The sequence below is a fragment of the Papio anubis genome, chromosome 1 (assembly GCF_008728515.1).
Source record: "Papio anubis isolate 15944 chromosome 1, Panubis1.0, whole genome shotgun sequence".
NCBI lineage: Eukaryota > Metazoa > Chordata > Mammalia > Primates > Cercopithecidae > Papio > Papio anubis.
This window is the reverse complement of record NC_044976.1, coordinates 10,796,933-10,903,499: the sequence shown is the minus strand read 5'-3', so window position 1 is coordinate 10,903,499 and position 106,567 is coordinate 10,796,933. Positions and strand designations below refer to the sequence as shown.

The 106,567-nt window shown below is 51.9% G+C and overlaps 3 protein-coding genes and 1 pseudogene across 10 annotated transcripts; 1 reads left to right on the top strand and 3 right to left on the bottom strand.

Moving 5' to 3' along the window:
• Positions 1-3,747: 3,747 nt before the first annotated feature.
• Positions 3,748-18,184, bottom strand: MIIP (migration and invasion inhibitory protein). 3 transcript variants are annotated; one of them, XM_017957252.3, is made up of 10 exons: positions 18,053-18,184; positions 16,047-16,238; positions 15,448-15,792; positions 14,977-15,061; positions 6,667-6,775; positions 6,527-6,585; positions 5,891-6,020; positions 5,657-5,753; positions 4,391-4,525; positions 3,748-4,056 (listed from the first exon to the last, which is right to left on the bottom strand). In XM_017957252.3, the coding sequence occupies exons 2-10, from the start codon at positions 16,158-16,160 to the stop codon at positions 3,985-3,987; spliced, it is 1,146 nt and encodes a 381-aa protein (XP_017812741.2). In that variant the 5' UTR covers positions 16,161-16,238; positions 18,053-18,184; the 3' UTR covers positions 3,748-3,984. The 3 variants fall into 3 exon arrangements, with proteins under 3 accessions (XP_017812741.2, XP_009193324.2, XP_017812743.2); XM_009195060.4 differs by having other exon boundaries at positions 16,047-16,241; positions 18,053-18,181; XM_017957254.3 differs by lacking the exon at positions 18,053-18,184 and adding an exon at positions 17,724-18,008.
• Positions 18,185-20,301: 2,117 nt separating this feature from the next.
• LOC101022010 lies at positions 20,302-22,256 on the top strand (annotated as a pseudogene).
• A 3,910-nt stretch (positions 22,257-26,166) lies between these two features.
• Positions 26,167-56,999, bottom strand: MFN2 (mitofusin 2). 6 transcript variants are annotated; one of them, XM_009194805.4, is made up of 20 exons: positions 56,712-56,964; positions 55,100-55,244; positions 54,617-54,684; positions 48,579-48,757; positions 45,588-45,723; positions 42,224-42,386; positions 41,133-41,257; positions 39,377-39,485; positions 39,161-39,268; positions 37,016-37,169; positions 36,733-36,800; positions 36,466-36,587; positions 34,042-34,168; positions 33,549-33,653; positions 33,232-33,334; positions 32,232-32,452; positions 31,484-31,639; positions 30,912-31,108; positions 29,950-30,084; positions 26,460-28,169 (listed from the first exon to the last, which is right to left on the bottom strand). In XM_009194805.4, the coding sequence occupies exons 4-20, from the start codon at positions 48,751-48,753 to the stop codon at positions 28,100-28,102; spliced, it is 2,274 nt and encodes a 757-aa protein (XP_009193069.2). In that variant the 5' UTR covers positions 48,754-48,757; positions 54,617-54,684; positions 55,100-55,244; positions 56,712-56,964; the 3' UTR covers positions 26,460-28,099. The 6 variants fall into 6 exon arrangements, with proteins under 6 accessions (XP_021791735.1, XP_021791748.1, XP_009193069.2 ...); XM_021936049.2 differs by having other exon boundaries at positions 55,100-55,240; positions 56,712-56,961; XM_021936045.2 differs by lacking the exon at positions 54,617-54,684 and adding an exon at positions 55,365-55,408 and having other exon boundaries at positions 56,712-56,891.
• A 5,588-nt stretch (positions 57,000-62,587) lies between these two features.
• Positions 62,588-103,941, bottom strand: PLOD1 (procollagen-lysine,2-oxoglutarate 5-dioxygenase 1). The gene is made up of 19 exons (XM_021936033.2): positions 103,436-103,941; positions 89,863-89,954; positions 88,024-88,157; positions 87,413-87,576; positions 85,386-85,498; positions 83,736-83,799; positions 81,312-81,409; positions 80,629-80,730; positions 79,946-80,077; positions 77,935-78,056; positions 75,322-75,426; positions 74,447-74,572; positions 73,952-74,093; positions 72,891-73,004; positions 72,168-72,233; positions 71,322-71,426; positions 67,050-67,196; positions 65,133-65,258; positions 62,588-63,473 (listed from the first exon to the last, which is right to left on the bottom strand). The coding sequence occupies exons 1-19, from the start codon at positions 103,509-103,511 to the stop codon at positions 63,318-63,320; spliced, it is 2,184 nt and encodes a 727-aa protein (XP_021791725.2). The 5' UTR covers positions 103,512-103,941; the 3' UTR covers positions 62,588-63,317.
• Positions 103,942-106,567: the final 2,626 nt, after the last annotated feature.

Genomic DNA, 106,567 nt, shown 5'->3' with positions numbered 1-106,567 from the left:
GGGAGGCAGGCTGTGTGATGGCGGGGGCAGATCTGAGAACCCAGAGGTTCAAAGAGGATCTCTTGAAAGAAGAGACACCCAAGCTGAGACATGGATGGGGCAAGGGCAGGAGACAAGATGAGCATCCAGGGTGACCCCAAGTTGTAGGGGTGAAAGGCCCAGGAGAATTAAGAACAGCGTGCAGGTACCTGGGAGGGTCGTGGGGACATTCACAAAGTAGAATTGTGTGGGTAACCCTGAAAGCTGCAAGACATGGGCTCTGCTCTAGGGGCCTCTTGCCTGGAACCTTCTTTCTTGGGTCCTCTTTTGGCCCAAATAAGCCTGTATCCCAGGCTGAAATCAGTCCTAAGAAGTGACCGGAGAGGCAGCCCCAGGCCCAGGGCTTTCTCAAGCACCTTCCTGCAGTTCTCAGGAGGCCAGGGGCAGTGGCTCACGCCTGTGATCCTAGCACTTTGGGAAGTCAAGACGGGTGGATCACTTGAGACCAGGAGTTCAAGACCAGCCCGGCCAACATGAGAAGGAAATAGAGGACACCCCTTCTCTATTAAATTACAAAAATTAGCCGGGCATGGTGGCGGGCGCCTGTAATCCCAGCTACTTGGGAGGCTGAGGCATGAGAATCACTTTAACTCGCGAGGTGGACGTTGCAGTGAGCTAAGATTGCACCACTGCACTCTAGCCTAAGCGACAGACCCTGTCTCAAATATTAAAAAGAAAAAGAGTTCTCAAGCGACCAGCAGGAAGGATCTGGTTCAGGCTGTGATCTTCCTACCCCTGCCGATTGCTCCAGATGGCCCCAAGGAGGCTGCCTTCTGAAGAGATAGCCGGGAACAGGCAGAGCACAGAGGTCAGTACGTGGGAAAACAGGAGTTATTTGTTGCCACACAAAGAGCCTTTCAGGCTATAGCGCCAGGTTTCATCCAGCACAGCGTCCACAGACTTTGGGCTGTGGTTCTTGTGCATGGAACTGACTGGAAGCAAGCAAGCTGGAAGTCTTTCAGAGTTTCAAAAGAACTGTTTTTCCAGAGAAACCACTCACCCTGATGCATTACGGGCCCCATGGCAGCATTCCAGCCTGTGTGGTGATGGGAAAGAAGCATTTCTCTCTGGGTTAGGCTGTTGATGTTTTGGACTTCTGTTATTGTTATACACGGCTAAATCTGTAAACTGATCTCAGCTTTGTAAACTTTGTAACTTTTTTTTTTTTTTTTTTTTTTGAGACAAGAGTCTCGCTCGGTCCCCTAAGCTGGAGTGCAATGGCACTATCCCGGCTCACTGCAACCTCCACCTCCTGGATTCAAGTGATTCTCATGCCGCAGCCTCCCAAGTAGCTGGGATTACAGCCATGTACCACCATGTCTGGCTAGTTTTTTTATTTTTAGTAGAGATGGGGTTTTGCCATGTTGGCCAGGCCGGTCTCAAACTCCTGACCTCAAGTGATCCGCCTGCCTTGGCCTCCCAAAGTGCTGGGATTATAGGCGTGAGCCACAGCACCTGGCCTAAATTTTGTAACTTTTTTTTTTTTTTTTTGAGACAGAGGATCACTCTATCACCCAGGCTGGAGTGCAGTGGAACGATCCGGCTCACTGCAACCTCTACCTCCCAGGTTCAAGCCATTCTCCCACTTCAGCCTCCCGAGTACCTGGGATTACAGGTGTACATCACCATTGCCAGCTAATTTTTGTATTTTTAGTAGAGATGGGGTTTCACTATGTTGGCCAGGCTGGTCACAAACTCCTGACCTGAAGTGATCTTCCTGCCTCGGCCTCCCAAAATGCTGGGATTACAGAAATAAGCCACCGCGCCCAGCCTAATTTTGTAACTTTTGTTTGACAGAAAGTCTTTGAATTCTTTTCTCCCTCTGGCCAAAGAATTTCTAAAGAAACCACTGTCTCCCACAAGTTCTCTGACTCAAAATTACACGTGGAACAACAACAAAGCAAATCCAACTAAAATATGGGACAAAGGACTTGATTTCTCCAAAGAAGATACACAAACAGACCGCGTGCAGTGGCTTGCGCCTATAATCCCAGTGTTTTGGGAGGCCCAGGTAGGAATAGCCTGAGACCTGGACAACATAGCAAGACCCTGTCTCTATTAAAAATAAATAAACTAATAAAGAAGTACTCCTGAACTTAAAAGTTTAAAAAAAAGACTATTATTGTTTAAAAGATACACAAATGACCAATAAGCACATTAAAACATGCTCAACTTCACTAATCCTTAGGTAAACGCAAATAAAAACCACAATGAAAAAACACAGCCATTAGGACAGCTACTATAGAAAAACCAGAAAATAGCAAGTGCTGTTGAGGATGAGGGGAAATTGGAACTCTTGTGCATCACTGGCCGGAAAGTAAAACAGTATAGCGGTTCCTCGAAACACTAAAAATAGAATTATTGGCCGGAGGTGGTAGCTCACACCTGTAATCCCAGCACTTTGGGAGGCTAAGGTGGCGGATCACTTGATCTCAGGAGTTTAAGACCAGCCTGGGCAACATAGTGAAACCCCTTCTCCACAAAAAGTACAAAAAAAACTAGCCAGGCGTGGTAGCACGTGCCTGTAGTCCAGCTACCGGGGCAGCTGAGGCAGGAGAATCACTTGAGCTTAAGAGGTCGAGGCTGCAGTGGGCAGAGATGGCGCCACTGCACTCCAGCCTGAGTGACAAAGTGAGATCCTATCTCAAAAATAAAAAACCACAGAATCACCTTCTGATCCTCCAATTCCACTTCTGTATACCCAAAATAACTGAAAGCAGGGACTTAAAGAGACTTTGTTTCTCCAGAGAGAAGGAAAAGTTTTTATAGCTTCATAAACTCCAGGAAAAAGCCCCAGGACAGCACAGCCCAGTTCCATCTCTAAGCCGAGAAACCTTAGAGAAAGTTCAGGCCTCGTTTCCGCATTTATTCCATTTATAAAAACAGAAATTTCGTACTGTGCAACCAACATGTACAAGAGGTGAAAGACGGCGCTGCCCACTCTCCCAGACTGGACATCTGGGCGCTCTGCTAACCTTGCCTCCGACTCACTGCCCAGCCCTCAGTTTCCTCATCTGTCCCTGCTGGGGCTCTGAATGACCCACGGCTCCCAGGGCTGGGTGGAGGAGCCACGTGACCCCAAGGACTTCCAGAGAGCACTTCTATCAGTGGATCCCAGTTCTGGGACCAGGAACGACAGAGCTGAGTCATTCAACACGACTCACGGCTTCAGCAGAGGCCCTCGCTGAAATGACTTTTTTTTTTTTTTTTTAGATGGAGTCTCGCTCTGTCACCTGGAGTTCAGTGGTGTGATCTCAGCTCACTGCAAGCTCCACCTCCCGGGTTTACACCTCAGCCTCCCGAGTAGCTGGGACTATGGCACCCACCACTGCGCCTCGCTCATTTTTTGTATTTTTAGTAGCGATGGGGTTTTACCGTGGTCTCGATCTCCTGACCTCGTGATCTGCCCGCCTCGGCCTCCCAGAGTGCTGGGATTACAGGCGTGAGCCACCGCGCCCAGCCTGAAATGACTTTTTAATAACCTTGGCCCAGCCTGCCTTGGGGACCCCCCTCCCCCATCTGGTGGAGGCCACTACCCAGAGCTGGGGATGTGCGGAAGGAGCCACCCTCATGGTGACGCACGCACACTGCCCAGTCCTGGTGGTCGCAATGTCTTCTTTCTGCAGGTGCCAGGAGGGCAGGCTGAGAGGCCAGAGTGCCTTCTGGGCCCCAAGTGCATGAGCAGGATGGAACCAGCACACGTGGGACTTGAGCTGCAGAGCACTGAGCTTTATTTTAAAATTTCCACAGAATCCCTCACCCTCCACCCCAGGGTCCTTCCTCTCTGGAACCCAGGCAGCAGACAAGCCTGGGCCTACCCACCTGCCCAACCTAGGACAGCCGGGCCTGAGCGGGGCGGGCAGGGGCTTCCATCTCCTGGGTGCGCCTGCCAGAGGTGAGAGGCTGGAGGTGGTGGGAATGCTGTCCTCCTCCAGGAGTCAGTCCTCAAGGCTTCTGCCGTGGGACGTGGGGCCGAGGGACCTGGGGCACTGACCAGATCGGGGTGGGGGGCGGCACCTGCATTGGCAAGGCGTGGATGGGGAAGAGGGAAATTTCAGGGGGGCCACTTGAAAGGGACAGGTCACCTCCAGTTCCAGCCACATTCCCTCCTGGATCTTGCAGTCGGGGTGGCCTTCCTGGGTGGAGCAGGGCAGGCGGCAGGGAGCGGAGGAGTTCCGGGGGATGGCTAGGGTCAGGGCCAGAGGGCTGGACCCCTGCAGAGAGACACCCCCAGGCTCCATCCTCCCCACCCCAATCCTACCCCCCAGGGGGCTCTGCAGTCCCCAGGCCTGCTCCAAGGTCTTTGTCCCTCTGGGGGGCACCCCAGGCTAGGATGTGATCTGGGCCATACCAGGCGAAAAGGGCTGGTGCCTGACAGCTTCTGGTGCTGGACCTCAGCAGAGACAGAGGACCAGAGGTCCAGGTTCTTGGGGGCTGAGCTTTTCTCAGACTTCGGAGGGAAAACGTCCCAGCCCAGCAGGCAGTGCTGTGGAAGGCAAGGGGTTAAAGGTGCCTGGCCTGGGACAGGCTCCCCGCTGACTGGGCAGACCCCCATCAGGGAGGGACTGTGCCTCCCATTAGGAAGGAGGCCCCCACCAGGGCAGGGCCTGTGTCTACCCACAAGATTACCCCAGGTCTCTCCTTCCTTATCCTGGCAGATCCAGCCATCCCTGGGGCCCTAAGAGCTGAAATAGGAGGAGGACAGGATGGTGACAGTGACACTCACAGGGCGCTTCCTGCTGTGGGCTCTCCAAGCGCCCGCATGGATTGCTTCACTGACCAGCCCCACCTCGCCACCAACATCCCTGAGGATGGCGCTGTTATGTCCATTTCATGGACCAGCAAACTGACTTTCCTCTGCATCCTTCTCCTCCTCTGACCCCAGCTGCCCTACTCTCAATTTAAGAGTCAGGCGGAGTTGCCACTGGGCCCCCATCCTGACCTGGAGACACAGGAAAGGACTTTTTTCTTTTTTTTTTTGAGATGGAGTCTCACTCTGTCATCCAGGCTGCAGTGCAGTGGTGAGATCTCGGCTCAGTGAAGCCTCTGCCTCCCGGGTTCAAGTGATCCTCCCACCTCAGCCTCCCAAGTAGCTGGGACTACAGGTGGAGGCTGCAGTGAGCCAAGATCGTGCCACTGCACTCCAGCCTGGGCAGTAAGAACAAAACTCGGTCTCAAAAAAAAAAAAAAAAAAGAAGCACAGAGACCTAGGTTCAAATCCCAGCTCCTCCAGCAAGGCGCCTGCCACTCCACTTCGGTCTCCCCACCTGCAGGGTGGGGGTACAGCAGTGCCTGCCCTCCTGGCTGCTGTGGGGGCTCCCTGAGAGAAGCCCCCTAAGGACTGTGCCTGCAGTACACAAAAGCGCAATAAACAGGGTCCGTTCATTTCATGCCAGCCTACAGGCAGACCACCCTGGAAGCCCCAGGGTAAGTGGAGCGGAGGTCCTACCTCCCTTAGGGACAGGTGTGGGTGATGGAAGAGGCCCAGCCTGTGCTCCAGAGACTTGGGTGCTCACCACTGTCGAGCCCAGCCTTGCTCTGTGACCCTCCCTGGGGACCTGGGCCAGTCTGAGCCAGCCCCGCCCTCATCACTATCCAGCCCCACGTGGCTGCTCACCCGGGGCAGGGCCAGTGTGTCGGAGGCGTCAAAGCTCTTCCGCCGGTGGATGCGGTACCGGTGCGGGGGTTCCAGGATGGACAGCGGGATGCTCACCCTGCGCAGGGGTGCAGTGGGGGACCCCTGAGGAGCCTCCCGGCGGTTGGGGGCCCACGCCCAGGCCCATCTTTACTCGCTTAAAACCAGTGGTTCAGGCTCTGTCCCCACAGGTGTCCCAATACTCTGGTCACTCACCTGACCTGCGCCGGCTGCGCCAGGGTCCCAGGGCCCTGCTGGTCTCGTGGTGTCCTACACAGGCGGCAGGGGGTGCCGGGATCCACAGGCACGGGGAACAGGCGCCGGTTGACACGGTAACAGTACACGCCTGCGAGGCCCATGAGAAGCCGCAGCTCCCCCTGAGCCAGGAACCCAGGTCCCCAGGTCCCCAGGTCCCCAGGTCCCCAGGCCCGGTGCTGCCCCCAGCGGCCCCCAATCACACAGGCTGCCAATCCTCTGGGAAGCAAGTTGGCCCATTTCCTTCTAACCCCTTTCCTCCCAGAACCTGGGGCCCACGCCCTAAGGGGTGGGGAGGAACATCCTCCCGGGGCTCTCAGGAGCTGGGATGGAGTCCCACCAGCACAGAGGCGCTGCTGGGAAGGTTGGGATGGGGCCACACAGGGCAGCCCCTAATTCGGAGGCCAGGTCTTAGCTCACCCCACCCCTACCAGGGCTTGGCCACCCTGTCCAGACAACAAGCCTCCCTCCATCAGTCTCAACACCTCAGGGGCCTCCCCAGGCCCCAAACCTCAAATGGAACCGCTCTGTGGCAGGGGAGGCCAGGGCAGCGTGAGGCTGAACTACTCAGTGGCCTAGCCGAGGGCCCGCACTCACATTCATGGTCTTCCTCCACGCCACTGCCACTGCTGTCACGCAGGCCTAGGACCTGGGGTCTGAGAGGGCGAGGGGGATGAGCAGGCCGGGGGATAGAGCCGCTCAGCCACCCTCGCCCACCCTTGCCCACCCCTGCTCACTCAGGATGGCTACAGATACACTCCTCCTTGTTGGTTTCCCGAAACTCCTGCAGCTTCAAGAAGAAGGCCTCAGGCTGGCTGGCGATTGAAGAGCTGGTGTCCAGAGACCCTGGTGTGGGCAAAGCACCAGGCAGCTGACGGGAGAGGGGCTGGGGGCTGCTGTGTGGCCACCGGCCAAGGCTTGGAGAGACGATCAGCCCGACACCCCAGGCCACCTGCTTCACCCCTACTGTGCCTCAAACAGGCCAGGAGGGCCCCTCTAGTCACTGGGACTGTTGGTTGGTTTCAGTGTCTGTCTACCCTGATGCATAGCCAACCATCCATGGAAAAAATATCGACAGAGAACTTTTTTTTTTTTTTGAGACGGAGTCTCACTCTGTCGCCCAGGCTGGAGTGCAGTGGCCGGATCTCAGCTCACTGCAAGCTCCGCCTCCCGGGTTCACGCCATTCTCCTGCCTCAGCTTCCCGAGTAGCTGGGACTACAGGCGCCCGCCACCTCGCCCGGCTAGTTTTTTGTAGTTTTTAGTAGAGACGGGGTTTCACCGTGTTAGCCAGGATGGTCTCGATCTCCCGACCTCGTGATCCGCCCGTCTCGGCCTCCCAAAGTGCTAGGATTACAGGCATGAGCCACCGTGCCCGGCCGACAGAGACCTTATGACAGGGCTAGATGCTGTTTCGTGTGCCAGGAACTAGATAGACAAAGCCCCCGGCCTTAATGAGTCTTACACTGTAAGGTGGCAAGAGATGAACTAGCCACCAAAAAAAATCCGTGAGACAAGACTGAATGGTGACACCTGCCAGAAAGCAAGAGAGCAGGGTCAGAGCCTAGTATGGCAGGGCAGCCATGCCAGGGAAGGCCTCTCCGAGTGACGACCCTGAGCAGAGACACGGAAGAGCCACAGAGACCTCCCAGGAAGGACATCACAGGCAGATGAAAGAGCAAGTGCAAAGGGTGGGCACGTGTGTGGTTCAGCTGAGGAACAGCCAGGAGGGGAAAGTGGCAGGAAGGGAGTAAGGGTGGAGGAGATGAGGTTAAGAAGCCCAAGGAGGGTTTGGGGACCGGGAGGGACACAATCACATAGGCCACATATTTTTATAGGACTCCTCCTCTGGCTGCTTCAAGGTGAGGGGAAGTAGAGGCATCAGTTAGGATTCAGCTGGGGACAGGCAGGGGCAGCCCCCAACTCAGCATGATTCGACTTAGGATGTTTCTTTTCTTACTTTTCTGAGAGAGAATCTCACTGTGTTGCCCAGGCTGGAGTGTAGTGGAGCGATCTCACCTCACTGCAACCTCTGCCTCCCAGGTTCAAGAGATTCTCATGTCTCAGCCACCTACATAGCTGGAATTACAGGCATGCGCCACCACGCCCAGCTAATTTTTGTATTTTTAGTAGAGAAGGGGTTTCACCATCTTGGCCAGGCTGTTCTCAAACTCCTGGCCTGATCCACCTGCCTTGGCCTCCCAAAGTGCTGGGATTACAGGCGTGAGCCACTGCCACACCTGGCCAGAATTTTTCAAGTTATGATTTATGAACTTTACAATGGCACAAAAGTGATCACATTCAGAACATCAGTAAGTTACATGAGACATTCAACACTTCATTATAAAAAAGGCTTGTGTTAGATCATTTTGCCCAACTGTAGGCTAAGGTCAGTGTTCTGCGCACATTTAAGGTAGGCTCAGCTAAGCTAGAATGTTTGGTAGGTTAGGTGTATTAAATGCCTTTTTGTTTTGGTTTGGTTATTTATTTTTTTCTGAGACAGAGTCTCACTCTGCTGCCCAGGCTGGAGTGTGGTGGCGTGATCTCGGCTCACTGCAACCTCCGCCTCCGGGGTTGCAGCGATTCTCCTGCCTCAGCCTCCCGAGCAGCTGGGATTACAGGCGGGTGCTACCACACTCAATTAATTTTTGTACTTTCAGTGGAGATGGGATTTCAGTATGCTGGCCAGGGTGGTCTTGAACTCCTGACCTCAAGTGATCCGCCTGCCTCAGCCTCCCAAAGTGCTGGGATTACAGGTGTGAGCCACCGCGCCTGGCCTTATATGCCTTTTTGACTAAACAGTATTTTCAACTTACGTTGGGTGTATCAGGATGTAGCTATATGGTAAATCCAGCAGCATCTATAATCGGATTCTAAAAGTATGTTGAAGGCAGGGTCAACAGGATGTGCTAATGGACTAGATGAGGATGGTGTGAAAAGGAGGGGGGAATTAGGGTCGATCCCAAGGTAATGGCCTGACCTATTTAGTATGTGGAGTTGCCATTTGTGGAGACAGGCAAGACTGCAGGAGGAGCACAGCAGATGGCGTGGAAATGAGGACCCTGATTTCGGACAGAAGGTTAAAAACTTCATGGTGATGTGGAGAAGACAGCGGGATATACAAGTCTGGAATTCGGAGGAGAGATGTGGGCTAGAGATACAAAATGGAGAAGTAGAGAAAGTGTCAAATGCCTCAGCACTTGGGAGATCATAGAGGGAGGAGGGAAGACAGAGAGGAGTCAGAAGACTGAGTCCCAGGCCTAGGGGTGTAGTGGTCAGAACAAGGACCTTTCCTTCCCCGGGAGCCTGGGAAGGAGCACCAACAGAGATGGGGTAGAGCCAGGAAGCATGGGGCTAGAAGTCTAGGGGAGAAAGTGCTTTAGGGAGGGAGTGACCACTGTGTCCCCTGCTGCTGAAAGGTAAGGAAGGTGTGGATGAGGGCTCAGCTGGGGAGTTGGCACCACGGAGGCCACTGATGACCCAACGGAGGGCCATGTTGATGAAATGCTGGGAGCTGAAGCCTGATTTAAGAAACAGTAGTGGAGGCTGGACACAGTGGCTCATGTCTGTAATCCCAGCACTTTGGAAGGCCAAGGCAGACAGATCACTTGACATCGGGAGTTCCAGACCAGACTGGCCAAGATGGCGAAACCCTGTCTCTGGCTAAAAATACAAAAATTAGCTGAGCGTAGTGGCACATGCCTGTAGTCCCAGCTACTTAGGTGGCTGAGACATGAGAATCACTTGAACCTAGGAGGCAGAGGTTGCAGTGGGCCGAGATCACTCCACTGCACTCCAGCCTGGGTGAAAAAGTGAGACTCCGGCCGGGCGCGGTGGCTCAAGCCTGTAATCCCAGCACTTTGGGAGGCGAGGCAGATTGAGATCATGAAGGTCGGGGAAGTCGAGACCATCCTGGCTAACATGGGTGAAACCCGTCTCTACCTAAAAAAAAAATACAAAAAACTAGCGAGGCAGTGGTGAGGCCATAGTCCCAGCTACTCGGAGGCTGAGGCAGGAGAATGGCGTGAACCTGAAGGCCGGGCTTGCAGTGAGCAGAGACCGACCTGAAGTGACTGAGACTCTGTCTCAAAAAAAAAAAAAAAAAAAAAAAAAGAGACTCCATCTCAAAAAAAAAAAAAAAAAATAGTAGTGGAGAGAAATTAAAGGCAATGAGGCTAGACAGCCCTTTTGAAGAGGAAGTTTTGTTATCGAGGACAATAGGCAGTCACTGGAAGCAAATGTGGGCTAAAGGTAGAAATGTGGCATCGGGATGAGAAATAACAGGTGCGGCTTTACCCCGACTGGATGTGAGCCGCTGGTAAGATTCTGTCTCACCTGGCCTCAGCCTTCCCATCTGTGAATGGCCACCATGGTGGCGCCTATCTAATAAGCTTATTGTGACGGGCAAAGGAGTCAGCGGGAGGAACAGGGAGCACAGCTCGGAGCGGTGCGTGGTGCAGGGAGCATGAGATACAACCAGCTCCCAGAATGCTTCCTGCACGTTCATGTTCATGCTGAGGGGCAGGATGAGGATGCAGGACAGAGAGAGAGAGGATCACAGGAAGCAAACCCTGGAGGAGCCAGAAGCAGAGGGGCGGAGCACGCTGCAGCAGGGCCAGGGCCCAGGTGGCAGCGTGGACAGTCACCTTGGGAAAGGCACGGAAGCAGAGCGCATGGACCAAGAGCAGGCATTGGGACAGATGCCTCCATTTTCCCAGAACCAGGAAGGAGGGCAGTGAGCTGAGAGTTCAGGAAGTACTCAAGTGCAGGGCCTGTGTCCCCGCCACCACTTGCTCCCAGCAACTCCACAATGCACCTGTCTTTGTTTTTTGAGACAGAATCTCACTTTGTCACCCAGGCTGGAGTGCAGTGGCTTGATCTCTGCTCACTGCAACCTCCACTTCCTGGATTCAAACAATTCTCCTGCCTCAGCCTCCTGAGTAGCTGGGATTACAGATGCCCACCACCACACCCAGCTAGTTTTTGTATTTTTAGTAGAGACAGGGTTTCACCATGATGGCCAGGCTGGTCTCAAACTCCTGACCTCAAGTGAGACGCCCACCTCGGCCTCCCAAATTGCTGGGATTACAAGTGTGAGCCACCATGCCTGGCCGTGGCCTCCTTTCTGGTCCTGCCACGCCTGTGGTCACCCCATTATGCGTGTAATCCCAGCACTTTGGGAGGCCGAGGTGGACGGATCACCTGAGGTCAAGAGTTCAAGACCAGCCTGGCCAACATGGTGAAACCCCGTCTCTACTAAAAACACAAAAATTAGCCGAGCATGGTAGTAGATGCCTGTAATCCCAGCTACCTGGGAGGCTGAGGAAGGAGAATCGCTTAAACCAAGGAAGCGCAGGTTGCAGTGAGCAGAAATCACACCACTGGACTTGACTCTGGGCAACAGAGCAAGACTCCATCTCAAAAAAAAAAAGAGGAGGCCGCAAGGCTGGAAGAAAGAAAGACAGGAGGTCACATCATCATGGGGCCAGTAGAGGCCAGATCATGCCTCGTAAGTCTAGAATGGGATTTTGGATTTTACAGTAAGTGCTGGGAAAAGTCCATGGGGAGTTTTGAGCAGGGGAGTGACATGATCTGATTTCCATGTTTAAAAATATCCTTTGGCTGCTATGTCAAAAATGACAGTGCACAACTACGTCCCTGGCAGCATTATTCCCAACAGTCAAGAGATGGAAACCACCCAAGTGTCCATCCATGAATGAATGGATAAACAACATGTGGTATCTACACACAACGGAATGTCACTCAGCCCTAAAAAGGAAGGGAATTCCAGCCAGGCACAGCAGCTCACACCTGTAATCCTCGCACTTTGGGAGGCCGAGGCAGGAGAATCACTTGACTGCAGCAGTTCGAGACCAGCCTGGCCAACACAGTGAAACCCCATCTCTACTGAAAATACAAAAATTAGCTGGGTGTGGTGGCGCACACCTGTAATCCCTGCTACTCAGGAGGCTGAGGCACAAGAACCATTCCAACCCAGGAGGTGAAGGTTGCAGTGAGCCGAGATCATACCACTGCACTCTAGCCTGGGCGATACAGTGCGACTCTGTCTCCAAACAAAACAAAAAAATAAATAAATAAAAGAAAGGGAATTCTGACACACACTACAACATGAATAAATCTTGAGGCCATTATGTTAAATAAAAAAAGCCAGTACAAAAGAACAAATGCTGTATGATTTCACTTATATAAGGTCCCTAGAGGAGTCAAATTCATACGGACAGAAAGTAGAATGGTGACTGTCCAGGGCTGGAGGGAGGGGGAATAGGAGTAATTATTTAATGGGGAGAGAGGTTTTTGGGAAGATGAAAAATTGTGGAGACGAATGATAGCTCAACAGTGTGGACATACTTGATGCCACTTAACAGTCCACTTAAAAAATGCTACAGGTGGCTGGGCGTGGTGGCTCACACCTGTAATTCCAGCACTTGGGAGGCTGAGGTGGGTGGATCGCCTGAGGTCAGTTCGAGACCAACCTGGCCAACATGGTGAAACTCTGTCTCTATTAAAAATACAAAAATTGGCCGGGCGCGGTGGCTCAAGCCTGTAATCCCAGCACTTTGGGAGGCCGAGGCGGATGGATCACCTGAGGTCGGGAGCTCGAGACCAGCCTGACCAACATGGAGAAACCCCATCTCTGGGCCTGGTGGCACATGCCTATAATCCCAGCTACTAAGGAGGCTGAGGCAGGAGAATTGCTTGAACCTGGGAGGCGGAGGTTGTGGTGAGCCGAGATCGTGCCACTGCGCTCCAGCCTGGGCAACAAGAGTGAAACTACGCCTCAAAAAAAAAAAAATGCTACAGTGGTAAATTTTATGTTATGTATTTACACAAACACACAAACACACACACACGCACAAGCGCAAAGGACAATGGGACATAGGCCAGGAGGAAACCAGCCAGAAGGCAGCTGAAGTTGCTGTTGGGGAGAGCTGGACAGTAGCGTGAAAAGAGCTGGCATTGGTATGGAGTTGTGCAGGGGCCTGGCACATAACCAATGTTCAAACATAGGGCAGCTGAGACTCATTCATTCATTCAACAGATGCACCGTCTCTGTGCCGGAGGTTGAGAGAGCAGACATGGCTCAGAAGGTGCTCAGAGGCTGGTGTGAAGGTAGTGAGTTATCGCAATTGATTACTCACAGTCAGTGACAGACCAAACTCTTTGTTCTACTCTTTCCCCCTTCTTCTCACTACTGCTCGTCTCATTTTTTTGTTTGTTTTTTGGAGACGGAGTCTTGCTCTGTCACCCTAGCTGGAGTGCAATGGCGCGATCTCGGCTCGCTGCAACCTCCGCATCCCGGGTTTAAGCGATTCTCTTGCCTCAGCCTCCCAAGTAGCTGGGATTACCGGCCCAGACCACCACGCCCAGTTAATTATTGTATTTTTAGTAGATACGGGGTTTGACCATGTTGGTCAAGCTGGTCTCGAACTCCTGACCTCGTGATCCACCTGCCTCAGCCTCCCAAAGTGCTGGGATTACCGGGTGCCCTGTGGTGCCAGAGAACCCCATTTGACACTCTTTAACTGTACTGCCTCAGGCAAGTTATGTAACTTCTCTGTGCCTGGCCTGTCTTCTCTTAAAAAGCAAAAAAAAAAAAAAAAAAAGGCCAGGCGCGGTGGCTCAAGCCTGTAATCCCAGCACTTTGGGAGGCCGAGGCGAGTGGATCACGAGGTCAGGAGATCGAGACTATCCTGGCTAACATGGTGAAACCCCGTCTCTACTAAAAATACAAAAAACTAGCCGGGCGTGGTGGCGGGCGCCTGTAGTCTCAGCTACTTGGGAGGCTGAGGTGGGAGAATGGCGTGAACCCGGGAGGCGGAGCTTGCAGTGAGCCGAGATCACGCCACTGCACTCCAGCCTGGGAGCACAGTGAGACTCCGTCTCAAAAAAAAAAAAAAAAAAGGCCAGGCATGGTGGTTCGTGCCTGTAATCCCAGCACTTTGGAAGGCTGAAGTGGGCAGATCACCTGAGGTCAGAAGTTCAAGGGCAGCCTGGCCAACATGGTAAAACCCCATCTCTATTACAGATACAAAAATGAGCTGGGCGTGGTGGCGCATACCTGTAATCCCAGCTACTTGGGAGGCTGAGGCAGGAGAATGGCTTGAACCTGGGAGGCAGAGGTTGCAGTAAGCCAAGATCACACCATTGCACTCCAGCCTGGGCAACAAGAGTAAAACTCTGTCTCAAAATAAATAAATAAATAAATAAATAGGCCAGCCCAGTGGCTCATGCCTGTAATCCTAGCACTTTGGGAGGCTGAGGTGGGCAGATCATGAGGTCAGGAGGCCAAGGCGGGCAGATCACGAGGTCAGGAAATGACACAATCCTGGCTAACACGGTCAAACCCCGTCTCTACTAAAAAAAAAATACAAAAAAATTAGCCGGGCATGGTGGCGGGCGGCTGTAGTCACAGCTACTTAGGAGGTTGGGGCAGGAGAATGGCATGAATCCGGGAGGCAGAGCTTGCAGTGAGCCGAGATCACGCCATTGCACTCCAGCCTGAGCGACAGAGCAAGACTCTATCTCAAAAATAAATAAATAAATAAATAATAAAACAAAACAAAACAAAACAAAAGGTGGCTGTGGGGGGCGGTGGCTCACCCCTGTAATCCCAGCACTTTGGGAGTCCAACGTAGGTGGATATCTTGAGCTCTGTAGTTTGAGACCAGCCTGGCCAAGATGGGGAAACACCATCTCTACTAAAAACACAAAAAATTAGCCAGGCGTGGTGGTGCTCGCCTATAATCCCAGCTACTCGGGAGGCCGAGGGACGAGAATCACTTGAACCTGGGAGGTGGAGGTTGCTGTGAGCCAACATCGCACTACTGCACTCCAGCCTGGGTAACAGAGTAAGACTCCGTCTCAAAAAAAAAAAAAAAAAAATTGGGTGCTCCCCAAGGAGGATGGCACGGTCGTCAGAGAAACAAGCAACAGCACCGGGTGGAGGCTGAGATAGGAGCATGGAGGAGCCCAGGCCTCCACCTCCCACTCCCAGGCCAAGTGTGTGCCGGGCAGCAGCAGGCCTTACCTGCAATCCAGTCATAGCCCAGGTATGGCCTGAGGCGCCAGCTCCTCTCAGGAACTGCAGACTCCTCAGAGAAGGTCACCCTGGGCTGAGGAGGGAAGCACAGTGGGGCAAGGACTAAGCCAGGAGGCCTGGCCCAGAGGAAGTCGCACCTCAAGGGACAGAGAGACTGTGTGTCAACTTACACCCTGACTTGGAGCCCAGGGCTCAGCCAAGGTCACAAGAGCAAGAATGGAAATGTTTGACCTCACTTTATGTGTGGCTGTGAACAAAGCCTGGCCTCTTCTCAAAGTGCTGAGAAACTCACAGCTAACGCTTAGCGAGCATTTAGGCTGAGCCAGACCCAACTCACAGTATCTCCCAGGAGCTTCTTGTTCTGCAAGGGAGGCTGCCCACAAGCACATGTGTCAGATAGGGAAACTGAGGCCCAAGGAAGCTCCTCCCATCAGCAGATGTCCCGCTCTCCCACATTACCTTGGACAGCTTGCTCTGTGGAGCCAGGATGGACCTCGGGGGCTGTGCCTCCTGGGGTCCTGGATCACCTAGCCCCGCTGAGGGCTCTGGGTCCCTCAGGCTTGAGGTGCCCAGGGAGGGTGCTGAGTGGGGTCTCGGTCGGCCCAGGGACTCCTGGTGCTGGCATTTGGCAGGTGGAAGAGAGGCCACCCTCGATCTGGCCACATCACGGGGGTCCCCTCGGCAGGCATCTGGTGAGCTCCACACAGGACACCGGCCCCGTGGGCAGGAGGTGCTCAAGGAAGTTGAGGACGTCTCTGGGGTCAATGGAGTCTCTGAATTGTAGCTGCTGGATTCCAGGCTTGACTGGAGAGAGGGGCGGGGTCACCCAGGGAGTGGCTGCTAGAACATACCCACGGGTCCTACGCCAGGTACCAAGGCCTGTGTCCTCATCCTGCTCTGGCCTCAGCAGTGACTAAGGCGAGTCTCTTGCCTCCCCAGCCCTCAATATCCCATCATCAGTAAAATGGGGGTGTTGAACAAGATGAGCCCAGAAGCCTGGACGCTGGCCTGAAGGTCAGGTAGCCACTTCCTCTGGGGTTCCCAAGGCAGGCACGTACCTCTAAGGCTGCCCTGGTCACTGACCGCCGCACAGCATCCTGCCCCACCCACAGCTGCCTCAGGAGCTCCAGGTTGAGCAGCCGCAGCTGCGCCAGGTCCTCAGCCTCCACCATCCCGGGCCTCCTGCAGCAGGTGTCACTTGCCCCTGGGCCACAGGATGTCCTCAGGGCTGGGTTCCTGCCCCAGCTCTTCTACTTGAAGTCAAGAGAGCAGGACACGGGGCTCAGTAAGGTGCCCTGTGGTGCCAGAGACCCCCATTTGACACTTTTTAACTGTACTGCCTCAGGCGAGTTATTTAACTTCTCTGTGCCTCAGTTTCCTCATCTGCTGGAAGACAACAGTACCTACCTCATACGATTGTTGTTAGAATTAAAGAAAGCATGTTAAGCCTGGGCAACATTTGTATAAACATTTTTTTCTACAAAAAAACAAAAATTTTTTTTAATTAGCTAGCCGTGGTGGCACTCGTCTGTGGCTCCAGCTACTCGAGGATCGCTTTAGCCCAGAAGGCCCAGGCTGCAGTGAGCCATGGTCACATCAATGTAAAAAAAAAAAAAAAAAAAAAAAAATACGAAAAACAGGCCAAGTGGCTCACGTCTGTAATCCCAGCACTTTGGGAGGCTGAGGCAGAAGATCACTTGAGGTCAGGAGTTTGAGGCAAGCCTAGCCAACATGGCGAGAGGCCCTGTTGCTACTAAAAATACAAAAATTAGCCGGGCGTGGTGACGCGCGCCTGTAATCCCAGCTACTCGGGAGGCTGAGGCAGGAGAATCACCTGAACCTGGGAGGCGGAGGTTGTGGTGAGCCGAGATCGCGCCATTGCACTCCAGCCTGTGTGATGGGGTGAGACTCCATCTCAAAAACAACAACAACAACAACAACAACAAAACAATTAGCTAGGCATGGTGGTGGGTGCCTGTAATCCCAGCTACTCAGGAGGCTGCTGAGGCAGGAGAATCGCTTGAACCTGGGAGGCAGAGGTTGCAGTGAGCAGAGATCACACTATTGCACTCCAGACTGGGTGAAAGCAAGACTGACACACACACAAAATACAAAAAACAAAGTACTTAGCACAATGCTTACTTAATACAGTGCTTACAGTGGTACATAGTAAGCATTCAATAAACGTCTATTATTACCAAAATGGCTGGGGCAAGGTCATGCTTCCTTTTTTTCCAGGCTCACTGCAGCCTCCACCTCCTAAGCAGTGGTTTGGACAACCGTGCTTTATAACTGGTGAACCCAATACAAACCAGGCTTCAAAAGGGATTCTTCCTCCTTTCCTGCCCTCCCTTCCTCCTTCACTTTCTTTTTACAAATGAAGAAACCAAAGCTCAGAGAAGTTAAGCAATTTGCCTCAAGTCACACAGCTAGCAAGAGGCAAGATCTGAACCAAATTTGACTCCAGGGTAGATGAGTTCAGGTTTCTTGGAAAGCCTTTCCCTGGAAGTGTGGGGGAGCCTGGGAAAACTCCGCCTCCTCCTCCCAGCCCTTGCCCCCCACCTCCAAGTATCCTCAGGATCGGGCGCAAGGTCTGGAGCAGAAAGAAGCCTACTACCCAGGGACCCTCCCACACGTATATGACCCCACAGGGCTGGGGGGCACGGAGATGCAGTCAAGGGGGGCCAACTGCTTGATTCGCAGGACAAAGATCCCGGCCCCCACCCCTAACTGACCAAGTAGCTCTGGGCCACACCCCTGTATCAGAGGGTCGCCGCTTTCGCACGGGGTCAAAGGGCACAGCTGGCCTTGCCTTCCCCTGGCCCTGGTCGCGCTTTGGAAAGGAAACACTGAGCAGAGGCATCGGGAAAGCGACGCTCCAGAAACACCAGGGCCGCAGAGGTAACAGAGACCCAGCGGGCGGACGCCGAGGCGGGACCCCGGCAGAGGCAGACGCAGCCTCCCCTTCTTTTCCACTGCAGCCCCCGAGCCCCTCGCGGGAATGCACGTGGGGCCTGCTGCAGAGCCCTTCCGCTCCACTTCAGTGCCGCCTCCCCTCACTCACCCGGCAGAATCCTCCGATTCGCGCCGCAGCCGCCGCCGCCGCCGCCGCCGCCGCCGCCGCCTGAACCGCCCCGGGTCGCCGGCTGGGGGCTGAGCCTCCGCCGGCCGTCCTGATTGGTCAGGTGAGGGGCAGGGCCGGGACGCCTGGCCAGCGTTACTCCGCGATCCGAAGCGGCAGTTTCAACATGGGGGCGGGACCAAGAGCGGAACTACACAACCGGTTGGTCAATTTTCGAGGCCGGTCCGGAGGTCGATTCCTGGAAGGGGGCGGGCCCCGGAAGGGCGGGCTCCGATTGGTCAGCTGCGGGACTGGGATACGCGTTCAGGAGCGGCAGTTTCCGTCAGGCTCGGTGGCCTAGGCTCGGCGCAGGCGGCAGTCTGGAGCTGCGGGGTAGGTTTGGCAGGCGGCGGGCGACTCATTGCATTGTACTCATCGTTTCATACTTTTTTTTTTCTTTTGGAGACGGAGTCTCGCTCTGTTGCCCAGGCTGGAGTGCAGCGGCGCGATCTCCGCTCACCACGATCTCTGCCTCCCGGGTTCAAGCGATTCTCCTACTTCAGCCTCCCGAGTAGGTGGGACTACAGGCTTTTTTTTTTTTTCAAGTAGAGACAGGGGTTCACTGTGTTGGCCAGGCTGGTCTCGAACTCATGACCTCGTGATCCGCCCGCCTCGGCCTCCCAAAGTGCTGAGATTACAGGCATGAGCCACCGCGGCCGGCCTGCTTCATACTTTCATTCAGGTTTTTAGAGAGTGCCTGCTTTGTGCCAGAAGATAAGGACTATACAGTAAACAAGAAAATGTAATATTGGGGCCGGGTGCGGTTGCTCACGCCTGTAAACCTAAAAATACAAAAATTAACTGGGCAAGACCGGGCGCGGTGGTTCACGCCTGTAATCCCAGCACTTTGGGAGGCCGAGGCGGGCGGATCATGAGGTCAGGAGATCGAGACCATCCTGGCTAACACAGTGAAACCCGGTCTCTACTAAAAATACAAAAAATTAGCCGGGCGTGGTGATGGGCGCCTGTAGTCCCAGCTACTGGGGAGGCTGAGGCAGGAGAATGGCGTGAACCCGGGAGGCGGAGGTTGCAGTGAGCCAAGATTGCGCCACTGCACTGCAGCCTGGGCGACAGAGCGAGACTCTGAATAAAAAGACAGGTGGCGGCAGAGGCTGAGGCACGATAATCGCTTAAACCCAGCTACTAGGGAGGTGGAGGTTGCAGTAAACCGGGATCACGCCACTGCACTCCAGCCTGAATGACAGAGCAAGACTCCATCTCAAAAAGAGAGAGAAAAAAAAAAAGATATCCAGCCTGGGCAACATGGCAAAACCCGTCTCTACAAAGGCCAGACAGGCGCCGTAGTCCCAGCTACTGGGAGGGCTGAGATGGGAGGAGGATCCACCTGGTCAAAAGGCTGAGGCTGCAGTGAGCTGAGACTGCACCACTGCACTCCAGCCTGACTGACAAAGAGAGAGACCCTGTCTCAATAAATAAATAAATGAAAAAAAGAAAGTATAGTATTGGTGTCCAGATAGACGAATAGATCAATGCAGCAGAATAAAGAGTTCCGATATGTGGGCAATTAATTTTTGACAAAAATGAAAGCACAATTCAGTGGAGAAAGGATAATGCCTTTGGCCCAGGGCGGTGGCTCACGCCTGTAATCTCAGTGCTTTGGGAGGCTGAGGTGGGTGGATCCCTTGAGGTAAGGAGTTACAGACCAGCGACACCCAGCGCCCCCCTCCCCGCAAAAAATGTATTTTATCAATAATGTGTGTGGAAACTTGGAAAAACAAGAAAAGATGGTGTCTTCAACAAATGTTGCAGGTATAATTGGATATCCACACACTCATCCAAACAAAACAAACAAAAAAAAACCCATATGCAAAAATTAACCTAGAATGAATCATAGATCTAGTTGTGAACCTAAACTATAAAACTTAGAAAAACTGGGGTCGGGCATGGTGGCCAGCCTGGGCAACATGGCGCAACCCCGTCTCTACTAAAAATACAAAAATTGGCTGGGCACAGTGGCTCACGCCTGTAATCCCAGCACTTTGGGAGGCCAAGGCGGGGGGATCACCTGAGGTTGGGAGCTCGAGACCAGCCTGACCAACACGGAGAAACCCATCTCTAATAAAAATACAAAATTAGTCGGGCATGGTGGCACATACCTGTAATCCCAGCTACTTGGGAGGCTGAGGCAGGAGAATCGCTTCAACCCAGGAGGTGGAGGTTGTGGTGAGCCAAGATCACACCATTGCACTCCAGTAAGGGCAACGAGAGGGAAACTCTGTCTGAAATTAAAACAAACAAACAAACAAAAAAACAGAATGAAAAGAAGATAGGTAGCCCCTCTACCTCCGGAAGAGCTGAGAGTGATAACACCAGGCACTGAACTAGCAGGAACCCCTCCGACTCAAGAAGATGGCTGATCCTTGGCAGGAATGCATGGATTATGTAGTAACTCTAGCAAGATGAGCTGGAGAGGTAGTTTGTGATGCTCTAAAAAATGAAATCAGGCTGGGCGCCGTGGCTCACGCCTGTAATCCCAGCACTTTGGGAGACCGAGGCGGGCGGATCACGAGGTCAGATCGAGACCATCCTGGCTAACATGGTGAAACCCCGTCTCTACTAAAAATACAAAAAAAAAATTAGCCAGGCACGGTGGCTGGCGCCTGTAGTCCCAGGTACTCGGGAGACTGAGGCAGGAGAATGGTGTGAACCCAGGAGGCGGAGCTTGCAGTGAGCCGAGACTACACCACTGCACTGCAGCCTGAGTGACAGAGCAAGACTCCGTCTCAAAAAAAAAAAAAAAAAAAGAAAGAAATGAAATGAATGTTATACCGAAAGGTTCTCCAGTTGATTTGGTAACTGCTGCGGACCAAAAAGTTGAAGAAATGCTTATCTCCTCAGTTTCATTGGTGAGGAATCTGTGGCAGCGGGGAGAAAAGTGCCTTAACTAACAACCCCACGTGGATCATTGACCCTATTGATGGAACAACTAACTTTGTACATAGATTTCCTTTTGTAGCTGTTTCAATCGGCTTTGCTGTAAATAAAAAGATATAATTTGGAGTTGTATACAGTTATGCGGGAGATAAGATGTACACTTCCAGGAAAGAAAAAGGTGCCTTTTGTAATGGTCAAAAACTACAGGTTTCACAACAAGAAGATATTACCAAACCACTCTTGCTGACTGAATTGGGCTCTTCCAGAACACCAGAGACTGTAAGAATTGTTCTTTCTAATATGGAAAAGTTTTTTTGCATTCCAGTTCATGGGATCCGGAGTATTGGAACGGCAGCTGTTTGCCTTGTGGCAACTGGAGGAGCAGATGCATATTATGCAATGGGAATTCACTGCTGGGCTCTTGCAGGAGTTAGCATTATTGTTACTGAAGCTGGTGGCATGCTAATGGATGTTACAGGTGGATCATTTGATTTGATGTCACTAAGAGTAATTGCTGCAAATAATATTAACAGAAAGGATAGCCAAAGGAATTCAGGTAGTACCTTTGCAATGAGACGATGAAGATTAATTCCAGCAGCCTCATAGTCAATTCCAGTTGCTTTTCCCCAGATTTGCTGACTCGCCGATGGATATGTGTTTTGGAAGTATGATATGCTTGGTTTTAATTCTCTTTGTCCAGATTAAAAATTTGGAACTTGTTCCATTTTTAGAAAAAAATAAATGAAAAGACAAACCACAAGATTGGAGAAAATATTTGCAAATGATGTATCAAAGAATTTATATCCAGATTACATAAAGAGCTCTCAAAACTCATAAAACAGCCCAATTTTTAAAATGGGCAAAATAATTGAACAGACATTTCACCAAAGGAAAAATACAGATGACAAGCACATAAAAAGATGCCGAACATCATAAAAACTGAGGCTTGCCAGAGACTCCATAGAGCATCCTTATCCACCACGAATGCCTCTAGTTCCAGCTTCCATCCCAGTCTGCCTAAGTTTTCTCCTGTTCTGGGATCCATTCACTAGGCAAATGTAAATTAAACCCACAATGAGATACCACTACATATCGATTTATAGATCTAAAGTGATGGTGTGTAAAGTTAAAGATTCACTGTAGGCCGGGCACAATGTCTCATACCTGTAATCCTAGCACTTTGGGAGGCTGAGGCGGGTGGATCATTTGAGGTCAGGAATTCGAAACCAGCCTGGCTAACATGGTGAAACCCTGTCTCTATTAAAAATACAAAAAAATTAGCCAGGCGTGGTGGCAGGCGCCTGTAATCCCAGCTACTCGAGAGGCTGAGGCAGGAGAATGGCTTGAACCTGGGAGGCAGAGGTTGCAGTGAGCCACGATTGTACCACGGCACTCCAGCCTGGGTGACAGAGTAAGACTGTCTCAAAAAAAAAAAAAAAAAAAAAATATATATATATATATATATATATATATAAACCCATGTGCATTACTGGTGGGGATATAAAACAGTATAACACTTCGCAAAATCTGTAGACGTTAAACATAAATTTACCATATGGCCCAAGTCCAGCCTGAGATATCTACCTGCAAAAAATGAAAACATCTGCCTACACAGAGATTTGAACACTAACGTTCCTAGCAGAAATACTCACAATGTTGTCTAAAAGATCACCAAGATGGCTAAATAGTAGAAAGGAGCACTTTCTTGTTGATACTTGTTTGCAAACCAGGAAGAGACGGTCTGCAGCGTGCACCGAAGGTGCTCTCTTCCAAGAGAGAAAGGACAGGTTGGGTTTTATGCCTCACAGGGCCCGTATTCATACATATTTAGCAGGTTTGAGGGAAAAGCTGTATACATATTTATGAGAAGAGGTGAGCTCATGTGCAATGGCTAAATAGTTTGTTCACAGCTTCCGTAAGCTGGCTGAAACTAGCTTAAGTTCTGCAGTTGCTTATCAGAAAAGAATGTTTGTTGGCTGGGTGTGGTGGCTCATGCCTGTAGCTCCAGCACTCTGGGAGGCTGAGGCGGGAGGATCACTTGAGCTTGGGAATTCGAGACCAGCCTGGGCAACACAGTGAGATCCCATCTCTTTTTTTTTTTTTTTTTTTTGAGACAGCATCTCCCTGTTGCCCAGGTTAGAGTGCAGTGATGCAATCTCAGCTCACTGCAGCCTCCACCTCCTGGGTTCAAGTGATCCTCCTACCTCAGCCTCTGGAGTAGCTAGGACTACCAGTGCACACCATCATGCTGGGCTCATTTTTGTATTTTTTGCAGAGACAGGGTTTTGCCAGATTGCCCAGGCTGGTCTCAAACTCATGAACTCAAACAATCGTCTCGCCTCAGCCTCCCAAAGTGCTGGGATTACAGGCATGAGGCACCATGCCCAGCCAACATACATTCTCTATTTTAAAAATTAAATTAAATTTTTTTTTTTTTTTTTTTTGAGACAGAGTCTCGCTCTGTCGCCCAGGCTGGAGTGCAGTGGCGCGATCTCGGCTCACTGCAAGCTCCGCCTCCCGGGTTCACGCCATTCTCCTGCCTCAGCCTCCCGAGTAGCTGGGACTACAGGCGCCCACAACCGCGCCCGGCTAATTTTTTGTATTTTTAGTAGAGACGGGGTTTCACCGTGGTCTCGATCTCCTGACCTTGTGATCCGCCCGCCTCGGCCTCCCAAAGTGCTGGGATTACAGGCGTGAGCCACCGCGCCCGGCCTAAATTAAATTTTAAAAAGAAAAAGAATGTTTGTGTCCAGGCATGGTGGCTCACGCCTATAATCACAGCACTTTGGGGAGCCTAGATGTGAGGATCACTTGAGATCAGGAGTTCGAAACCAGCCTGGGTAACATAGTGAGACCCCTCGTCTTTACAAAAAACAAAAAACTTATCCGGGCATGGGCGGCGCACACTTTTAATCCCAGCTATTCGGGAGGCTAAGGTGAGAGGATCACTTGAGGCTGGGAGGTCAAGGCTGCAGTGAGCCATGATAGAGCCACTGCACTCCAGTGAACAAAAATCTATCTCAAAAAAAAAAAAATGTTTGTAAGAACCAGTCCTCTATGTGATCAGAGGCATAAGGGTTTGGTTTGTAAATCAAGACTTGGGATCATTTGCCTGATGGCTCCTGATGTTAGGGAGTTTTGCGAATATGTTGTTTTTCTTTGTAATTGAAAAAGGTTATTAATCAGTGAGTGAGATTTCTGTTGTTGTTGTTGTTGTTTTGAGAGGGAGCCTCCCTCTGTTGCCCAGGCTAGAGTGCAATGGCGCGATCTCGGCTCACTGCAACCTACTCCTCCCAGGTTTAAGCAATTCTCCTGCCTCAGCCTCCCTAGCAGCTGGGATTACAGGCGCACGCCACCAAGCCTGGCTAATTTTTGTATTTTTAGTAGAGATGGGGTTTCACCATGTTGGCCAGGCTAGTCTTTAATTCCTGACCTTGTGATCCGCCCACCTTGGCCTCCCAAAAGTGCTGGGATTACAGGCATCAGTCACCACACCCAGCCCCAGAGGCAGATTTTTATCCACCTTAGTTACTGCTATATTCCCAATGCCTAGAACCATGCTTAGCCCAGAGTAGGTGCACAAATATTTTGCTGAAATCATGAACTTCCTCATTTGAGGAAATTAGGGAAAATAGACCATTAGATTTTGAGATTAGGTCTCATGCATATGAATGTCTGACACATGCTAAACTCAAAAAAGTTGGCTGTTCTTATCTCAAGCCTAAGAGTCCCACTTAGAGACAGGAAACCATCCACTTGAGGACCCAGTGAACAACTTAGCTGACATCTGTGAGGGCCCTGCTTCTGAAGCCATGTATGAGCCAGATGCTCTCTGAGAGAGCTGCCTGGGCTGTCACCCCAGTGCTTGGGACACAGTGATACATTCCTGACTACCTACTTTTTGTGATTAAATGGGGACATTGTTACCAGAGGGTTAAAACTTCCAGCCTCTCAGATTCCCCAGTGGACAGATGAGGTAGTCAGAGAAAGCACAGGAATGAGGCTAGCCTTGACTGGGAATAACTAAGCAGCATTTGCAAAAGGCAAGAAGACCCTTTTTCAAACTATGGCTCATCACCCAGGATGATGGTGTTGTGAACAATTTAGTGGGTTGTACATAACATCTTGTTGATGACAGAAACTACTTGTTTTGTGGATTGAAAAAAAAAAAAAACATAATGATTCATTTTTTTTGTTACCTAAGAAAGTCTTTGGCTGCTGCCTTGAAACAGCCACAGGATGGCAAGGATAGGCAGGGACAAGGCAGGAGCAGGAACCTGGGTCCGGGCTGATGGTTGTGATGGAGGTGAGGAACTGGGCAGGGTTGATAGACTTGGAAGACAGCAGGTGACAGATTAGGTGCAGCACATGTGACCGCAGACTCATGGGTGATGCCCCAAGTGTGTGGCCTGGGAATCTGGAAGGATGAGGTTGCTATCAGCTGAGCTGTGGCCTCTGTGGGAGAGCAGGGCGGCCACTGGGCGGCACCAGAGCTGAGAGGACAGCTGTAGGGGTGGGGAAACTGACTAGCCACCCCCATATCTACTCCTGAGGACCCTTAAACAAAAGAAAAACGCCGGGCGCGACGGCTCATGCCTGTAATCCCAGCACTTTGGGAGGCCGAGGCGGGTGGATCACAAGGTCAGGAGTTCCAGACCAGCATGGCCAAGATGGTAAAACCTCGTCTCTACTAAAATACCAAAATTAGCTGGGTGGTCAAGCCGGGTGCCTGTAATCCCAGCCACTCGGGAGGCTGAGGCAGAGAATTGCCTGAACCCAGGAGGTGGAGACTGCAGTGAGCTGAGATCATGCCACCGCACTCCAGCACTCCAGCCTGGGCGGCAGAGCGTGACTCCATCTCAAAAAAAAAAAGAATGGTTGCAACCAAATTCTCAGAAGGCAAAGCAGGATGGAACAGTGAGTCATTTACTTTTTAAGTGAAAAAATGGTCTGGAGTTACAGAGAAATCTATAAAGAAATCAGTCTCGATTTCCTGATCCTTAAAGATCAGTTACACCATTTGTTCTTTTGAGAGTATCAAATTCCTTCCGAGAATAAGGAACCACATTATAGTGGGAACTATAGTTGTGGTCAAATCAGAACACAGCTGGCCATGTCAAAGAGGAGTTTGTACAAGAACCCGAAAAGATGGAGATCTCACAAAGGATTTCCAACTAGGTTTTATTTTAGTTTCCAATATTATGAGAATGATACAGGAGTAACTCAGGCAAATATATCACCTTAAATACATCAGAGAAAACTCACTGTGTCAGCACGTCTTGCGCTCCAGCAAATGAACGTAAAAACAGAACAATGTCAGCAGCATTACAAATGCTTTTGGCCAGACTTCTTTCAGAAAGGGTCTCTCCCTCAGTGGTCTTAATTTAATTTTACTTATTGAAGAAGCTCAAAATTTCATTCATTGCCCAGGGGCTACATTGAAAAAAAATTCATGTTTATGCTAAAGAATTTTTTTTTTTTTCCCCAAAAAGAGCATAAAATCCATTGGAATTGTGTGACACTGATTTTCCCTGACATGCTGTGAAGTGGCCCCTATCCATTCAGGCCCAGCACACACCGGGAACACCCACCCACAGCACGTCCACCTGGCAGAGTCCATCACTTTGCCCCACACAACAGGACAGACTGAGGGTTTTAAGTACAAGCAGGTATGTGAACAGGACATCACCCGTGATGTGGCCACCAACCAGTGCACAGAGGCCACCAACTAATTTCCTCAAAGATGAGTGATGGCTGGGCTGCTGGGCCCCTGCCCTGTGGGCTGCTTTTCGGGAGAGGTGTTGGCTTATTTCTAGGAAGCGATCCAACTTGTGCCACACAGGATTTGTCACCCAAACTGTTTTTCTCACACAGTCAACACCTTGGTGACAGGCATCTGCCCCCACTTCAACCAGCAACAATCCCAAAACTCAACATCAGCATAAGGATAAGGGGGTCAGTCGAAGTTTCTGGGGATCAGGGAGGGTGGAAGGATGGGCACTGGATTTTCCACATTGTCCCTTGGCCAACTGCAGTCACTGGCGCAGGAAATTTAGTCCAGGGCACTTGGGGCAACATTGGGGGGTTAAGAAACATGTCTCTTAAAGGACACAACAGGGATGCAATCAAGCCTAGTGGGTGGGGGCTCTCAGACCCATGAGCCCCTTGAGAACGAGGTCAAATGGACGGCCCATTCTCCAGCTGTCTTGTGTGGAGCCCACGCTCCTTAGCCAGCTACCAAGGTCCCCACCTTCCACCATCCTCCCTTCTACTACATCCTTCAACCACCTAGACCAAGCCATCTTCCAAAACACATCTACACAAAACAAGCCTGCACAAGTCTAGGACTGACACTAAAACAGGGGGCACAATAATGAGAAGAGAGGCAAGTCCCTCCTTGTCCCAGTGACTGCCACTTGCTCTGCCATCTCCTCATATATCCAACAGCCCTCTCCTCTTAGCTACTCCCACTCCTCCAGCTGCCTCGGCTGCAGCACAGGGCCCGCCTCAGCCTAAGCCCAGTGGTAACTGAGCCTCAACACCAAGACGTGTCTGAGAGGCTCTGTAAATGGGATAAAGCACTGAGCCAACAGGTGAGACGAACACACACAAGCCACAGTCCTTCTGGGACAGACTCTCTGGGAAGAAACTCCAATCATCCCTTACACCTGTAGGTGTGCTGGGCTGCAAGGAGGGCAGGTGCGCACAGGCTGGAGAAAGGTGGGGGTGTCTGCGTGATACCCTCAAAGGCTTCCATGAGGCATTGTGCAATGCTGAGATCCCAAGGCCTTATCAAGCACTCAGATGAACCCAAGAGAGCTGGAAAAAGCTTCAACTTAACTCCTTGGTACCAAGCTGTCCATAGCTGTCGTTGAAAGTGTCCTTTAGGGGTATGAGCCAGATCTTCCTGCAACAGCAGGCAAAGGAGGGGGAAAATAACTAGTGCTGGAGGGCTCAAAATGGTACGAGACTGGGTGCTTCATTCTCTTGGCGGTGGCCAGGGGCAGGAGCCACATGTGCCCCTGGGGGAGCCCACACAGCACTCAGGGCTGGCAGCACCGCCCCTCTCCACGCAGGCTCCGCCTCAGGTGCCCACTATCTGCTGGGCTGCAGGTACTGGTGTGTGAACATGTTGAGCTCACTGTCCAACCAACCGGCTTTATTCCTGCAAAGAAATGTTTCTTTAGTAACCATGACAGCTGATGACAGGCAGTATTAGGACTACCCACCAGGCACTGTCCTAAGGACACTTGACACACACCCTTATGTAATCCTCCAACAATCGTATTTATTCCTGTTTCACAGATGGGGACAAGGAGGCCCAGAGGGGTTAAATAACTTCCCAAGGCCACATGGTTAATAAGCCAGGGAGCTGCAAGTCAGGCTTTTCTGATTCTCAAGACCTGTGTTTGCTTCACCAGGACCATGTGCAAGTCCCTGAGCTGTCAGGAACTCAGTTTCCCTGCCTGCCAAGGAAGGGGTTGAGGTGCTGACAGGAGACCCTTTCCAGGTTCAACCATGTCACTGTGGCTGACAAGCAGCAGTTCCCCCCCACCACATTCCCCCTTTTTGAGTCCCCAGAGGGCAAGCAGTGTGTCCCTAGGAAGCAGCTGTCCCCAGGTGGGGGCGGGGCGGGGGGGGCACATCCGCACAGTCGAGGGCAGGGAAAGCCCACTGATCTGGTGACGGTTGGAGCTGACACCCTCTGATGCATCTCCCCTCTGGCTCTGCCACCCTGCAGGCTCTGACGTCAGGGGTGAGGGCAGGAAGTGGAGGGTCCCCATGTGCTGATGTTATCACGGGCTGGGCAGGCCGAGGACTTCTGCAGGGTCCCCGTGTGCTGACGCTATCATGAGCCGGGCAGGCCAAGGATTTTTGCAGGGCACTTTTACATTCAGTCGTGCAGCTGTGTCATGAAATCTTACTCCCATTTTACAGATGAAAATAATGAGACATAGCAGAGTTAAGAGCTTGAGCCAAACATGAGTGGCTGGAGAGAACCCAGGACTCCAGATTCATCAGACTGATGCTCTTTCCAGCAAACTGTTAATGAAAGCTCCACAGAGACTCCCTGGAGATCTGAGTTCCAATCCCAGTTCTGCGAGTCCCCAGCCAAGTAACCAGCTTCTCTGTGGACAAACGGGGGGCTATGCCCTCTTCATGGGTCCAAAGAGCGGCAGGTGTAAGGAGAATCAGAGTGCAAGGGCTGCTGGAGCCAAGTACACCTGGGCTCCCCTCCTAGCCTGGCCATTTTCTGAGATGCCAGACAAGTTCCCCAATTTTTCTACGTAGAAAATGGAGGGATAGGGAAGACTGAGTGAAACAACACATGTAAAGCACTGCAGGCCCTGCGGTTCGGCACAGGGCGCTGTGAACTGCAGTCTCGCAGTACTGTGATGCCACCATGCCTTCAGCTGCAAGTGCCTTGAAGGCAGTGACGCTGTGTCTTGTTGAACCTCCAGCACCAGCACCATCTGGCACCCATGAGGTACGTGGTACACATCTTTTTTTTTTTTTTTTTTTGAGACAGAGTTTTGCTCTTGTCGCCCAGGCTAGAGTGCAATAGCGCGATCTCTGCTCACTGCAACCTCCGCCTCCCGGGTTCAAGCCATTCTCCTGCCTCAGCCTCCCAAGTGGCTGGGATTACAGGCGCACGCCACCACGCCCAGCTAATTTCTGCATTTTTAGTAGACACAGGGTTTCACCATGTTGGCCAGGCTGGTCTCAAACTCCTGACCTTCGGTGATCTACCTGCCTCGGCCTCCAAAGTGCTGGGATTACAGGTGTTGGCCACTGTGCCTGGCCCGTGGTACACATCTAACACGAATAAATTAAATCCCCACCCAAGACACAAGCCACACCCAAGACACAAGCCCAGCAGCTGAGCCCCAGTGTGCCTGTGCTGCACCCTGGAACCCTCCTTTGGCCACCCAGGCCAGCCTCACCTGAGCAACTTTGCTTTGCTCTGAAGTGAGTCAAGAACCTCAATTTTCTTATTCATGGCAGCAATTTCCTGCTCCAGGTTCTCTCGGGTGACATCAACTTGCTGGCACAGATGAGCAAAGGTCCCAGACAGTTCCCTGGGGAGGACAGAGAAGGGATCAGTTGGGGTGTGTGGAGCAAGATGCCACTGGTGGCTTAACCCACCCAGAGTGGGAAGCAGCTGGCCCCGTCGATATCCCTGCCAGCAGCTCTGCCCTGAGCCAGCCCTGGTTTGGCAGAATCTCCTACATCCTGCTGAGACTGTGAATAATCATAACAACCAAACACACTTGGCATCACCACGGCCTGAGAAGCAACAGCACGCAGAGATCCTGACTCTGCTGCTCATCAGCCGAGTAGCAGGGAACATGTGACTGTTTTTCAAATCTCAGTTTCTTCAATTTGAAAAAGGAGATGCCTATAAGACAACATCTACCTCAAAGAATCAGAGAAATACATAAATTAGATGCAAAATGTCTAGAGCAAAGGGTCTGCCACACACAACCAAAAAAAGGAAGCCAGGATATTCGTCCAGACCACCCCAGATTAACCAATAGATTCCCACCTGACTTAAGATGTGCATGAAGATCAGGCTAGGTTCAAAACTTCAAAGCTACATCCACAGCCCAAGCTCTTCAAGGCAACTTCTAGAACTCCTACTAGGACTATCTCTTGCCTTCCCATTTCTTCCTCACCAAGGGGCCCAGAGGCCTACCCAGTCCCAGCCCAAGACACAAAGTGTCCCTGGGAGACCCCTCTCCCCATCACTGGCCTCAAAGCTGGCCCTGCACACCTGAAGGCCCAGGATCTATGATGCTCAGGACCCAGTGGCTTCCAGGCCAGGTTGGAAGAGAGATGGGGAAGGGAGATGGGGCTGACCCTGCCTAAAGGCAGTCTCCTGCTGGGGTCCGATGGGGCCACTCACTGCTGGACTTGGTGGCTGCAGTTGGAGCCAGTATAGCTGATGACAAGCTGCAGCTTCTCACTGGCATGCTCCACAAACTGGCGCTTGAAGGCCCTCTCCTTGGCCTTGGTGGTCCAGGTCAGACGCTCATAGACGTAGAGGAGGCCATAGAGCCCAAAGGAGAGGGCAATGAGCCGCCAGCCCACTGCCTTCCACACCTGCAGAGCACACAGTCAGCCTGGAGGACAGCCTCTCCGTGGCCCACCCTCCTTTAGGGTCCATCACTACCAGGGCCGTCCGAAGGGCCTCAGCCAACGAGCCCTCATGTTTCTACTCTTAAGTTCCTCTTTCTATGTCTCCTTTGATCCCACTGAGGCCAGAAAGGCTGGGACCATCTCCAGCGGGAAGTGAGGGAAACTTGGTGAGGGAGTAAGCGCTCCCCATGCCATCACAGTGAAGAGTCACTGAGAGGAGAAAGTATACAGTGGACTGTAGAGTGTGGCCCAACGCAGGGGCCACCACAGGAACCTAGCCCTCAGGCCCCACCCACCTGCCCTCCACCCCCACCTTCCCAAGCTGAACTAGTCACTGACCACTCCTCCAACAACAAGAATGCCCATGGAGGTCCTGGATGTCAGGGAGGCCAGGCCGGTAACCATGGAAACCATGAACTCCTCCTGGGTGAGCGAGCCCTGTGGCAGCGGGGGCATGCTGGGGTTGGCTGGCGTCAGAGGGATAGGACGCTGAACCTGAGGAGAGAAAGATGAGAGGGGTGACAGGGACGTGGTGAGTCTTTCATTCACGTGAACCCTCAGTGTCGCCCTAGTCTGGGGAACAGGGACATAGAGTGGCTCTTCAATTTCCAAAAGGCAAAAAGAGGACAACTAGCTTCGGATGTAGCAGAGGAGACCCTCAGGTGAACACCACAGGATGTGCACAATGTGAGCAGGAGTCATCCTGGCCCGCCTGGCAGCTTCCCCGAGCGTGGGATGTGTACAGAGGGCAGTACGTGTGACAACTCAAGTGGTTTAGAGATGAATGTTTTTAAAATCTGAACTTTAAAATAGTTGTATGTAGGTGGTTATTTTTAAAGTCATCTATTTTTAATAGTTACTTTAATATGTATTAGAGAAAAATACTAGCATCTGTCATTTCACAAATATCACTGCTTAGAACAGATCAGCTCAATCAGCAGCAGAAATTCTGACTGTGGTGTACTGTGTGGTGGGGCACACCACCACAGCTGCTGACCTTTACCCCGTTTCAGAATGGTTCCTGTGTCTGGAGGCGGGGTACAGACTGACCCCCCACGATGCCCCTGAGGTGAGGAGCTTTGCTTGCCTGGTCATTGTAGCCCATCAAGGCCCGACGGCTGTTCTTGGGGCCCAGGAACCTGTTCACCAGCATGGTCCATCCGAGAGAGAAATGGAACTCAATGTCTTCCTGAAAGTCAGCACACAGCTTGTCACAGTTCAGGTCGTAGTTGAGGGAGAAGCACTGGCGCGGGACCAGCATGTCTATCTGACTCCGCACAGACACGGGAAGGAGGGGTTTCAAGCCATCTATCGGGGGAGAAATGGAGGAAAAGCTCATCAGCTCAGCCCTGCGCCACAGCAGCACCAAGCCTTGGAGACGGCTATACCAGCTACTGCCAGGCATGCTGAATAGCTCTGCCTGGGAACCACACCCCGGCCAAGTTGGCCCATGAGACTGAGCATGCCTCACTTGAGGCCAGCTCCCCCAGGCAAGTGTGGACCCAGATGCTATACTGCTAACACTTCTGCCTCACATGGACTTATAGGAGCAGGCCCAATTCTCAGCCTAGGATAGACCCATGTAGTAGCACAAGATGGGCTCCCCAACCCTGTGTACAGAATGAGTTCACAAGGCCAGGCCCGGTGGTTCATGCCTGTAATCCCAGCACTTTGGGAGTCCAAGGTAGATAGATCACTTGAGGTCAGGAATTTGAGACCAGCCTGGCCAACATGGCAAAACCCCATTTCTACTAAAAATACAAAACAATTAGCCAGGCGTGGTGGTCATGCCTGTAGTCCCAGCTACTTGGGAGGCTGAAGCAGAAGAATCGCTTGAACCTAGGTGGCGGAGGCTGCAATGAGTCAAGATCATGCCACTGCACTCCAGCCTGGGTTACAGAATGAGACTCTGTCTCAAAAACCAAACAAGAATGAGTTCACAACATCTACCCAGAACCTGAAGGTATTGAGTTGAATCATCATGAAAAGTGACAGATAAGGAAAGTCCTGATTTCTTTAGCTTGGCCTCTGTATCTGATCTTCGTGCAGCCCAGGCCACAGCTCCCCAGTTCCCTATGGGCACTGACCTATCATGTCCTGTTGCATGGTCTGCAGGGAGTTGGTGATGGCCGTGGAGCAGCGGTCTGACATGTTTCGGCCCAGTCCTTCCTCTATGTGGCGGTGCAGTTCCTGCCACCAGAAGAGGGAGGTTAAGAGAAGCAGCAGGTCCATCAAAATTCCCTTCAGGCCACATCCACCAGGTGACCCCAAAAGGCTGACGGAAGCCTGGGCCTCGTCTCTGTGGCTTCCACTTTCACTGCTGGGGGGCCCTGACCCAGACCAGCAGGGGCTGAATCACTTTTGGGGGCCTCCTGCCAAGAGGACCTGTTGCTCCATGACTCACATTCTTATAAACCTTGAGGACTACTGGAGAAGGGTGGAAGTCCATCTGGTAATCATCCACCAGCACAGAGAGGCGCCTGATCTCCTCGGCCATCGCAGTTGACACCTACGGCAAAAGGAAGCACACTGTCAAGTATCAAGGAACACCAAAGTTCAGTCCTGCAGCACCAGGAGAGATCCCAGCAGACGGCATATCTTTCCTCTCAAACCAGCAGCCTCCTCAGCTGCTCTATGGAGTTAAAGCCTCTGAGGTGAGAGGGTCTGGGAAACTGGCTGATCAAACACTCACGTGATCTGTGGAGGTCCAGAGGAAGGGGAACATGCCCAGCATCACACAACCCAACAATGGAACCCAAAGGGCAGCTCTGTATTCTTGAAGCAGGACCACAACTTCCTTCTGGAAGGCTGAGAAGTCCCTAAGAGGAGGTCTGCTTTCTTCTGGACTCTACTCGGGAGTCCAAATCTCCCCAGAATGCGTCCTCCTCATTTCTCACCTGCCTCTCCACTTCCTCCGTAATCTGCTTAATTCGCAGCTTATAGTCTTGAGCCAAGAGCTCTAGCTGTTTGTCAATAAATTTCAGTCGGTCTTGCCGCTCTTCACGCATTTCCTCGCAGTAAACCCTGAAAGCAGAGTACTGGTGAGAAATCCATGTTCCTGTCTGGCCAAGCAGAGGAGCAAGAGGGGATGCCAGAAAGCCCAGGCCGCCCCGCCCGCTCTCTTGCCTGGCAGGGCTGCACACAGGCACCCAGGGGCATAAGCTTGCCCCTTCCCAGGTAAGAAGGGAGTCCTGCAGCCAACCATGCACTCCTCAGTCTTCTACGTGGGACAGGCGGTGGGGACAGAGCAGGGAGGGCGTTGTAAGGGGGTTTAAACAAATTCTGCCAATTAATATAGGGAAAAAAGCTCAACCTCACTAGTAATCATGGAAATGCATTTTTTTTTTTTTTTTTTTTTTTTTTGAGATGGGAGTTTCACTCTTGTTGCCCAGGCTGGAGTGCAACGGCGCGATCTCCGCTCACTGCAACCTCCACCTCCCGGGTTCAAGCAATTCTCCTGCTTCAGCCTCCCGAGTAGCTGGGATTACAGGCATGTGTCACCACACCCAGCTAATTTTGTAATTTTAGCAGAGACAGGGTTTCTCCATGTTGGTCAGGCTGGTCTTGAACTCCTGACCTCAGGTGATCCGTCCGCCTTGGCCTCCCAGTGTTGGGATTACAGGCGTGAGCCACCATGCCCAGCCGGAAATGAAATTTTTAAAGGCACAATTTTCTACCAAGGCCTGGCAAAAATGACCAGGCCTGAAGTTCTGGTGAGAGCTTAGGAAATGGAAGGCCTAGGGACAGTACTGGTCATGCAATGAATGGGTACGGCTGTTCTGGAGAGCAATCAAGTAAAACTGACTAAAACTGGAAACGCGTGTACCCTAAAACAGAATCGCCACACCCCTAGGAATTCACCCCAGGAAGACTCTTACAAAGGTGCACAAGGGGACACGTGAACACATGTCCACTGCAGTAAGGTTTCCAATAGCAAAAAAGAAATCTAAAATTCCCTCCATAGGAAAATGAGACATATTCACAACAGAATATACTACAGCAGTTCCTATTCATAAACTCAAACTACACACACTAACAAGGATAAAGGGAAAAACGATGTTGAGTAGAAAGTAAAGCCAGGTACAGTGACAGTGCGATGCCACATCTGTACGTCTGAAGCATGTAAAAACCTTCAGACGTATAGATATGTAAGAATATGTAAAAACGTAAGAATATGTAAAGACTTAAGAATATGTAAAAACCTGACATATTCTTCAGCATTTATGTGAAAGTACTGTTTGAATGGGTGATAGAACAATGTAAATTCACGATTATGGTGCCTCTGGGCAGAGTGACACTGGGACAAGTGCAAAAGAATCAACAGGGAACTTAACTTTTTAAAATTTTAACTTAATATAAACAATTGAGGCCTGGCGCAGTGGCTCACACCTGTAATCCCAGCACTTTGGGAGGCTGAGGTGGGTGGATCACAAGGTCAACAGACCATCCTGGCTAACACGGTGAAATCCCGTCTCTACTAAAAAAATACAAAAAATTAGCTGGGCGCGGTGGTGGGCACCTGTAGTCCCAGCTACTCGGGAGGTTGAGGCAGGAGAATGGCGTGCATCCGGGAGGCGGAGCTTGCAGTGAGCCGAGATTGCGCCCCTGCACTCCAGCCTGGGCGACAGAGCGAGACTCCGTCTCAAAAATAAATAAATAAATAAAATAAACAATCGAGAAAGTAAATTCTGTGTGATAGAAGCAAGGTGTTTTCATATTATTCTTTAGTGACAGGGTCTCACTCTGTTGCCCAGACTGGAGTGCAATGGCTATTCACACAGCTCACTGGAACCTTGAACTCCTGGGCTCAAGTGATCCTCCTGCCTCAGCCTCCCAAAGTAGCTGGAACTACAGGTGTGCGGCCACCACACCCAGCTGATTTTTAAAATTTTTGTAGAGATGGGGTCTTACTATATTATCTGGGCTGGACTCGAAACTCCTGGCCTCAAGCAGTCCTCCTGCCTTGGTCTCTCAAAGTGTTGAGATCACAGGTGTGAGCCACTGCTCCTGGCTGGAATGTTGTTTTTAAAAATGTGTTCAGGCTCTGAGAATGGCTGTGGAGCTCAGCAGGGCATGGGCCAAGGCCTCCAACACAGGGAATCATGTTGCACAGACCAGGTGGGGTGATGAAGCACCCAGCCGCCCTCCTCACCAGGCTGTCTATGTGACTCTAACATGGTCTGGTGGCCAGGGAAAGGGCCCTGGATGGGAGCCCAGAGACTCAGCCCTGCCATCAAGACGTGTCCTAACTGCCCAAGGCAGGGGAGGAACAACCTCATCTCGGCAGCCCTCTCCACCTATCTGCAGTCTTGGACTCTTACTGCTGCTCCCGAGCTGCCACATGCAATGAGTCCATGATGAGTCGAACCGCCTCTGCAATCTGCTTGGCCCGGACCGTGTGCTGCTCAAACTTGGTCTTCACTGCAGACTGGGAGATGCACTCCTGGAACACACAAAGGCACGGAGGGAGGTGGTGGCCACCAGGGGCCTATGGCCAAGGGCCAGACTCTGGCTTTCACTGCCAGGGACACGGCCAGTGGGAACTGGGGAGGCACAGAATCACCATATACCAGAATCAAAGGACTCACCTCAAACCTCCTCTCAAAATTCTGAAACTCAAACATCCTCACTTGAAAGCCTTCTGCGAGAGCGCCCCCTAGGAGAATTGTACTGCATTAGCCCAGAAACAACTCGGCGGCAGAGGAAAAGGATGAAATCCCCAGAAACCAAGCCACTGGCTGAAGAGCAAGAGCCTCTCACTCTGCTCTTCTCAGCAGCCCCTTCTCAGAAGGATTTTCTACTGACAGACTCGGCACGAGACAAAATGTCTCAAACATCAAGGAAAAGAAGGACATCTGTTCTCATCATTACCTCCTTCGGGCATGCCCTGGGCTTTCTGAATCCTGGCGTTGAGCACCTCCTTAGCAGACACAAAGAAGATGCGGTCCCCGGCCTGGGATCGATCCACCACACCCAGCTCATCCACTAGGAAGCTGGTACAACGCTCCATGTGCTGCCGCCGCACCTGGAGCCCAAACAAATGTGTCCAAAGTTGGTGCAGGTGGCCCCACAGCCCCAACCTGCCTCTTTCATTAAAAGAATAGGTCATAAGAGGCTGGGCACGGCGGCTCACGCCTGTAATCCCAGCACTTTGGGAGGCCACGGCAGGTGGATCATTGAGGTCAGGAGTTCAAGACCAGCCTGGCCAACATGGTGAAACCCTGTCTCTACTAAAAACACAAAAAAATCAGCCACGCATGGTGGCGGGTGCCTGTAACCCCAGCTACTCAGAAGGCTGAGGCAGGAGAATCGCTTGAACTTGGAGATGGAGGTTGCAGTGAGCCAAGATAGCACCACTGCACTCCAGCCTGGGCAACAGAGTGAGAAAAAAAAGAATAGGCAACATATTCACATGGTTCAACAGCCAAAGGCACAAACACATACACAGTGCAATGTCTCCCACTATTCTGCTCTCCAACCACCAAGTTTCCCAGACCAATGTGTGGGGGTTACTTGGCGTAGAGTCTGCCAAAGATATTTTATGCATATACAAGCAGAAATGCTTAAACATGCCCTAGACTGCCTCTTGTTAAGCTTATATAGTGCCTCACTTTTGTGCCCTGGAAGGAAAGGAACCCTGGGGTCAAGTAACCTAAATCTGGGAGCTATACTCTGACAAGCTGTGTCTTCCTGGGGCATTGTTTACAGAAAGAGTGGGCATCACTAGAAAATCCCTCCTGGCTCTGACACCTGGGGTTCTACCTATAAAATGTGACAACAGCTTCTTGTAGACACCTACCATGTGTCAGGTGTTTTAGACAGCTTTTATCCTCTCAGCAAGTCTATTTATCACACTGGTGAGGAAACTGGATTTACCAGAAGGGTCAAGGGATCTGCCAAAGTCACACTGCCTGCCTAGTGTCAGTCAGAATTTGGACTCTGGGCTGGGCACAGTGGCTCATGCCTGTAATCCCGGCACTCTGGGAGGCCAAGGCGGGCGGATTATCTAAGGTCAGGAGTTCGAGACCAGCCTGGCCAACATGGTGAAATCCCTATTTCTATTAAAAATACAAACATTAGCCAGGCGTAATGGTGGGTGCCTGTAATCCCAGCTACTCGGGAGGCTGAGGGAGGAGAATTGCTTGAACCTAGGAGGCGGAGGTTGCAGTGAGCCAAGATTGCACCATTGCACCCCAGCCTGGGTGACGAGCAAAACTCCATCTCAAAAAAAAAAAAAAAAAAAAAGAGATTTTGGACTCCGGCCTGTTGACTGCAACTGCATGTTTTATCATCCCATATTATCAATCTTATTACCCTTTATTTTTTTGGAGACAGCGTTGTACTATGTCGCCCAGGGTGGTTTCAAATTCCTGGTCTCAAGGGATCCTCTCTCAGCCTATAGGTGTGCACCACCATGCCCAGTTTGTCTTTCATTTCACATATTTAGAGTTGTGAGGCCAGGAGCGGTGGCTCATGCCTGTAATCCCAGAACTTTGGGGGGCTGAGGCGGGTGGATCGCTTGAGCCGTGGAGTTCAAAACCAGAGTGGGCAACATGGCAAAACCCCATCTCTACCAAAAATACAAAAATTAGGCAGCCTCATAACCCAGTCTCTAAATAAATAAGTAAACAGCTAAGAGTTGTGAGTCACCAGTTAGAATCAGTATTCTCCATTCCTCTTTCCAGCCTCTTTCACAGAGGCCTCCCTAGAGCTGAGCCTGTTCCATACTAACTCCTCAGAAACCAAACTGAGCACTGGTCCTGAAGATGCACTAATGCTGCAGGGATCCTTTTTAAGCCTAGGGGAGAGTGGCTTAAAGAGGGGGTGCGTCCAGCAAAATGGATGGCAGAGGGGAAAAGCCACCAGAAGATACCATAGGAGAGTATTTGGAGAATTATTTGGCAATAAAGTTAATTCAGGGAAGTCACCAGATCCAGGAGGGCATGAAGTGGCCCCAGTGGCAGGCAGTGCTCCCTCGGGGTGGCATTCCCCAAACTGCCAAACAGAGGCACTAACCTCCTCCATGTACTCAGGCTCTGAGGCGGATGCATCCCAGCGGTTGTTCAGGATGAAGATGTTCGGCCGGGAGAGACGCTCACTCACCTTGTGGAAGAAGTGCTTTTCCTAGACAAAGGGTAAGACCTCGGTGGAGCAGGAGCCTGACAGCCAAGGCCCCATCAGCTGCCTGCCCAGGGGGTGTGGGAGCTTGGGAGAAGGCAGAGGAGGAGTTACCGTCTGCATCAGGGTGGACTCTGAGTTGGCCACCAGCACAAACACATCAGCATCCAGACAAAACTTGTCAATCCAGCTGTCCAGCTCTGTGGTGACATCAATACCAGGGCTAAAGGTGACAGGAGTAAACCAAATCATCAGGCAGAGCAGGAGCCCTATTCTTCCTGCTGAGAACAGACCTGGGACTTGTGAGGCAGGAGGAGAAAGCCAGCGAGGGGAGGGAAATCAGGCCTGGCCCTCATTAACCGATTTTTACTTTCCATTTCCTATCCTTCCAGATTGCCTGGAAATGAGTGTTTTGGTTTTTTTGTTTTATGTTTTTTGTTTTTTGTTTTTCTGAGACGGAGTCTTGCTCAGTCGCCCAGGTTGGAGTGCAGTAGCTCAATCTCGGCTCGCCGCAAGCTCCGCCTCCCAGGTTCATACAATTCTCCTGCTTCAGCCTACCAAGTAGCTGGGACTACAGGCACCCGCCACCACACCAGGCTAATTTTTTGCATTTTTAGTAGAGATGGGGTTTCACCATGTTAGCCAGGATGGTCTTGACCTCCTCACTTCATGATCCACCCACCTCGGTCTCCCAAAGTGCTGGGATTACAGGCGTGAGCCACTGCGCCCGACCTTGTTTTGTTTTTTGAGATGGAGTCTTGCTCTGTCGCCCGGGCTGCAGTGCAATGGCAAGATCTCAGCTCACTGCAACCTTCACCTCCCAGGTTCAAGCAATCCTCCTGCCTCAGCCTCCCAAGTAGCTAGCACTACAGGCACGCACCACCATGCCCAGCTAACTTTTTTGTATTTTTATAGAGATGGGGTTCCACCATGTTGGTCAGGCCGGTCTCAATCACTTGACCTCCTGATCTGTCCAGCTCAGCCTCCCAAAGCACTAGGATTACAGGTATGAACCACCACGCATGGCAGAAATGAGTGTTTTTAAAAAATACATCTATTGCTTTTATAAAAACAGAATTACTTGTAATTCTACTTTAAAGATGATATACCAGGACAGACGCCTGTAATCCCAGCACTTTGGGAGGCCGAGGCAGGTGGATCACGAAGTCAGCAGTTCGAGACCAGCCTGGCCAATACGGTGAAACCCCGTCTCTATTAAAAATACAAAAATTAGCCAGGCATGGTGGCGAGTGCCTGTAATCCCAGCTACTTGGGAGGCTGAGGCAGGAGAATCGCTTGAACCCAGGAGGCAGAGGTTGCAGCGAGCCGAGACTGTGCCACTCACTGTACTCCAGCCTGCGTGACAGAGTGAGACTCCATCTTAAAAAAAAAAAAAAAAAAAGATATACAATATACAATATACAATATACAATTAAGGTGAAGGTGTGACTTGATGTGAGCCCAGGTAAATGCTACAATACTGTACTTCTTGGTATAGTTATAACCTGTCCACCAAGCCAGGGCAAAGTGTTTCTTCAAGGGAGATAAAATACACCTCTGACTCCGCCACAACTCCCCACCCCCAGTATACATAATGGCACTGGGCTGAGGCTGAGAACCTCCCCAACTTTTGAGCATCCCTCCTATCTCTTACAGACCATCCCTGGGACATCTGGTACTGGTAAACAGGTATAGGTACCAGACTCTAGAGGAAAGCCAAGAGGCCAGAGGATTTGGTTGAGCCCATCTGAAAGGCAGTAGTACTTAAGCAGAGCACGGATGGGGCCCAGGGACTCTGGCCCGGATTACTCAGAAATGGAAACCTGGCACCTCCCAGTTTGGACCTCCTAGGAGGGTACCTCCCTCTTACCTGTCCATCAAAACGAGGTCATCCTTCAGAAGTGGGCACTTAGAGTTGGGCCACATCACACTCACTAGGCTGCCGGCATGGAGCTGCTTGTCCTGATGGAGGGCATGAGCCAGCTGGTTCACAGTCTGATGGCAGAGGAAGGAAAGAAAGAGGCTAAGGAGGAAACAACAAGCCAGATTTCCTGTGCCGCTGCATCACAGTACAGTGGCTGGGACTGCTGCCCATTTGCTACCCTTTCTTCTTCCACATATAAAAAGTTAACAGCTGGGAGCTGTCAGTTAAGAACCTACTTTCTTCACTGCTCTTTTGAGCTTCTTTCCTGGATATCACGCTAAAGTCGTCTGTTCTGCACTGATTGATTCTTTTTTTTTTTTGAGACAGAGTCTAGCTCTGTCGCCCAGGCTGGAGTAATGGCGTGATCTCGGCTCACCGCAACCTCCATCTCCCAGGTTCAAGCAGTCCTCCTGCCTCAGCCTCCCGACTAGCTGGGATTACAGGCGCCTGCCACCACGCCCAGCTAATTTTTGTATTTTTAGTAGAGACAGTGTTTCACCATGTTGACCAGGCTGGTCTTGATCTCCTGACCTCAAATCATCCACCCGCCTCGGTCTCCCAAAGTGCTGGGATTACAGGTGTGAGCCACCGTGCCTGGCCGATTGATCCTTTATGAAGCAAATTGAGCATCTGGCCCCAAACAAGAATGCAGCTGCCTCTCAGAAAACTCAGAGTGTCGGCCCCTGAATGATAGGTCAGAGACACAGAGCAAATGCAGGAATCCCTCTCTGGCAATACCCCAAGGAAGAACACAGCACATACTGTCTTCCTTAACGAGTGAAGAGAGGCCAGTGGCCGCTCAGAGCTGTATGAGGAACAGCAGGGTCCTCATTCTTGGTGATCCACATTTCTGAAAACCGGCCCCGCCAGCCCCCAGAAGCTCTCACATCCTTCAAAAAGCTTATCTAAAATAGGGTCTCCCATTCACCTAGACAGGGCAGTGCTGCCCTCTCCCTAGAGGTGAGGTCAGCCATGTCACAATGGAGGACTTGCTCCGCCAGCAGGCACAGGGCTGACAGCCAGCCTGGCACCCTCACCTTGGCGCTCCTCTTTTCCTCTGAGCCCTCGGTAAGGAGAAAGGCCTCATGGCCATCTGTGCCCTCTACCCGCAGGAAGCAATTGGTGGTGTGGCCAATCCCAGAGGGCAGAACTTTGTCCCAGAGCATGGCATTGATCACGGTGCTCTTCCCATTGCTCGTCCTAGAAGGAAGTAACAGCTGTCAGCAAAGCCACCAATATCCGACCTGAATTACTTTCACAATGCAGATACCAGCCTGGAAGGCCAAAGCCCTATTCACTGCAATGCTGCCAGTGCCCAGACAGTGCTGAGACACAGAGTAGGCACTGTTTATTAAAATGAATAAACACCCCCAGGCAAAAAGCTGTGACATACCCCTGGTTCATCATTTCAGATTAATCTGCAAGAGGCTCACTACGCACTGTCTGCCCCTTGAATCATACAGCCACCCTCAGCATCACTTACAGAGACTGTCTGAGACAGTCAGACAGTCTCCAAAGTTTAACTCAGGCCTACCTGAAACACCGACTCACCACCCTCAAAGCGTCTTTCTCAGTCTAAATGACCCCAGTGTTTCCCACACAGGGCATGTTTCACTGCTTTTCTCCCATCACGCTCCTCCTTACACATGAAGCTTCACCTTGTCAGTCCCAGCTGACAACTGCCAGGCTAAAGGGAAGATTACTTTCTCATTCTTTGTTTTTATTATTATTTGACATGGAGTCTCGCTCTGTCACCCAGGCTGGAATGCAGTGGCATGATCTCAGCTCATTGCAACCTCTGCCTCCTGAGCTTAAGCGATTCTCCTGCCTCAGCCTCCTGAGTAGCTGGGACTACAGGCATGCGCCACCATGCCCAACTAACTTTTGTATTTTTAGTAGAGACAGGGTTTCACCATGTTGGCCAGGCTGGTCTCGAACTCCTGACCTCGGGTGATCCTCCTGCTTCAACCTCCTAAAGTGCTGGGATTGCAGATGTGAGCCACCATGCCCAGCCTACTTTCTCATTCTTACCTATCACACCCCTTTCATGTAATCTGGTGGGGTTTTTTTGGGTTTTTTTGATACAGGGTCTTGCTTTGTCGCCCAAGCTGGAGTGCAGTGGCGTGTGGCATGAATAGAGCTCACTGAAGCCTCGACCATCAGGGTTCAATGATCCTCCCACCTCAGCCTCCCAAGTAGCTTACACTATAAGTACGTGCAACCACGCCCAGCTAATTTTTAAATTTTTTGTAGAGATGGGGTCTTGCCATGTTGCTTGGGCTCGTCTCAAACTTCTGAGTTCAAGCAATTCTCTTGCCTCGGCCTCCCAGTGCTGGGATTACAGGTGTGAACCACTGCACCCGGCCATTTCTGCTTCTTGAAAATAGCTCCACTCAGCAGACTCATCTGCTCTGAGTCTCAGAGCTTTCAACCTGTGCTAAATACAGTGTTTCTGAGTTAAAGTTTCCCAGCCACATCACTAGAGCAGAACTACAATGACCTTACCTGCACCCACTGAGACAGGCAGCCCACTAGCTCACCTAAGTAGGGGTCATACCTCCCAGGTGAGGATGAAGAAATGATAGTTCAGAGTACAGGACCACACCTGAGGTTACAGGTCATCAGGAACAAGACTCTAGGCACAGTGCCTATTCCCCAGGCTACCACCAGGTGCCTAGCATACAATCTGTCTAGATGTCTTTTTTCCTGTATTAGATGTGTATGTGTGTGTGTGTGTGTGTGTGTGTATATATATATATATACATTTTTTTTTTTTTGAGACGGAGTCTCGCTCTGTCTCCCAGGCTGGAGTACAGTGAGGTATGATCTCAGCTCACTGCAACCTCTGCCTCCTGGGTTCATGCCATTCTCCTGCCTCAGCCTCCCAAGTAGCTGGGACTACAGGCACCTGCCACCATGCCCGGGTAATTTTTTTGGATTTTTAGTAGAGACGGGGTTTCACCATTAGCCAGGATGGTCTTGACCTCCTGACCTTGTGATCCACCTGCCTCGGCCTCCCAAAGTGCTGGGATTACAGGTGTGAGCTGCCGCACCTGGCCATTATGCCAGTTATAAATGTTTGGCATAGTACTTTGGGTACATTGTGGCTTCATAAGGGCCAGTGTTAAAACTGCTTCCATGTCAAAGCAAAGAAAACTGCCTATATATTGGTTTGTCCTGGTGGGGAATAAAAAGGATCACTGGTTCCAGTCACAGGAGTAGTAACTGTGGGTACCTTAAGGTTTGGGGCACTTACAAGGCTGTGGTAGAAACAGATACCCCATGGATATCCCATGTTAAACCATGTGTATCTGGGGAATACTCAATCTCAATGTGCACACCTTTGACTACCGCTGTGGAAGCGTTCCTTTAGACAAAGCTGTGACCCAATTTCACTCTGGATCAGGACAGAAACGGTTCACATTCCATTATTTGTAAAGTTATCTTCTGTTAGCTTTCATTATTTTTGCTACACTCATTTTATTTGTATTTAAAATGCTTTAGGCAACCTAAGAACAAATGTAAAAGTAAAGATGCAATAAAAATGAATTGCTTGATATTCATTACTTCATGTGTATCAACAAGCATAGCACTAAAACAAAACAAAACAAAAAAACATGTATTTAACTTATTTTTAGGTTTTATGCTTTTGTGAATTTTTTTTTTTTTTTTGATGCTTGCCTAACATGCATGTGCTGTAAAAACAGTTAACAGGGAAATAACTTGAGATGATGGCTAGCTTTGTTTAATATCTTACGAAATTTTCATGAACAATACAAACATAATTGTTAAGAACATGTGTATTAAATTCATGTAAGTGGAATAAAAGTTTTATGAATGGAGAAAAAAAAAAACCAAGTACTGTATGATTCTACTTACGTGAGATACCTAGAATAGTCAAATTCATTGGGACAGAAAGTAGAATGGTGGTGGCCAGGGCGAGGGACATGTGGGGACAGGGAGTTATTGTTTAATGGGTATAATACGAGCTTAAATTTTGCAAGATGAAAAAGCTGTGGAGACTGGTTGCGAATATACCCACTAGTGAACTATATGCTTAAAATGGTTAAGGGGGTAAATTTTATATTATATCCTTTTAATCACAATCAGAAAATTAAAAAAAAGTCAGGCTTGATGGCATGCACCTGCAGTCCCAGCTACTCCTCCGGAGGTTCAGGTGGGAGGATCACCTGAGCCCAGGGAGGTCGAGGCTGTAACGAGCTTCCAGCCTGGGAGACAGAGAACCCTGTCTCAAAAATCGAATAAATAAAATATAAATTAAAAGGAAAGCAATGAATTCTGAAGCGTGTCCCTGCCCTGGAACGTTCTGTGGCCTTGCACAAAGTGCCTCCCTCCCTCCTAGCCAGGAAGAAAGAAAGGGTGGGTGCCACAAGGACATACCGGCCAAAAAAAGCCACTTTCATGTGCCGCCGAGCCAGCACCTCGCTGATGCCTCTCACTTTGGATAGGTAACCTTTGACGTCCAGAACCTGTTCTTCTGTGGTAACGGGGTCCAGTTCTGCATTCCTGTAGGTGTCTGGAGGTGGGGATGGAACATGGGTCACCACGTGGTCAGAGGAGTTCCACAGTCATAAGTCTGGAAGGGCCAGAGCAACCGCCCTGCTTACCCTAAATGAGTCCACCTCTGGCTCCCTGCAGCTGACAGGCTGAATTCCAGATCCTCTATGGTGGCCCCATGGTGTGGTGGTTAAGAACATGGCTAAGGAGCAACACTGCCTGGTTTTGAAGCTGGGTTCTTACCACTTTCTAGCTCTGTGGCCTCAAGCAAAAGAACCTTTCTGGGTCTTAGTTTCCTTAGGCACAAAATGGAGATAATGACAATATCTACTTCATGAGACCACTGTGAGGATCAAATGAATTAAAATACAAATGCTGTCAATGGCGGTTGGTGTAAGATGAATACCTGAATGTTAACTGCCATCCTTGTTCATTTTTTCTTAACAAATATTTACAAAGTTCTTACCACATGCCAGGCACTGTTCCTTTCACTTTTCAAATTCGTTCTCTCCTTTGGTCCTCTTTATTAACGTGGCTCCAGAGGTAGTAAAAGGCAGAGCTAGGATTTGAATTGGGCAGCCTGGCTCTGGAGTCCAGGCTCTTAACCACTCTGTGTCACTTCTCGAGGCCCTCCCTGCCCTGGCCCTGCTGGCCTCTTGCCACCCGCTGCCTCACAGTCCTCCCTCACCATATCCCCAAACTCACCAGCTTCCTCAGCCCTCTGGCTCTGCTCCCTGCTGCCCAAACCCCTTCCCACTCTCTGAAGAACTGACACACTACACTGCCTTGGGGCAGCTTGACTCATTCTCACTTGACCTCGAGTCTAGCTTAGACAGCACTGCCCCAGGAAGCCTTCTCTGACCACCCCTCCAACCTGAGTCAGGACCCTGGACCCCTTCTCTGTGTGCCCCAGCACCCTGCACTTCTCCCATCTCAGCTCTCACCTCACCATAAGTTAACTGTCCAGCTCACCTGTCTGTGTCATCTACCTCATGAGGGCCACGCTATCTGATCCCAGCACCCAGCAGGTGCACAAATGTTTGCTACGTGAGCAGACCTTTGGATTACAGCACTGCTTTTTTCCAGTGCCCTTAACAGGAAGATGGCCAACAAATTACTCCATACAGGAGCAACTGAGTGAGATCCCACCACTGTCCTGTCTAGGACACGCACTAGACAAGCTGGAGCACAGCCAGGTGTTCAGCCCCCCTGCACACTCCTGGGAACTACGAGGCTGACAGGCCCCAGCCCTGAGAACACTCCCAAAGCATGTGAAGCATGACAAGGGCCCGCCCACTGAGTTTCCCCCGCAGCCAGCGCCATGAAAGGAAGTGACCAAGTCAACAACACCCCCATCTCCCCGCCCACAATGTCCACCGGTCACCTCTGCCCCAGAGGCATCAATATTCCTCCCTTATATGGGCAACTAGGCATGGCCTTTGGAATGTCCCTCAGAGGAAGCTGGTTCTCAAGCATGTGACTACACTTAAAAGTGGGAGCCAGCAGGCCGACAAGCTCTTGTTACCTGCCCGTTAGAAACAGTCCCCAGGCAGGAACCATCCCCTCCCTGACCCAACACAGCTCAGGATCACTCCAGCTCTTTCCCTTCCATTTAAACAACAGGGAGGCCTCATGTTTTCACACAGAGAGAAATCAAAGCATGCATCACATAAACATCTGCATTAAGCATGTGTCTGTCCACAACGTCATCTGAGTAGGTGACTCAGAGCTTTCAAGAGGGTTACTCTGGGCTCCCAGAGGGCAGTGGCCTGATCTACCCCATCTCTGCATGCCCAGCACCTGCCACAGGGCTGGCACACCACAGCCACTGAGTTGGGATTATTTCAACTACCAATCATACTACTTTAAAATTCAGATTTTAGTTCAACAAGTATTTAGGAAACACCTTCTGTTACATCAAGTGCCATGCAAAGGGCAGGGCACAGATGAGGGCATGAAATTGGACAGTCTCTTTCTTCAAAGGGAGCCTCGTGTAGCAGCCTGGCGTGTAAAACAACGAGAAGTCAAGCTGCTCTCGTTGAAAGCAGAATGGAAAGAAGGTGGCCCCCCTGAGCCAGGGGCCAATCCCGGAAGCCCCACCACTGAACCTCTAGGGTTCTGCAGACTAGAATCTGAAACCACTGTTCACACCTGAGCCCCCTTTCACAAGTGAGGAAACCAAGGGCAGATAAGACTCAGCTACTGGGTCTCCACAGACAATCTCAGGACCTGGCGCCTAAGTGCCCTTCTAAAGAGGGAGCCTGAGGAAGCAAGCGCTGGAGTTGTCACTCAGACGAGCGGGGCCCCGGGAACCAGTCCTTCTCTGCTGATAAACAAGGAACTAGAGGTTGGGCTCAAATTAGTAACTAGTAGAAAAGGCACAGGTGACATGAGTTTCCTATAGTTCTGTCACCAATCTAAAAATATAAAAGAGAGGGCGCCCCGGTCAGGCATCACTGACACCCAAACAGTGCCTGGTATTAATGGCAGCCAGAACTAGGCAAAGGAAAACACGTGGGCTCTGGAGTTGGAGACACCTGGGCAAAGCCCTGATCTATTACTTACAAGGCATCCGACAACTCTCAAACCTCAATTTGCTTGCCTTGTAAATGGGGATAAGATTCACCTATCTTTCATGATTAAATGAAACGAAACCTGTGGACTTCTAAAGTAATTACTAAATGGCAGTTCCCTTGTCTTCCTGGCCTCATCTCCCCAGACTCCAATTCCAGATGATTTCAAGAGCAGAGCAGTTCTGAGGCTATCTGGGCATGAGTTCCCGAAGAGCAGAGCTACACTTCCCCACCCACAAATCCCACTAGCTAAACATCTAAACAGGTAAGAGTGGGCCTGGCTGAGCAGGTGCCCCCTTACCTTCAAGGAAGGTGGCGCTCTCCTGGATGTAGGCCCCCAGCTGCTCAAAAATGCCATTGATCTTCTTCTTGGCAGTGACAAAGTGCTTGAGTGGGGAAGCATTCACTTCAGCCATGTGTCTCTTATCTTTCTTGACTGTGACGATAGTGTTGCATCGAGAGAAGAGCAGGGACATTGCGCTGCAAGAGAAGCCAATGTGAGCGAACACAGCGATACCTACCTCGGGACATCCTGCTGGAAGGATGGTGGAATGCTTGGGGGAGAATCAAGAATATGGGGATCTCAGGTCACTGCAACCTCCAGGACTAGAACAAAGGATGGTGAGATAAGAAGTGTCTCAGGCTGGGCATGGTGGCTCACCCCTGTTTCTCAGAACTTTGGGAGGCCAAGGCATGTGGATCACCTGAGGTCAGGAGTTCAAGACCAGCCTGGCCAACATGGTGAAACCCCATCTCTACTAAAAATACAATAATTAGCCAGGCCCGGTGGCACACACCTGTAATCCCAGCTACTCGGGAGACTGAGGCAGGAGAATCGCTTGAACCTGGGAGATGGAGGCTGCAATGAACTGAGATCATGTCATTGTACTCCAGCCTGGGTGACAGGGTGAAACTTTGTCTCAAAACATGAAATAAAATAAAATAAAATTAGCCTGACACAGTGGCATGCATCTGCAGTCCTAGCTACTTGAGAGTCTGAGGCGGGAGGGTCACTTGAGCCCAGGAGTTTGGGCTGTAGTGACCTACGATTGGTCCACTGCACTCTAGCCTGGGAGACGGAGCAAGACCATATAAAAACACTACTGGTTAGGGCACGGGTTCAGTGGCTTATACCTGTAATCCCAGCACTTTGAGAGGCCAAGGCAGGCAGATCGCTTGACCTTAGGAGTTTGAGACCAGCCTAAGCAACACAGGATCCCGTCTCTATTTAAAAAAAAAAAAAAAAAAACCAGCCGGGCATGGTGGATCATGCCTATAATCCCAGCACTTTGGGAGGCTGAGACAGGTGGATCACAAGGTCAGGAGTTCAAGACCAGCCTGGCCAACATGATGAAACCCCGTCTCTACTAAAAATACAAAAAAATTTAGCCGGTTGTGGTGGCGGCCGTGTATAATCCCAGTTACTTGGGAAGCTGAAGTAGAGAATTGCTTGAACCTGAGAGGCGGAGCCCTCCCAGCCCAGCCCTCCCACTATGCCCCACCTCTTTTGACCTTTGACCAAAGACCTCTAGGACTTTGGAGTCAAGTCTCATGACCTCTAAAATGTTATTCTTATATGAAAAGATAAGCTACAAAGATGTGTGGGATTGGGTGAGAGCAAGAGATAGTCACACAAAAATAGACTGTGATAATATGGCCGGGTGCAGTGGCTCACACCTGTAATCCCAGCACTTTGGGAGGCTGAAGTGGGTGGATCACTTGAGGTCAGGAGTTTAAGCCCAGCCTGGCCAACATGGTGAAGCCCTGTCTCTACAAAAAATACAAAAATTAGTCGGGTGTGGTGGTGCATGCCCATAATCCTAGCTACTCAGGAGGATGAGTGAGACAGAAGAATTGCTTGAACCTGGGAGGTGGAGGTTGTAGTGAGCTGAGATTGCACCACTGCACTCCAGGCTGGGTGACAGAGTGAGACTCTGTCTCAAAAAAAAAAAAAAAAAAAAAAAAAAAGACGTACAATAAACAAAGTGTTGGGCCAGGCCCGGTGGCTCAGAAATGTTGGGCCGGGCGCGGTGGCTCATGCCTGTAATCCCAGCACTCTGGGAGTATGAGGTGGGTGAATCATTTGAGGTCAGGAGTTCAAGACCAGCCTGACCAACATGGTGAAACCCCAGCTCGACTAAAAATACAAAAATTAGCCAGGCATGGTGGCAGGCACCTGTAATACCAGCTACTCGGGAGGTCAAGGCATGAGAATTGCTTGAACCGGGAGGTGGAAGTTGCAGTGAGCTAAGATCGCGCCATTGCACTCCAGCCTGAGTGATAGAGCAAGACTCTATCTCAAAAAAAAAAAAAAAAAAAAAAAAAAAGCTCAAAAAGAGGCAGACACACCAGAAGGTAGTGTCCAGGGTAAGACTGGGAATTCTGACCCCAAAAATGGATCCCTGCCAGGTCCCTCAGAGTTCCCACCATGGCGAAAGGTACTTCTTGAGCAGAGCCCACCGATCCTAGGAAGTCAAAGGGCAAAGGCCCTCCTGGATGAGGGGGCGTGTGCACAGCTGACTGTGCCAGGGTCTGTCACTGCCTCCCCAGCCACCCTAATCTTAGGGCCCTCAGTTCTCCACCCAGCAGCAAGCTCACTCTCTCTAGACGAGAAATGAGGTGTTGCTCCCGAGCAAGCACACGAGAAACTTCCAAATGGGACCAAAGTATGTTGCAGAAGGTCCTGAAAAGCAGAAAGAACACCCAGAAGAGGTACATGAAGACCAAATGCCACAACGGACGTTTAGGAACTAACCATCCCAAAGAGTGGGCAGAAGACAGACCGACCCAAAGTGGGATAGGGACCCACATGTGTGCCCAAACCAACAAGTTCTTGTGCAATGTTAATGATTCCTCTGGAGACGAGGGAAGGAAGTGACCCCACTTCCGTTTCTACATTCCTCCTCAGCATGACGCCACAGCTATGAGAGATGTTTTCTCAGCATGGAAGCCATATGTGCAGGGCTTAAAGACAGTACAGCTCTGAGGAAGGAAACTGCAAAGAAAATGCTACTCTCACTCTTCCAAAGCAGCAAAGGAAAAGTGCACTGAAATCAGGCTTGCCATGGCCTGGCAGATCAGACTGTTCGAGAAAGAGGGGATGTGGCAGGCACAAGAGGAAAGCCACCCAAAAGGAAAAGAAAAGAGATCAGGGGCCAGGCACGGTGGCTCATGTCTGTAATTCCAGCACTTTGGGAAGCCGAGGCAGGCAGCTCACCTAAGGTCAGGAGTTCAAGACCAGCCTGGCCAACATGGTGAAACCCCATCTCTACTAAAAATACAAAAAATTAGCTGGGTGTGGTGGCGCATGCCTGTAGTCCCAGCCACTCCAGAGGCTGAGGCAGGAGAACCACTTGAACCTGGGAGGTGGAAGTTGCAGTGAGCTAAGATCTCACCACTGTGCTCTAGCCTGGGCGACAGAGCGAGAGTCTCTCTCTTAAAAAAAAAAAAAGAAAAAAAGAAAAAGAAAAAAAAAAGGGATCAGGGATGGGGCATGGTATAGTACTACCTATGACAGGTTTTGTAATCAGGCAGAGCCAGGTTCAAATTGTGACTATATTATTTCTGGGCTGCTGAAACTTAAGCAAGTTATTTCATCACAGAACCTTGGTTTCTTCATGTGTACAACAAACAAGACACCTATTGCAGAGAAAAACTGTCTCAAACTGTCTTTTTCTCTACTCTCACACCATAATCATCAACACAAGAGACTTCTGTGACCAAATGTGAGGGGGTTTCTTCCCCACCCCAAGCAGCGGACACCAGCTGGGTGTCCTCTCACTCAGTTCTCACACTGTCTACCCGGAGAGAGTGTCAGATCCCACGGGGTGAGGGCTCAGTCCCCAGGACTGCCCCACCTCTCCACCACCACGCCTCAAACATACCAGTCGCAAGTCTGGGCCTCCAGAACTTCTGACCAACTGGCTTTAGGCTGGGGTTCCCATGACCCCCTCTTTGAGTTTGATTAATTTGATGGAGCAGCTTACCTAACCCAGGGAAACACTTGTTTACTGGGTTATGAGGGCTATCGCAAAGGATACAGATAAAGAAATGCTTAGGGCGAGGTACGGGGGAAGAGGCATGTAGCTTCTGTGCCCTCCCTAAGCAGGCCTCTCTCCAGGAACCTCCGCGTGTTCTGGTATTTGCAAGCTCCCTGAACTCTGTCCTCTTGGATTTTTATGGAAGCTTCATGACATCAGCATTCCTTCCCCCAGGATACAGGATCCAACCCTCTCAGGGGAGGGTTTTAAGGCCCACAGTCAGAAAGGTGGGGAAAGATTAGGGTGGAAGGAGAGCAGGAGAAGGTCAGAGGCCTGCCCCTGAGGCCTACCACATCTAATATTATAACATGAAACCAGAACAAGGGCTATAGATAGGAGTTACAGGCCTGGGTCCATAGATGAAACCCATATCCTCACACCATAATACCATCTCAACTGTGAGAAGACTAAAGCTGATGATGCAAGCAACGTGCTTCACATACAGTAAGAGCTAAAAGCAGCTTTACATGTTATAAAGCAATAACAACAAACTCTACCAGCAAGATCACAAGACTCTCTCCATGAAAATCCAGCCTTCAGGGAGGGCAGAGGCAAGTCTGCCAACTCACCCCACACACACCACTCCCTTATCCGCTACCACGGAGATCAAATACACAGGTCAGCTGGGGAAGGATCAGCGATACCCCACCCCAGAAGTGACTTGCTGCAGGAAGCAAGTTCCCCACTATCAGAAGCAGATGCCTTTAAGTTCTGGTCAATGTTTGCAAGCCCAGGGGATATAAAACCAAAAGCATTAGTGCTCACTAACTGCAAGACTTAACAGCGTGTACACCAGTAGAAGCTTGGGAGCTCCAGGTTACAAGGTCTGCTAGGAGCACAGCCAATCCAGGAGCCTCCCTGCTCTCACCAATAACCAACCTGCAGCAGCCTCCAAACCCCTGGCGTAAAACCTACCGTCAACCCCTCCAAACTCTGCCTGATTTATCTGGCTCTGCTAACTTGCAAGCTAAGATTCCACATTTGTGTTGCATGAGCTGCTTTCTGCCTGGAGTCCTCCTTCCTTTTCCACCCATTTGGCATACTCCTACTGTCCTTCTACACCCAACTCAATTGTCACTCCCTCCATGAAGCCTCCTCTGATGCCTTATAGAGAACAAACAACATCACAGACCCGGTTTTTATCACATCCTGTGTCCCCCAATTATCTCAAGGCTTTGACTGCTGACTCCCTACTCCTCCGGAGTGATGCGGGGCAGCTGGGTTCCTGCTCCTCCTCTGGAAAGCCTTGATAATCTCTGCTTCACCACAGAGCTCGTCGCCACAGGCACGTGGGGACCATCCCACAAGCATAGCCTGAGAGCCTGGCTCCAGTATTAGTTACGCACTAAGCGTCACACTTCAAGCTGTGACTGCCTCATAAGTGCTCTGGAGATTACAGTTTTGGATAGTCTCTGGCAGCACTTCCCAAAGTGTGGTCCACAGAACTCTACTTGCACCCAATATTCCACCTAAAGAAGGTTCAATAGTAGAATCAGTTTGTAAAACACCATATGCTACTATTCCCCTCAGTGGAGCACACCAGCACAGCAAAGAGTTTGTGAAGGAAGGCTTGTTGTAAAGACACTAGTTTAACTGTATTGAATTCAGCATTTCACAAATATATTCAATTAAAAAACCCTTCTGTGTAATAGTTTTTAAAATCCCGGGCCAGGTGCGGTAGCTCACGCCTATAATCCCAGAACTTTGGGAGGCCGAGGTGGGTGGATCACGAGGTCAGGAGATCGAGACCATCCTGGCTAACACAGTGAAACCCTGTTTCCACTAAAAATACAAAAAATTAGCCGGGCGTGGTGGTGGGCGCCTATAGTCCCAGCTACTCGGGAGGCTGAGGCAGGAGAATGGCATGAACCCGGGAGGTGGAGCTTGCAGTGAGCCGAGATTGTGCCACTGCACTGCAGCCTGGGCGACAGAGCAAGACTCCATCTCAAAAATAAAATAAAATAAATAAAAAATAAAAATAAAAAATAAAATAAAATAAAAAAACCCGAGGATAACGCTTTAGGGAAAGGCCCATTCTTTCTGGTACTCTCTCACCCCTACCCCCAAAAAGTGTGCCAGGGGCACAGTATTGACAAATATTAACCTAAGACCAGAAATGAACCTAGTTCTAAATGGAAACTGCTATTAGCCCTCCAAGGTGGTCCAAAGTTTTGCCTCAACCTAGGCTATCAGTCACGGAGTATTAGGTATCTTGGGAGTAGAGACAACAGTAGCAAAATTCACTGCAAGGTGTGTTTGGATCCCAAGCACAGTCCCTGAATCCACACCACCTCCTTACCCAGTGTTATGTACAGCAACTCCTAGCAGGGAAAATAAAATGGATCCACGGATCGTCTGCTGGCACAACTGGAAAAGAGGAGAAGCTGAGAAATCGAAACAAAAGAGGATACAGGGTAAAGGGGACAGAGCAGAATCTTAGAAGAGCAGTGACAAGGAGCCAATCTGTGCTGGACAGAGACGGGGAAGAGCCAGCACTGCGGAGAAGACCAAATGAGGGAGACACAGACTAATTCTTCGGGGAGCCCAAGAGATCCCAGCCACTTCCTGAACTGTCAACTTTTAAACAGGCTCTCTAAGCAACCAGCGAAATCCTTCACGGAAGTAGAAAAGAGATACAGCAGTTTTTCAACAGAAGTTAGAAAGCTGTGGCTCTATACAAAGAGGATGCCATCCAAGAGACTTGCCACCAGAGGTCCAGGAGAGCATGCCCCTGTCCACTCAACTCAAATCCAGGGTGCCAGAAGTCACAGCTACTACTCACTTTTTTGGATGGTGAGAGATCTTCACAAGGTAGGCATCATGGACATGGCTGGAGTCCAAAAGACAAAAAGATTCTGAGTTCTCTTCTGTCTTGTCTCAGGTTAAGGTTGGTTATTGATTCACTGTGTTGACTCCACCAGTCCTGACTTATTAGAAAAGAAAAGGGAGATAGATCAGGTGTCCTCCCCCCCCAAAAAAACACTGGTGTACAAAACATGTCTAATCAGGTTTCAAGCCAAACAAACTCATCCCTGAGGGAAGCTTACTCATTGAGGTATTGTGGAGTTGCACTGGCATGTGAGGAAGTGCCCTGGGGAAAAAAACACAGAGGTGTGGGACCAATCCTGGCTATGCACAAACATGTGGTCTGCCATGTGCGGGTTTGAGGCTCCCTGCAGGAGCCCTAGGAAAGGTACATCTAGAGAGGGGAGAGGAGGACAGAGCAAAACCAGGAAAAAAATTGGGCTTGAGGATTGTGGAACAGCTGACTACTGGGCAACAGAAGAACTGACTGAAAGCCAATGTGTTCAGCTACTGTAAAGTATCTCACTTAATTCTCAATTCTATGGGGCAAACAGAAGGCTGGAATACTTGAAGATTTATAGACTGTTAGTCGATTGTCTAAGCTGGGATTTGAAATATTAGCTCCCTTTGACTCCAAAGCTCCTGGAGTGCAGTGGTGCGATCTCAGCTCAACCTCCGCTTCCCGGGTTCAAGCGATTCTCCTGCCTCAGCCTCCTGAGTAGCTGGGATTACAGGCGTGTGCCAGCAAGCCTGGCTAATTTTTGTTTTTGGTACAGACGGGGTTTCACCATGTTGACCAGGCTGGTCTCGAACTCCTGACCGCAGGTGATCCACCCGCCTCCGCCTTCCAAAGTGCTGGGATTACAGGTGTGATCCACTGCGACCGGCCTCCTTCCTTGTTTAACTACATTGAGCTGCCTTCCTCCCCCAAGCCCTAAACCTTGGGACACCAGAGGCGGATAACCAGAGCCTTTTTCTGGGTATAAGAGAGAGAGATGATTGAGAATTTAAAGAAAGAGGGCAATGAAGGAGTACGAGAGGGGGTAACGGGCAGTTCTGCCTTCGTGCGTCTAAACAGCTATTTATTCAACATTTTCTGTGTGCCTTCTGTATGTGTGTCAGGCGCCACGTTAGGAATGGATAAGAAATAGTCCTGCCCTCCAGGGCCTTAGAGTCCGGTGAGAAGTCATACAAGTAAACAGGGTTGAACGAGAGGGTAGTAAGTGTCCAAAGTGGGGAGGGCAGGGCGCTCCCGCGGTGAACGTGGACACCTATCAGGTGCTGAGTAAATGCTGGCAAAATGAAGACTGGATGAAAAACAGAAAAGCGGCAGGGGTAGAACGTTGCCGTGAAGGGTGGAAAGGCGGGGACAATGAGAAGCTACAGGACAGCCCACCTCCCAGTCCCAGGTCCCGTGGCCCGCCCCCTCCTCTCGGGGCCTGCGACGAGGCCTGAGAGTGGGGATCCCCGCTTGACTGCATCTCAGACCCCCGTGGCCCCAGAATCCCGTCCGCCTACGCCGAGCTGCTCAGGACTTGCCCGGCCGGGCCGGGCCAGTCCCCGCCACCCCGGCTTGCTGGCCCTCTCACCTTCACCTTCCCGGCCTCGCGGTGGCCATCACACTCACTACGTCACCAGCAAGCGCCACCGCGGGGGGAGCTGGGAGGAGGGAAAGGGACGCGCGCGTCACCAGTCGCCTCAGGATTGCCCCTCGACCCGGGTGAGCTGGTGGACCCTGAGCCCAGCTGGCTCGCCCCGCCTACTCCTTACGCCTTTGCGGCCCCGCGACTGGACACTTCGAGCGGCGCCTCAGCGCGCGACGCCTCGGCCTGCGCGTCCCAAGCCGATGACGCAGAGGCTCGGACTCCCGCTGCATCGTGGGGGCTGTAGTTCCGGTGGGCGTCGGCGGGAGCTGGGGGGCGGGGCAGAGCGGGGCGGAGCCTCAAGCTGTCAAGGGGCTTTGAAAAACCAAGGGCATGGAGTAGAGGTTCCCGCTCTTTCGCCGGTTGTCCTAGAGCCTGACCCTGGGGCCTCTGCCAGCTCTGGAATCCAGATTTGCATTCTGTAATCAGAGGAGTGCTCTCTGGAGGGCCAGGCCTAGGGTGAAGTGACTCATCGGGCAGACAGAAGCGAGCCTGGACGTGCTGCCTGCCCTTCAGTCGCCTTTGAGCAAAGAACAGCAGCAACAAGGGCGAATCAATGCTAGTGACTGAACTGCGTCTCTAACATCCGCCGCTGTGTTTAATCTCCACAGCAGTCCCAAGAGACGGAGAGGGGAGGGTACCCAAGCTCACATGGTTACCCAGATCACTGGGCCCCAGTGATGTGCCAGACACTAGGAAACCGCAGCAAACAGGTCCCCTGCAGGACTTGGCCTCCGCAGGGAAGGCTCCAAGCCTGAGCGCGCCAGAACAGTAGCCACTAGCCACATGTGGCTCTCAAGTCCTGAGCCAGTGCAAACAGAGATGCACTATAAGACTTAGGACAAAAAAGACTGTTAAACTATCTCACTTTTTAGGAAAAAAAATACCGACTGCACGCGGTGGGTGGCTCATGCCTGTAATTCCAGAATTTTGGGAGGGCGAGGCGGGTGGATCGCTTGAGATCGGGAGTTCAAGACCAGCCTGGCCAACACGGTGAAACCCCGTCTGTACTAAAAATACAAAAATTAGCCAGGTGTGATGGTGCACTTGGGAGGAAGAAGCAGGAGAATGGCTTGAACACGGGGGCAGAGGTTGCAGTGAGCCGAGATCGTGCCACTGCACTCCAGCCTGGGCAACAGAGACTCCGTCTCAAAAAAAGAAAAAATGTATATTTTTGAGCCAGAGTCTCACTCTGTCACTCAGGCTGTAGTGCAGTGGTGCAATCACGGCTCACTGCAACCTCGAACTCCTGGGCTCAAGTAATCCTCCCACCTCACTCAGCCTCCTGAGTAGTTGGGAGCACAGATGCTGCAGCCATGCCTAATATTTATTTTTGGTAGACATGGGTAAGCATTTCACTTTGTTACCCAGGCTGGTCTCCTGGACTCCTGGACTCCTGGAGTCAAGCAATCTCCTGCCTCAGCTTCCCAAAATGCTGGGTTACAGGTACCTGCCACAGTGCAGGGCTATTAGCTCGTTAATATTTATATGCTGATTACATGTTGAAGTGATAATATTTTGGATCATTTGGGTTAAATACATTACTAAGATTAATTGCACCTGTTTCTTTTTACTTTTAAAAATGTGGCTACTAGAAAATGTAAAATTGTGGGGAAAAGAGAGATCAGCCTGTTACTGTGTCTATATAGAAAGAAGTAGACATAAGAGATTCCATTTTGTTCTGTATTTGAGATGCTGTTAATCTGATTGTGACCCTACCCCCAGCCTTGTCCTTGCAAGAGACATGTGCTATGGTGACTCAAGGTTTAAAGGATTTTGGGCTGTGCAGGGTGTGCTTTGTTAAACAAATGCCTGAAGGCAGCTTGCTCGTTAAAAGTCATCACCATTCTCTTAATCTCAAGTACCCAGGGATACGCACACTGCCAAAGGTCGCAGGGACCTCTGCCTAGGAAAGCTAGGTATTGTCCAAGGTTTCTCCCCATGTGATAGTCTGAAATATGGCCTCGTGGCATGGGAAAGACCTGATCGTCCCCAAGCCTGACACCCGTGAAGGGTCTGTGCTGAGGAGGACTAGGACAAGAGGAAAGAAGGCCTCTTGGCGGTTGTTGGCAGAGAGAAAAGCATCTGTCTCCTGCCCGTCCCTGGGCAATGGAACGTCTCGGTATAAAACCCGATTGTATGTTCTCTTTACTGAGAAAGGAGAAAATCGCCTTAGGGCGAAAGGCGGGACTTGCTAGCGCAATGCTGCTCTTTATGCACTAAAAAGGTTTATGGAGATGTTTGCATATGCATATCAAGGCACGGCACTTTTCCTTAAACTTATTCATGTCACAGAGAACTTTATTCATATGTCTTAGTGCTGACTTTCTCCCTATAATGATCCTATTATCCTGCCACTTCCTTTTCTTTAAGATGGTAAAGATAATTATCAATAAATACTAAGGGAACTCAGAGACCGGTGCCGGCGTGGGTCCTCTGTATGCTGAGCGCCGGTCACCTGGGCCCACTTCTTCTTTCTCTATACTTTGTCTCTGTGTCTCATTTCTTTTCTCAAGTCTCTTGTTCCACCTAACGAGAAACGCCCACAGGTGTGGAGGGGCAGGCCACCCCTTCAAAAATTACATAAGTAGCTTGCATTTGTGGCTCAAATTGTAATTCTATGGGATGGTGCTGCTGTATCACCACGGTAGAACAACTTCAATTTATTGCCACAAATAACCTCAAGAGGCGAATCAGTACTCTGATATCAAACTGAATGGTTTATCAGTCTCCTGTGAGGATGGCCAAAGGGAGCTGTCCTGTCCACACTGCCCTCTGAGTAGCCTAGTGCCCCGCGGGTCTGTGTGTGGGGCCACACGCAGACTTGGCCTCAGGATGCAGACAGGGCCCTGTCTGGGATGTGGCACGTCTTGGGGCCTCAGTTGCTAGCTGCCTTGTACTGGGTCGGATTGTTTCCTACTCCACAATCTCTGGACTCCCTAAGGGAGGAACTCTAAATTCCACTTCCATTCTGAGGGCAGGAACTATAAATTCCATTTCCTTTTTTTTTTTTTTTTTTTTTTGAGACGCTCTCGCTCTGTTGCCCAGACTGGAGCACAGTGGCACCATCCTGGCTCACCGCAACCTCCACCTCAGGCAATTCTCCCGCCTCAGTCTCCCCACTAGCTGGGATTACAGGTGTGCACCACCATGCCTGGCTAATTTTTGTATTTTTAGTAGAGATGGGGTTTCACCATGTTGGCCAGGCTGGTCTCACTCCTGACCTCAGGTGATCCACCCGCCTCGGCCTCCCAAAGTAATGGGACTACAGGCGTGAGCCACCATGCCCAGCCTTCCTTTTCCTTAACATAATCTTGCCCAAGTCAGGTGGAAGCCTGGGTATTCTCTCTCCTAAACATCTCTCCTGCCCACTCCCTCCTCTTCCCTTAACTTCCCTGCAAGCATTGGTCTAGGCTCTGGTCACTTGCCTGGACTGCTGTAGGAGCCTCTGAATCCATTCCCAGGCATTTAGTCTTGTACTCTGCCCAGCAGCTAGGCTCTCTCTGAAACACATCTGCAAACTTGCCCGGCAAGTAGAGGAAATCTCGCAGTTTGTAGATATGTTTCAACCCATCACCATGTGTTTCTCATTGAGATGGCTGAATTCTTGTTTCGACCCTCTGGCTCACAAAACTCTCCTAGCAGTGCTAAGTGTTATTGGGAATGGGTGCAGAGCACATTGATGTATTCATGTACAACTCCAGGAGACCTTTCTTTCTTACCTTACCTTGTTTTTTTTTTTTTTTTTTTTTTTTTAGACAAGAGTCTTGCTCTGTCACCCAGGCTGGAGTGCAGTGGCGCGATCTCAGCTCACTACACTACAACCTCTGCCTCCCAGGTTCAAGCGATTCTCCTGAGTAGTTGGGATTACAGGCATGTGCCACAAAGCCCACCTTATTTTTGTATTTTTAGTAGAGATGGGGTTTTGCCATGTTGGCCATGCTGGTTGAGAATTCCTGGCCTCAAGTGATCCTCCCACCTCGGCCTCCCACTGCACCCGGTCCATATAACTTTTTTTTTTTTTGGTGACAGGTTCTTGTTCTGTCCCCCAGGTTGGAGTGTTGTGGTGCAATCTTGGCTCACTGCAACCTCCACCTCCCAGGTTCAAGTCATTATCCCAGCTCAGCCTCCCAAGTAGCTGGGATTACAGGCACCTGCCACCACACCTGGCTAATTTTTGTATTTTTTGTAGAGATGGGGGTTTGCCATGTTGGCCAGGCTGCTCTCGAACTCTTGACCTCAAGTGAGCCACCCACCTCTGCCTCCCAAAGTACTGGGATTACAGGCGTGAGCCACAGCATCCGGCCCCCCATGTTACCTATTTTGTTTGACTTTTTCATGATGAAGATGCATTTGTAATCAGAAAAAAGTTAACAGTTAAAAACAACCCTAGGCCGGGCACAGTGGCTCACGCCTGTAATCCTAGCACTTTGGAAGGCTGAGGCAGGTGGATCATCTGCGGTCAGGAGTTCGAGACCACCCTGGCCAACATGGTGAAACCCTGTCTCTACTAAAAGGACAAAAACTAGCTGGGTGTGGTGGCGGGTGCCCGTAATCCCAGCTAGTCATGAGGCTGAGGCAGGAGAATCGCTTGAACCCGGGCAGCAGAGGTTGCAGTGAGCCAAGATTGCGACATTGCACTCCAGCCTAGGCGACAGGGCAAGACTCCATCTCAAAAACAAAAACAAAAACAACCCTAATATACACAAATACACACACAGGCTTGTGTTGGCACAAACCAGCTCAAGAACCTTCAAAAAACAGATTAGACATGGTGGCTTTCAGAGAGAGGAACTGAGCAGCTGCGGGGAAAGGATGAGAGAAAGATTAAGATTTGTGCTGTTTGAATTTATGATGAGTCAAATTTGAAAATGAAAAGACTCAATTTTTTTTTTTTTTTAATTGAGACGGAGTCTTGCTCTGTCGCCCAGACTGGAGTGCAGTGGCCCGATCTCGGTTCATTGCAACCTCTGCCACCTAAGTTCAAGCGATTCTCCTGCCTCAGCCTCCCGAGTAGCTGGGATTACAGGTGCATGCCACCGCACCCAGCTAATTTTTTTGTATTATTAGTAGAGACAGAATTTCACCACGTTGGCCAGCCTGGTCTCAAACTCCTGACCTTAGGTAATCCGCCTGCCTTGGCCTCCCAAAATGCTAGGATTACAGGCATGAGCCACTGTGCCTGGCTTTTAAAAGACTTTCAGGCTGGGTGGGGTGGCTCACACCTGTAATCCCAGTACTTTGGGAGGCCGAGGCGGATGATCACTTGAGGTCAGGAGTTTGAGACCAGCCTGGCCAACACCGTGAAACCCCGTCTCTACAAAAATTACAAAAATGTGTCGGGCATGGTGGGGCATACCTATAATCCCAGCTACTTGGGAGGCCGAGAAGCTAGCACGACCCTTCTTAAAGGCTCTAAAAAGAGGGCTCTTGGCTGGGCGCAGTGGCTCACACCTGTAATCCCAGCACTTTGGGAGGCCAAGGTGGGTGGATCACCTGAGGTCAGGAGTTCAAGACCAGCCAGACCAACCTAGTGAAACCCTGTCTCTACTAAAAAAAACAAAAATTAGCTGGGCGTGGTGATGGGTGCCTGTAACCCCAGCTACTTGAGAGGCTGAAGCAGGAGAATTACTTGAACCCGGGAGATGGGGGTTGCAGTAAGCCAGGATCGCACCATTGCACTCCAGCCTAGAAGACAGAACGAGACTCCGTCTCAAGAAGAAAAAAAGAAAAAAAAAAAAAGAGGGCTCTTAAAACCTCTCCCTGTAGACACTCACACCAAGATGCACGCATACCCACTCGCCCTGAGCATCTTCTCTTCAGTGGTTTAAATGACCTTTAATAGAAACTCTCCAGTTTCTGACGGTCTGTCCCTCTCTTCGGAGGCATCCAGGACAGGGTGACCCAGTACGGTGTGTGGACATGTCACTCCCCTCCCTACAGGCAAGTAGAAGATTGAGCTGTGCACAGATGCCTCTTCTGTCTCCCAAGAGGTTCTCTGGAGTCGCTGTCTCCAGGGGACTACAGTTTGCTCTCATGACCAGCCACGGAGGCAGAAGTCCCAAACTCAGGGCGGCCCTTGGAGTCTGATCTAGGCGTCTTTACCCCAAAACTTGAAGCAGAAGTCCCTGGTGCAACAGCTGTGCCTGGGAGAAGCTCTGGCCGTGGCTTCTCACCCACAGAGTCTTTCTGGGCAACTTGAAGAAGCCCCTGTTCTGCTCAAGTCTCACCGCACGGAAGAGGTGGAGGAAGGGGGCCTTGGTTTTTCAGGAAGATAGGTTGGAGAGGACGAGTCACTACAAAGCAGTAAAAGTGAACAGTGTCTCCAGGGGCTGGGTCCAGAGCACCACGGAGAGCCCCAGCCATGGAGGTGTGTTCCGTCTCTGGCCTATAGGAATCTCTCTGAATCTCTCTGATTGGTGGCTCCTAGAGCAATGGGAAGTCAAGAGCCAGGAGGCTGGACTGGGTTCCCCGGGACCCCGAGGTCCCAGAGGCTGCTGGGCAGTGGTTGTCAGCAAAGAAGAAAGGTCCAAGAGGGTCAGGCCTGGTCAATTAGGGATCGACGAAGGAGACTGCGATGTAGCGGGTGCCCCTGGTGGTGGGGAGCCCCTCGTGGTAATGCGTGAGTCGTCCAGGGTGCATGAGGGTCCAGCCCTTCCTCGGGGCTCGGATGGAACAGTTGTAGCGCAGGAACCGACAGCCCCCGCCCTGGGAGACAGAAAATACCAGTGCCCTTTCTCCACTGCCCCCTGCCCGTCTGTTCTCCCGTATGTCACGGCCAAGTGGCCCTCAGCACTGCCGGCCTTGGGATGCCTTCTGGAGTGACAGCCACAAGCACTACCTAAGGAAGACACTAAACAAAGAGTAGTGGCCGGGCGTGGTGGGTCACGCCTGTAATCCCAGCACTTTGGGAGGCCGAGGCGGGTGGATCGCCTGAGGTCAGGAGTTCAAGACCAGCCTGGCCAACATGGTGAAACCCTGTCTCTATTAAAAATACAAAAACCAGCTAGGCGTAGCAGCACACGCCTGTAATTCCAGCTACTCGGAAGGCTGAGGCAGAATTCCTTGAACCCAGGAGGCAGTGAGCTGAGGTCGCTCCACTGCACTCCAGCCTGGGCAACAGAGTGAGCCTCTGTCTCAAAAAAAACAACAACAAAGAGTAAGTGATCAAGGGCTCTAGCCTTGGAGTCAGGCAAACATCATCTCCACTCTCTACTAACTGTGACCCACCTGAGCTTCAGTTTCCCCTTCTGTAACATGGGGGTTAAACAGAACAGGGCTGTGAGAATTAAACGAGATATTACAAATAAGAGCTGAGGACCAAGTTTCCCAACCTCACTGCTATAGACAATTTGCTGTGGAAGCCTGTCCCGGGCATCTCTGACTTCTACCCACTAGATGCCAGTAGCCCCTCACAGTTGTAAAAACCAACTATGTCTCCAGCCACTGCCAATGTCCCTTGGAGGCCACAATTGCTCCTGGTTGAGAATCCTTGGATTAGGGATACCTGATATGTTTGTTTTAAGCTCTCAAAAAATTATAGCTCCAGCTTGGGCAACATAGTGAAACCCCATCTCTACAAACAAGAAAAAAAATTAGCTGGGTATGGTGGCACAGGCCTGTGGTCCCAACTACTTGGGAGGCTGAGGTGGGAGGATTGCTTGGGTATAGGAGGTTGAGGCTACAGTGAACTGTGATCATGCCACTGCACTCCAGCCTGGGTGACAGAGTAAGACCCTGTCTCAAAAAAAAAAAAAAAAAAAAGATTATAGCTGTTTTTATGGGCATTCTTCATAGCACTCAGCCCAGGGCTAAGTTCAAAAAACCTCTTTTTATTTTTTTGGAGACAGAGTCTTGCCCTGTTGCCCAGGCTGGAGTGCAGTGGCACAATCTTGGCTCACTGCAACCTCCACCTCTTGGGTTCAAGAGATTTTTATGCCTCAGCCTTCTAGCCTTCTGGGTAGCTAAGATTACAGGTGTGTGCTACCACGCGCAGCTATTTTTTGTATTTTTAGTAGAGATGGGGTTTCGCCATGTTGGCCAGGTTGGTCTCAAACTCCTGGCCCCAAGTGATCTGCCTGCCTTGACGTCCCGAAGTGCTGGGATTACAGGCATGAGCCACCATGCCCAGCCCAAAAATCTCTTAAAATAGTAGCTTAAGAGCCTGGCCCCTCCTCCTACTAGATTGTGACCCCTTCCAGGAAGCCCTCCCATAGACCCCTACCCTTTTTTTTCTGGTTCCCTGGCACTGGTTCCCCAGCACTGATACCCCAGGGCCCCTCTGCCTCAACCACCCTGAAGGCTGTCCCCAGCCAGCCCTCAATGTCCCCACTGCTGGCCCCTTGACCCCGGCTGGCTCCTGCTCACCTCGTAATCTACCCCAACTCGGTTCAGGGCGATGTTGATGGTGAAAGTGGAGGCATCATGGTGCGGCATCAATGAAGGCTGCTCATCAGGCTTGTAGCGGACGACAAAGGCCAGGTCAAACTGGGCCTGTACCAAGGCAGGGGGACAAGAGAGGTCGTGTTAGTGAAGGAGGCCACAAAGGCCAGGAGAGGAGGGTGCACACACGAGGCCTGGTCTGGCCTGCTGCAGGTCAGCGTACAGCGGCTAGGTCTGCATGGGGCTGTATGCTCCAGTGCCTGCAACTGCCTGGCACAGAAAAGGTTCTCAACAAAAATGTATGGACAGAGGGGAAAGAGGGAGTGAAGGAAGAGAAGGGAAGGGAAGGAAGGAAGAAAGGAAGGGAGAGAGTGAGGGAGGAAAAGGGAAGATAAGAAATGAAAGGGAAGGAGGCCAGACATGGTGGCTCACACCTGTCCCATCTCCACTAAAAATACAAAAAATTAGCCAGGCATGGTGGTGGGCATCTGTAATGCCAGCTACTTGGGAGGCTGAGGCAGGAGAATTGCTTGAACCTGGGAGGCGGAGATTGTAGGGAGGTGGAGATTGTAGTGAGCCAAGATTGTGCCACTGCAATCCAGCCTGGGTGACAAGTGCGAAACAACGTCTCAAAAAAAAAAAAAGAAAAAAAAAAAAGAAAGGAAGGAAAGGAAGGAATGAAAAGACAAAACCAAACGGGAGCATACAATCCTCACAACCCTTTCTGGCAACTATCCAGGCTGGATTCCCTGAGGCAGGACCCAGGCACCTGGAGAAACCAGGGACCAAGGAAGGAACTGAGTGAGGACTGGAGAAAGCCAAGGCAGCAGTGGACAGACACATGAGTGACAGCACTGGAAAGAACTGTGAGAATTAACCAAGGCCAGCCAGGTAACGGGGAATCACAGTGAGCATTCAAGGGATGAACGACTGCTGTCAGTAACGGGAGTTCAGGGTTTTCCTCACTATTTTCCTCACTTCTTCCTCACATCCAAAGAAGGCTGCTTCGGATGAAGCAGGGCGCAAGTGTGGGGCACAGGCTTGCGGCTAGGGAGGGAGTGGGCACGCTGGCCGGCTACGGCGGGCGGGGGTGCTTTTTTGGTGGGCTGGTACAGGAGCCACTGAGGCAGGGTTAATGACAACGAAGAAAGAGTCAAAAGGGCTGAGGTCGGTCGGGCATGGTGGCTCATGCCTGTAATCCCAGCACTTTTGGAGGCAGAGGTGGGCGGATTACTTGAGGTCAGGAGTTCGAGACCAGCCTGGCCAACAAGGTGAAACCCTGTCTCTACAAAAAACTATAAAAATTAGCTGGGCATGGTAGCGCACGCCTGTAATCCCAGCTACTCATGAGACTGAGTAAGACTCCATCTCAAAAAAAAAAAAAAAAAAGCCCGGGGCGGTGGCTCAAGCCTGTAATCCCAGCACTTTCGGAGGCCGAGACGGGCGGATCACGAGGTCAGGAGATCGAGACCATCCTGGCTAACATGGTGAAACCCCATCTCTACTAAAAAATACAAAAAAGTAGCCGGGCGAGGTGGCGGGCGCCTGTAGTCCCAGCTACTCGGGAGGCTGAGGCAGGAGAATGGCGTAAACCCGGGAGGCGGAGCTTGCAGTGAGCTGAGATCCACTCACCCCTGTCCCTCCCAGGCCCCCTACTCCTCCCCACCCCTCCCAACTTCTCCACCACTTCCCACCCCACCCTTGCTCTTCCCAATCCCATCCCCACCCCTCCGTCCCTCTGCCTCATGCCCCACCCTTGCCCCTCCCACGCTCCCCATATCCCCACTCCACCTCAGCCCCTCCAGCTTCTCCACCTCCCACTCTACCCCCACCAGTCCCAGCCACTCCACTGACACCCCACCCAACCGTCCCCGCATCCTGGCTATGCCCCAGCTTGCCCACCCTGGTGTAGTAGCCGGGGTAGAGCTTCTCCGTCATGGGCGCAATGTACTCCAGCAGGAATTTGTGCCACTCCCGCTCAAAGCCGATCTGGTTCATGTGGATGTCAATAGTCGGCACATTCTCGTAGCCACCCTGGATGCGGCTGTCCTGGAGGTGACCGAGGCGAGTGTTTAGGCAGAATTCTAGGATGGCCCCCAGGCTCCCACACCCTGGTGCTCTGTCTACTCCCTTCCCCTATACCCAGGAATGTGACGGGACCATGTTATATTATATGAGAAAACTGAATGGGCTTTGCAGATACAATTAAGGCCCCTAATCAGTTGACTTTGAGTTAATCAAATGGGAGACTGATTTGAGTTAATCAAACGAGAGTAGGTCAGGGGGGCCTTCCCGCAGATGCAGGAAGACTTTTTTTTTGAGATAGGGTATCCCTCCGTCGCACAGGTCAGAGTGCAATAGCGCAACTTCAGCTCACTGCAGCCTCAACCTTCCAGGCCTAAGTGATCCTCCCACCTCACCCTCCCGTGTAGCTGGGACTACAGGCACACACCACCATGCCCAACTAATTTTATTTTTATTATGTTTATTTTTGTGTGTGTGTGACAGAGTCTCACTCTGTTGCCCAGGCTGGAGTGCAATGGTGCCATCTCAGCTCACTGCAACCTCCACCGCCTGAGTTCAAGCGATTCTCCTGCCTCAGCCTCCCAAGTAGCTGGGATTACAGGCATGCACCACCATGCCCGCTAATTTTTTTTTTTTTTTTTTGAGACAGAGTCTGGCTCTGTCATCCAGGCTGGGGTGCAGTGGCGTGATCTTGGCTCACTGAAAGCTCCTCCTCCTGGGTTCATGCCATTCTCTTGCCTCAGCCTCCTGAGTAGCTGGGACTACAGGTGCCCGCCACCACACCCGGCTAATTTTTTGTATTTTTAGTAGAGATAGGGTTTCACCGTGTTCGCCAGGATGGTCTCGATCTCTTGACCTTGTGATCCACCCGCCTCGGCCTCCCAAAGTGCTGGGATTACAGGCGTGAGCCACCACACCCGGCCTTTTTTTTTTTTTTTTTTTAGTAGAGATGGGGTTTCATCATGTTGGCCAGGCTGGTCTCGAACTCCTGACCTCAGGTGATCTGCCCACTTCAGCCTCCCAAAGTGCTGGGATTACAGGTGTGAGCCACGTGCCCGGCCACTAATTTTATTCTTTGTAGGGATGAGGTCTCTCTATGTTGCCCAGGCTGGTCTTGAACCCCTGGGCTCAAGCGATCCTCCTGCCTCAGTCTCCCAAAGTGCTGGGATTACAGGCATGAACCACTGCACCTGGCTAAAGGAGGATCTTGAAGAGAGACTCTGTCTCTTGCTGGCCTTGAAAAAGCAAGTTAAGTTCTACAGCTGCAGGGGAATGAATTCTGCAACAACCAACTGAGTTTGGAATGGAACCCTGGGCCTCAGATGAGACTCCAACCCCAGGTGACACCTCAATGACCCAGCTAAACTGGGCCCAGATTCCTGACCCACAGAAACCAGGAGATAACACATGGGTGTTATTCTGAGCCATGGTCATTTGTTACAGAGCACTGAAAACTTGTTCCAGGGCCAGAGTCAGCTGGAGTCCAATGTCTGGCCCTGTCACTGGAGCACAAGCATCAGCCAGGCCCCAGAATGCATGGGCTAGTCCAGTTCCTGGCTTCTGGAGATCAGCTCAGCAACCAAAGCATGTGGTTTAGGAAGGTAACCAGAACTTCAGGTTAGTCCAGTTGCCACGTCAGAGGTTGGCACACAGGTCCAGGGTCTCATATGCCTTTAAAAATGGTGCCTTAAACTTGGGAACACACATTTCTGTTAAACAACTTAGAAAATGAGGCCAGGCGTGGTGGCTCACGCCTGTAATCCCAGCATTTTGGGAGGTTGAAGTAGGTGGAGCACCTGAGGTCAGGAGTTTGAGACAAGCCTCACCAACATGGTGAAACCCCTGTCTCTACTAAAAATACAAAAATTAGCCAGGCGTAGCGGTGGATACCTGTAAACCCAGTTAGTCAGGAGGCTGAGGCAGGAGAATCACTTGAACCCAGGAGGCGGAGGTTGCAGTGAGCTGAGATTGTGCCATCACACCCCACCTGGATAACAAGCAAAACTCCGTCTCAAAAAAAAAAAAAAAAAAATTATGCATGGTGGCCAGCACCTGTAATCCCAGCTACTTGGGAAGCTGAAGCAAGAGAATCGCCTGAACTCAGAACTCAGGAGGCAGTGGTTGCAGTGAGCTGAGATCACACCACTGTACTCCAGCCTAGGTGACAGAGTGAGGCTCCACCTCACACACAAACAAAAAGAACTTAGAAAATGGGAAGTGGGGAGCCGGGTGCGATGGCTCACGCCTGTAATCCCACCTCTTTGGGAGGCTGAGGCGGGTGGATCACGACATGAGGTCAGGAGTTCGAGACCAGCCTGACCAACATGGTGAAACCCATCTGCACTAAAAATACAAAAATTAGCTGGGCATGGTGGCAGGTGCCTGTAATCCCAGCTACTCGGGAGGCTGAGGCAAAAGAATCACTTGAACCTGGGAGGCGGAGGTTGCAGCGAGCCGAGATGGTACCACTGCACTCCAGCCTGGGTGACAGAGCAAGACTCCATCTCAAAAAAAAGAAAAAGGAAAATGAGAGGTGGGTTGGGGCTTGAAGTGCACGGGAGATACGAATGTTGTAAAACTGTCAGGAGACGAAAAATCCCTTTCTGAAGTTTCTCTTCTGTGAAAGGGGTGAGGGCAGTTTGTTTACTAAGTAATGTTGCCTTTAAGTACAGTGGTGTATTTTTATTCAAGATTGTGCTCTTTTATCAAAATCCTATGGAAATAAATGTTCTGGGATCATTAAAAAAAAAAAAAAAAAAGGTACCTTAGGGCAGACATGGTGGCTCATGCCTGTAATCCCAGAACTTTGGGAGGCTGAGGCAGGCAGATTACTTGAGGCCAGGAGTTCGAGACCAGCCTGGCCAACATGGTGAAACCCAGCCTCTATTAAGAATACAAAAATTAGGCGGGCGCGGTGGCGCAAGCCTGTAATCCCAGCACTTTGGGAGGCAGCCGGGTGGATCGAGGTCCAGGAGATAGAGACTATCCTGGCAAGCTAACATAGGTGAAACCAAAGTCTCATTAAAATAAAAAAGCAGCAGTGAATGGCGCCTGTAGTCTCAACTACTTGGGAGGCAGGATAAGCGTGAACCAGGCGGGCTTACGGTGAGCGAGATCAGCCACTGCGCCAGCCACAGGGCCTGGCGAGACTCGATCTCAAAAAAAAAGAGCCAAAAATTAGCCAGGGATGGTGGCACATGCCTGTAGTCCCAGCTACTGGGGAGGCTGAGGCAAGAAAAGTGCTTGAACTTGGGAAAGGAAGGTTGCAGTGAGCTGACATCACGCCACTGCCCTCCAGCCTAGGTGATACAGTAAGGCACTGTCTCAAAAAAAAAAAAAAATTTACACACACACAAACACATACAACTAAACAAATAAATAATACCAAGATTAGCTGGGCATGGTGGCACACGTCTATAATCTGAGCTACTCAGCAAGCTGAGGCATGAGAATCTCTTGAACCCAGGAGGTGGAAGTTGCATGAGCCAAGATTGCGCAACAGCACTCCAGCCTGGGCGACAGAGTGACAGGTGTCTAAATTAAGTAAGTAAGTAAATACATAAAATGAAATTGTGCCTGGTTCACAACCAGCCTGGGTGACATAGCCAGACCCCGTCTCTATTATTTAAAAAATATATATATATATAAAAAGAAAAAGAAAAAAATGGTGCCTGAACTTTCCAGAACAGGAACAGGTATTGGGATTCTCACGGAGAGAACACAGGGCCTCCCGCTCTCACCAGGCCATCTGCTCCTGCTGTCTGATGAACTTGGACCCGAGAGCCCTTCCTAATGCCCCTCATCCCACTTTGGCCCTTTCCTCCCCAGTTCCTCCTGGGGGAAGTCTAGGGAACCAAGCTAAGCCATTCCAATAGCAAACCAGGAACTGAAAACCTAGTAGCTTACGGTCAAGGCAACTCAAAGCCACACAGTGGCAATAGCAGCTTGGGAACCAAACTCCATCTCGGGTTTCTCAGTCCGTCTACTCCTAACCGCCTGCAGATACCCATGCCAGCACCCCTATGTCAAGAGTCCCAGAGAGGGTGGCTCTCGGACAGTGAGTGGCACTGATGGAGACCCTGGACAGTGAGTGGCACTGATGGAGAGGCGGCCTCCCTGCGGCCCCAGCCCAGGCATCAGGGTCCCCACCTTGTTGTCACCCAGAGACCACTGGCCAAAGTGTTCCATCTCCTCCACCAGTTCATCACAGGCTGCCTCCGTGAAGATGGGGAACCAGTAGACATCCGGGCAGGGCTGGGGAGGGCAGGGACTCAGTCAAGGGGGTCCACAGGGGCACCACGGAATCCTCCTCCCTCTTCAGGGCCCCACACCCAAGCCAGGGAGCCCTCCGAGTGTCCCCAGGCAGCAGGGGCTTGTCAATCCTGGAGAGACTGAGTGGGTCCCTAAAGGGAGAAGGAGGCAGAGCCCAGAGACAGACTTTCGCAGCCGAGGTCACAGAGTCACCAGCGCCAAGGCCAGGAGAGAAACACGGGTATGGAGGGAGGGAGGGGGCAGAGGCCCCAGGCTCGGGGGAAGCAGACATTAGTGAGTAGAGAGAAGTGGCCACTCCCCGCACTGGTCCAGGCACGATGGGCCACAGTGGCCATCACATCTGGGATGTTTTCCTCCTTCCTGCCTAGGCCAGGGAGAGAGGCCCTGCAGACCCCCACCGCCTCCAGCAGGGAAGTGCCAACAGGTGGAGGGGCCATCCCACCGCCCCCCACTCCCATCCCACCACCCCCTACTCCCATCCCACCGCCCCCCACTCCCATCCCACCGCCCCCCACTCCCATCCTACTGCCCCCACTCCCATAGCGCCACCCCCTACTCCCATCCTGCTGTCCCCTACTCCCATCCCACCCCCCCCCCCTCCCATCCCGCCCCCTCCCACTCCTATCCTGCTGTCCCCCACTCCCTGGGGCAAGCGGTTTCCCTTCTGTGCCCTGCCTCCTGCAGCAGGCAAGGCTGGTCCAAGAGGGTGTCCATGGCCCTTACCGTCTCCACCAGCTTCCCCGCCAGGGCCTTGGTGTAGTTCTGGTGGATGTACTTCTCCTTCCAGTCCTGTGGGGAGTGGGAAGCAGGCTAGGGTCCTCACCATTGGCTCAACTGCATGGGATGCTCCAAGCAGACTCCTCAAAGTGGGAGTGAAGGTGCACATGCCTGGCGGAGGCAGGTGTTCACCTGCGCCCACTGGGTGTGTGTGTGTTGTCTGGGTGCACAGGTATGCCCACAGGAGGTGGTGTTTGCACATGTATGTACATGTGTGTGCCCGTGTGTACATGTCTGTGTGCAGGCACGTGCTTACACCCATCAGCTGCGAGCTCCCAACGTCTAGAAACAGTCACAACTGTCTGCCCTTCTGATTATCACAATACCCTCACGGGCAAGACAGTCTGGGACAGTATACCCATTCTGGAGCTAAGATAACTGAGGTCCCCAAAGATGAGAGGCTCAACTAAGTCCCAGTTGATGGCAGAGCTAGGCCACAAACCCAGGCCTCTGAGTCCTGGTCCCTCCTCTAACAGATGGTGTTGGCTCTCTGGACACCCTCCTCTCCCTACCCAAATCCTGCCCGACAGCCTCCTGGGGTGAAGGGAGGGTGGCAGGTGGCCCACAGGGGTCTTGGCTGTTGTAAGGCTCTGAGAGGGAAGCCCCTCAGACTGCAGGATCACTGGGCCCCTTCTGCTCCCAACCCCCAGGTGCCCACCCCAGCCTCACCTCGGGGTTGCTGAACACCTCCCAGAGGTCGTTGTGCAGGTGGGTGGTGCGGTAGCTGTCCAGGGAGAGCAGGTGGCCAAGGGTGTGCCGGTTGGTCAGGAACATGAACACATCCTGGGGAAAGCAAGCCCAGTGGAAGAGGCGCTCCCCCACCCCTCCCCTGCCCCTACGCCTGCCCTGCACACTCCCAGATGGGCAACAGTGCAGCCTCCTCTGCCCACCGGACTGAAGTTCACAAGATCACAGACCAGGTGCAGTCACCCCTGTGTCCCCAAGGCCCAGCCCAGGCCTGACACTGAGAATGCAATCAGGGAAGTCTTCCCAGAGGACTGAACACAGAATGAAAGAAAAAATGCACAAAAGAAAAGGAGCATGCTCTGATCCTGAAATGTTGGTCACAGGGGAAAACTTCATCTTGCTACAGGTTAAAAAAAAAAAAGTCACAAAAATATATGGAGTGGGGCACAGAGATAGGGTGCGGTGTCTCTCGGGCACATCACTTGGAGTACTTTTAGGTGGAAAGTTTCGTTTTCTTTGGGCTATGTCAAAAATGTAAATAAGCCGGGCGCGGTGGCTCACGCCTGTCATCCCAGCACTTTGGGAGGCTGAGGCGGGTGAATCACGAGGTCAGGAGATCGAGACCATCCTGGCCAACATGGCGAAACCCTGTCTCTACTAAAAATACAAAAAATTAGCCAGGCATGGTGGCGGGCGCCTGTAGTCCCAGTAACTCAGGTGAGTGGAGATTGCGCTGCTGCACTCCAGCCTGGGAGACAGAGCAAGACTCCGTCTCAAAAAAAAAAAAAAAAAAAAAGTAAATAAAATAGATGGTGTAAAAACCAGGTCTGCTAAAAGGTCCCTGCAGACCCCTGAGGACCATTGTGCCAGACGGCCCCCATTCCTCCACCAGGCGCTAGTGGCTTCCAAGATGCCCTGCTAGAATCTCAGGAGCTCCCAGGCCTATGGTGACAAGGCGGCCCGCCATGAGGGTCAGAGCTGGAGGCCCACCTTCCCGCCTGCCCCATCCACAGGGCGTCCTGTGCCGCCCACTGCTGGCTGACCTGCTGCCGGACATTGGCACAGAAGGCCATGTCAGGGTCCAGCTTGCTGTGGTGGAAGAGATCTGGGGACTGCAGCTCACCCCGTAGGGCACTGCCTTTGATCAAGTAGATGTTTGAAATATAGGGCACATTCCAGACACCACTGCGGAAGAGAGAGAAAGAGGGTGGGGTCAGAGGCTGGTGGTGGGGAAAATGGAGGGAGTCACAGGCTGGTGGTTGGGAGTCACAGCCTGGGGTCTGGGGAGTCTGGGCCGTGAGAAGGGGAAGGCACAGGCTGGGAGGGCACAACTGTGGTGGTTTGATTCCCCCACCCTGGACACATGGGCCTATTTGTCAGGAAGTCCTTCTATGTGTCTAACTGCAGTCTTCCTTGCTTCAGATTCTACAGGAATCTGAGGGTAACAAAGACAGGAATATTGGGGAGGGATCCCCACAAACCCAGGCAGGAGCCAGATGAAGGTGTCCCTCACCCACCCCCACCCTGCAGGTACTCACATGCGCCGCCCCTGCACAATGTCCACGTAGTCCTCGGAACGGGCATAGTAGCCATCTGCACTGAGAGCCCCCCAGAAGTTCGACCACAGCCTCCCATGCCGGGTCATCAGCGGGGCGATGACGTTCCTGAGGAAGGGAGCACCTCAGTGGGAGTGGGAGGCAGCACTAACCAGGGATGGGGGAGGAGGGAAGGGGGAGGAGGGTGCCCCTCAACCTGCACGCAGGGGTCCCCAAGCACCTCACTGGGACAGACAGTGCCTTGGCTGGGGTGTCAGGGGTTTGGCTCTTCCGGTACCTGCTCCCTTCCATGGGGCAGCCAGGAGCAGACAGGGCAGGACACCTTCTCTATCACAACCTGGGGTATCAGGCTGGGGATCCACAGCTCCGGGTAATGGGTGAGGCCAAGGAGGAGGAGGAGGAGGAGAAAGAGGATGAGGAAGATGAGGAGGAGGAGGAAGAGGGAAAAGGAGGAAGAGGAGGAGGAAGACAAGGAGGAAGATGAGGAGGAGAAAGAGGAGCAGAAGGAGGAAAAAGAGGAGGAAGAGAAGGAGGAGGAGGAAGAGGAGGAGAAAGAGGATGAGGAAGACAAGGAGGAGGAGGAGGAAGAGGAAAAGAAGGAAGAGGAGGAGGAAGACAAGGAGGAAGATAAGGAGGAGAAAGAGAAGCAGGAGGAAAAAGAGGAGGAAGAGGAGGAGGAGGAAGAGGAAAAAGAAGGAAGAGGAGGAAGAAGACAAGGAGGAAGAGGAGGAGGAGAAAGAGGAGCAGAAGGAGGAAAAAGAGTAGGAAGAGGAGGAGGAGGAGGAAGGCAAGGAGGGCTCCCACCCAGGGACCAGGCCAATCCTGAGCAGTGCTGGGCGCAGACGGAGCAGCCTCACTTGTTCTGTTGGATCAGCAGCCGCAGACTGTTGGGCTCGGTCAGGGCCACGTCAGCATCCACGCTGAAGTAGTAGGTGCAGCTGCGGTCTTGCCGGCACAGGTCTCTGCAAGGAGGATGCAGGGTCAGTGCACCTGATCCTGGTGCACTGGTGGCTGCTCACATCTGTGATCAGAGTCTGGCTTCACCACATACCAGCCAAGGGGCTTTAGAGAGGTCACACCGGCAGCCTCAAAGGTCCCTCCCGACTCTGAGTCCCAAACCCCTGGACTTCGGGGCTCTCACCCAAGGCCCAGAGCTTGGCAACTGGTATCAAGTGCCCTGAAAACCCCGGTACTGGGAAGAACACAGCCCACAGGTGCCTACATGGCCCAGGGTGGGGAGTAAGCTGGGGCTGCCTTTCTGAAATGCAATTCGGTAACTTGTACCAAAAGCCTTAAAAATCTATGTTACTTTTGTTTATCTGGTGCAGGACTCAGCAAACGAGGGTCTGTGAGTCAAACTCTGGCCCTCCCTGGTTTTATACAGCTCATGGGCTAAGAACAGCTTTATGTTTTTCCTTTTTTTATTTTTTTATTTTTATTTTATCTTATTTTATTTTATTTTTTTGAGAACGAGTCTCACTCTGTTGCCCAGGTTGGAATGTAATGGTGCAATCTCAGCTCACTGGAACCTCCACCTCCCGGGTTCAAGCGATTCTCCTGCCTCCACCTCCCAGGTAGCTGGGATTAGAGGTGTGCACCACCATGCCCAGCTAATTTTTGTATTTTTAGTAGAGACAGGGTTTTACCATGTTGGCCAGGCTGGTCTCGAACTTCTGACCTCAGGTGATCTGCCCGCCTTGGCCTCCCAGAGTGCCGGGATTACAGGCATGAGCCATTGCACCGGCCTTTTTTCCTTTTTTAGAGATGGGGGTCTCACTGTGTCACCCAAGCTGGAATGCAGTGGCACAATCACAGCTCAGTGCAGCCTCAACTTCCCCAGTTCAAGCAATCCTTGGCCTCCCAAAGTGCTGGGATTACAGGCGTCACCCACTGCACTTGGCTGGTTTTATGTTTTTAAGTGGTTTCAAGAAAAAAAAATCAAAAGAAGAAGATGTAAAAATTATGTGAAGGTCATCACCAGGTGCAGTGGCTCATGCCTGTAATCCCAGCACTCTGGGAGGCTGAGGCGGGAGGATAACTTCAAGCCAGGAGTTTGAGACCAGCCTGGGCAACATAGCAAGATCCTGTCTCTACAAAAAATAAAAATAAATTAGCTAGGCACAGTGGCTCACACCTGTAATCTCAGCACTTAGGGAGGCCGAGGCGAGTGGATCACTTAAGGTCAGGAGCTCGAGATAGGCCTGGACAACATGGTGAAACCCTGTCTCTACTAAAAATACAAAAAGTAGCCAGGTGTGGTGGCATGCACCTGTAATCCCATCTACTCCGGAGGCTGAGGCAGGAGAATCGCTTGAACCCGGGACGGGGAGGTTGCAGTGAGCGGAGATCACACCACTGCACTTTAGCCTGAGTGACAGAGTGAGACTCTGTCTCTAAATAAATAAATAAAAATTTAAAAATTAACTGGATGTGATGGCACATGCCTGTAGTCCCAGTTTCTTGGGGGGCTGAGGTAGGAGGATCGCTTGAACCCAGGGGTTTGAAGCTACAGTAAACTATGATCCTGTCACTGCACTCCAGCCTGGATAACAAGAGTGGCACCAAGTCTCAGAAGAAAAAAAAAAAAAAAAAAGACATGAAAGTCAAATTTCAGTGTCCATAAATGAAATTTTGCTGGAATGCAGCCTCACTCATTCACTTACGTATTATTTGTGACTGCTTCTGTGCTACTAGGTCAGAGCTGAGTGGTTGTAACAGAGCCGGCAGAGCCAATTTGCAAAGATTTATGATCTAGTCCTTAGCAGGAAGCTTGCCAACCTTTGATCTGGACTGTCTGACTCTTCTACAATCAACACAAATTGCTTCTTTCTTTGTTTTTGTTTTGCTTTATGAGACAAGGTCTCGCTCTGTTTCCCAGGCTGGAGCACTGTGGTGCAACCATAGCTCACTGCAACCTCGACTTCCCGGGCTCAAGAGGTCCTCCCTCCTCAGCCTCTTGAGTAGCTGGGACCCCAGGTCCAAGCCACCACGCTTGGCTATTTTTTTTATTTTTGAAGAGATAGGGTCTTGCTATGTTGCCCAAGCTGTTCTCGAACTCCTGGCCTCAAGCGATCCTTCAGCTTTGGCCTCTCAAAGTGCAGGGATTACAGGCATGAGCCACTGCACCCAGCCTTTTTTTTTTTTTTTTAATAATAAAGCAAAACATTCGAGGTTGCCTCCCTAATTGTCAGCCTTTGTCTACTTCTGCCCCCAGTCCTTCCTCTTTCTCTGATTTGCTTCCTGAACCCAAATAACATGGCTCAGCCCTGCTCAGGAGCCCCGGAGGTTGTCAGGACAGAGGCTATTTTCCCATTTGACAGATGGAAACTCCAAGACCCAGAGAGAGGCAGGAACTTGTTAGAGCACACACAGCCTTCTGAACTCCTGTCACTCAGCCTGCTGCTCCTTACCACAGCCACAGCTCCCCGACCCACCACTGTCAGTGGAGAGTACTGTGGCCCACAACTCACGCGCCCATGTTCCTGGCGTCCGCATTCGCCATCTGCACCTCGGGGCCCACTAGCTTCACAGACTGGTACTCGCTGCCATGCTCTGCCAGGAACTCTTCCACCTGAGCCTTGTGGTGCTGCTCCTGGGGGTGAGGATGGGGAAGGGGTTGGGGGGGGTGAGGAGGAGGACACAGCTTCCACCCAGGGACTGCAGCACCTGCTGTCACTGCCATGCTGTGCCCCTTCATCTCTGGCACCCCGGCCATCTGCTTTCCTTTGCCCATGCCAGCCCTGTGCCAGGAACGCCCTTCCCTGGCCATCCTTTGCCCATTCTCCCCTGACCAGGCCAGGCCTTCTAAGGGCCTCTGTCATCAGGATAGAGCCCCGCCACCACTCTTAGGATCCCACATCCAGGGACATTGCTGATTACTAGGTGTGGCCCAGGAATCCACTTTGTTACCAAATGTGTCAGGTGATCCTCGACTTTGCTTTGAAAAACAACAGTCATGTCCGGCGCAGTGGCTCATGCCAGTAATCCCAGCACTTTGGGAGGCCGGAGACGGGCGGATCACAAGGTCAGGAGTTCACTAGCCTGGCCAAGATAGTGAAACCCCATCTCTACTAAAAATACAAAAATTAGCCAGGCATGGTGGCGGGCACTTGTAATCCCAGCTACTCAGGAGGCTGAGGCAGAGAACTGCTTGAACCCGGGAGGCAGAGGTTGCAGTGAGCCAAGATAGCACCACTGCACTCTAGCCTGGGCCACACAGTGAGACTCCATCTCAAAAAAAAAAGGAAAAACAACAGTCCAGCTGGGCATGGTGGCTCAAGCCTGTAATCCCAGCACTTTGGGAGGCCGAGGCGGGCGGATCATGAGGTCAGGAGATCAAGACCATCCTGGCCAACATGGTGAAACCCCATCTCTACTAAAATACAAAAAATTAGCCAGGTGTGGTGGCGGGTGCCTGTAATCCCAGCTACTCGGGAGGCTGAGGCAGGAGAATGGCTTGAACCCAGGAGGCAGAGGTTGCAGTGAATCGAGATCACGCCATTGTACTCCAGCCTGGGCGACAGAGCAAGGCTCTGTCTCAAAAAAAAAAAAAAAAAAAAAATTAGCCAGTTGTGATGGCGCGTGCCTGTAGTCCCAGTCACTTGGGAGGCTGAGGCAGGAGAATCGCTTGAACCCAAGAGGCAGAGGTTGCAGTGAGCCAAGATCGTACCACTGCACTCCAGCCTGGGTGACACAGCGAGACTCTGTCTCAAGAAAAAAAAAAAAAAAGAAAACCATTTTGACTGCCACCAGGTACAATTAGGGAGGATTAACAGGGACAGCGATGGAAGTGAAGATGACAACAGTTAGAAGCACCTATATGTGTCCTGTGCGCCAGGCACCTTTTACGGACTTCACACGTCAACTTGCTTAGCCCTTGCAGCAATTCTGTGTGATTGGACAATTATTATCCCTACTTTTTTGAGACTGAGTTTTGCTCTTGTTGCCCAGGCTGGAGTGCAATGGCGTGATCTCAGCTCACTGCAACCTCTGCCTCGCAGGTTCAAGCGATTCTCCTGCCTCAGCCTCGTGAGTAGCTGGGATTACAGGCATGTGCCACCACAATCAGCTTAACTTTGTATTTTTAGTAGAGGCAGGGTTTCACCATGTTGGTCAGGCTAGTCTCGAACTCCCGACCTCAGGTGATGCACTCACCTCCGCCTCGCAAAGTGCTGGGATTACAGGCGTGAGCCACCACGCCCGACTATTATCCCTATTTTATAGATGAGAAACTAAAGCACAGAGAGGTTGAGTAATGTGCCCAAGGTCACACAGCCAATAAAAATAGCAGCACTGGGATTCAAACTCACCCAGACTGACTCCAAAGTCAACTCAGTGATTTGGGGACACAGTCCACTGGTGACTGTCATTTGGCCCAGATAAGCAAGATTCAGTGAGACCCTCAGGGGTCTCAGGCTATGTTGTGAAGCTGGGCCCTGGACCTAAGCCACATGACGACCCCTCAGAGTGCCTGCTACTCACGTGGTTGTGGATGAAAAGTCGCATGTGTTTCCGGGGGTAGTGGAGCTGCAGGAGCCGCTGGAAGAACAGGGACACGAACGGCGTGGGCTGTTCGATGAACATGCCGACCAGGACCGTGGGCAGAGCTTCATCCTGCACCAGGGAGGGCGGCATGAGTCCAGCAGTGTCCGGCCACAGCACTGCCACTCCACCCCAGGGTGGCCCAAGGAAGCATGTAGACTTCCCAAGAAAGGTGCTCGGGCTGGGGACCTCCAGGCAGGGGGTGCAGGAGGGCAGGGAAGCAGCAGGAAGGTGCCCTGGGGAGGGAGCAGCAGAAGCCCAGGCCTGGAGCAAGGACCTGGTTGAGGGCCTGCTGTCAGGAGATCATGGCTGGTGTGGTGTTCAAGGTGAGTCATAAATGAGGATGAGGTTCATGGGATGGGGAGGGGGCTGCAGGAGAGCCTGAAGGACCAGGCAGAAGAAACCAGAACCTGGACATTTCAGAGGAAGCTAGAGACATGCAGTCTGAGAGGGCTTCCAGGAGAAGGCACTTGGGTGGCAATCGAGATAGAACCCTAGGCAGGGAGATGACCTCTTCACTTTCCACCAAAGACAATGGAGTCTATTCCAGAATCACCCATCTCGACATCTCAGGAGACTGAGCCCCCCGTGTCCCTCAGGCACAGGCCTGGGCGCAGCCTCACCCCAATGCCCTTGAGGCTGCGCAGGCCTTCGTCACACACGGTGCAGCCCGTCTCGAACGTCCAGAAGCGCGGGATGTAGTTGCCCAGGTAGTTCAGCTGCAGCTGTTGGGGAAACGTGGGGTCACAGAGAAGCCGGTCAGCCCTACCCGCCACAGCCCTGACTCACATCTCCCTGGGCCCCTGGTGGGTCAGCAGAATCCAGCCTTCTCCCGCTCCCTAAGACGGTCTTGGAGATAATGCTCCATCCCCAGGAGATCACCAAGCCACTCTGAGAGAGGGCGGGGGAAGGGCTTGGCACTCCAGTGCTTCTCCTGAGAGCTTGTAAAATGCAGATTCCTGGGTCTAGTGCAAACGCGAAATAAAGGTTCACTGAGTGGGTAAATGACTCTGCCCTGGGGTGACAGAGTACAGATGGCTCTGGTAGCCCAGCCTAGGCCTGGATGGGGACAGCAGCCTCCTATGTGTCCTGTGCCCAGCAAGAATAGACGGAGTACCACTGACCAACACAGCAGGAAAAGAAGGCACCACGCTGAGCTCAGATGTGAGGACAGAAGTAGTGAGTTCATAGCAGGCCCCCAGGTAGGTGTTCCTGGCCCCAGGGGGATACTGTGGGGTCACGGTGAGAAAGAAATTGGGGCTCTGGCCCCCCTCGCACACTCCCCAGGGGCTGGGGCCCCCCCTACCTTGGTTGGCCCGTTGCCATGGATCAGGACTGGGAGGGTGTCATAGGCCAGGTTCCTCGCTCTCACATGGCCCATTTCAAACTTGAGCACGACCTCATCTGGGGGTCAGAAAGCACAGCCCCACCCAGCATCAGACCCAGAAGTCAGGCTCAGGGTCCAACCAGTGGGCTCAAATCCCAGCTCTGCAGTGGGTAGATGATGTCCTTGGGCAAGTCACTTCTCTCTATGCCTCAGTTTCAGGAATAATCCCTTCTTCATAGGGTGAGGGGGAGGATTTGTGTTGGGTAAGCGTGGGGCACCAAGCCTGGCCCATGATGAGCACAGAATCCATGGCAACCCCTGTACTTGTTGTGGTTACTTACAGCCAGAAGCAGGGACTGGGAGAAGAACAAAGATGTGGAACATCCCAGCTCCAGGCACCTCAGAAAAGCCCCAAGAGAAAGGGTCTGGGAGGCGCCTTCTCTGAGTAGGCAGAGGAGCACTGAGAAAATGCCAGAGCCACACAAAGGGGAGGCCTGGGCATGATCAGGACAGATCTTGTCCCAGTGGAGGAAGCCCCTTTAGCAGGGCCCCAATACCCATGGTGGGTGGGTGTGTGTGTGTGTGTTTTGAGACAGAGTCTCGCTCTCACCCAGGCTGGAGTGCGCAGTGGCACAATCTCGGCTCACTGCAACCTCCACCTCCCAAGTTCAAGTGGCTCTCCTGCCTCAGCCTCCCGAGTAGCTGGGATTACAGGTTACAGGCACCCGCCACCATGCCCAGCTAATTTTTGCATTTTTAGTAGAGACGGAGTTTCACTATGTTAGCCAGGATGGTCTTGATCTCCCGACCTTGTGATCCGCCCGCCTCGGCCTCCCAAAGTGCTGGGATTACAGGCGTGAGCCACCACACCCGGCCCATTTTTTTTTTTTTTTTTTTTTTTTTTTGAGACAGAGTCTCATTCTATTGCCCAGCCTGGAGTGTAGTGGCATGATCTTGGCTCACTGCAACCTCCACCTCCCAGGTTCAAGTGATTTTCCTGCCTCAGCCTCCCGAGTAGCTGGGATTACAGGCACATGCCACCATGCCCAGCAAATTTTTGTATTTTTAGTAGAGACAGGGTTTTGCCATGTTGGTCAGGCCGGTCTCGAACTCCTGATCTCTGGTGATCCACCCGCCTTGGCCTCCCAAAGTGCTGGGATTACAGGCATGAGCCACTGTGCCCAGCCCCCAATACCCATGTTTGATCCTATTAGTCTACACATAGGAAAATGGGTATTTCAGCTGGGCACGCTGGCTCACACCTGTAATTCCAGTACTTTGGGAGGCGAAGTGGGAGGATCACTTGAGCCCAGGAGTTTGAGACAAGCCTGCGCAACATAGCGACACCCTGTCTCTATTTTAAAAATTAAAATAGGCACGATGGCTCACGCCTGTAATCTCAGCACTTTGGGAAGCCGAGGCAGGCAGATCACCTGAGGTCAGCAGTTCGAGACCAGCCTGGCCAACATGGTGAAACCCCGTCTCTACTAAAAAAATACAAAAATTAGTCGGGCTTGGTGGCGTGCGCCTGTAATCCCAGCTACTTGAGAGGCTGAGGCAGGAGAATTGCTTGAACCTGGGAGGCTGGGAGGCAGAGGTTGCAGTGAGCTGAGAATTCGCCACTGCATTCCAGCCTGGACGACAGCGCAAGACTCCATCTTAAGACAAAAAAAAAAAAAGGAAAACAGATAGCTGCTGACCTGCCTGGATCTGAACTTAGTGCTTCTTAACCCCCAGAAACCACAGGCAAAGGGCACACTGTTTCTGCATGTTTCTGGGAGCAGAGCCGTAGCTTTCATCAGATTCTCAAAAGGGCCATTTAGCCAGAAAGTCAGCAATGAGTGGATTTGGTTCACTTCCCTTTTGGAAAGATAAGAAAACTGAGTCCCCTGTGGGGAGGAGGTGTGACTTGCTTGAGATCACTCAGGAAGACCTACGGCAAAGCAATGTCATCACCAGCCACAGACACGAGGCCAGGCCCAGGGATGTTTGTGGCATCAAGGGTCAAGTAGCCTTTTGCTTCCCAAGCTGCCTATGCCACCAGCTGAGTTCCTGCCCCCAGCCTAGGACTGCTTCACCTGGAAGGTGGGAGGGCCGGGAAAGCAGGGAAGGAGCGCCCACCTGCAAGGACCTCGTATGCAGGGCAGGGGGTCCAGCACCTGCTGTGCACATCCCCCAACTCCTCCCAGACTGAATGCTCACCTGTCCCAGGCCCCCAAGAGAGACACGGCTCTGTGCCGGGACATCCAAGTGGTCCCTGGGGACCTAGGGATGAACCCAGTGACCTCCCAGCACAATGGCCAGAAAGAAGCAGCCCAGTTCTCCTCCTTGGGCTCAGGCTCTGCCAGGAATCCTTCCTATCACCCCTCTCAGGATCCACCCCTCCCCATGGGGGCTGCTCACCCAAAGCTCCATCCAGGTTCTGGAAGATACGGCAGCGGTGGTCCAGGGTGATATTGATCTGTTCCTGCACGAAAGAGGGTACCAGGCTGCAGCAGGGACAGGCCCTGGGGGGTCTCACCCAGTGGGGGGAATTCCCCTCACAGTCTCACCCAGTCGGGGGAATCTGTCCCCCAGCCTCGGCCCTTTCTCCCCACACCTACTCTGCCATATCACATCAGGGCAGTTGGGTGCCCAGAGAAGGCCAGCAGCCAAGCTCCTGGGGTCTACAGTCTAGTGGCTCCATTCACAGAAAACCAGGGACTCTGAACTGGAAGGAATCTAAGAATGCAGCCGGCTCACCTACAACAACGACGGCCGTAAGAGTAACCAGCGCCTGCCAAGCACATAGCTACTCCAAATATTCTGTTTTTTGAGACAGAGTTTCCCTCTTGTCAACCAGGCTGGAATGCAGTGGCATGACCTTGGCTCACTGCAACCTCTGCCTCCCGGGTTCGAGCAATTCTCCTGCCTCAGCCTCCCGAGTAGCTGGGACTACAGGTGTGCACCACCATGCCTAATTTTTGTTGTTGTTGTATTTTTAGTAGAGATGGGGTTTTGCAATGTTGGGCAGGCTGGTCTCGAACTCCTGACCTCAGGTGATCCACCCGCCTCGGCCTCCCAAAGTGCTGGGACGACAGGCATAAGCCACTGCGCCTGGCCACTACTCCAAATATTCTACACATGGGTCGGGTGCAGTGACTCACACCTGTCATTCCAGCACTTTGGGAGGCTGAGGCAGAAGGATCACTTGAACCTAGGAGTTTGAGATCAGCCTGGGTAACACAGCGAAATTTCATCTCTATAAAAAAATTTTAAGGGGGCGCATGCCTATAGTCCCAGCTACTCAGGAGGCTGAGGTGGGAGGATCGCTTGAGTCCGGGAGGCTGAGGCTGCAGTGAGCTATGTTTCTGCCACTGCACATCAGCCTGGGTGACAGTGAGACCCTATCTCAAATAAATAAATAAAATATTCTACATATATTAATCAGTTTAATCCTGACAACATCTCTGTGAGAAAGTACTATCATTATTGCATTATTTTAATTTTAATTTTTTTATTTTTTTAATTAATTAATTTTTTTTGAGACAGAGTCTTTCTCTTGTTTTCCAGGCTGGAGTGCAATGGCACGATCTCGGCTCACTGCAACCTCCACCTCCCAGGTTCAAGCAGTTCTTCTGCCTCAGCCTCCTGAGTAGCTGGGATTACAGGCACCCGCCACCACACCCGGCTAATTTTTGTATTTTTAGTAGAGACAGGGTTTCATTATGTTAGCCAGGCTGGTCTCAAACTCCTGACCTCAGGTGATCCACCCACCTTGGCCTCCAAAAGTGCTGGGATTACAGGTGTGAGCCACCGCCTCTGGCCCATTATTGCATTTTATAACGGAAAAAACAAGGCACAGAGAAGCTGCCCGATGTCACACAACTAGTAAACGGTGAGCTGGGATTAGAACCCAGGCACCTTGGCCCTGAAGTCCTTATTCTGAACCACTGAACAATGCTGCCTCTAAGACACCAACCCGGAGGTTCAGGCCTGAGAGGAGCTGTTCCCATGCAGCCTGGCCAGTGGATCCCCAGTTCCCTCTCCTTTGGCCCACCCCCTGCCTCTTACCCTCTTCTCTGGGTCCAAGAAGATCTTGGTGTAAAACAGCTGGTCGCTGTCGCTGTCCTGGCCCTCCCACTCGGCCACCAGTTTGCTGAGGTTGGGGGCATAACCGATGAAGCCTGAAGGTTGGTGGGTGGGGATACCAAGACAGACCCTTAGCTTCCAGCCTGTAACCCAGGGGCCTCCTCCCACCCTTCCCTCTCATCCACCTCCACTCATATGCTCACAAACCCTGCCACCTCTCAGAAGTCCTGAATTGACAGGAGGTGGGGCTGCACGTTGGAAATGGGCCTGCCAGTGAATGCCACTTGTTAGTGAGTTCCTACTGACCCCAAGAATAATGGTGCCCACTAACCTGTACTGTTCAGTGCTGGGCACCACATAGGTGGTGAAGAAACGGATTGGGCGAGGATCCCCCGGAGAGCAGGGCTGGGAGGATACAGGCCTGGTGCCCCTTCTTACAGTTACCTGGGAAACTTGGCCCAGAGAAGGGCAAGGCTGGGCCAAGCTCACACAGCGCCTTGGGGGCTGAGACCCGGCATAGTGGGAAAGCCCACATGGGCTCCTAGCTACAGTACAGACTGGTGACAGGCAACCACAAGAGTAATGGGACACCCCTACTCCTGGGCCTGCGCCAGGGCAAGGCCATCTGGACTGTGCTTACTCTGGACCAGTGGAAAAAAGTGTCTGTTCAGGGCAGATGGCAGATCCCCATCTGAGGTTGAAAAGAGGCCTGTGGATTTTATTCTCCATGCAGTGGAAAGTCATTAAGTGATGTGTGTGAATTTACATCTTATTTATTTATTTATAAGACGGAGTCTCGCTCTGTTGCCCAGGCTGGAGTACAGTGGCATGATCTTGGCTCACTGTAAGCTCCGCCTCCCAGGTTCACGCCATTCTCCTGCCTCAGCCTCCCGAGTAGCTGGGACTACAGGCGCCCGCCACCACGCCTGGCTAATTTTTTGTATTTTTTTTTTTGAGACGGCGTCTCACCGTGTGGCCCAGGCTGGAGTGCAGTGGCACGATCTCGGCTCACTGCAAGCTCCACCTCCCGGGTTTACGCCATTCTCCTGTCTCAGCCTCCCGAGTAGCTGGGACTACAGGCGCCCGCCACCATGCCCGGCTAGTTTTTTGTATTTTTAGTAGAGATAGGGTTTCACCATGTTAGCCAGGATGGTCTCAATCTCCTGACCTCATGATCCGCCCACCACGGCCTCCCAAATCGCTGAGATTACAGGTGTGAGTCACCATGCCTGGCCTTGGATTTGCATCGTTTAAAGACCCCTCTGGCTGCTGGATGGAGAATGGCCTGGAAGGGCATGAAGGTAGGGATTGGCAGAGCAGTAAGGAGGCTCCTACCGAGGGCCAGGAGCCCAGTGAGAATAGCAGCAGTGAACTGTGGGCCGGAGAGAGCAGATTCCAGAGATCTTTAGGAAGTAGGAGGCAGGTGGCCAGGTGTGGTGACTCACGCCTGTAATCCCAGCACTTTGGGAGGACGAGGCATGTAGATCACTTAAGGCCAGGAGTTCAAGACCCGCCTGGCCAACATGGCAAAACCCCATCTCTACTAAATATACAAAAATTAGCTGGGCATAGTGGTGCATGCCTGTAATCCCAGCTACTCGGATGGCTGAGGCAGGAGGATTGCTTGAGCCCAAGAGGCGGAGGTTGCAGTGAGCCGAGATTGCACCACTGCACTCCAGCCTGGACAACAGATTGAGATGCCATCTCAAAATTTAAAAAGTAGCAGACAGGTGACTGGCACTGGACAGTAGACTGGCATTGGAGGAGGGCAAGGGAGGAGTCAGGAGCGACTCCTGGGTTCTGTCCGTGGGGCTGCGCGTCTATTGAATGAGATGAGGAGAACTGCAGGGGAACACATTTGGGATTGAAAAGTCAGGAGCTCTATTCAGGACATTCTGCACTGGAGACCCGTGAGACACCCACATTGCATGTCAAACAAGGGGGGTCCTTAGAAAGGCAGGGGATCGACTCCTCTGCTGGGCCAAGCACCCTGCACCCAGGCCTCTCACCTCCAGAGCCCAGGAACCTCTTGCCATCGGAGACCACCGGATACTTGGCCTCCAGCCTGCGGTCTGGGTAGATGAGCTCCTCAGCAGAGAAGACCACCTGGCTCCTGGCCTGGCGGAACTTCTTCAGGAGCTCCCGGGGCCCCGATGCAAACAGCACGTCGTAGCTGTGGCCAGAGCAGCAAGAAGACGGAGCAGGGCAGGGGTGAGCAGGGGCCCAGTGAGGGCACAGACAGGAGGGACCAGGGATCAAGTGCTCCACAAATGGCCCTCTGCCCATGCCAGCCTGGGCCACCATCTGGGAAACGGACCTGTCTCTGTCTGCAGCCCTGCCTGCCATGTTCCCACCCCAACCCTGGGCAGAGAGACGGTCCCCATAGCATGCCATTCTTCTCTTACTTAAAGTGGGCCCATCACACTCATGGGCCACCTCCTCTTTATCTTTTCACCAAGCTTGGGAATGGGCTTCACTAAGACCGGGAATGGACACCCTAAAACTAAGCAATCGTAGCTAGAGTGGTCCCCCTTCTTCCCCGATGTTCTGGGAGGGGCTCATTTTAGAATATTCTGTCTTCCTCTGAGGGGCTTGGGCCAGGAAGCCCTGACCCACCTACCTGTCTGTGAAGAGAATGACCAGATCCTCCTTGTCTGCGTGCTTCTCCAGAGCTTTCTTCAGCAGCCGGACCTTCTGCCCTCCACCGGCCGACGTCCCCTTCTCCACATTCCAGTCCTCCCCTAGGCCGAGCGCCTGGAGCGAAACACACCTTAACATTGACTTTTGGTAAAGAAATATTTTTACAGGGCCGGGCAGGGTGGCTCATGCCGGCAATCCCAGCAGTTTGGGAGGCCAAGACGTGTGGATCAACTGAAGTCAGGAATTCAAGACCAGACTGGCCAACATGGTGAAACCCTGTCTCTACTAAAAACACAAAAATTAGCCAGGTGTGGTGGCACACGCCTCTAATTCTAGCTACTTGGGAGGCTGAGGCAGGAGAATTGCTTGAACCCGGGAGGTGGGGGTTCCAGTGAGCAGAAACCGCGCCATTGCACTTCAGCCTGGGAGACAGAGCAAGACTGTCTCAAAAAAAGAGAGAAAGAAAGAAATATTTTTTTTGCTTCTGTGGGTCCAGCAACTCTGACCCTCCCCTGTAAGGAAACCATGCTCCACCTGTATGAGGCTTACCTGTCTCCTGGTGGTCATGTGACCATGCCTGTCCAATCAGAATGTCCCACCCTTCCTACCCCTCCCACACCGAGATTTGAGCATGTGACCCCAGCATGGCCTATCAGCATCTTTCCTGGGAGTGTTCTATTAAAAACAGAAAAGTCCACAGACCTTTCACAAAAAGGAAAGGCTGTCTCCTTCTGCTGAAGTTGAGAAACTGGGGCACATGAATCTGTGGCTGGTGGTCATCTTGCCACCACAATGAAAACAAACAGGGCCTAGAGATGGAAAGACAAGGCCCTCACTTTGCTGCTTGAATCCCTGGATCCAGTCATGCCTGAAGCAACCCTCTCCTGCAACCCTCATTCATGTGAGCTAATACACTTGCTTGCTGACTTAATGCCAGTAGATTGCAAGCTCTGTGTAGGCAATGACATGCTCTGTATTGTCCACCCTGTTGCCAGTGCCCAACCTTGTGCCTGACATAAGGAAGCACTCAGGATACTCGTCTCCCTGCAGGGCTCAGCCCCATGGACTGTACACAGAGGACACCAAGCCCATGCCAGTGGTCGACTGGGCATTAGCTCATGTTTCTTTTTCCTTTTTTTTTTTTGTGTGTGACAGTTTCACTCTGTTGCCCAGGCTGGAGTGCAGTGACACCATCTCGGCTCACTGCAACCTCCACCTCCCAGGTTCAAGTGATTCTCCTGCCTCAGCCTCCCGAGCAGCTGGGATTACAGGTGTGTGCCATCATGCCCAGCTAATTTTTTTGGTATTTTTAGTAGAGACGGGGTTTCGCCATGGTTGGCCAGGCTGGTCTCAAACTCCTGACCTCAGGTGATGATCCAAAGTGGATCATCGGCCTCCCAAAGTGCTGGGAATACAGGTGTGAGCCCCAGCGCCGGACCACTCCTGTTTCTTTAGAGCAGTGTTTATAATACAGGGAAGATGTCTAGAGCACGCCCATCCCCAAATTACCTGGAGGAACTTGTGGAAATGCTGATCCCGAGGCCCTGTCCCCTAAACTACCCTCAGGTGAGACTCCTGCACACTAACATCTGAGCATTTCTCTAGCCAACTCTCCACCTCTCCCTCACCCCGTAGACTCATGCTGTGTCCTCTGCTGTGTCTTCCCATTCCCGACTCATTTTCATCCTTCAGGCTTCCAGAAGCCTCCCCTGTGGCCCCACGTCTATCTCAAGAGCTGTGGTAGTTTGGAAACGGCACTAACTCCTAGATCCTCCTGCCTACCCCTCACTGTCTCTGCCTCGCCCAGGAAACCCCTTACCTGGATCTTGTAGTTGAAGAACTGAGCTGAGCGCTTGAAGCGACGGAATCCCTCGGTCTCCTTAGTGGCCACCGTGAGGACTAAAAGGTTGTCTGCAGACAGGGGAGGGTATGGTGAATGGGAATGGATGAGGGAGGTGACAGGGAAGTCTTTGTTCCCAGCGACCTGTCAAATTCTTTCAGAAAGTGTCTTCTTGGGCCCATTACAGAACAGGGCCCAGGGAGGAAGGAATGATAGAGCAGGAAATAACCCAGGTTTCCTGAGTCTCCTCCAGGGCTCCCTCCACCCAGTAACTGACTGATATAGTTGGATATTTGTCCCCTTCAAATTGCACGTTAAAATGTGATCCCCAGTGTTGAAGGTGAGGCCCAGTGGGAGGTGTTTGGGTCACAGGGGCAGATCCCTCATGAATGGCTTGGTGCTATCTCCTTGGTAATGAGCGAGTTCTTGCTCTGAGTTCATGTGAGAGGTGGTTGGTTTTTATTTTTTTGAGACAGTCTCACTCTGTCACCCAGGCTGGAGTGCAGTGGCATGATCTTGTCTCACTGCAACCTCCACCTCCTGGGTTCAAGCTATTCTCCTGCCTCAGCCTCCCAAGTAGCTGGGACTACAGGCAGGTGCCACCACACCTGGCTAATTTTTGTATTTTTAGTAGAGATGGTGCTTCACCACGTTGGCCAGGCTGGTCTTGAACCACTGACCTCTGGTGATCTGCTTAGGCCTCCCAAAGTGCTGGGATTACAGGCAAGAGTTACCGTCCTGGCCAAAAGAGCTGTTTTTTTTGTTTGTTTGTTTGTTTTGTTTGTTTGTTTCAGTGCCACGATCTCAACTCACTACAACCTCTGCCTCCTGAGTAGCTGGGACTACAGGCACTCGCCACCATACCCAGCTAATTTTTGTATTTTTAATAGAGGCGGGGTTTCACCATGTTGGGCCAGGCTGGTCTCAAACTCCTGACCTCAAATGATCTACATGCCTCGGGATCTCAAAGTGCTGGGATTACAGGCATGAGCCACTGTGCCCAGCGGAGAGCTGGTTGTTTAAAAGAGCCTTGTACTTCTTCCTCTCTCTTGCTCCAGCTCTCACCATATGACATGCCTGCCATGAATCAAAGCTTTCTGAGGCCTCACTGGAAGCAGAACAGATGCTGGTGGTATGCTTGTACAGCCTACAGAACTGTGAGCCAAATAAACCTCTTTTCTTGAGAAATTACCCAGCCATGGGTACTTCTTTACAGCAACATGAAACAGACAAATACACTGACCAACGTGTCATGAAGCATGTGCTGTAGACAGGAGAGGTGTCTACACCCTGAATTACAGGACTGAGTTTCTGGCTTTAGAGGGCATGGAAGGAAGAATTTACTCTGAATGTTGACCACCAGGAAGATCTCTCTGGCCAATGATACACATTAGCCCAGGGACAGCAAATACATGGCTCACAGGTCCCTGCTCTCCATGCCTAACCCAGGACAGACATTGCTAATCTATCCCAGTCTTTCCTGCTGAGTATCACATGGTTCTAGATTCTCCCAACACCATGCTTGAGGCTGTTACAACCAATGAGTCAGCCCAGAGTGGAAACTCACTTGAAATCCACTGCTCCACTCCCGACCTTTGGCCAGGGCAGTCATTCCTCCATTTTTAACAAGGAACCTCTCTCATGCTCTGCAGTGTGGCCTGCCTCTGCAACAGAACCTTCTGGAAATAACTCCCCAGAGAGCATCTCAGGGAGCCCTGGGGAAGCCCCTCCCAGAGCACACTTTGAAGCTGTGTTCTCTGAGAATTGAGGAGTCTGGAGCTAGCCTGCCTGGTTAGAATCCTAGCTCTGCTCCTTCATAGCCATGTGACCTGGGGCAAGTCCCTATCCCTTCTGAGGCTCAGTTTCCCCCTTGGAAAGCAGGGATAATAACAGTACCTACTTCTCAGGGCTGCTGGAGTAATTAAATGAGATCAGGCATGTAAAATCCTTATTGGGATACTCGGCACACATGAAGAGGTATTACTGAAGGCCAGGCACAGTGGCTCACACCCATAATCCCAGCACTTTGGGAGGCTGAGGAGGGCGGATCTCCTGAAATCAGGAGTTCAAGAACAGCCTGGCCATCATGGTGAAACCCTATTTCTACTAAAAATACAAAAATTAGCTGGGCGTGGTGGCATGTGCCTGTAGTCCCAGCTACTCGGGAGGCTGAGACAGGAGAATTGCTTGAACCCAGAAGGTGGAGGTTGCAGTAAGCCAAGATCGCACCACCGCACTCCAGCCTGGGTGACAGAGTGAGACTCTGTCTTAAAAAAACAAGAACAAAAAAAAGAGGTATTACTGATGCTGATTAATGAGAAGCAAATGCCTTGGCCTGGCATTCAAGGCCCCCTCTGATCTGGCGGGTGATATACTCATCCCTCTCCATCATGGGGGCCCTCCTCCAACTGGGGGGGTCTCTCCTTGCTGGGTTCCTCCCATCCTACCATGGCTCCCTCTGTGTCCTCTTTCTTGTTTTTGTTTTTTGTTTTGGGCAGGGGAACCCAATTTCACTCCCGTTGCCCAGGCTGGAGTGCAGAGGCACAATCATGGCTCACTGCAGCCTCAACTTCCTGCACTCAGGTGATCCTCCCACCTCAGCCTCCCGAGTAGCTAGGAGGGACTACAGGTGCACACCACCATGCCCAGCTAAATTTTTTAGTGGAGACGAGGTTTTGCCATGTTGCTCAGGCTGGTCTGGAACTCCTGGCCTCAACCGATCTGCCCACCTCGGCCTCCCAAAGTGCTGGGATTACAGGCATGAGCCACCACACCCAGCATATGTCTCCTTTCTCTAACCTTCCTCCAGGTCCCAGGGCCAGTGACAATGACGTCCCTTCCACCTCTAGGAAGCTTTCTCTGATTTCTCCTTTCCTCTCTGGCCTCCGAGCCACAGAGGCAAGACCCACACCGCGGTGCTCATCATTGTCTTAGCTCACTTAGGGTGAGTTTTAGCTCCCTGAGGGTCTGCAGCTTACACTTTTCACCTGGTGGCCAGACTGACAGCAGGCAGGTAAGGCCCTCCCCTCCCACCACCTCAGGAAGTCAGGAAGAACCTAGACTGCAGGAACAAAGGGGCCTGGCTTGCCAGAGCCGGCGGGGCAGGGGTAGCCGGGGCAGGGGTAGCCGGGGAAGGATCTGGCCCCAGGGCAGGGGACGGGCGCCAGGCGGCCCAGAAGAGATTGGCAGGGATCAGCTGGGGTCCTGGGGGAGGAGGGGTGGATACACCAGGCACGTGTGGGAAGGAGAGGCCTCACCACCTGAACCTGGGATCCACAAACAAGGGGTGCTGCTTACACTTGGGGAAGGGCTCCACCCAACTCCTGCCAGGACGGTGAAGTCTCCCCCCAGGAAAAGAGAACCAGAGCCACCAGCTCTGAGGCCCTCTTGTCAACATGGGGCTGCTGGGGACAGGAAGAGTGTCACATTTCATGGATGGAAAAAGCCAGCGTGAGAGCATGTGAGTGAGTGAGCATGTATCTCTGTGTGTGTGTGTGTGTGTGTGTGTGCATGCGCAATTCAGGATTCTTGATGGAACAGGCTCTTGGAACTCCAGCAGCAGGGGTTGGGGAAGGGGATGGGGTGGCATAGCTCAAAGCCCCTTTCTCAAGTTCCTGCTTCTCAATAGCAGCAACCATAATGGCTTACCTTCATCAAGCATTTTCTGTGTGCCAGACACATTTTTTTTTTCTTTGAGACAGAGTCTCGCTTTGTCACCCAGGCTGGAGTGCAGTGGCTAGATCTTGGCCCACTGCAATCTCTACCTCCTGGGTTCAAGCGATTCTCATGCCTCAGCCTCCCAAGTAGCTGGGATTACAGGTGCCAGCCACCATGGCCAGTTAATTTTTTGTATTTTTAGTAGAGATGGGGTTTCACCATGTTGGCCAGGCTGGTCTCAAACTCCTCCTGACCTCAAGTGATCAACCTGCCTCGGCCTCCCAAAGTGCTGGGATTAGAGGCATGAGCCACTGTGCCCAACTTTTTTTTTTTTTTTTTGATACAGATTCTGGCTCTGTCCCTGGGCTGGAGTACAGTGGTGTGATCTTGGCTCACTGCAACCTCCGCCTCCCGACTTCAAGCAATTCTCCTACCTCAGTCTCCCAAGTAGCTGGGATTACAGGTGCACGCTGCCACACCCCGCTAATTTTTGTATATTTAATAGACACGGGGTTTCACTATGTTGGCCAGACTGGTCTCGAACTCCTGACCTCAGGTGATCTGCCTGCCCCAGCCTCCCAAAGTGCTGGAATTACAGGCATGAGCCACCGTGCCCAGCCAACGCTGTTCGAAGCACTTCATACATACTAACCCCCCACTTTCCAGTTAGGAAACCAAGGCTAGAACTGGCGAGTAATGTGCCCAAGGGAGCTAGGAAGCAGCAGCACCAGGACTTGGACACAAGCCTGAACCCGGAGTCTCCTCTCTTAACCTAAATGCATGCACTGCCCAGCCAGGGACAGTGGCCAGGCCATCTGTTGAGAGGGCCCTGTCCCTCTATCTATGTAAGGGAGCTGTCTAGCTGTGCCCTTCCCACATGCCCACTTTCCTCCGCATAACCTGTCTTTTCCCTGTTTTCCAGGGAAACAGTGCTGCTGAGAGCCCACACTGGGGCCTTAACAATCCCCAGGTTCCGTGGCTGGGCGCAGTGGCTCACGCCTGTAATAGCAGCACTTTGAGAGGTTGAGGCAGGCGGATCACCTGAGGTCAGGAGTTTGAGAGCAGCCTGGTCAACCTGGTGAAACCTTGTCTCTACTAAGAATATAAAAATTAGCCGGGCGTAGTGGCACATGCCTCTAATCCCAACTACTCGTGAGGCTGAGGCAAGAGAATCGTTTGAACCCAGGAGGCGGAGGCTGCAGTGAGCAGAGACTGTGCCATTGCACTCTGGCCTGGGCGACAAGAGCAAAATCCTGTCTCAAAAAAAAAAGGCCGGGCGCGGTGGCTCACGCCTGTAATCCCAGCACTTTGGGAGGCCGAGGCGGGCGGATCATGAGATCAGGAGATAGAGATCATCCTAGCTAACACGGTGAAACCCCATCTCTACTAAAAATACAAAAAAAAAAAAAAAATTAGCCGGGCATAATGGCGGGCGCCTATAGTCCCAGCCACTCGGGAGGCTGAGGCAGGAGAATGGCATGAACCCAGGAGGCGGAGCTTGCAGTGAGCCAAGATCATGTCACCACACTCCAGCCTGGACGACAGAGCGAGACTCCGTCTCAGAAAAAAAAAAAAAAAAAAAAAAAAAAGCCAGGCACGGTGGCTCACGCCTATAATACTAGCACTTTGGGAGGCCGAGGCAGGTGGATCACGAGGTCAAGAGTTCAAGACCAGCCTGGCCCAGATGGTGAAACTCTATCTCTACTAAAAATACAAAACTTAGCTGGGCATGGTGGTGGCGGGAGCCTGTAATCCCAGCTACTCGGGAGGCTGAGGCAGAGAACTGCTTGAACCCAGGAGGTAGAGGTTGCAGTGAGCCAAGATCGCGCCACTACACTCCAGCCTGGGCGACAGAGTGAGACTCTGTCTCAAAAACAAAAACAAAAAACAAAACAAACAAAAAAACTCCCGGGTTCCTTGGGCCACGCAGAGCCTGCCTCTCTGGTTGAGGAACCCACGTGATTGTCCAGTTCAGAGGGTCCCAAACCTGCCCACACATCAGCATCACAAGAGAAGTTGTGGAATCCAGGCTTCTAGGCCCTGGGGCTAGGGGTCTGAGATGGGCCCAGGAGTCTGGATTTTTCCTGCCTTTCCCAGGTGATTTCTGATATCAAGCCACATTTGGGAATCACTGGTCCAGTCCATCCCCTTGGTCCCCTGACACTAGGCTGCAATGCAGGGGTCTGTCTGGGAGGCGGTTCACAAGAGAACTGAAGACAATCCCTCCAACAAGAGACCCTGGCATGACGTCCTAACATCCCCAAGAAAACAGCCTCGGTAAACCCAGCCTGCACCCCGTTCCCTTGACCTGTTGGCAACACACATTCCTTCCCCTAAAGAGGCCTCCAGTCTACCTCTTCCTGGAAGCCCTCCTTCATCTCATCCCATGTGGTCACTCCTTTGCACATGCAGTCTTGGTTTGCCCAGTAGTTGACGTATTGGTACAAACCTGCTCCTTCTCCCTCTGCCAGGCCAGAGCCACATCTTTATTTCCTTGGTTCTCCCTCTCCCTCACCATGGCTGGGACTGGGCCTGACCAAGACACAGTGTACACATTCTGGCCCTAGCAGCAATGTGAGGCGTGACACCGTGGCTCACATCTGTAATCCCAGCACTTTGGGAAGCTGAGGCAGGCAGATCAGTTGAGATCAGAAATTTGAGACCAGCCTAGCCAACATGGTGAAACCCTGTCTCTACCAAAACTATAAAAATTAGCTAGGCTTGGTGGCAAGAGCCTGTAATCCCAGCTACTAGTAAGGCTGAGGCACGAGAATTGCTTGAACCCAGGAGGCAGAGGTTGCAGGGAGGCAGAGGTTGCAGTGAGCCAGGGTCACGCCACCGTACTCCAGTCTAGGCAACAGGGTGAGGCTCTGTCTCAAAAAAAAAAAAAAAAAAAGGCCAGGCACAGTGGCTCACACCTGTAATCCCAGCACTTTGGGAGGCCAAGGAGGGCAGATCACCTGAGGTCAGGAATTCAAGTCCCACCTGGCCAACATGGCAAAACCCCGTCTCTACTAAAATTATAAAAATTAGCCAGGCAGTGGTGCATTTTACATGGTGCAAGTTATACCATGGTGCCTGTAATCCCAGCTACTTGGGAGGCTAAGGCAGGAGAATCACTTGAACCCAGGAGGCAGAGGTTGCAGTGAGCCAAGATCGTGCCACAGCACTCCAGCCCAGGAGACAGAGTGAAACTCTGTCTCAAAAAAAAAAACAAAACAGGCCGGGCGCAGTGGCTCAAGCCTGTAATCCCAGCACTTTGGGAGGCCGAGACGGGCGGATCGTGAGGTCAGGAGATCGAGACCATCTTGGCTAACACAGTGAAACCCCGTCTCTACTAAAAAATACAAAAAACTAGCTGGGCGAGGTGGCGGGCGCCTGTAGTCCCAGCTACTCAGGAGGCTGAGGCAGGAGAATGGCGCAAACCCGGGAGGCGGAGCTTGCAGTGAGCTGAGATCCGGCCACTGCACTCCAGCCCGGGCGACAGCGCGAGACTCCGTCTCAAAAAAAAAAAAAAAAAAAGCAGCAACATAGAAAGGTGATTTCAGGAAGAGCCACCACCACTGAACCCCTGTGAGATACTGTGTGCTGTATGTGGCATGTTATATTCATTATCTTATTTAACGGTCAACACTACATGAGGAAAGTGATATTTTTATCCCTGCTTCTTCAGGTGAGGAAACTGAGGCACAGAGAGGCTAAATACCTGGCCCAAAGTCACAGAACCTTTAGGTGAAATGGGAATGAATTGGCATTCTAAATGCCCGTCCTCTTGTCTTCATTTCCCTGTCCAAGAGCCCAACATCCTAAAATGACAGAGACTCCTGGCTGCAGACAGAAGCCAGGGCTTCCAGCCGCCTTCCCTCTGGCCTCTGCAGCAGGAGCACTCCACTCCAGTCACGTGGTGAGGTCTTTTCCCAGCTCACTGTTAGGCCAGGCCAGAGAAACCCTTAAGGCATGGATGTGGAAGATTCATTTTCAAGCACCAACGCCCCTCCCACCTGCTTTCTGTCTGGTCCAGCCAGCTGCCTTGGGCTAACGCCAAGGCCTGGCACCCAGAGCTCTCAGCCCTCCCCACCTTCTTCTGCCCAAAGTCCAGCAATGACTTCCCCAGATGAACCCGTGATCCAGGATCAGCAGAAATCAATGAGAGACAATAGCGGGGGTGCTAAAGACAGATTGCTGGGCAGGGAACTTAGCCTCTCTGTGCCTCAGTTTCCTCATCTGTAAAATGGGAATAATACAGATGATAGTACCTCCCTCCAGAGACTTTCATGAGGATTCAATGAGCTGATGCCGTAAAGTGCTTGGCACAGTGCCTGCCTTGGTAGTTGTGGGGGTTCTGGCGACAGGGTGCCTCCCCTAAAAAGGGGAGCTGTGTCTTGGTAGGTGCTGCCCTGGGGGTCAGGAATAAAGGGGAGCTGCCTTCCTGAGAGCAAGAATGATGCAGAGGGCAGGGTGGCTCATGCCTGTAATGCCAGCACTTAGGGAGACCAAGGCAGAAGGCTTAATTGAGGCCCTGAGTTCAAGACCAACCTGGGCAACAAAGTGAAACCCTGTCTCTATGAAAAATTAAAAAATAAGCCAGGCGTGGTGGCACGCACCTGTAGTCCCAGCTACTCAGGAAGCTAAGGCGGGAGGATTGCTTAAGCCCAGGAGGTGAAGGCTGCAGTGAGCTATAATCACTGGGCCACAGGAATTAGCCAGGTGCAGTGGCTCACACCTATAATCCCAGCCTTTGGGAGGCCAAGGTGGGTATGATCACCTGAGCCTGAGTGTTCAAGACCAGCCCAGGCAACACAGTGAGACCCTGTCTGTACAAAAAAATAAAATTTAGAAAAACATTTAAGAAAAGAATGATGTGGGCGGTAGCTCACGCCTGTAATCCTAGCACTTTGGGAGGCCAAGGCGGGTGGATCACCTGAGGTCAGGAGTTTGAAAACAGCCTGGCCGACATGGAGGAACCCTGTCTCTACTGAAAATACAAAAATTAGCCGGGCATGGTGGTGGGCACCTATAATCCCAGCTACTCGGGAGGCTAAGGCAGGAGAATTGCTGAACCCAGGGGGCAGAGGTTGCAGTGAGCTGAGATGGTACCATTTCACTCCAGCCTGGGTGAGCGAGACTCCGTTTCAAAAAAAAAAAAGAGAAAGAAAAAGAAAAGAATATGTGGACTGAGGGTGAGTGCTTGGTTGGGGCGTGCCTATGTGATGAGCTCCTGGAAGAATGGGACCTCTGGGCACCCCTGGTTTGACTGTGCCAGCAGATGCCCCCTCCTCCCCAAGCAGTCCCAGCCCAAGGCGTGGGTGGTCACTGTGTGGCCTGAGTCAAAGCACAGTCATGACACACCCAGTCTGCTCTCTGGGGAGGCGGGAATGAATGAAGCCCTTCCGCCCTCCCCCCTCCCCCATCCTTCATCCCCACCCCAGGCTTGAACGGAAGCCAGGAACAGGGTCTGGCAGGAACTAGGGATGCCCAGCACCTGGGAGCCAACCTTGGCCTCCCCTGGGCCAGCTGCCCACTTAGGTCTCCCCAGACCCGGCCCCACCCCCACACCATCCAGTGCAGCCTGCCTGACTCCCGGGACCCTTCCGTTCTCTAGGAGGGAACAGCGTGACCTGAACGCCCAGCTGAGCCTCTGATCTCTGCAGCTGTCCTTCCCTCACTGTGGCCAAACCAAGGCCTACAGGGAAAGGCAGGAGCTGGAGATCTGCTAAAAGTTTCTGCAAACGGGAGGAAGGGCCGTGGTACATCTGGCCTCGGCTCTAGGGACATCTGCCTGTTTGGATGTTGCCTTTTATTCCCCCAGTTCCCTGTGATGGAAGATGTTGCTTTGCTGAAGCCTCCTTGTGTCTCCCATCTTGTTCTGGAAGCCCCCACAGGATGGCACAATATCTCTTCCCTCAGACACGGGGTGTCTACTGAGGCGAGGTGCTCTATACCCCCCTCCGACTGGGAGCCCCCTAAAAGTGAAAACAGTCCATGTTTCTCTCCATGCACCAAGGCCATGGGTTTTGGGTGAGGGGACAGACAAGCTGCCGACAGCACCCCACCCACCTCACTCCCCAAGACTCCACAACAAATCCCCTCCCCTACTCCGGCTGAATCCACCTCAGTAGCTGACCCTCCCATCCACCTGCCAGGGAAAGGGAAGAGCTGGCCTCTCTGGGGGGCTGCTGGGGTGCCCCCCACCAAACACATACACTAGTCAGTGGGCTGCTTAGGCAATGCCTGCAGGGAAGATGAGCAATCCACTCTGTCCTGTCCAGCTGGCTGAAGGTCACGCCTCAGCTGGGTCTGGGGGAGCTGAGCAGGCTCCCCCAGGCAGCATTTCCAGGCAATAGCACCCCCTTCCCATCCAGAGGTGCAGAAATGAACAGTAGATCTGAGTTCCAGACAACGACCCCACCCCCAACCAGCTCTGGCAACGAGAGACCAGATGTTTAACCTTCCAGGGCCTCAGTCTTCCCATCTCCAAAATGGGGTTGATGATTCCTTACTCATCAAAGGGATCCTGGCCAGGCGTGGTGGCTCACGCCTGTAATCCCAGCACTTTGGGAAGCCGAAGTGGGCAGATTGCTTGAGGTCAGGAGTTTGAGACCAGCCTGGCCAACACTGCAAAACCCGTCTCTACTAAAAATACAAAAATTAGACAGGCATGGTGGTGCATGCCTGTGATCCCAGCTACTTCGGAGGCTGAGACAGGAGAATCGCTTGAACCCTGGAGGCGGAGGCTGCAGTGAGCTGAGATCGTGTCATTGCACTCTAGCCTGGGCAACAAAGTGAGACTCTGTCTCAAAAAAAAAAAAAAAAAAAGAAGGAAAGAAAATGAAAAATTGAAAAAAAAAAGGAAAACAGGTAAGGATCCAAATGGAGAAGGGAAGCAAAGGCACAACTCAGACTGGCCTGACATTAGCCCCAGGCCTGGGGATCCGCTCTCTCGTGCATCAGTGAGCACAGATGTGCTTACTACCTACCAGGTGCTCTACCTGGGTTACGTCAGCAGCACACTGATCCTGTCCTCCGCCCACAGCAGCACCCTCCGTGAAGGCTTCCTCAGATCTGCTCTGCCCTCCTCCTGTCACTTGCTGGGGATCAGGGTGCCTAACGCCCTGTCATCAGTCTTGTCCCTCTACAGTTCAACTTCCCGGGCTTCATCGTGGGCAGCTAAGGTTTCTCTCCTGGGATGGTCCGGGATGCAGGCAGCCCATGTCAGCAGAAGCAGGGGTATCAAAGGCCCAGAAAACAAGGCCACAACAGGGCTCCTGGCCAGTGAGGGGACCCAGGCCGAGAGCCCTTTGCACGGCCCGGTGGTCAGCGTTTCCGTCACTGGACTTTCTGAGCTGTTTTACTGCCCTGCTGTAAGCCAGCAGCCCTGGGCCCGGGAGAGAAAATGCCCTTTGCCGAGGGCCTTTCATGGGCCAGGCATTGAGCTGAACTCTCCCCAACTTCATCCCCTGAAATCCTTGTTAGAACTCCAGGCGTGAGGTAGTATCACCGGGTCTTGCAGGCTAGAACACCAAACCTCACAGAGAGCAAGCAGCGCCGGCTTTACCACTGGGAGACGTGGGGCCTTGGGCACAACCTGGCCCAAGGGAGGTACTCAAGAAATGGCAGTTCCTGGCCGGGCGCGGTGGCTCACGCCTGTAATCCCAGCACTTTGGGAGGCCGAAGCAAGCGGATCACCTGAGATCAGGAGTTTGAAACCAGCCTGACCAACATGGTAAAACCCCGTCTCTACTAAAGATACAAAAATTAGCTGAGCGTCATGGTATCTGCCTGTAATACCAGCCACTAGGGAGACTGAGGCAGAAGAATCGCTTGAACCTGGGAGGCGTAGGTTGCAGTGAGCCAAGATCGCACCATTGGACTCTAGCCTGGGCAACAAGAGTGAAACTCTGTCTCAAAAAAAGAAAGAAAGAAAGAAATGGTGGTTCCTGGCTGAGTGCAGTGGCTCCGCCTGTAATCCCAGCACTTTGGGAAGCCGAGGCAGGAGGATCACTTGAGGTCAGGAGTTTGAAACCAGCCTGGCCAACATGGTAAAACCTCGTCTCTTCTAAAAATACAAAAATTAGCTGGGCATGATGGTGCAGGCGTGTATTCCCAAACTAGTCTGGAGGCTGACACACGACAATTGCTTGAACCCAGGAGGCAGAGGTTGCAGTGAGCCGAGGTCACACCACTGTACTCTAGCCTGGGGGACACAGCGAAACTCTGTCTCAAAAAACAAAAAAAAAAACCCAACAACAACAAAAAAAGAAAGAAATGGTGGTTCCCATCCCTGACCCAAAGACCCAAGGGTCCCAGAACCCAGGATCCTTCTAGCGGTACAGTTTCAGGTTCTCCAAGAGGGTAGGCTGAAGGAGGAGAACGCCACGGAAGCTACCGCCAGTTCTGCTTGGCTTTGCTGGGACTGTCTGCAGTCTCTGCCCTTCTCGGGACAGCCCTGCAGATGGCCCATGCCAGGGAGGGCTGGGGAGGAGGGAAGCACCCACTCAGGACAGTGGGACACACACTGCAATCCAATCGGCCTTGAGGAAGTAGAAGGAGTGCTAGACTGGTGCCCAGCTGACCTCGGACCAGCCACCTCCGTCTGGACCACCCTGGACAGTCACTTCATCTGTCTGGGCCTCAGTTTCCTCAAGTATAAACTGCAGAGAGGGCCAGGCGCGGTGACTCACACCTGTAATCCCAGCAATTCGGGAGACCAAGGTGGGCAGATCACCTGAGGTCAAGAGTTCAAGACCAGCCTGGTCAACATGGTGAAACCCCATCTCTACTAAAAATACAAAAATTAGCCGGCGTGGTGGCACATGTCTGTGATCCCAGCTACCTGGGAGGCTGAGGTACAGGAATTGCTTGAACCGGCTGGGCGTGATGGCTCACGCCTGTAATCCAAAGACTTTGGGAGGCCAAGGCAGGCGGATCACGAGGTCAGAAGTTCAAGATCAGCCTGGCCAGCATGGTGAAACCCCATTTCAACTAAAAATACAAAAATTAGCTAGGCATGGTGGCGTGTGCCTGTAATCCCAGCTACTTGGGAGGCTGAGGCAGGGGAAACAGCTGAGATTGCACCACTGCACTGCAGCCTGGGCGACAGAGCACGACTCCATCTCAAAAAAAAAAAAAAAAAAAAAAAAATCGCCTCTACCTGGGAGGCAGAGGTTGCAGTAAGCCGAGATCACACACTGCATTCCAGCCTGGGCGACAGAGCAAGACTCCGTCTCAAAAATAAATAAATTAATTAAATAAAATAAAAAAATAAACTGCAGAGAGGAAGACCACCCTGGCAGCAGCTCAGCAGACCACAGGGGACATGGGTGAAAGCACAAACTGCTCCACAAAGTGAGACACACCTTCTACCCCCATCCCTCCCCTGTCCCCCTCAAGACCCCTCACTCCCATGGTCATGAGGCCTCCTGGCTCTGGAACCAGACACCTGGGTGGGTGGGGTAAATCCTGGTTCCAAGGCCCACAAGTTGTATGATCTTGGGCAAGTGAATGAACTCTGGAGCCTCAGTTTGCCCAGCTGGAAAACGGGGATAATAGAAGGAAACACTTACCAGGGTAGCAATCATGCCTAACTGATGCCTTGCCCATAGTGAGCACTCCGCAGAATAGCCATTGCCGGTTATTATTATGAGAACTATTATTATTTGAGCCTTTCTGTGCTGAATGGAACTCAGCTGTCACCCTTTCTTTCCCGAAGGAGGAACCGCAGCCCCAAGAGGGGAAGTGATTTGTTCAAGTCACCAGGGAGTAAGTGGACGAGGAGCCGGAACCCAGACTCCCTCTCCAGCCCAGGCCTCCCATTCAGGTCGTTCCCAGGGAGGCAGCCCGGGACCAGCCCTCCCGCCCGGATCCGCGCTCCCGCCCCCGGCCTTCGCTCCCTCACCCTCCGGCTTGGCGTCGCCCTTCGCTTCAGCCAGCAGCAGCCAGCCCAGCGGGGCCAGGAGCAGCAGGGGCCGCATGGCCGAGGTATGAGGATGATCGGCCGACCCCGGCGGCGCTCGCAGGGCTGGAAACTTCGCGACGGGGCCGCAGGTCCCGCTGCCACGCACTGGGCCCGCCCCGGGGGCGGCAACGCCCCGCCCCTCCACGCCCTCCCCTCCACGCCCTCCCCGCCGCCTGCCCCGGGGGGAGGGTTTTTCTGCAGATGTGCTCAAGCCCCGGCCTCTCCCTGTCCAGGCAGCTCCCACCGCCTGTCTGTGCAGCTCCCGGGACTTCCGCCAGGCCCTGCCTCCTCCTTCCCTTCTCTGGGGGGTTCACTCCGACCAGGAAGAGGGCGGTGAGAGGAGGGCGAGGCCACGATTTCTAGACCCCAGGTTCTGGGCCAACGCTCCATGGCATCGATAACCGTGAGCCCCTGTTTGCTCGCCTGAAAAGTGGGGCTTATGATAGCGTCTGTTCATTGGGTCTTGCACGGGTTAATGGCGATACCTGTAGCGCACTTAGAGCAACCCCAGGTCAAGCCCCAAGGAAGTCAGTTTTCATGATTTCAATAGACTTTCCCCAAACCCAAGAGGTGAGGGTGGGCAGGGATGCGTTCAGAGACACAGACACCCCTACGTGGCCCACCCAGGCACTGGAAATGCAGGAAGCCCGTCTCCATTCTCCCCAAAAGGCAATCACTTGTCTACCTTTGTGTCCCCGGGAGGCAAACCTCTGAGCCAAGGAAAGTCTCGCTTCTGAGGTTTTTTTGTTGTTGTTTTGTTTTTTTCCATTTTTTTCAGGCAAAGTTGCGTTCAGTTGCCCAGGCTGGAGTGCAGTGGCATGATCACCGCTCACTGCAGCCTCAACCTCCCGGGCTCAAGTGATCCTCCCATCTCAGCCTCCCGAGCAGGTGGGATCACAGGCCTAAGCCACCATCCCTGGCTAATTTTTCTTCTTTTTTTTTTTTTTTTTTTTTTTTTTGAGACGTAGTTTCACTTTTGTTAGCCCAGGCCGGAATGCAATGGTGAGATCTCCGCTCATGGCAACCTCTGCCTCCTGGGTTCAAGCGATTCTCCTGCTTCAGCCTCCCCAGTAGCTGGGATTACAGGCATGCGCCACCATGCCCAGCTAATTTTGTATTTTTAGTAGAGGCGGGGTTTCTCTATGTTGATCAGGCTGGTCTTGAACTCCCGACCTCAGGTGATCTGCCCGCCTTGGCCTCCCAAAGTGCTGGGATTACAGGCGTAAGCCACTGCACCTGGCCAATTATTCTACTTTTTGTAGAGACAAGGGTCTCCCTATGTTACCCAGGCTGGTCTCGAACTCCTGGACTCAAGGGATCTTCCTGCCTCCCAAAGTGCTGGGTTACAGGCTGAGCCACCACACCCTACAGAGATTAATTGTTAAATGAATAAACGAATCAATGAAAGTTTTTAGGGCCTCTTCACAGATGCCCAAAGCCCAACAAACAACTCAATGCTCTCTAGAGTAAGGGCTTCTGGACCAGATGTCAGACAGGGGCAGCCACCTCTGAACAAAAATCCTTCCTTCCTTGGAAGAAACCTCAGACAGAGGCCAGGCACGGTGGCTCACGCCTGTAATCCCAGCACTTTGGGAGGCCAAAGCAAGCGGATCACAAGGTCAGGAGTTCAAGACCTGTTTGACCAACATGGTTGAAACCCTGTCTTTACTAAAATACAAAAATTAGCCAGACTGGTGGTGCGTGCCTGTAATCCCAGATACTCAGGAGGCTGAGGCAGTAGAATCGCTTGAAGCCAGGAGGCAGAGTTTGCAGTGAGCCAAGACTGCACCACTGCACTCCAGCCTGGGCGATAGAGCAAGACTCTGTCTAAAAAAAAAAAAAAAGAAACCTCAGACAGGGACCCAGGAGCCCTTTTCCCAGCTAATTAGGCTCCAGAGGAGTGGGTGGCGGGTGCAACCCGAGGCTGGCAGGGGGCAAAGGGGTGGGAGAGAAGGAATGTCATGAATGTCAATGGACGACATAGAGCAGGCTATGCATCAGTGCTGGGAAAAGATTTAAATCAACAGCATTCAGATGGGCTGGGTGCGGTGGTTCATGCCTGTAATCCCAGTACTTTGGGAGGCCAAGACAGGCGGATTGCTTGAGCCCAGGAATTCAAGACCAGCCTGGGCAACATGGTGAAACCCCCTTCTCTACTAAAAATACAAAAATTAGCTGGGCATGGTGGCATGTGCCCGTAGTCCCAGCTACTCAGGAGGCTGAGTGGGGAGGATCACTCGAGCCTGGGAGGTGGAGGTTGTAGTAAGCCATGATCGCACCACTGCACTCCAGCCTGGGCAAGCGAGTCAGACCCTGTCTCAAAAAAACAAACAAACCAAAAAATAAAAATAAAAACAAAACAGCATGCAGATGCTGCAGCCAGGGAAATACACTACCCGTATGATGTTAAGTGGAAAAGCAGAATATACAGTATGGTTCCACTCAGTAAAAATACATTCTTTTTTTTTTTTTCTTTTTTTTTTTGAGATGGAGTCTTGCTCTGTAGCCCAGGCTGGAGTGCAGTGGCGCGATCTCGGCTCACTGCAACCTCTGCTTCCCAGGTTCAAGCAATTCTTTGCCTCAGCCTCCCGAGTAGCTGGGATTACAGGTGCCTGCCACCATGCCCAGCTCATTTTTGTATTTTTAGTTGAGATGGGGTTTCACCATCTTGGCCAGGCTGGTCTGGAACTCCTGACCTCGTGATCCACCCGCCTCGGCCTCTCAAAGTGTTGGGATTATAGGCGTGAGCCATCGTGCCTGGCCAAATATATATTCTTATCAATGTATACATGCATAGAGACAATTCTAGAAGAAAATTATAGCCAAGTGTTTACTGTGATTATTTCCAGGTTGTGGGATTATTTCATATTTATATAGATAATTTTTTATGTTTTATATTATTTCTAGGTAGTTATTTTGTTATTCATATTTTTCATTTTTTTTTCAATAAACATATACTATTTGTAAAATTCAAACAAAATTGGCCGGGCACGGTGGCTTACGCCTGTAATATCAGCACTTTGGGAGGCGGTGGCAGGCAGATCACCTGAGGTCGGGAGTTGGAGACCAGCC

Coding starts and splice junctions, on each gene's coding strand:
- MIIP (XM_017957252.3), bottom strand. CDS start 16,160: ATGGTGGAGGCTGAGGACCTGGCGCAGCTGCGGCTGCTCAACCTGGAG. Junction 6,586..6,666: donor TGTATCTGTAGCCATCCTGA/GTGAGCAGGGGT, acceptor TCGCCCTCTCAG/ACCCCAGGTCCTAGGCCTGC. Junction 5,754..5,890: donor GCGCAGCCGGCGCAGGTCAG/GTGAGTGACCAG, acceptor ACCCCTGCGCAG/GGTGAGCATCCCGCTGTCCA.
- MFN2 (XM_021936056.2), bottom strand. CDS start 48,753: ATGTCCCTGCTCTTCTCTCGATGCAACACTATCGTCACAGTCAAGAAA. Junction 45,724..48,578: donor GAGCGCCACCTTCCTTGAAG/GTAAGGGGGCAC, acceptor CCCCACCTCCAG/ACACCTACAGGAATGCAGAA. Junction 39,269..39,376: donor AGTCCACCCTGATGCAGACG/GTAACTCCTCCT, acceptor CCCTTTGTCTAG/GAAAAGCACTTCTTCCACAA.
- PLOD1 (XM_021936033.2), bottom strand. CDS start 103,511: ATGCGGCCCCTGCTGCTCCTGGCCCCGCTGGGCTGGCTGCTGCTGGCT. Junction 80,731..81,311: donor ATGGCAACGGGCCAACCAAG/GTAGGGGGGGCC, acceptor TTTCCCCAACAG/CTGCAGCTGAACTACCTGGG. Junction 71,427..72,167: donor CGGGGAAGCTGGTGGAGACG/GTAAGGGCCATG, acceptor TGCCCTCCCCAG/CCCTGCCCGGATGTCTACTG.